Source organism: Cupressus sempervirens, chromosome 4 (assembly GCF_028749045.1).
Source record: "Cupressus sempervirens isolate cs-2001-9-10 chromosome 4, ASM2874904v1, whole genome shotgun sequence".
Taxonomy (NCBI): domain Eukaryota; kingdom Viridiplantae; phylum Streptophyta; class Pinopsida; order Cupressales; family Cupressaceae; genus Cupressus; species Cupressus sempervirens.
Window position 1 is genome coordinate 632504918 of NC_143121.1, and position 144179 is coordinate 632649096.

At 33.5% G+C, this 144179-nt stretch overlaps 1 pseudogene; it reads right to left on the reverse strand.

The window, feature by feature from the left end:
* Nucleotides 1-454: 454 nt before the first annotated feature.
* On the reverse strand, nucleotides 455-60654 carry LOC149562827 (pentatricopeptide repeat-containing protein At1g11290, chloroplastic-like; annotated as a pseudogene).
* Nucleotides 60655-144179: the final 83525 nt, after the last annotated feature.

Genomic DNA, 144179 nt, shown 5'->3' on the forward strand with positions numbered 1-144179 from the left:
AAATCTTGACAAGATATGTGGATTCAATCAATATAGAATGATTTGTGTAAGGCCATAAAATGAGGTGCATGAAAAACTTGTCAAAGTATGACAATTTTAATAATAGTTCTTGAAAAATCCATCTACCTCTTACCACAAACAATAATGGTGGCATCTTCTGTCATCACAAATCCCCATTATATACAACTTTTAATCTGTATTGCTGGATTGTTAAGGCTTTGATTGAGTTGTCTCTGCATCATATATTCTTATTCTTCTTCAACAATCTTGGCTTGAGATTTAGTGATCTGTGCAATGGATATAATCATAATTAAACCAATAATCCTTCTTTTTATGATGTTTTTGTCCTTTCAAACACCCATCTGCAATGGGAGCGAGTTAAGGTTTCAAAGATCTTTAGTTTTCCACTTTCAGCATGGTCTGGATAGACTTGGTAAGATCAATGAACCATTTTTTAATGTTTTTTAGCAGTACCCATTTCATAGAATTTTCCTAGAGATTGAATATATTTGATAAAATCTTCTGCCTCGGCAAGTTGCCCAACACCAACAAGAAGATCAACCATGCAAACGTAGTGCTCCATTGTAGGTACAATATGGTAGCATTGACTCATACCATTAAAATTATGCCAACCTTCATCTATTAAACCAGCATGGCGGCATGCAGACAAGACTCCAACTAATGTAATCTGATTTGGTTTCATGCTAGAAGATTGCATTTGTTTGAAAAGCTCAAGGGCCTCCCTTGCAGAGCCATGCATTGCATATGCTTCAATCATTGTGGTCCAAGGGACCACATCTTTTTTGTGCATTTTGTCAAACACATTGCGTGCATTTTTTATACTTCCACATTTCGCATACATGTGTACAATGGCACTTGCTACAAAAATATTAGACTGAAACCCGCTTTTGGTTATCTGTTCGTGTATTTCCTTACCGCGCTTCAGAGCTATCAAGCTGGCACAAGCTGGGAGAACATTGGAAAATGTCATTACATTTGGTTTCACATTCTTCAGTTGCATTTGTTCAAACAATTTCAGGGCATCTTCTCACAGCTCATTCTGTGCATACCCTGCAATCATAGTATTCCAAGTTGCAACAATTCGACCTGGAATTGCTCCAAACAACTTCATTGCCTCATCTAAAAATCCATTCTGTGCATACACAGTAATCATGGCATTCCACGAAACCAAACTTCTATCAGGCATCTAATTAAAAAACTCGAAAGCCCATTCAACATTTCCATTCTGCCCATATCCCGCAATCATCGTCATCCACGAAACATCATCGTCATCTTAGAGCTTTCTCAAAGTGTCCATTTTGCACATAACCTACAATCATGGCATTCCACGACACAACATTTCGATGAGACATTGTGTCAAATAGATATCATGCATTCTCTAAATTCCCACATTTTGCATACACCTCTACCAGGGCATTTCTAACAAACACGTTGGACTGAAACCCGTTGTTAACAATCTCTCAATGAACCTCCTTCAAAACATGATAATTTGTACATGCTCGAAGAATGCTAGAAAAGGTGAAGTGATCGAGTTGTATACATAAATAAACTATGCCACAAAATCCTCTTCCAGATCCAAATGATCTCAAAATCTCCAAATTAAAGTTTGCTCAATTGTGCGGCACAGCTAGACATGGGAAAGCAAAATCTTCATCTGAGATGCAACATAAATGCAGGAATCGGCTGGAATCCAGTTGTATCTCACTTGATGAGATTGGATAGATTGAATCCAGATTTTTTATGTGATTAAACCATTCTCTAGCGCCTGATGCTATTTACCGACAGTTTATTTTCTGGCGTGAGACAATATCCGATTGCAGGCAATCCCAATGGGAAAGCCTATCGGCTAATTATTAGTTTTTGTCAATGTTTATACTATTATTACTTTTTCCAAAAATGTGAAAACATTATCAAATGTTAAATGTCTCTTAATATTATTATTAAAATACATATTTTTCACACTTAAATGCTATTTTTTTTATTGATTATTACTATTTTTGCTAGTGGTTTAAACATTTTTAAAAATTCATTGAAATTCTTTTATTACTATGTGAAAGGAAAGTGGCTTAAATAAAGGACCGGCATTTAATTTGGTCTTAGTGGTTGCATTATATTCATTAAACTTCCACCATAATGCATTTTATTGAACAACCATGTATGCATTTTACTTATTGGATTAAAACTTATTATTTTTACTAGTTTCAATTTAGCATTTTCAAATTTAATTATAAAATGCATATAGTTAGATGCAAGTTTTTTAACTACATAATTTCTATTAAATATTTTTTGATGATTTGATTGGGTAAATCATTTTGAATCTTATATGAGGATTGAAGTTAAATATTATTATGTGTGAATAAGTTAGTTTAGATGTTTATACTTTTAATATTCTATTTTTAAGAATTAATTTTTTTATTCAACTAAAATATTTTTAAAAATATTTTCTACATTTATATTATATAATATTTTAAGAAACACTATTATATATTATTATTTAAATATTTTTATTTTATATTATAATTTATTTTAATAGTATATATGATATATATGAATAGAATTTAACTATATAAGATTTACGTTGATTAAAATATTTTATATACAATGATAAATTTATTATTTTAACATTAGATTTACACTACAAATTATTAGAACTAAGGCAAGTACTAAGCCATTATATTGCACTTGTTTTATATTTCATACTTGCTTTCTGGAATACTCACAAAGCTTTCATGTTTTTTTTGGGTTGGGTTGGAGATAAGTAAAATCAATGTAGTTGTCTTTCTCCATTTTCTCCATTATATTTTATGGCTCATTTTGTCTTATGGCTTTCTTGTCTTTTATATTATTTGGATTTTTTTTGTTCATATCACATCAATATTGGATGTGTGTTGTATTGCAACAGCCTTATATATTTTTATAAAGGGTTTGTATTTATTGCAGGGATTCCATTCTCAATAACACATCAAAATAGAGTTATACGAAGATTATATTCTTCAAGTAATGAAAACCCCAAGTTAGAGTGGTGTATTATGTACTTCTTGGATAAAAATGGTGTTCAACATTATACTTTAGGAAACTCTCATTATGAAATTAATAGTACATAGCTTTTGTCATTGTATGGAAGACTCCAAACATCTTCATTCTTCTTCTTTCTGTAATTTTCTATGTTCTGGGCATTTTTCATATTTGTAGTTACTAACTTTCAGTTTGTGCTACCATTCAATGTGAAGCTCCTCCTTGGTCACGTATCTATTCTCCTCCTTAGCCAAGTAGATATTCTTTGACATCTCTTTTTAAAGGAAATATTTTTAAAAGATAGGGCTTTGTTTTCATGGTGAATATTCTAGTGTTTGGCCCATCTTGTAGTAAATTTTATTATTTCTTTCTGCTATCCGATTAATCTTTTTCTTGCCTTCAAATTTTTAGACTAATTGTTACATGTGATATTTTGAGGGACAAATTGTTGTATTCAGATTTTTTTTCTCTAAAACATCAACTATGAATATATATTGAAATAAGTATATACAATTATTTTATTATTGTCTATCTTAAAATAAATTTATTTACAATAACTAATATTAATTTTGTTGCCATGAAATTGTTTGCAAGAAATGTATTGGATCTTATATATATATGATTAATACAAAATTTGACAAATCAATCACTAAAACAATCATCTATTTTTTCATCAAAAGGCAAGGACTCTAGCTCTTGCAGAGCCCTTGTTTTATTTAGTTTTGTTTCATTTTTACAATAATTTTTCTAATTTTATAATATTTAACAAATATTATTATTGTTACTTTATTTAGTTTTGTTTCATTTTTATAAAGAAGATCTTGATTTTATAATATTTTAATAAATAATAATTTTGTGTTAGATTGGCTCTGGTTAGTATTATGATTCTTAATTATCTTTATTTGAACTATGTTTGTCCTATATCTATGTAATTATCATCTATTTTATCTTTGTTTCAATCTAATGGTATCAATTATTATATTTTAATTCTTCGTTTATAAATCAAGTTGTTCTTCAATTTTTTTCTTGTATAAGGAATGTGTAATGCATACTCATTTGTAATAATTTCATCTATAGATTGATTCAATATGAAAAAAAATATTCATTTAATTTAATTATTTCTTAATAGACTAGGATTTAGGTAAGTTGATTTTGAGTAGTATAAGAATAACTCAAAAAATTCAAGGTCTTCAATTAAGATTTAAACTTCCCCCATTTCTATTAAGTTGTAGTAACTTATTTGTAATAATTTTATCTATGCATTGATTTAATGCAAAAGAAAAAATATATATTCTTTTAACTTTTTAATTGTTTAGTAAAGTACGATCGATCTAAGTGAGTCTTAAGTAGTACAAGAGTAATTTGAAAAATTCAAGGTCTTAAATTCAATTTTAAACTTTTTCGCCCATTTTTAGTGGGTTGTAATAAGTCGGCCTATTACACTTTTTGAAAGGAAGCAAAGGCATAAATTACACGTCTTACAATTATCTATGTGAAGAGATAACTAGGAGTGGAGATATGTGTAAAATTTAAATTGATCATACAATTACAAGGAAATTGATAGAAAAATAATATACCATGACATAGTGATTTGTGCAAGGAAAACTCTTTCGAAAGAAAAAAAATTGCACACCCAAAAGAAACTCAATATATTATTTAATATTTCATTGTTATAATATACTTGTAGAGTGTAAGCCTTTTATACAAGTATTGCCAATATGAGAACTTGACTGATTATAGCAACATAAGTATACCTATAAAACTTAGTATATCAACTTCTAATGCATGGGTGAATGTTAATAGGTACATTAGAAAGGTAGGTTTGCACTACAATGGGCACCAAATGTATGAGTCAATTTAAAACAAAAAAAACATTAGAATAACTCAAAAAAAGGGAGTGTCGGCTCCCCTAAACTCCATAGTGAGGGGAGTTGTAATGTCCCCATTGTTAGATTTTCTTGCTTTACATTTTACTCTTACCTTTTAGGTGTGTGTCATCCTTATCAGAATTGTTATTTCATGTTACCAATGAAATTATATGAACTAGAAAACTCAAAGGGTATTTTTTAGGTTATTTTTACTACAGTTAATTGATGACTCCTCGATGACCCTAAGAACCTTGCAAGACCAAAATAAATTTCACAAGAGAGAATAGAAAGAATAAATTTCTTCAACAATGTAAGATAGATTGATAGTTTAACATATACATGGGATGCCTTTCTTATAAAGACAAGGTGAGATGTAGAATTAGATAAGATTGTGATATGTATCATAATCATATCCAATGAGACTACTAAAGTATCAATCTAGATAACTAAAAGTAGCTACCAAGAGATAATATAAGATCATGTTATGACTAGTTTTTCTTCTAGGAAACCTACAACCTAAGTAAACTTAAGTCATGTGTATATGTTCCTTATTAAGAGCTAGAAAAAATACTAGGTACAAGACCTTTATTAGGTCCAAAACCTTATCCATACAAACACCCCCTAAGAGGGAGTAGATTAATATGCAAAGATATAAGACTATTGAGATGGATCCTAGCTACAAAACCATTTTAGGTACCCATGTACAATGAAAATGCAATCTTTCAAAAATGAAAAAGGAAAAAACCTAGTCAAACTAGATTTTTTCTAGAAGAGAGAAAAGAAACAAACAAGAATGGATGATGTACGAAGGACATAATCATAACCTTGAGGAAAAGTACATCCTTCATCAATGTCAAACTAATGATCTTCCAAAGAGGTAAAAAGAGTCACCATATCCTCTTTTAGTGAAGAATCTCTACTGTTAATGAAATATGCAAAAAAGTAAAAGATAATCCTATCTCTACAAGAAATGCATCTTCCCTCAAGGAGAAACAATTCCACTGAACGATGAAGAAGCCACTTTGTGTATAACTAAAAGGAGGAAGAAAGTCTCCAAATATGTGTCTAGGATCAAAATTAGCAAGAGTCTCCAAGCTTGAATAATCCATATCATGATCAAACTCAACCAAGAAACATTAAAAAACAAGTAAAGGAAAAAACTCGTGAATCTTGATTCTCCAAAGATAATATAAACGGTATACTAATGTTGTTGAAATTTTCATAAAAAAGAAGAGAAATCCCCTCGAGTGTGTCTCCTAAATTGGAAATATGAAATTCCAAAAATAGGTCTAAAATATATGTCAAACATTCATACCACATATGTGAAACATTGTGATCAACTTGCTAAAGAGAAACACTCAAAGTTGAAAAAGTGATTGTTAGAATCTGATAAGATTAATAACCCAGAAAACTAGTGCAAAGAGTAAATATCTAAACTATGAATGCAAATGATACAAAATCAAAATAACATCATAGATTTAGTCTCCAAGAGAGTAATGAAAATGCTAGAAGCAAAATAGCATTAAGAGGGTGCAAAAACAAGAGATACGAATACAAGCCAGGTAGCATGCTTATATAGGCTAGGAAGAGGGAGGAGGTGGCAACACCAACCAATGAGGAACAACCATCTATCGGACTAAAGATAGCAAAGTATCTTCCTAAGATAGCTAATGGATGCTCACATGTAGGAAGGTGACACCTCACAACCATTCACCTAATAAGACATGTTTGATTAACCTAAGCAAGATTATTAAAAATGTAGAAAAAACCTAGCAAAATAAGAAAAATAAAAAAGCTACACTAACACCCCCCCATAAGCGAAGCTTAGGTGGATGCTAACCTAGCAAAGCTATGAAAGCAAGAAAATGGGTCCCGACAACAAGGCCTGATCAGGTACCCAATACAAGAAAAAGAACTAGATGAAGGAAACTAAGCCTCCAATCTAGGAAATGTCCTAAAGAGAGGAACAAAAAAGAGCATGAAGCATCTCCGAAGCATGAAGCTGCAAACTCTGTCAAAATGCTGATCTGCAGAACCTCCATGGAAATAGAAGGCACAAACCATCAACCAAAGAAGCATAGAACAACAAGTGAACCCCCCCATAATGCTGAACAAGGAGAGGGGTGACAGGAACATTGAAATGCAATGCCAAAAACATCTGCAAGAAGAAGAATCAGGAACACCAATAGTGCAATAGAAGTACAAGCATAGGATAAAGGGCGGTGTCACTGACACACTGCATGGGCTAATGTCGTGGAAGAAAAATTCACTTGACAAAGGTGGATGAGCACAAAATGGCAAAACATCATGACCCCCCCATGGCACTTTATAACTGAGTGCGAATACAAACAAACACAAGGTGTACAAGATCCCAGATATGCAAAAGTAGGCACTTTATCTCAGTGTGTTTACAAAAAAAGGAATGCAACAGAATAGAAGCATACAATGCTCAAAATTCATAAAGAAGAGTGAGCCAAAAGAACAGAAGAAGAGATTGTAGGACCTGTAGAATCCAAGTAATCCGCTAGAGTGTGAAAGTGCAAAACTCGAAGGAGAAAGAACCTAGAGCAGAATCTGGATAAAAGACCTCTGCAACTAAATAACTCACAAAACCAGCTTTCCAACAATATCTGGCAAGCCCAGAAAAGAGTTCGAATGAGCGAGATATGGCTCCCGAAAGACAAAATAGAACATCTAGCTTTGACTGCCAAAATAGGCAACCAAACTGTAGCAAAAATAAAAAAAACTTGTACCATCATCTCCATCTCAGAACTGGCTTTCCAACACATTTTTTGAATCGAAAAAAATACGTCTGTATGCTCAAGTTACGAAAGAAAAATCGACAGGGCCTCCTCATGAAGAGCATATGCTAAAAGTGAAACTTGGGCACAATAATCAAGGAAAAAAATAGCACCACTGTGATCTACTCAAAAAATCATGCACTTTCAAAAAAAGAATCGCCTCGATACGAGGTCGTATGAGAAAGTTATGATCCTCCGAAGTTTCCAAAACGAGAACTATGCACAGTCACGACTGAGAATCTGCAATTTCTGAAGAATTCATGTATGAAAATCAAAAAACAACTCCACTAATGGATAGAACACAAAAAAATAGCCAAGTTCATAATAAGAATCCTCAAAATCAGAGTTCGTATGAGCAAGAATGAGACATTTGAAAACTGTGTTCAAATCTGCGACTGCCAACGGAGAAGGGTATGGTTGTAGCTTTGCATGCTCGATTCTACAAAATATACAGCTTACATGAAAAATCTAAAAGATACCTAGATGGTTTTTTGGGGTTGCGAATAAAACCCAAAAAGCGTTTTTCTTGTTGATGTACAAAAGATGTTGCTGTAGTGTAAATCAAATGCCTTTAATAGTAAAAAACGGCTCCACAAATTAAAAAATGACCCCAGCAACCAGAATATGACATGAAAATGTTGGATCAGCTTCCTAAGTCCATCAATGGCATGCTGGAACCTGCATTACTGATTGAAAACTCCAAATATGCAAGTTGGTTGTCAGATTTGAGATTGAAACCCCAGAGAAAAATCGTTTTTGTCAAAACTTTTCTGATTCTCAGGATCATCCAAAGATGCAAGAGAAGAGCATACTTCGTTTTTCAAAAAATTACAATAAAGTTTATTTGCCCCCCCACCCCGAATCTCTCAAATAAGGAAACTAAAATCTACTCTTGCACATAGAAAAGCTCTGATACCATGTTAGAATCTAATAAGATTAATAACCCAGAAAACTAGTGCAAAGAGTAAATATCTAAACTATGAATGCAAATGATACAAAATCAAAATAGCATCATAGAGTTAGTCTCCAAGAGAGTAATGCAAATGCTGGAAGCAAAATAGCATTAAGAGGGTGCAAAAACAAGAGATACAAATACAAGCCAGGTAGCATGCTTATATAGGCTAGGAAGAGGGAGGAGGTGGCAACACCAACCAATGAGGAGCAACCATCTATCGGACTAAAGATAGCAAAGTATCTTCCTAAGATAGCTAATGGATGCTCACATGTAGGAAGGTGACACCTCACAACCATTCACCTAATAAGACATGCTTTATTAACCTAAGTGAGATTATTAAAAGTTTAGGAAAAACCTAGCAAAATAAGAAAAATAAAAAAACTACACTAACAATGATGGGTGGAAGATAAGGAAGATCAACACTTGTTTTAGAATACCAAGATTTAAGTGACAAAACTTATCAAAAACATGACTCACCCTTGATTAAGGGGGGTGTAAATCAGTCAAAGGATCAACCATATTAATAGAAATTATTCCCCACATTTATAAGTCCCTTTTTACAAGTATAAGTTAGTATTCTCATTGTTGTCAACTTGTGTGATGAGCTCCAAAAGTATGTGTTTATATGAGTACATGTCATTTCTATAAGGCCATAAAAAAATGTATTAGAGAGTATAGATGAGGCAAATACAACATCAAAAACATATGCTAATATTATAACATATAGATAGATAGATAGATAGATAGATATTGATTAATAAAATTTTATTATATTTAAACTAATACTCAACTTTAGATATTATTTGTGTTAAAATAATAAAACTTTATTAATCAATATTTTTAGTATAAATAAAAATGTCTTAAAATTAAAAATAGACTACAGTTTATATCTATACATATTTACATGTATGCTTATATAAGTATATTTACATGTATATACTCACATGCATGCGTGTATATATATATAGAACTATGTGTGTGTGTGTATAATTGTGTGTGTGTGTGTGTGTGTGTACACACACACACACACACACACACACACACACACACACACACAATTTTATATATATATGGACACACACATACATTTTAAATACAACAATTTGCTAATATATTACCTCTTCCATTAGACTTTTCTTTATACATAGTTATTATATCTTACTTATAGTTATATTTTTTTTCTTTTTTATAGTTAACATTAGCAAATTGTTGTTGTTATTGTTGTTGTTGTTGTGTGTGTGTGGGCGCGCGTGTGCATGTGTGTCCTTTTATTTGTTTGCTTATTTAGTTATTTATTTATTTGTCTTTTTGATCTTTCTCTTTAGTTTTATTCATCCTTTCTCTTTCTTGTGTACATTTTTTAGTAGTTTTAGTTAGTAGATATATGTCTCTTTATATGTTTATATTTATATTTATATGTAGATATATGTCTTTTATATGTTTATATTTAGTTTTCTTCATATTTTTATCTGTATGTACATTTTTATATATACACATATACATTGTTTTTCCTTTTTTCTTATTTTTTGTATTTGCTTTTATATTTTTTTGTTATTTGTGTCTTATTGATAATATTTACAATTGTTTAATGGTCTAATCATTTAGTCATTTTTTTTTTTTTTTTTATCATTATTAACATCTCCTACTTTTTTTCTTATAATAATTTTTCCTTCTTCCTTAGATCTTGGGTTACCTACCAACCTCTTCCTCCTTTTTATAGCTAGTGTTGGGTCTGCAACTCTTATTTTTAATGATCTCCTTATGCTCTCTTTGTCATCCCGATGATGGATCATAGAGTGTGATCCAAAACGTTGATGAAAAAACTATTACACAATCTACCCAGAAAAGTGTCAAATATATGTTAACCTAGTCTAGTCATAAAATCAAAACCATTCGAAATGAGAGTTCAAAAACATATGCAAAACACCACAAAGTCCCCTTTAAATGTAGTTCCAATGCTCAACTTTCCTCTCCATTGAAGGTGATATGATGTTGCTCTAGATATTGATAAAATGCATTAAAATTGAAAGAAAATGACTATGATGAGAATACTAGAAGTGTGGTTTGTTTGATTGAGCAATTGGACTCACTTTATAGAGTTGAGAGCCAAAATGCAAAAATGACAATTAGGTGCACAAATGGAAAAATGTCATAACTGAGGAGAGAAGTTGGAAAACTTTCATATTATGACACATTATGACAATATGTAAGAAAGGATTTTGAAATGTACAAACTAAATACAATTTATCATAGAAAGATGGAGGAAAATTAATAGGAAATTTGTGAAGGGAAAGGTGTAAGAGGGTAAAAAAGGTGTAGGAGGGTGGAAGCATAATTAGGAGGAAAGTATAAGATTGAAATTTTTAATTTTTAATTAATTTATTCCCTCCAAATAGAAATTAGAAATTTAAGAATTATAAAATCCCTTAATTCATGAAATAGTGATAATTAATTAACACAAAATTACTTAATTGACAAAGTTACTAAAGGGTAAAATTAATATGATTAAAACTTAAAGATAGAGTGTGGGTTATCTACCTGCAGAAGATTAATTAATTTATGATTGACCAAAATGATAATTGTGATGTGAAGTCAACTTGAATTTGATGAAGGTTTGAATTAATTTTGATAATTTTGAAATACCATTGGTTTATTTTAACAACATATTAGGTTGATTATGAAAATGATTAATGATGACGATTGAAACATTGGCATTAAATTGAACTAGTTGATTAAAAATCAATGAAATTAAACAGTGCACTCAAATTGATTTGAAATTATTTGATAGCTTTGACTAAAATGATATTGATGAACTTTGGCAATGTCGTTAAATTGATTGAAACTAATGATTGACAAGGATTTATGAAGATCGATGAGGCATCAATGAAGTTGAATAATGTCTTAGATGGATTTTGACAAAGTTTTGATGGATTTAAAATGACTTGGACATGATTTTGAACTGATTAGGGTTTATTAGAATTGATTTTGAAAGGTTTGAGATCATTTTGAATCGATTTTGATGATATTAAACAATATTTAAAATATTTTGATAGGTTTTAATGATAATTTTGAAAATGAGTAATCCAGCCTCAATGATTAAGGATATGATTCAAAAGGAGAGAAATGTTAATAATCAATTAAATAATGTTCAATGTTCAATTGATGATGAATGCAATGTCCCTTCTTTTTGGATAGCCTATAATTGGGATAATTTATTTAACTCTTCAAAAGTATTCTTTTTAAGTCTTGCACTTAAACCAAGCAATGGAGGATATGCACAATATCACTTGCTACTTCAAACTCACTTGTAATGTTGATGAGGGGTGTTCCCATTAATACCATAAACACATAATAGAAATAGAGAAACAACAATGATCAGGAAGAATAGAAAATGAGCTTCTTATTATCCCCAAAAGTATAGACTTACAAATTTAAGAAATACAACATGCAAAGCCACATGGGCATTTTCCTTACAACATTTTGTAAGACAAAGCCACCAACAACCACCCATAACTACCCTAGACAACCCTAAAAACCTTCCTTATTTAGGCAATTTTTCATTGCCAAGAAAGATTCTAGAATGTGTCCCTAACCCTTGAAGCTGACCAACCTTGCAATTATTTTATTTTTCATATTTATTGCATTACAATCGGCTCAAAATAATTTCAAGTTATAATTTAAAGTGTCCCAACTTTCAGAGGCCATAACTTTTTAACCCTAGCTTTAATTAGCTCTTATAACCACTTTTTGGGAATGACAACTCCTGATCTACAACGTCTTGATTGTGTAAGTGTTGTTAGTCAGGGTTCAACTTTATTTTGGAGCCTCTAAGACCTTCAAATTTGAGCTTAAAGATTATGCACCAAAAATCTTTAATAACTTCACCAATACATATGGCATGCATATAAAACTCAACTAGCACACTGGTATATCTAAGATTAACCTCCACTTGTGAAATCAAAAAATTCTAATCTTGTAAAACCAGTTTACTAAAAATAGTAAGTTTCTAGAAATAGTAAGTATGCACTAAAACAACACTTAATTTAAAAGGCAAAAACAAAAATATTTTCAAGTGATGCAAGATTTCCCTTACACCCAGGATGCTTTTGCATCAAACACTTAGAGTAATTTGAGAAGCAATTTTATTATGTCTCAAGTGTTTAGAGGAAAATCAAGATGGTTAACCTCCTCCCTTGTAAGCCATGATGAATCTTCTATAGTTCATTATTTCCATTTGACCAAATATTCTTCATAGGTGTTATTTCTTATTCTTCTACCACTATGATTGTCTACTACATCTTCAATATCTTTTGTAGTTGAAGTAGTTGTTGGAATACTCCATTATGCTTATGTGGCCTCATCTTCAAAACCCCCTTCATGATACTTTGTTAGATCTATATTATTAAATACTAGTGAAATATTCGGTTCAGTAGGAAACTCTACTGCATAGACATTTCCTAAGTCATGATTCTTTAGTTTCTTACATGGTCCAAATTTATTCATTTTCAACTTATTATATGTTCCTACTAGAAATCATTAATTTCTCAAATGAACCATGACTTCATCTCCAACCTAAAATTCCCTATACCTTCTTTTATAACCTGCCTTAGCCTTGTACTATGTATTCATTTTGGTAATGTGCTTCCTCAGTTCCTCATGGATGTTCTTCAAGTGCTTTGCAAAATCCTTAGCTTTAGCACTACTTATCTCCCCTTTGTCCAATTTTGTCAGTTCAAAAGCATTTATGAGACTACTTCCATACACTATCTAGAATGGTAATTTATTAGTACTCCTATACATAGAATTATGATATGTAAATTATACCTATGGTAAAATCAAATCCCATCCCATTGGCTTATCTCCAACCAAACACCTTAGTAAGTTCCCCAAACTTCTATTCACTGCTTTTGTCTATCCATCAGTGTGTGAATGATGTGATGAGCTAAGCTTCAAATTTTGCTTTAACTTCTTCCACAATGTGCACCAAAAATACGCAACAATCTTGGTTTCTCAGTTTGAAACCATGCTCTTTGGTAGACCATGTAGTCTCACCACTTCCCCAAAAAACAATTTTGCCACATGAATAATTTCATTAGTCTTCTTGTAGGGAATGAAATGCATCATATTTGAAAACCTATCAACCACCACAAAAATTAAATCATGCCCTCACTAAGTCCTTGGTAAATGAAGAACAATGTCCATACTAATATCCTCCCACGAATTTTTTGGTACATGTAATGGTTGATATAACCCTATATTTTGTTTTGCTCCTCTTGTCATCTAACATACTCTACAACTTTGTACAAACTTTTTGTCTTCTTGTTGTAATTATTTCTAGTAATAATTCTCACTAAACAAAGCAATGGTTTTATCTCAACCAAAAGGTCCATCCAACCCTCCAATATACTTCTCCTTGATGATATTTTCCCTCATATAACTCCTTGGAATGTACAACTAACTTCCTTTGAGTAACATATATACCATCCTAGATGATAAAATACAACCACTTGGTTCTCTCTAAAGTAATAGGTTCTATATGATCTTTCCAAGATTCACCAAAATTAGGATCCTCTAGATACAACTCTTGAGTTCCTTGAAGCCAACTACCTTAATCTACATCTTTGTCAACAAAATTGACCTCCTACTAAAAGCGTATGCAACCCAATCAGACTTTTCACTCTTGTGTTTTTAATTAAATGTATAACTCTACCAAAACTCAGCCCATTTCAAAATCCTTTGATTCAATTTTTCTTGATTGTTCAAATATTACAAATCTTGATGATTAGTATACAAAAAAAAAATCCTTATGAACAAGATAATAGCTCCACTTCTTTAATGTTTGAACAATAACATAAAATTTATGATCATAAACATAATATTTTCTCTTAGCATTATTTAACTTCTCACTAAAGTAAGCAATAGGTCCACCTTCTTAGCTCAAAATAACTCCTATTGTAGTACTACTAGCATCATAGTCTACTTGAAATACCTTATTAAAATTTGGAAGTGCTAAAATAGGTTGTTTTTTAACTTTCTATTTTAAGAATCCAAACTGTGCATTTGATCCTATAATTCACTTAAAAATGTTTCATATCCGCTCTCATTATTTTAATCAAGGGTCCACAGACACTGCTAAAACTCCTAATAGACTTTCTATGAAAGATAGAAAAACCATGAAAATATCTTACCTCAGTAGCACTCCTTGGAGTAGGCCATTTTAGGATAGCCTTAACCTTTTTTGGGTCCACTTTTTGACCTTCTACTAAAACTACAGATCCTAGGTATACTAACTCCTTCACAAAGCTGAACTTCTTGAAATTAATCAAAATTTTATCTTCCCTTAACTTCTCAAACACCCTGTTAATATGCATTATATGCTCCTCCAATGTCTTATTGAAGATCAAAATATCATCTAGGTAAAAAATGACAAACTTACCCGAAAATTCTTTTAACACCTCATGTGCATGAGTTGCATGAAAGTTCTTGGTGCATTCATTAACCCAAAATGCATGACTAACCACTCATACAAACCTCCCTTTTTCTTGAAGATAGTCTTTCATTTGTCTCCTTCTTTAATACAAATTTGGTGACATCCACTCTTCATATCTATCTTTGTAAAATATACAACTTTTCTCAAAGAGCCCATAATATCATCTATCCTCGGCAAGGGAAATTTGTACTTCATTGTGATATTAAATTGATAACCCTATATTAAATACACATCCTCCATTACTTGTTCTTCATTGGTGCTAATACTATTAGTACATCACATGGACTTAGTCTTTGTTAAATTAATCCCTTTTGCAATAACTCTTGTACTTACCTATTTAACTCATAACTTTCTATTGGTGCCATTCTATGTCATTCCTTATTTGGAAAATTGGCTTCTAGGATCTAGTCCATCTAATGACTGATCTTCCTCACTGGTGGAAATCTATTAGGCACATTATCATATACAATATCCAAAAACTCAACCAAGAAATTTGTAACTTTTGCAAATGCACCTTCTACTTCTTCTTTACCCTCTTTTGGAATTATAGAAGAATACATATTCTCATGCCTCATACCATCTAGGAAATTCCTCCCATCAACAAAAAATATTATGACATTGCTTTATACCTTTTCTTCTATGTCTTTCAATCGCTTTAGCTTATGTCTCACTACATCCTTTGTCAAGAATCAGTATTCACACAACCATCATGTACAACACACTTGTCATACTACTACGACCTACCCACTAACATATGACATGCATCCATGGGTACAATATCACATAGTACCTTATCATGGTTATTCCCAACCTTGAAAATTTCTAGGCACTACTCATTGACCATGACCTTGTGGTCATCTTGCACATAGGCAATTCGATATGGATGTGGGTGTTTTTGCCTCTTGAGATTTAACTTTGTGACCATCTCCTTCAACACCAAATCATCAACGCTTCTAGTATTTATAATCACATCACAACACTTATCCTCACACTTGCACCTGGTGCAAAACAAGATTCTCCTTTTCTTAAATTCATTCTCACCACTCAACAAGACTCTTTTGTTAACTAGGAATTCTTCTCTTTTAACATCTTCAAAATGTGATGATTTGGCATTTTCATCCACATATGAAACTCTTGTTTGGAATCCAACTCCTCTATATGTCCTTCCTTGCTACTAAGGACATTCATAAGCCTTGTGACATTCTTCTTTTTAGTGAAAACATGTTCCATGAAAGTCTCCTCTTCCAGGTCCTTGTCCTCTTCCTCTCCCTCTTTGATCCCTATTATTCTTATCATGAAAAATATTGAAATTATTTCCCCTTTGATTATAATTTCTACTAGCTTCATCCTTATTTTTCTTATCTTCATTTTAGCCTCCATAAGATTGTCCATTGAATCTTCCACCACAACCTCTTCCACTTTGCCTATTCTGAAATTTCATGTTTAAATTTTCCTCTACTCTAAGGGAAAACTAGTATGTCTCTTCAATAATGACCATTTTAAGTAGACTCAATTTCTCCTAAGTACTTGGCCCTAACCCATTAAGATAATGGAAAACTTTCTCCTTGTCAGTTTCTACATGGCTTATTTTGATGAGGACTCGATAGAACTCTTCTGTATAATCCTAAACAATTTTTCCTACTTGCATCAACCCTTGTATTTTTTCAATAGATCAAGCTTGTAATAAATGTAAATGAATTTTCACTTCAATTTATCCATCATTTGTTAACATCTTGTGATTTTCTCCTTGGCTTTTCTATTTTTCTCCAATTGAATCTCATGCCACCAGATTTTCACACAACTCTTCAGTTTGGCCTTCACAAACTTAACACTATTAAGATCTTTGATGTCTTTATACTCAAAATAATTTTCTAATTCATTGATCTAATTGATTGGTTCTTTTAAGTTGAGATTTTTTGAGAATGTGGGGACGTCAATCTTGGGTCTTTCCCCAATCTTGGAACTAGCCTTGAAAAGTCTTTCTTTCCTAGCATTGACTTCTCCTTCTTATTCAACATTTCCTTCTTCCTCTAGTCCATCCTCACTTTCATCTCTTATTGCAATATTCATACCTCTGTGAATGTCTTTTTGTAATTCTTTCACTTATCTCTGGAGGGCTCTAAACCCCTTAGGTGTCACACCTTTAGCTTTTCCATCGTGTTTCCTTCATGGTCAAAATTTTGTATTTATCATCAAAACCCTAAACCATAGTCCTAGTTTAAATAACCTCATAGTTAGCGATCTATCTACACAATCAAGAGCTCTTTCTCTAATACCACTTGATGAAGGGTTATCCCCTTAATACCACAAACACATAAAAGAAATAGATAAACAATAGTGATTCACAGGAATACCAATTGGGTTTCTTATTATCTCCAAAAGTATGGAATTGCAAATTTTATAAATACAACTGAATAGTGTAAAAATAGATCTTTAATAATGCATAGGACATTCACCACTATTCATTTATTTGTTTTAGAGTTGATATGAAATAAGTAATAGAAATGCTTGAAATTTGACAGGATAAGGTACATACCTCAAAATGGAACCAATATGAAAATACTTTTTTTTTTATGTCTATGTATAATTTTCAAAAAATCTACCAGCTATTCTAGACTAGAAATGTCAAAATGGAAAAAACCCAGAAATATTGTCTTTTTGAAGGGAGGTCAACCTAGACCCTTTTGGTAGGGTACAATTGTGCCCTGAAAAGTTGAGCTTGACCTTTTCCGCTCTGATGAGATCTCAGAAGTTTTTCAATAAGGGTATCCAAATCTACACTTTGATCTTTGAGACAACACTTGCATATATTTGAAAATATGGTTTTGGAGTGGCTATATAGGGTTTTTCCTTAGTCAAACCCCCATTTTGGTGATTCCAGCCTCCACGAATAGTCAGATATAATAGAATGTATGTGTGTATTGAATGTGTAATGCCAAGATCTAATCTACTAGATTGAAACCCTTGCATGAATATATATGTATGAGAAAGGAACACATAGACTTGAATAAGATAAGAAATCATACCAAGCCCCCAAGGCTAAAGTACTCCTACCAAACTCATAATCTATAATTTCTACCCTATGATTGTATCTTTGAATGCTCAAATATCGATAATGGCGAATAAATGAAGATTGGATCTCTCTTGCTCCAAATAGATGTTCAAAATGGTATAAAAAGTCTTGATATCCATAATAGCTTGATCTTCTATATCCTTCTCTTGCAATCTTGCATCTTCATAGCATCATCTCTTGATTCTAGTTGTCCTTCTAGTTATTACATTTGTGTTCTAGTTGTAGAAAGATGCAAATGACGGTCTTTATATATTGGCTTCAAGGTGAGGCTCCTAGAGTAATGTGAGTACCCATAATTCAAATTTCACCTTAGATTATGGTCCAATAACAATAACTGATTAAGGAGGGAAAATAATTAAATGAATCTCAAATTAACCCCTTCCGTATTGGAATCTAAAAGCCCAACATTGATTTTGGAGCCCTCTGGGACCAAAAATGAAAAAGGGGATCAAACTACTAAAGAGGTCAAGGATGACCTTAACCTTGACCTATCTCAAGGTTGACCTCAACCTTACCCTAGGTCAAGGTCAGCCTGGTCGACCTTTCCCTAGGTCAAAGTTGACCTAGGAATCATCATCAGGTAGAGCAAAAAAAGGGGGGATTCTAAGGATTCCTAGAAACTTAGAAATGATGTCAGAACATGATTAAATGCCCAGAATAGACACCAAGTCATATAATGAATATGATAAAGGCTAGGAGGACCTATTCCTAAGTCCTGCCCAAAAAATAGAGCTATTGAGGAGGGAAATTGAGGATATTTGAGATCCTAACCCTAATTTCACCTAAGATGAAGGAATTGAATGTAGAATGCATCATAAATGCAAATCTATCATGATAAGGGTACTAAAAGAGGGTGCTAGACCTACCACAATGGAAGTGTTTCCATTTTAAGATGATACATTTATCCCCCACTTTAGCTCAAATATGACACTAGGTGAATATGCAAGCTAAAGTAAGAAAACATCATAGTAAATAAAAAGGATATAGCCAAGTCCTCGATGTAGAGATCCTACAAAAAACTATTAGAACTTGCAACACACGAGGTTAATGAAAATCCATAAACTACCTAAAGCTTACTAAATGATAGTTGAGAAGTGCATAAAGCCCCTTATGCCCCATGTTTTGGCTTTCTACTTTCGAAGGGTGAAACAGGGTGATAAGAATAACTCTAAGCACAAAATATGCAATTTGTTGAAAATTTCTTCCTTAAACTAATTAAAATAATTTAGAACCTTCCTAAATTGATTAAAGGAGTTAGGTATCTAAATCATAATTCCAATGCCATTGAAGACACTAAAAACGAAGTTACTGAGATCAAGTTATGATGAAAAGAGTGAATATCTATCTAAATGCATGAGACAAGAGGAATATGAGTTTACCATGAGTAAACAATAACAAAAACCCTAATGTTACCTATAAATAATGAAAATTAAATCATACTTATTCATTCTTACCTTTTATAGATTTGAAAAGAGGAAGAAAGATGTCGAGGAGAGAAGAACTTTGAACGACACGCATGGAGCTATTGAGACAGTGCCTAGCTACTGAACAACCACTTCCTAAGGTGAGTTTATTATTTTTTTGATTTTGTACCTTCCAAATATGTGATTTCTATAGGTAAGGTTGACCTTGACCCTCAAAGGTCGACCCTATCCCAAAAATGTCAACATAGACTGTTAGATTTCCTCTCATTCTGGGATGAGGTCGTCCTTGATCCAACAAGGTCGACCTTGACCTAGAAAGGTTGACCTTGACCTAGTCAAGTTTAATTGATATATTTGATGATACAAAAGACTGATATGTTGTTTATTTGTACTTACAAGATGTGATTTGCCTCTGAGAGCATCCCTTTGGAGAGTTGCTTGTTACCATCAGAGAGAGATTGTCCAAGCTGGATGAGGAGGATATACAACTGCTAAGAGATGTAGGGCTATATCAGATAGCATTCCTACCACATATCAAATTATATCGAGCCATGTTATTGGCTCTTATAGAGAGGTGGGATGAGGATACATGCTCCTTTCATCTTCCCTCAAGAGAGATCATAGTTACATTAGAGGATGTCTACAAGATCATGCAACTTCTAGTCCAAGGTGAGACCATCAAACCTAGAGCACATTGAGTCTATGAGGAGATCCTTGTAGACAAGGAGTATTTCTTAGGACACATTCCATAGATGCAGACCCGATCAGGTCATGTCCTTCTATCATCCATATTATCAGGCCCTACTCCTCTAGTATGGAGAGCGATGCTTGGTATAGTATCATTGGTTGTGTTACCCAACTCAAAGGGTACTATATTTTCAACACCACTTACTCACATTATATAGAGGATGGAGAGTGAGAGGACTATATTCTCATGGGATTATAGCATGCTAGCTCAACTGTACCATGATTCATGTCAGTTGGTGAGATATCAAAGAGAGGGAGTTTGTCTATATGCACTCTTCTACAAATTTGGTTGTTCAAGTACTTTACATGTACATGTCCACAAGGTATCCTAGTGATGGTAGATGCGATAATAGCTATATTTTTTTCTTATCCATTGAAGAATTCCTAGCAGTTTGGAGATATCTTATTTTGGAGAGTATCTCTAGATTGCATTCCTAGTGTAAATGTGATATGGAGACCCTATTGTCAAATGACAAAGTGGCCTGACACATGATTCTAGATGAGATACTCACAGTGGTGAAAGCTGCTAGAAAGTTATTTGAATCATATAGTGGTGCCTTACTACTATGATCGGGTGATGAGACAGTTTGGTCTAGTACAAGGAGTCCCTGGAGTAGTACCTCACTATGTACATTTGACAAGATATTATCAGAGATTCAACGCCATACACCAACCATCGGCAGTAGATATAGAGGATAGTCATGCCAATAATACATAGGATATAGAGGTACCATCAAATGTGAGCTATTTAGGCATAAGCTAAGATTACATCAGGTACTAAAGTATATAGGGGTCCCGTCCTATCTTTCTTGAGGATTATCCTACAGGTGATCCAAATGCTTCAGAGAGGACACACCAAGATGATGGTACAATAAAGGAGGATGAGGACATTAGAGATGAGGAGGATCACATATTTGAGGGAGATCCCATGGAGGAGAGAGAGGAGAGAGCAAAGGAGATGCCCCAGCTGGTGATATTGGTGCAAATGTACACATTTATCACATATCACCACTGAGATCCCGATGGCCACCATGTGCCCACATAGAGACACCACTGATGAGGCCTAGACACAGTGAGCATGGAGAGAGTAATCACTCCTTGCCCCCACCATCTAGAGCTTTCAATGACATCCAGGAGGGAGACCCAGGTATGAAATATGAAATATGATAAAATGTGTAATTTGATTCGATAAAGTATGAAATTGATAAATGTACTTTTAGCAAAGTGGAGGAGTTTTGTATTAGAGGTTTTGAAGGATACATGTATATCCTACCAACTACCAGTGAGTGAGTGAGAGTCCTCTCTTGGCCATAAAAATCCTGACAGACATGTCGATGTCTTTGTAGTTGTCCAACAAGAGTTAAGGATGTGTAGGGAAAGGGAGGAGAAACTAATAGCTAAGCTATATAGTGCTCGATATTGCTCACATGGTATGAGCATATCTAGGAGTCATACACAGACACATAGATCTACCACTTCCTATTATAGGCTAGAGAGATCTAGCAACCATTGATCATCAGAACATAGTGATAGGCAAAGTGATAGATAGGGCCATTGGCCATATATGTATCAGAACTTAAATCACTTTGTGATGAATGAAAAAATTTGTTTACTATTTAGTTCTATGTTTGATATAAAACTTAATAGAAAGAAAGAAGATGCATAAATATATTCAATATAGTAATTTTGCTAAAACTACATAACCTATAAAACAGTGTCTATAAGGAACATATAAATGCAAAAAGAAAAAGGGAGAATAAAATTAAGGATAATAGAATTTAAGATGCATAATATTAATATGTTCCTTGAAAGAAACACCATCCATATCAACAAGTTTTATCAAACCTGAACCAAAATATTCAATAACACCAAAAGGTCCAAGCCAACTAGGGCTAAACTTTCCTTTTTCACTAGGTAAAACATTCACATTTCATTGATTCTTATATAAAACTAAATCACCAATTGAAAATGTTTTTTCAATTTCCTTATCATTATATTGCTTATATAGCTTTTATATGTTATAATGCATGTATCTGTTGTTTATCCAACATTTGTAACTCTTGTAAACGTTGTCCTCAAAAAGTATCTTTGTCAATTATCCCATGAAATGAAACATGCAAAGAAGGTATTTCTAATTCCAAAGGCATAATAGCGTCAGTACCATAAACAAGATTGTAAGAAGAAGTGCCCATGGTAGTATGAACACTTGTCCTATAATCCCATAAAACATATGTCAATTGAGTATGCCAATCTTTTACATGCTTATTGACTGCTTTTTGTAAAATCTACTCAATGATTTTATTTGATGCTTAAGCTTGACCATTAGATTGAGGATAATAAGGAGTTGAAAATTTATGTTGAGTTTGATATTTCTCCAAGAATTCTATGACTTATTTGTTTTTGAAAGAAGTATCGTTATCCAAAACTATCACTGAAGGTATACCAAATCTTGTTATAATATTATTAAGGATGAAATCACAAATAACATCCATAGTTGTTGAATAAAGAGGAACAACTTCAACCCACTTTGTAAAATAATCTGTAGTAGTTAGAATGTAAGTATGTCCTTGAGAAGAAGGTGGTGAGATTTTTCCAATAAGATCAAAACCCCAAATACTAAAAGGCCATGGAGAAACTTGATTACGGATCTCATGAGTAGGATCATGAATCAAATTACTATGTTGTTGACATTGAGGACATTTCTTAACAAATATAAAATAATCTTGATCGATTGTTTACCAATAATATCCCATTCTAAGTAATTTATTAACCAAAGATTTTGCACCAAAATTCCCTCCACAAAAACTAGAATGAGCTTCTCCCAAAGCTACCAAAATTTTAGTTCTGTTTAGACATCTTAATAACAATCCTTTGTAAGAGTGTTTGTAAAGTGATCTCCTAAAATTATGTAATGCACTGCAAACTTCCTAATATGATTACATGTGTTTCTTATTGTTGATTCAGGAAAAGTACCATCTTTCAAAAAATGAAAAATGTGAGAATACCATTCATCCAAATGCAAGTTAAAACAATCATAGGTAATATTTTTAGAAATTGCAGGGTTCTTAAGAATTTGTATAGTAAATTGAAAGTTCTGCACATTATTTTCAAGATATGCCCAAGAAGTTGTGCTTGCCATGGTGTTTGCATGTTGATTATCTTTTCTATGTAAGATTTGAATTGTATAAGAAGAGAATTGTAAAAGCACATCAAGAGCCAAATCTATATATTGTCATTTTATCATTCTTAGTTTGACAACCTCCTTTAACTTGTTCAAAAATCAATTGAAAAAATCCATAAATTTTCAAATATTTGATGTTAAGGGATGAAGCTACTCGTAAACTAGATATAAGAGGTTCATACTCCACAATGTTATTAGTACAAGGAAAGGTTAATTTGTGTGATAAAGGTATTGGCTTTTTCGTAGGAGGAATTAAGATGATACCAACACTAGATCCTATCTTACACTTAGATCCATCAAAATACAATTCCCAAATATCATCTTATTGAATAGAGAGAATATTATCGTCGAGAAATTCCATTGAAGTAGAACATGTTTCTGAATGAGGACAAGGAGCTTCAGCTAAATAATCCATTAAAGCTTGTCCCTTAATAGATTTTTGAGATGAAATTAAGATCAAATACTGTAAGTAACATCACCCATTTTGCCAAACAACCAGAGAGATTAGTTTGTGAGAAAAGATGTTTCAAAGGATTGTACTTGATAATCACATTAACTTCAGCATTTATAAGATAATGCTTGAGATTTTGACATGCATAAACTACAGTGAAACATTGTCTTTCCAAATATGTATATCTTTTTTCATAATCAAGTAAAGTCTGACTAATGTAATACACAAGTCTTTCCTTACCATCATCACCATTTTGAGCTAACAAGGCACTGAAGGCCTTTGAAGTCGCTAAAGTATATAAGTGAAATGACTTATCAAATTTAGCTAGTTGCAAGATAGGAGGATTTGCAAGACACTCCTTAAATTTCTCAAAAGTTTGTTTACATCCATCATTCCAAGAGAAAGTGGTATCCTTTCTAAGCAAGGAAGTAAAAGGAATTGTTCAATCAGCTAACTTAGAAACAAAGCGATGAATAGCTTGTATCTTTCCTTGTAAATTGCATAGCTAAGAAATATTATTAGGAGGAGGCATATTAACAATAGCATCAATATTTTTAGTATCAACCTCTATGCCTCTCTTAGAGATTATAAATCATAATAATTTACCAAAGTCAACTCCAAAAACACATTTCTTAGGATTCAATCTCATGTTGTAACTTCTAATTTGTTCAAATATTTTTCATAAAATAGTAACATGATCTTCTCTTTGTATAGACTTTGCCAAAATATCATCCACAGTCTTCAAGAATCTTATGGATGTAATCATGAAAAATCAAAGTCAGCACGTTGATAAGTTGCACCTACATTGTTTAATCCAAAAGGCATCATGACCCAAAAAAATGTTCCCCAAGGTGTTATAAATGCAATTTTAAATTAATCTTCAGGAGGAATACAAATCTGTTATATCCAAAAAAATCATCCATAAAAGATAGCAAAGCATGACCCGCCATTGAATCAACAATCATATCAATATTGGGTAATGGGAAATCATTCTTTAAGGATGACAAGTTTAGATATCTAAAATCAGTACACATCCTTATCTTATTTTCTCCTTTTGAAGCAGGTACAATGTTTGCAATCTAATCAGAGTAATCAATAGAACAAATAAATCCAAAATACAATAACTTTTCAATTTCACTTTTGACTAATAAAGTAATCTATGGATTCATCTTTCAAATTTTATGCTTCACAGGCTTCATATTTGGTTTTAAAACAATATTGCGAGTAACAATCATAAAATCAATACCCAACATATCTAAATATGTCCAAGAAAAAATGTCCTTAAATTCCAGTAAAAGGGAACCTATTTGATCACGCTCATCCTAATTCAAACATTTCCCAATCTTTATTATCTCCTCAAGATTATTCTCATCCATTTGAATATCAATAGTCTCAGTTATTAACAAATCACTTCATATCATAGGATCCATCAGTAAAGGAAGAATATCCTAATTATCATGTTCTCCAAAATTAGCATCAGTACTTAAATAATAAGGCTTTCTTCATTTGTGATGGAACTTAGGTAAATCATCATAAATCCCAAAAAATTCCATTAAACTTTCATCTTCAAGAAAAATATCCAAAGTAGGTGCTTGATTTATGTCAATAAGTAGTGGGTTAACCAATATCAACTGACCAGCAAATATATGATTAACATTAAGAGGAAAAGCTGATGGTTGTATTCCAAACAAGAATCATACATATTAAAATAGGAAAAGCATGAAAATGTAATTCTTTTTTGGTATTTTTAAAGAAATTTTGCAATTTTTTTGTATCTTTGAAACATATATATAAAGGAAAACTAATTAACATGCAAGATCTAACACAAGATGCAAATCTAACACCAAAAAGAAAGAGTTGTCTATTGTGGGTTCACCAAAATGAATAGAAAGAAATGAATCTTTAACAATGTGTAGGACATTCACCACTATTCATTTATTTGTTTTAGAGTTGATATGAAATAAGTAATAGAAATGCTTGAAATTTGATAAGATAAGATACATACCTCGAAATGGAACCAATATGAAAATACCTATTTTCTGATGCTTGTGCACAATCTTTGGAAAATCTGCAATCCATTTTGGACTAGAAATGTCAAAATGGAAAAATCCCAAAAATATTTTGTATTTTTGAAGGGAGGTCGACCTTGACCCTGTTGGCGGGGTACAATTGTGCCATGAAAAGTCGACCTTGACCTTTTCTACTCTGATGAAAATTTTGTTCACGGATCTCAGAAGTTTGCCAAAAAGGGTATCCAAATCTACACTCCAATATTCAAAACAATGCCTACATATCTCTAAAAATAGGGTTTTGGGGTGGTTATATAGGGGTTTGCCTTAGTCAAACCCCTATTTTGGTGATTTCCACCTCCACAAATAGATGACTATAATAGAATGTGTGTTTGTATTGAATGTGTAATGCCAAGATCTAATCTATTAGATTGAAACCCTAGCATGAATATATATGTATGAGAAACCAACACATAGACTTGAATAAGATAAGAAAGAATACCAAGCCCCCATGGCTAAAGTACTCCTACCAAACCCATAATATGTAATTTCTACCCCATGATTGTATCTTTGAATGTTTGAATATCGATAATGACAAAACAAGGAAGATTGGATCTTTCTTGCTCCAAATAGATGTTCAAAATAGTATAAAAATGCTTGATATCCATAATATCTTGATCTTCTATATCATTCTCTTGTAATCTTGCATCTTCATAGCATTGTCTCTTGATTCTAGTTGTCCTTCTAGTTATTGTATTTGTGTTCTAGTTGTAGAAAGATGCAAATAAGAGTCTTTATATAGACCCTACAGTAATGTAAGGACCCATTATTCAAATTTTACCTTTAATTATGGTACAATCATAATAACCAAGGAGGGAAAATAATTAAATGAATATCGAATTAACCCCTTCAGTATTTGTATCTGAAAGCCTGACATTGATTTTGAAGCCCTTTGGGACCAAAAATGAAAAAGGGAATCAAAATTCTAAAGAGATCAAGGAAGACCTTAACCCTAACCTAGGTCAAGGTTGACCTCAACCTTGCCTTAGGTCAGGGTCAACCTGGTCGACCTTTCCCTGGGTCAAGGTCAACCTAGGAATCATCATTAGGCAGAGCAGAAAAGGGGGGATTTCGAGGATAACTAGAAACCTAGAAATGATGTTGGAATAGGATTAAATGCTCATAATAGACACCAAGTCCTATAAAAAATATAATAAATTATAGGAGGACCTATTCCTAAGTCCTACCTAGAAAAATAGAACTATTAAGGAGGGAAATTAAGGAGAATCTTTGAGACCCTAACCCTAATTTCACCTAGAATGAAGGAATCAAATGTAGAATGCATCCTAAATGCAAATATATCATGATAAATTTAATAAAAGAGGGTGCTAAACCTACCACAATAGAAGTGCTTCCATTTTAAGATGATACAACAACATGTGAAGCCACATGGGTATTGGTGCAAGAGCACCTAGTCAAAGCCTCTCATTCTCAGTTTGATTTCTAGTTGGATTTTTGGATTGTACTGACTCTATCCAATTCAAGAGTGTGAGTTAGTTTGGAAATTTTCAAGGTCATCTCTTTGTTTGAGTTGTCCCTAGGTGAGGTTTCCCTCTTAGGTGGTTTTGGTGTGTTTGCGAGTGTAGCTTGTGTTAGGGCCCATGGGTCTAGGACCATGAAAGCACGAGGAAGGTATGGTTTGTAAACTATCTTATCCTCTATGATGTTTTTATATCCTATTTCATGGATTGGAGCTCCTAACATGTTATTTGGAGCAAGAAATAGAGAAAATGTCAAAAAGATGTCAATTGTGCTACGATTATGCAAAAGTTGTCAATAAGGAAAAAAATGGCAAAAATCATGCAAATTGATGTCCCGAAGGATAAATCATGCCTATAAATCATTAATGGATCAAAGTAGATAGGTTTGGAAGTTCCCACGAAAAGGAAAGCAAAATTGCTCAAAGATGCAAAAATTTATCAAAGTTGTGCAATTTTTGGAAAAGTTGCTCGACAACTTTTTGACAAAAAGTTGTAAAATGCAAGAAAGAGGTTGGTGGTTAATCCAACTACCTATAACCTCTTTGGGAGCTTATAAAACCATAAAATAAACACATCTGAAGGGTTGGAAGTTGTAATCATAATTTTTTTGAGATTGGTTCCATGATTTCCAGTTCAATATTTAGAGTTTTTGATTGCCTATATGGAATAATGGATTGAAGAATTCATCCTAATGTTGGATCTTTGTTGTCCATATTATTATATTACTTTCTCATTTAGGTTGCAAGTTTGTAGGTGTACATTTAAGTAGGTTGTGAAATTCATTTGTAAACTCCTTGTGTGTTGGTCTAATTTTGACTCTTTGTGCAATAATGTCTCCCCCATGAGTTCCTACCATGAGTTCTTCATGGATTTACGACTAAATGGGATTGGATCCCATGTACATATTTTTTGGGGCCTTGGAAATTTTGTTGAGCAATTTAAATGTGATGTCCTATGCAAGTCTTTGATACTTGGTTAGGTGATCACAACAAATAAAGGAAGGATTTGAGGTTTGAATGTGAGGAATACTTCAAACCATTTTTCAAAAGGAGGATGGGTGATTCATGTCACTATATGCCAAAGGAGAAGGCTTCATGACAAGATTTTTTGAGGGAATGATCAGACCCTAGTCAGCCTTGGCATACATGTTAGGAAACCCTTAAATATAGGCATAAAAGTTACTTTTAGGTGTATAGATAGCTTGGAAACCTGAGACCCACAAAATCCTTTAGGTTTTCCAAAAGGGTACTCAAAACCATAGTTTTTTTTCCAGATTATTTGGATAGAATTAGGACTGAAGTCCAAAAACTCAAGTTGGAGGGCTAATTCTAGTAGCCTTGTTTTTGGCAGTTTTGGAGTAGGAGTAAGGAACTTGAAGGAAACTTGTGAAATTTGTGTTTAGAAGGCTAGGAGAATCTTGACATCACTTGTAAGAGACCCTCACTCTACAAGGTTGAGAAAAATGATCGAGAAAGACTAAGGAAGAAAGTTAACAAGTTAGCTTGAAGAGGCATTTGGATAAGGAAGGAACTAAAGCCATTGTTGTAACTAGCTAGTGAGTAGTTAGAGGATATGGTAGAGATCCTCAATAGATTAGGGAATAAAAGGAACCCTAATAGGCTAAGAGAAAGATTAAGAAAGTCCTTGAGAAAGTAAGGACTAAAGGAGAAAACTACCTTAACATTACATCAGAGTGGTATCAGAGAAAGAAGATTGGGGTTTGTGGGTAAATGTTTCAGCCTACAGAGTCAGCTGGAGAATTAAATATGGTGGCCAATGTAGAATTGGACAAAGAGATGCATGAGCAGAAGGAGAGGAACAAAGTTCTAGAAGAAGCTCTAGAGGCAATGAAGACCAAATTAGAAGAAGTTGTTGAGGCAGCCAAGAAGAAAGACCAAGAAGGTGAAAGTAACAATAAGGGTAAAGAAAAGATGGATGAGGAAGATCTTATTTGTGAACCATAACCTCCCATAAATGAAGCACCATTCCTAAAATACATTAAAGAATTAGGTGGAAAGGCCCTAGAAGGAGTCCCTTTTTAAAGTGGGAAGATGGACCCTGAATTGGTAATGGAGTGGATTGAAGGGGTGCAAAACCACTTTGAGTGTGAAGGTGTGAGTGAAGCACATAGAGTCAAGGTAACCAAATCTAGGCTATGGGGATTAGCCCTAACATGGTGGAAGTACCTCCAAGAAGAGAGGGAAAAAGTGGGAAAGAATCCCATTGCAAATTGGAAAGCCATGGTAAGAAAGGTGAAGGAACAATACTTACCATAAGACTATGAGGTTCAATTACACAAGAAGAGGCAAAGTTTGAAGCAAAAGGACACCGATGTGGCAATGTACACTGAAGAGTTTCAAAAGCTATGTTTAAGATCAAGAGTACAAGAAGATGAGCCTAGAAAAGTGGTTAGATATCTAGGGGGATTGAAATAGAGCATACAAGAAGAGATCAATTTATGGACTCCTACATCAGTCCATAAATGCTTCCCACTTTCTTTGGAGGTGGAAGAGAAGAATTAAAAGAAGGAAAACTCAAAATTCAAAGGTAGAGGTAAGGGTAGATATGGAAGAGGCCAAAGCTATGGTGGAAGAGGATCATATTATAGGTCACAAGGAGACAATAAGGTTACTGAACAACAAGAAGGAAGTTTAGGAAAAGGAGGTTTTAGTAGGGGTAGAGGCTTTAACACTAGTTGGAGAGGGAGTAGTAGCAACCAAGGAAGATGATCCTACTTTTCCACCATGAAGTTTTATTATTGGAATAAGCAAGAACTCCCTATATATAGGTGCCCTAAAAAAGGCTCAACTTCCAAAGCAAGAACAAAAAGGGTCAACTATGTGCAAGAAGAAACTAGTAGTAGCAACAAACACTCTAAGGTACCCCTAGAATCAGAGGAAGGGGAGAACCTGATGATAAGGAGAACCTTGATCAAGGAGCCAATCAAGAAGAACTAAATTAGAGAAGAGCACTCTTTAGGATCATATGCAAGATCATGGGAAAGGTGTTTAGAGTCATCATTGACTTAGGCTCAACTAACAACATAATCAATGAAGAGGAAGTCAAAAAGCTAAAGTTAAAAAGAATCCCTCATGCCAATCCATACATGGTCACATGGCTCAATAAAGGAAAACATATTCTTGTTGGAGAACAAGAATGGGAAAAGTTCACCATAGGAATATACAAGGACAAAGTATTATGTGATATTCTTCCCATGGATGAGAAATGTCACCTTCCAGTTGGGAGGCCATGACAATTTGATAATCAAGCCATGCATGATGGAACTAAAAATTCCCACTCATTCAAGAAGGATGGGGTGAGTTTCAAGATCCAATCCTTTTTAGAAGAAGGAGAGTTGAAGACCTCAAGTCCAAGTGTGCTCATGGTTAGTGAGAAGGAAGTCTTGAAGACCCTAGAGGAAGGAGATAGAGGTGGGATTGCATTGGTTTTAAAACCTACGGAGGAAGTTACTACAAAAAAAATAGAGATACCAAGGGAAGTGCAAGAATTACTTGAGTATAAAACTATTGTTAGTGATGGGCAACCTGCCACCTTACATCCTAAGAGACTTATTAGCCACCAAATAGACTTGATCCCAGGAGCTACCTTACCTAACAAAGCTTCCTATAAGATCACTCCTCAAGAAAATGAGGAAATTTCCAAACAAATCCAAGAGCTCTTAAACCAAGGCCTAATTAGGAAAAGTATTAGCCCATGTGTAGTCCCTACTATTTAAGCACCCAAGAAAGGAGGAACTTGGAGAATTCGCATGGATTCTAGAGCCATAAATAGGATCACCATTAGGTATAGGTTGCCAATACCAAGAATTGAAGACCTAATGGACTGGTTAGGGGAGGAAAAGTATTTCACCAAGATAGACCTGAAAAGTGGCTACCACCAAATCAAGATAAATGAAGGGGATGAATGGAAAATAACCTTCAAAACTACTTAAGGTTTGTATGAATGGCTTGTGATTCCATTTGGTTTATCTAATGCTCCATCTAATTTTTAAGGCTAATTAACGAGGTAGTGGAAGATTACATTGGTAAGTTTGTTGTTGTCTATTTGGATGACATCTTAATTTTTAGCAAAACTATAGAGGAACTTATCAAGCATTTACAATTTTTTTAAAGAAGTTGCATGAAGAAAAGCTAATGATCAATTTGGAGAAGTGTGACTTCATGAAGCAAGAACTAGTTTATCTTGGCTTTGTTTTGTCTCAAGGTAATCTCAAAGTGGATCAAGACAAGGTGTATGCCATTCTAGGTTGGCCTACTCATAAGATTGCATAAGATGTGAGAAGCTTCCATGGTTTGACATAATAATATAAGAATTTTATCAGACATTTTAATGAAAAATGTGCTCCTATGTTGGATACAATCAAGGGAGGCATGAAGGCAAAGTTTCATTGGACCCCACAAGCTGATCATGGGGTTGAGACACTCAAAAAGAAGATAGCATAACTACCTACACTAGTACTTCCTAGCTTTGACAAAAAAATTCAAGTGGGATGTGATGTGATGCTAGTAATTTAGCTATTGGGGTTGTTCTAAGCCAAGAAGGAAGAACAATGAATTTTCATAGTGAGAAGCTCAATGATGCCAAAAGGAAGTACTCTTCCTATGACCTAGAGGTGTATGCTCTAGTCCAAGCTCTAAAAGAATGGAGGCACTATTCGCTTCCAAAGGAATTTTTTGTGTATTTAGACAACCAAGATATCAATTTCCTTAAGTCTCAAGACAAAGTCAACAACAAGCATATGAAGTGGGTGGAGTACCTACAAGCCTACATATTTACCATCAAACATAAGAAGGGAGTGTAGATAAGATAGTTGATGCATTAAGTAGGAGACTCCTCATAGTCCAAGAAATCCAACTACAAAGCATAGGCATTGAAATCTTCAAAGACCTATATGTTGATGATGAAGATTTTGCTCAAATCTACAAGGTATGCAAGGGCTTCAAAAATAACTTTCATGGTGAGTTTTCTGATTATACATTGCAAAATGATCTATTGTTTAAGGGAAGTCAAATTTGTGCCCCTAGAGGGTTAATGAGGGAAAATTTGATCCAAGAGAAGCATAATGGGGCACTTAATGGTCATTTTAGAGTTAGTAAGACTCAAGAGTTAGTCACTAGGTTCTATTCTTGGCCTAGGTTGACTAGAGATATTAGATAGTATGTTGAGGGTTGCATAGTGAGTCAAAAAGCCAAGGGAACATCCTCAAATGTTGGTCTTTACCAACTACTTCCAATCCCTAGTAGACCATGGGAGTGTATATGTGTGGATTTTGTAGTTGGTCTACCAAGGACAAGATAGGGATATGATAGCATTTATGTGATTGTTGATAGGTTTAGTAAGATGGCACATTTTGTACCTTGAAAGACCATACATGATGCTTCTTCGATTGCTCATTTGTTTTTCAAAGAGGTGGTTAGGATCCATGGTCTACCTATGAGGATTATTTTAGAAAGGGACACCAAATCCATGAGTCATTTTTGGAAAATACTATGGAGAAGGATTGGGACTAACTTATCCTTTGGATTTGACTACCACCCATAGACTGATGGTCAAAAAAAGGTGAGTAATAGGAGTCTTAGCAACCTAGTGAGGTTTCTTACAAAGGAGTATATGCTTACAATGATACAGTAAATAGATCCATAGGTAAGAGTCCATTTGAAATAGTTTATGGTTTGCATCCTTGAGGGGCTCTTGAGTTGAGACAATTGAAGGATGGAGTCACAAGTAGTGGCTATGCTAAGGACTTTTCCTAATCCATGAGGGAAGTCCATGAAAGTTTTAGGAAGACACTAACTAAAAATGATGATAAATTGAAGTAAAAGGTGGATGCCTCAAATAAGGAGTTATATTTTTAGATAGGGGATCTTGTGATGGTGTACTTGAACAAACATAGATTTTCCAAAGGTATACCACTCAAGCTCTAGATGAAGGTTGGGTCCTTGCAAAATACTTTCTAAGTATGACCACAATGCTTACAAGGTGGCACTTCTTGAAGATATTGCACTGTCCCCCATTTCCAATATTGTAGATTTGGTTTCCTCAAAAGAACTAGTCCAAGATACTAATAAAAGTCTTCAAAAGGTCACATAAGATGTAGAAAACCTCCACATGAGCCATCCTCCACCTCAGTAAGTATCTAGGATACTGGATTCAAGGGTCTACAAAAAGACTAGGAAGAAGGACTACTTAGAACATCTTGTCAAATGGCTTGGCAAGGATGATGCTGATGCTACTTGAATTAGAGAGACACATTTCAAAAGTTTTTGAATTGAATTCAACTTGCTCAATCCAAGGATGGATTAGCTTCTTTTTGTTTAGGAGAGTATTGTGCAGGAGCACCTAGTCAAAGCCTCTCATTCTCAGTTTGATTGCTAGTTGGAATTTTGGCTTGTAATGACTCTAGTCAATTTAGGAGTGTGAGTGAGTTTAGAACTTTTCAAGGTCATCTCTTTGTCTAAGTTGTTCCTAGGTGAAGTTTTCCTCCTAGGTGGTTTTGGTGTGTTTGTGAGTGTAGCTTATGTTAGGGGTCATGGGTCTAGGACCATGAAAGCATGAGGAAGGTATGTTTTGTAAATCATCTTATCCTCCATGATGTTTTTATATCCTATTGCATGGATTGGAGCTCCTAATATGTCATATGGAGCAAGAAAGGAAGAAGATGTCAAAAAGATGGCAATTGTGCAAAAGTTGTCAATAAGGCAAAAAATGACAAAAGTCATGCAAATTGATGTCCTGGAGGCTAAATCATGCCTAAAAATCATTAATGGATCAAAGTAGATAGGTTTGGAAGTTCCCAAGAAAAGGAAAGCAAAATTGATCAAAGATGCAAGTAGTTGTCAAAGTTGTGCAATTTTTGGAAAAGTTGCTTGACAACTTTTTGAAAAATAGTTGCAAAATGAAAGAAAGAGGTGGGTGGTTAATCCAACTACCTAAAAACTCTTTGGGAGCTTATAAAACCATGAAATAAACACATCCCAAGGGTTGGGAGTTGTAATCAAAATTTTTGTGAGATTGAATCCACGATTTCTATTTCTATTTTAACAATTTTTAGAGTTTTTGATTGCCTGTATAGAATAATGGATTGAAGCATTCATCCTAGTGTTGGATCTTTGTTGTTCATATTATTACAATACTTTTTCATTCAGGTTGTAAGTTTGTAGGTGTTCATTTAAGTAGGTTGTGAAATTCATTTGTAAACTCCCTATGTGCTAGTCTAGTTTTAACTCTCCGTGCAATAATGCCCCCCCCCCCCCCCCCCATGAGTTCTTCATGGATTTAGGGGAAATGGGAGTGGATCCCATGCACATAGTTTTTGGGGCCCTAGAAAGTGTGTTAAGGAATTTAAATTTGATGCCCTAGGAAAGTCTTTGATACTTGGTTAGGTGACCACAACAAAGAAAGGAAGGACTTGAGGTTTGAATGTGAGGACTACTTCAAAGCAAGTGTTGTAGAAGGAAGAGGGGTGAGTCATGTCACTATATTCCAAAGGAGAAGGCTTCATGACAAGTTTTGTTGAGGGAATGACCAGACCCTAGTCAACCCTACCATACATGTTATGAAACCCTTAAATGTAGGCATACAAGTTTCTTTTAAGTGTATGCATAGCTTGGAAACCTGAGACACACAAGATCCTTTAAGTTTTTGAAAAGGGTACTCAAAACCATAGTTTGTTTTCCACATTATTCAAATAAAATTAGGATTGATGTCCAAAAACTCAAGTTGGAGGGCTAATTCTAGTTGCCCTATTTTTGGCAGTTTTGGATTAGGAGTAAGTAACTTGAAGGAAACTTGTGAAATTTGTGTTTAGAAGGCTAAGAGAATCCTAAAATCACTTGCAAAAGCACCTCATTCTACAAGGTTGAGAAAAATGATTGAGAAAGATTAAGGAAGGAAGTCAACAAGTTAGCTTGAAGAGGCATTTGGAGAAGGAAGGAACTAAAGCCATTGGTGTAACTAGGTAGTGAGTAGTTAGAGGATAGGGTAGAGATCCTCTAGAGATCAGGGCTTCAAAGGAACCCTAATAGGCTAAGATAAAGCCTAAGAAATTCCTTGAGAAAGTAATGACTAAAGGAGAAAAATACCCTAGCATTACATCAAGTATTTTCCTTACAATATTTTGTAAGTTATAGCCACTAATAACCACTCAGAACTACCCTAGAAAAACCTAAAAGCCTTCCTTATATATCCAATTTTCCATTGTCAAGGAAGGTTCTAGAATTTATCCCTAACCCTTGAGACCAATCAACCCTAAATTAATTTTAATTTTCATATTTGTTACATTAGAGTTGGCTCAAAATAATTTCAAATTATAATTTCAAGTAGCCCAACTTCTAGAGGCCATAAATTTTTAACTATAGCTCCGATTGGATATTATAATCACTTTTTAAAAATGATAGCCTAATCAACAACACTCTGACCATTTAAATTTCTTTGGTGAGGGTTTGGCCTCATTTTGGAGTCTCTAAAGCCTTCAAATTTGAGCTCAAAGTTTTTTTGCCAAAAAAATTCAATAACTTCTCAAAGATAGATGTCATGGCAATGAAACTCAACTAGTAGGATGATATATCTAAGATGAACCTCCACCTGTCAAATTAGGACATTTTGAGCTCATATGACCAACTTACTAAAAATAGTAAGGTTCCACAAATAGTAATTCTACACTAAAACAAGCCTTATTAAAAAATACAAAAACATAAACTTTTTTTTGGGTGATGCAGGATTGTCCTTACACCTAGGATGCTCCTACATCAAATGTTTCCTAGTGGAACCATTCTTTATTTTTCTTCTACTTCCTAACTTGGGGTTTGGATCATGCTTGTAAAATAATAACTTATATATTTCTCTTAATAATCCTCAAATATAATTATTCAATGACTACTTGATAACCCTATATATGATTCACCTTTATTTTTTACTCTCCCCATAAGAGTGTCAAAATTATACATACTATACATATGGATACATGTGTGTGTGTAATTACTCATTTTTAGTCTAGCAAACTATAAGCCCAGTTTCTAAAAAAATAAAATAAAAATACTAGACCTCATTATGCATTGAATCAAAATTTCATGATTGATTAATCATAAATCCTTCATCGAATCATCACACACTTATTTATTAGATTATATTATACAATTTGACCACTTTATCCTAAGTTTTATTTAATTAAGAGAACATGTCCCTTATAAAACCCCTTTGTCCTAAGTGCACATAAAAATAATTTTCTAAATTCAAATAAATAAATAAATTCAATATAAAGTGCACTCAGTTTTAGAAATTTCCTAAAACATGAGCACATAGATCAACAACAAAATAATTCCCACTATCACTCATCTTTTAGTCACGACCATCCGCTCATTTCTAGTTTCTATAAAATTAGTCTCTCTCCTCATTTCAATGGATGTTCATTTTGCACTATCTTTATGTTTTTATTTTTTTGTTTGAGCTCTTTTAATTCTTAGTGTTTTCTTGTTTAACATTATACTTTTCTAATTTTGCATGTTTTTTTAGATAATCTATTGTAAATAAGAGGATTTGCAATCTTTCATTTATACTAGTTTAGACTTGCTTGTTGCTTAGTTTTACTTATTTCCTCATCATGCATGCATTAATGGAGATCTTTAGATGCTCACAAACTCATTACATGTTACCAATTGAATCTTTCATATCAAAGTGCACCTTGCAAAGGTCACACTTTCTCTATCTGAGAGCCCATTTACTTATCTAATTTGATTTATGCATGTTATGGTTAGGAAATTGTAGGCCAACATTTGGGAATTTTTTATCAATAAATCTCTCAGATATAATGGTTCATACAAGTACCAAATTTTTATGATACTTTTTTGGCACCCACCATGGAAATGAAATTTCTTTTTAGCTCCACTTTTTGAACTTTTAATTTGTATTTCAATGTATAGGTATATATTATTATGCAATCAATCTCTACTTTGTGTGGGATAGAATTGTTTTCCATAATCTATCATAAGTACCTTTATGTGTCTATGTCTTGTTTATTAGGTTTTATCATATGCATTTCAGTCTTTTGTCACCTCTGTGTGTTTTATCATACAACTTATAGAAGTCTATCATACGACTTCCTGATGATTTTTGTTATGTCATTTTCATAACAAAGACCAATTTTTAGCATTTTAGTGATCACTTAGTGTACTTTTCTTGTTATTTTATGGTGCTTGATATTTCACAATAGATTTTTATCATGCTAACAAGTTTTTTTGTAGGGTTATGTGCTTTTCCTTTCGAGATTTTATTGTCTACCTTGAATATTTTGCCAATCAAAGAGAATTCTAAAAATGCTAACTATAGGTGCCTTGTCAAAGACAAAGAAAAAAAATACTACTGATGTTTAAGCTTGCATGCTTCCTTATTGATTTAACCAAATATTATGTTTGTATTAGTTTCTTTTATTTAGGAACATAGCTAAATAGGCTTTGTTAAAATCCTTTAAGTATCTTGATAGTGAGATAGGGGAGTATGCTCTTTGTTACATGGAGATCGTGACCATGGAGAAATAAAAAACCTAGATCTTGCTATGAGATAGACCCTTTTGAGAGTAAGGAAAGATAATTTGTGTTACAACTTGTTTATTTGTGAATAGAGTATGCCCTTCTCTCTTTGAGAGAATTATAAACCTAGAAGCTTGTGGATTTGTTGACATAACATTTATCTTGGTGATGAACATGTCTAATGTGTCTTTTTGAAATGAAGAGGTAGAGGAGCATATTAATATCCTTTTAGGAGAATAAAAAACTTTGTCCCTTAGATTTGATCCATAGTCAGTTGAATCACCTTTAGTTGGTTCTGTTGTTTTGAGGGATCAACCTTTGAGAATGACCCATATGGAAACATTCTTTATGTCGGTGATCCCACCCCACATTAAGAAATATGCTTTATAGATTCCAAAGACTCCAAAGACACATCTAATTCATCTTCTAGATTCAAGATTTATCTTATATCTTGAGGTTGCTCTATCTATTGTACTGAGTGGCCCTACTCCCAACCTTTCTTACCAAGGGTGTAAACTTTCAAGTGTTAGTTAGGTTGAGAGATCTCAATCTCATTTACAAGATTACTAGGGGTTGGTTTGAATGAAAAACATTACTAAAATCTTTAACTAGTGACCACCTAATTGACCTCTAAAATGGGGCATAATCTTTGTATGAGGGGGAATAATCTCTCCTCAAGAACTCACCATAGGTATACACCTAGGCATTTAAAGGTAGACATGAAATAGGCCTCTATTGCAAGGTAACCTTTGAACATGTTTCTATTGAGCCCTTGAAAACAATAAAAATATAGGCTCCCTCTAGGGGGTAATACGAATATGTGAGCTGCAGGTATATACATAAGTTGCAGGAAAAGATTGTGTCTTCTAAGCCATTTTCTATTATAGGGCTAGGCATGTTTTTTATTTTCCTTTTTTCAAGTCCCTCATTGACCATCATCCTTCCATCTTCCTTTGTCCCTAGTTGGACTGTTTGCATTTACCATTTGCTTTGTGTTGTCAAACCTTAGTAAGAGAGTCCAAACTAAAATAAGGGTAAACAAACATATCCAACCAAGGATATATCACATCCCTTCTTATAGATACTTAGCATTGGTAGATTTGGTTGTCTAAGCCTTCGGTTCAAAAAATTACAAACCAAAACTAGCTTTAGGAGTGAGAAAACAATCTCTCATCTTGTGTGAGTGTTTCTAAAAAATTACATGGCCAACAAAAATTTGTATGAATATATCAACTTGTCAATCAAAAAATTGTCAAAATATGTCCAACATAGTCAATCTTTCAAAACACCAAGTTAAATGGTCCTTTTTTGGTTCAAATTTTCCAAAATTTAACACTTTTAGATTTTTGTATCGCTTATTATACACAATTTTATTGTATGATTATTGGAAATTACAATTGGAACATTTTTTATATTGTCATTGATGTCAAACCTCTTGGTAAAACAAAGTTTCAAACCTATTGCAAATATATTTACTAACAATATAGAGTGCCATACCATTTGATTAATTAAGAGGATTTGATAAGAAGAGATCATGAGATGACCTCATGAAAGATTGAGTTGATATTTGTTAAGTATCTAGGAAATACAATGGGCACTTGATAAGTTAGTCCTTAAAAAGATAATGTGTTGTTCAATCAATACATGAAGTAAAGAAGATAGTTGGATGAAGCTCAAAGTTGAAACAAGTCATAAGCATAAGATTGACCAAGTATCAGTGTTGCACAGTCAATGAAGGAGCTAAAGCATAAGATTAAGGAACTTATGTAGAAGTTGAGAAAAATAGTTCAAGTCAAGTGTTAGTTATTATCGAGCAAATCTATGTAGAAGTGTAAGAAGTGACCGAGCATACTAATGGCCAAGAGAGGTCATTGATGGAAAGTGAGAAAGTATAGTGTGTGTCAAGCTACATAGTAATGACTAAGCAAAAGAACATAGTGATTGTTGAGTGATAGAAAAAGTTATAGTTTGAGAAAGATTTGAATGTGAGGCTCACATAGTTGAAATTTTGAATTTGTCAAAGCAAGTGGAAGATAAGGATTGATGATCTGACATATTTAATGCACAAGAAGAGTTTTCTATGGGATCAAAGACAATGATTTGATTAGAAGTTTTTAGAAGAAGAAGGAGAACAAAAAGATGGAAGGATTCGATGAATTTGACCTAACCCTAAGATCAATGGTGATGTTTAAGTAGGAAAAGATCAAAATTTCCTATTCAAGGAGGCATAAGAGATGTTTTCTAAGGTTGGATCATTGTTGATTGGTGATCTTAAGGAAAAGTTATGAAGATAGAAAACAATAGATGTGAAGTGTGAAGAGTTTGTGAAGAGTGATTGCTTGAGAAGATACCAAGTAGATTAGTGATAGAAATGTCAATGGAGGTCAGTCAATGAACTAGTAGTTGAGTGAGTGGAGATCTAAATTTGCAAAGTGAGTTGTACTTTACAAAACAAACCCACTGTTACATTCTTACCATTATATAAGTCAAAATCCTTTAATTAAGGTTGACCTAAAAGTCATTTTGTAAATCCTTTAATCAAGGTGATATTCTAATGGAAAGTTCTAAAGTCCTCTAACAAGGCCACTCCTAACAGATTGATTAAATCCTTTAACAAGGTCACATTTAATAGTGTGTTGTATAACCTTTAACATGGTTGGCTCTTAATTGAGCTCACTTCAAAAGAGTTAAAAATTGGTAGCATGTTATTTGGTGGTTTTTCATAAATTGGGCTTCCACATTAAATCCTAGTATCAAAGTGTTATTTTCATGTGTGGATGTTATTGTTATGCATGCTATATGTTATAGTAGTTTATTTATTGGAAGTTGACACATATAAAGATAGAGAGTTAGGTAATTTCTCAAAATGTTAAATTGTTGATGATATGCTATAGAGACCGAGTGGGTATTTGAGATTGATTAATTTATTTGAAGTGACTAAAAGTTGAATTGGTACATCTAGAGCTAAGGATAATGGATTCAACCCCCCACATATTATTTATTCTAAATCATTAGGATAATTGGTATTAGAGCTTTGGTTCTTGTCACGAGAGTTTGAAGGTACTCGAGCCAAAGATCAAGATGTACAAGAGAGAGATACCTAAGCTAAACAAGGAGAAATTCCCATCATGGAAATGACTAATGATATTACACTTATCTGGTATTGGAGATTCCACATCTTACTACTTGGACAGTGAATACATTGAGGTGTCTAGACCTATGATAGTTGAACAAATGAAAGATAAGAAAGAGCACAACAAATTGATGATTGAACTTGCAACAACCCTAAGTTATGCATGATTTGATGATGTAAAGGAATGCACCACTACTAAGAAAATATGGTACAAGTTGGCAAAAGTCCATGGAGGAGACAAGAATATATTGAGAGCTAAGGCATAAAGATTGAGAGGAAAATTTGATGTCATGAGAATGCAAGAAGGTGACAATTTATGACTGAATCAAAGAAGTGGTGAATGATATCAGAGGAGTTGGAGGACATATAATTGAGGAGACTGTGATAAGTAAGGTATTGTGGAATTGACTCCCTATCTATGCAACTAGAGTATTTACAAGAACTGGGATGTTCAATTGGTAATGATATGACCTTGGATAGTCTGATTGGTAGACTTACTGCATTTGAATTATCAAATTTTGATAATTACTTCCCAAAAAATGTTGAATCTTCATTCAGAGCACAACTAACCCTTGATGGATCTAAGAAAAAAAAGAAAAGAAAGTATGTAGAAAGTGATAGTGGATCTGATGATGAACTTGGTGAACTTGAAGCATTATTGGCTAGAAGACTTCTTATAGGAAAAGGAAAATAGTAAGGTAACTTCTTATTATATGTTTTACATCTAACAAATTTGGTCATATTGTTGCTAGATGTCCAAATATCTAGATGATAAATTTGAAAGGAAAGACTTCAAATACAAAGGAAGGAGAGATGATAAAGACTATAAAGAGAACATAGATAGAAGAGACCACAAGGAAACATGTAAGAAATATTTCTATAGTGTTGAAGATGATGGTTCTGATAGTAATTCAAATGATCATGATGAATAAGTCATTTATGTTGAGATGAAAGATGATTTTGATGAAGATGAGAAAACTGCACTGATCTCACATGTGTCAAAAAATGAAGCACTTCCATTTAGGAATGGTTTAGCCCTCTGAGAAGGTGGTCTGGGGTCATGTAAAGCACCTTGAATGGGTATTTGACTAGATTTATCTTTTCCCACCTATTCTACTTCTCTCTCCTTGTTTCTAGCCCTTTTGTAGCAGTCTTTTATGAAGATCTAAGATCTTTGACCTTCTAGGTCAAGGATGACCTTCTAGCTCAAGGTCAACCTCAACTTTTACCTAGGTCAAGGATGACCTTGACCTTGACCTAGGTTAGAGTCAACCTTGACCTTGACCCTAGGTCCAAATTTTAGGTTTTAGAGGTTTCAGGATATCGGGCTTTGGAAAGTTTTATTTCCTGCTTTCGGGTTGGCTATTTCAAATTCCATAATGGTAAAATATTAAATTGTATTTAATTTAGGTCCATTTATAGGGGTTAAGGATTAATTGGAATTTAATGCTCCTATGTTGACCTCTCTTTAAGTTTGTGCCCTAGACTACTATAAAAGGAAGCCTTTCTCTCTCATTTTCACATCCATTTTCCATGATTAAGCATCCACCTTCCATTGAATTCAAGAAAAAGTGCAATCAAGTGATCAAGAAAACAAGGAGAAGGAAAGAATTCAAGCTTTCATTCCTCTTCAAGCATTCAAGTGTCCAAGTATTCAAGCATTCAATTCATCAAGGAGATCCATTAATAGCTATTGAAGGATTCAATCTCTTTGGAGCCCTCTTGTTGAAGATTCTAACATCCGCATTCATTCAAGCTTCTTTCTATTCCAAGAACCATTCAATATTGGTGTTAAAGATCTAGTGAAATTTATTTGAGACATCCTACATTCAATTCTACATTTATTTAGAGCATCCATACTTGTGGATTCCAGGATTTGAATCCTCCACAAGGATTTCAACATAAGCAAGGCGAATAGTTCCTTTTACTTTGTTTATATTCTTTGCAATTTCAATTCCATTTTTAAAGGTTAATTCCAAACCAAATTTTGACCAAGGAAAACCCCTTATCCAACAAACAAAACCCCTTTTTCTTGCAGGAGCAGGTGCAGGATAACAAATATTAGTGTAGATCTGAGTACCCTTTTCAGTGAACTTTCGAAATATGTGAACAAGATTTCCATTGGATTACTACAAGTCAAGGTAAAATTTTTGTGGTAAGATTGTACCCTGAGGCAAGATCTTACCTTGAATTTGGGTCAAGGTTGGCCTTCCTTAAAAAGGCAAAATGTTTCTGGGTTTTCTCTGTTTCTAAATTTCTAGTCTAGATCTATTTGCAAAATTTCTTGAAACTGTACACAGACATCAGAAAACAAAATTTTCCATATTTACTCTACTTTAAGGTTGGTATTTATTTTCAATTCAATCAAGATTTCAATAAATAATTTCTATAACAAAATATAAATTCTTCTTCTTTATTCATATTCTCCATAGATTGATTCTTTTGTGCATTAACCTTTTTGGTTGATCAATTTGGATCTCTCCTTTGGTAATTTAGATTTAGAGGTAGATCTTATATCCCTTTCATCCCTTTCTACTTAAGATGAACACTCATTGTTTATATACACTGAGTAAGAATGATAGATGGATAATTGATAGTGGTTGCTCACATCATATGACTGGTGATACAAGTAAGTTTGATAAGATAGAACATTATAATGGAAAACTGTTAAGTTTGGTAATGATGCACCTTGTTATGTGAAAGGTAAAAGATCAATTAAATTAAATGAAAAGATCAAGTATGAAAATGCATATTTGGTTGATGTTTTGAAATATAACTTATTGAGTGTTCCAAGCAATTGATAAGTTCAGGCCATAGAGTTGATTTCCAAAAAAAGAAGGTAAAAATCTATGATGCTACTAGTGAACTAGTTGGAAGTGGAGAAAAAGAAAGAGGCAACTTGTTCTATGTAGACCTATCTGAAGATACTTGTCTATTTGCACAATGTGAATATGTTTGGTTATGGTATAAGAGGCTATGTGATGTGAACTTTGATAACTTGGTAAGAATTAGTAAAATGAAAAGAGTTAGAGGGGTACCATGACTAAGTAAACCTAATAAAGTGATGTGTAAACAATGTTCAATGAGTAATGGCAAAGTCTAGTTTCAAGAGAAAGACCTATTCTTATGATGATATTTTGGAGTTGGTTCATATTGACTTGTGTGGTCCTATTGAAATACAAATATATTCTAGTGATAAATACTTCATTTTCTTTGTTTATGACTTTTCTAGAATGATGACTGTAATATTTCTTTAGGAAAAATCTAATGCATTTCAAATGTTTAAGTGGTATCTTTCTAGAGTTGAAAAAGAAATAAGAAAAAATCTAAAATTTTTGAGATTAGACATAGGTGGTAAATTCATCCCAAACTAGTTCAACATATTTTACAATGACAAAGGAATCAAGAGGAAAATGAGTGCACCAAGGACACTACCATAGAATTTTATATATGAGAGAAGGAATAGATCAATTATGGATAACCGAGTTCAAGTGAAGAAGAGGACAGACAAAACAACTTTTGAAATTTGGTATGGATATGCACCGAATGTGAATTAGTTTAAAGTTTTTGGAAGAAAATTTTACATATTGAAAGATTTAAGAAAATGTAAACTCGTTGCAAAAAGTGATGATGTCATATTTCTAAGTTATTCGACAAAGAGTAAAGCTTTTTTGTGTTTGAATTCTAACACTATCAAAATTGTGGGAAGTGCAAATGTTGGTGTTGATGAGTTTGTAGAGAAATATAGAGAAGATGCAACGAAGAACTTGGAGATTATAGAAAGTTTTTTTACATCTATGAAGGCGAACCTAACACCTTACCAAAAAAAGAAAAGGTGGTTGTCAAGCATCAATAGCTAGACACTACTGAGGTTTTGCAAAAGAGTTCTATCAAGCATTAATAGGTTGCTAAGTATCAGTCAATAGAAGTCAAGTCATAGACTGTGACTACTAATCAACAAATAGAGGAAGCCAAGTTACGACCAAAGGCAATAGGAGAAGTTGACCATCCTGAATCTAGTGAATACCAATAAGAAGAACCCATACTTGAACCTATATTGGCCAAGTATGTGAGAAGACATCATGCACTAGATCAAATAATTAGAGATAAAGATTCAAGATTCATGAAAAGAAGAAGATTGAAGAATGACACATGCTTATTGTGTGAGTTTGAGCCTAAATATATCAAAGATGCCTTGGAGAATGAAGATTGGATCAAGGTAATGAATGAAGAAATTGAGAAAATTGAGAAGAACAAATCCTGGATATTGCTACCTAGAAGAAAAGATACAAATGTGATTGGAAGTAAGTGGGTTTTTAGAAACAAGTTGAATGAGAATGGTGAAGTCACAAGGAAAAAGGCAAGACTAGTTTGTAAGGGACACACACAAGAGGAAGGGGTTGACTATGGTGAAATGTTTGCTAGAGTTGCAAGGTTAGAAGGAGTGAGAACCTTGCTTACATATGTTGCTTACAGATGATTTAAAGTGTACCAAATGGATGAAAAATTTGCATTTTTGAATGGAATTCTAAAGTAGGATGTCTACATTGAATAACATAAAGGATTTTTTGATCTAAACAAAAGGAATATGGTATGTAAGCTAGAAAAAGCTTTATATGGTTTGGAGCAAGCCCATAGAGCATGATATGAAAGGTCACACAATTTCTAGGTGAAAATTGGTTTTGCAAGAACTAATGACAATAGAAATCTATATCTAAAAAGTGAAGCTGAAAATAATATATTGCTAGCTAAATTTTTTGTTGATGAGATCATATTGGAGGAAAATATTCATTGAGCAAGTCACTTGGTGATCAAATGAAGATGAAGTTTGAAATGTCAATGTTTGGAGAGATTAAGTTCTTTGTTGATTTGCAAGTATATCACATGAAAAAAGGTATTTTCATCACTCAATCAAAGTATTTCAAATAATTTTTTAAGAAATTTGGTATGGAAGAGTCAAGACCAATTGGAACACCTATGGTGACTAGATACAAATTAGCAAAGAATGAGAATTCTATTGAGGTGAATCGAACATTATATAGGTCAATGATTGGGAAACTATAATATGTTGTACATAGAAGACCTGGCATTGTGTTAAGTTGGAATTGTTGTTATATTCTCTACCAATCCCAAAGAAAATCATATGATGGTAGTGAAGAGGTTACTAAGATACCCAAAAGGAAGAGAAGACTATGGTTTATGGTACAAGATAAGTGATAAATTTGACCTGAAAGTATATATAGATGTTGATTGAGTATGAAATATTGATGACATAAAGAGTGCTAGTGGAGGAACTTTGTTCTTGTGAATATTTTTTTCTTGTACAAGCATGAAACATAACTATATTTCACAATCTATAACAGAAGTTGAATATGTAGTTGCTGTAGTAAACTGTTCAAACATTGTATGGATCAAGCAATTGTTGAAAGACATGAAGGAAGAGATCATTGGACCTATTGTGATATATTGTGATAATATAAGCATATCAAAGAATCATGTGATGCATACAAAGACTAAGTATATTGAGATCAAGTATCATTTCTTGAGAGAGTTGGTACAAGCCAAAGAAGTGAAATTGTTATATGTGAATATAAAGGAAAAACTTGCTGACATATGGACGAAGGCACTACCTAAGGATTCTTATGAGTATCTAAGAGGTAAGTTAGGGGTCATTCAACTACCTAAAAAAAACTATGCAAAGATGTTACATTGCATCAAATGTTGTAAATGGAAATATCATAAACATTGAGGTAGAAGGTTACACTTTAGGATCTTCCTAAAGGTGTGAAAGCAAGACACTGAACTATGAGTAGATGAAGCTACAAGGAGTTGATGTTGAGACACAATTTCTACATTAGTCAAAATAGTGACATCAATATGCATGTATAGTTGATGTCTTTGGCATTGTGCCAAAGAGGGAGAGATTAGTATAATTGAGTTACCATACAAGTTATCAAATAGAGAGGGAGAATATGTATGAGAAGTACACATAAAGTGGGAGAGATTAGTATGATACAAAGAGGTAGAGTAAGATCAGGGAGAATTTATGCAGAGAGAATAATTATTGTCAAGAGCAGACATATGTTAGTATATGTTGTGATGTTGCTAGTAAGAAAGAGTAAATATTGAAATGATAGAGGGAGAATCCTAAGACTACCTAGTTGAGAATCATAATGAAACTAAGAAAGAGAGACATTAAAAATAGAGGATGCTTCCAATACAAGTATTAAAGCTTTGTTGATTGCAAGGTAACTAGTGAAGTATGAGTATTGTTGCCATCAATGCCAAAGAGGGAAATTGTTGGAAACTACAATTAGAGCAATTATTATATTTTCATTGATGCCAAACCTATTGGTAAGGCAGAATATCAAACCTACTAGAGAGACATTTACTAATAGTTTAGATTTCCATATCATTTCATTGATAAAGAGGATTTGAAAAGAAGAGATCATGAGATGACCTAGTGAAAGGTTTAGCTGAGATGTGTTAAGTGTCATGGAGATACAATAGGCACTTGATAAGTTAGTCCTTGACAATATGTGTTTTTCAATCAATACATAAAGTAAAGAAGACAATTGGATGAAGTTGAGAGTGTGAACAAGTCATAAGGATAAGCTTGACTAAGTATCAGTGTTGCACGGTCAATGGAGTTGAAGTAGAATATTAAGGAGCTTATGTAGAAGCCAAGTGAAATAATTCAAACTGAGTGTTAGTTATTACTGAGAAAATGTATGAAGAAGTGTCAAAAGTGATTGGGCATAATAATGGTCAAGTGAGCTTGTTGATGTGGAGTGAGAAAGTATAGTGTATTCTGAGATTTATAGTAATGATCGAGAAAACAAACACAATGATTGTCGAGTGACAATAAAAGTTATAGTTTGAGGAAGATTTGAATGTGAGGTTGACAATATTGAAATTTTGAATTAGTCAAAGTGTGTGGAAGATAAGGATTGATAAGCTAGCATATTTAATGCATGAGGAGAGTTTTCTATGAATTTAAAGGAAAGGATTTGATCTTAAGTTTCTAGAAGAAGGATAACAAAAATATGGAGGGATTCAATGAATCTGAGCTAACCTTGAGATCAATGGTAACATTTAAGTGGAAAAAGATAAAAATTACCTATTTAAGGAGGCATAAGAGAAGTTTTCTAAGTTTGGTTCATTGTTGATTGGTGATCTTAAGGAGAAGTTCTGAAGAGAAGAACAATAGAGGTGAAGTGAGTTTGTGAAGAGTGATTGCTTTAGGAGATGCCAACCAGATCAATGATGGAAAAATCAATGGAGGCTAGTCAATGAAATAAGAAATGAGAAAATGGAGATTTGAATTTCAAAATGAGTGAATGGAGATCTAACACAAGACTTATACCATCTTGCATGGGTTTATCATTATGTTCCTATAGTTTTATCGTATTATTTCAGATTGTCACGTCCTTTAGAAAGTTCTACTTTATGATTTTACTCTCTGTCAAAATACACTTTTAGGTCCAAAAGTTCTATCAAACCAACTTTTTTATTGTGATTTCTTAGCTACTTTTCTATCCTCTAGTATGTCACAACAAGTTGGGACTACTTTTTGCTAAAAATTAAGCTCAAGCCTATTGACTACAAGTCTCAATTAGTAGACTATATCACTTGTCTATTCTTTTTATTGTCTATTTTAATCTCATCTTTTCTTATTCATGAGTGTTACATAATAGGAATTCAAGCCTTGACTTAGACATCTTGTAGCAAGTTATTTATTTTTACATCATCACTTGGACAAGTTTAACTTTTCTTATGAAATTAGGAAATCAATAAAACTTTAGTGGTATAATCAATTTGTTACAATCTATTTCATGTATGTACAAACTAGGAGTCAAATAAGCCAAGTAAGGAAATCCAAAGCTACATATAGTTCATTCATTATCATTCCTAACTCTTGGTTGATCAATCCATTGGCTACATCATCTCTTGAATCTCACAATCATCCTCTTCATCTAGATCTAAGGTGTCTATTTATCCAACATCACATATGGAGAAACATAACAACATAATAGAAAAACTCTTGCACCAAATGGAAAAACAATAAAGGCTTCATAGAGAGAATGAAAAAAAATACTTCCATGAAGATAGAGACCAATGATTAAACCAAAACATTGTTTATAACATGTCTCTTAGCATGCTTCTCAACACACTACTCACCATGTGTCACAACATAGCTTACAACGTGTATCTCAAACTACTAACTCATTCTCTAGTGATGAATATATTAGTAAATAAAACATATTATGGTTTTAGTAGGATAAGACTTTGTAAAAAATAATGAACACAACCCTAAATTAGGACAGGGATAAGTTTTTCATGCACTTATAGTCATGAGGAGCCAAACTCCAACCTTATTTCAACATATAGGGATTGATTCAAAAACAAGAATCATCACCATACTTAATCCTAAATAGACAGGTTGAGGAGATGAGAAAAAAATTGATCCAACTTAGGAAGGAAAAGGAACAACCCAAAATGAAATTTTTACTCAAGGTAATTTGTCCATTCCCTTCTGATAGGGATATTTACATGCCTCCCTTTCCTTTGAAAGTTGAGATTCCTAAATATGATAAATATGATAGAAATATTGATCTCTAAGACCATGTGAGAGAGTTTTATGATCTTGGCATAGAATTTCTACATGAACAAAAATCCCTCACTAGGATTTTTTGTCTAAGTCTTAGTGGAAAAGCTATGGAGTGGTTTAAAAAACTATGTCCTCATATCCAATCTTTCGATCAGCTGGTATAATGGTTTGTTCAACAATACTCATACAACATACAACATACAACATGTTGTGTCTATGTTGGATCTTTACAACACTAAAAAATACATAGGGGAATCATTTTTTACCTTTCTTTAGAGATTGAGGAAGATCTATTTATGACCCCCAAAAAATATTAGAATCCTAAGGGATTGAAATTTCTATCAACAATCTTGTTCCAGAGTTGCATTTTGAACTTAGAAAACAACCCTTCTCCAATTTAGATCTAATGGTAGAAAGTGCACTGCATATTGAGGATGCCATAGTAAAAAAGAGAGAACTTACCCTGAGCAAGGACATATCAAATAATAACAAAAAAAAAACCATAACAACAACAAGGATAAGGTAAAATCCTAGAATAAGAACAAAAACATAGTTTATGATGGTGTAGTGGACACATCCATGCTAAAAATAAAAGAACCAACCTTTAACTTGTCTAGAAACATCTAGGATACAAAGAAATAGGAAGCTCCAAGTAAGAAATGTAGTCCAACAAGGGGAAATGGTGGAATGATGACCACTAGTGCACCTACATAGAAAAATAGTCACATAACTAATGACTATTTGAAGCTCAAAAATGTCATTTAGGACCTAATCGATAATGACAAAGTTGAAGTAGATGGCCATAAAAGTAATTCTTATCACAAAGTCTAGAAGGAACCTCTTCCCAAGTATGAATAAGGTGAGGGATCTAAAATGAATAGAAGGGACACCAAAGTAAACTACACATACAATAGTAGTGATAATTTCATCAATATGTTGGAACTCATCTATGATTCCATAAATATGATCAAAATTAAAAGGTAAGAAAGAAACATCTACCTTAGGTTATTCTATACATTTGTGGTCTCTTAAATCCAAAAATGAGAACTTAAAAATATCAACCCAACCTAAGGTCATACTCAAGGGAGTTGGTCCCTCTATACAAATGACATATGATCACTTAAATGTTGTGACCCACAACCATGCTAAGGTCACACTTAAGGGAGTTGGCCCTTCCAAATAGTCAATGACTAAACATATGGTAGCCCCATCTTCCAACAACATATTCACTACTATTATGGCTGGCTATAATCTTATGGACCAACTACAAAGCACTATATCTCTAATTTCTATTTTTTAATTGCTCGAACAATCTCCTGTTCATCGGGAGATCCTAGAGAAGACCCTAATAAAAAAAAAATCCCTAAGGGCATTGATGCCAGTAGGTTCCAAAACATGGCAAGTCATCCCACTTCACCTCGCTAGCTATCCTTCTCTAAGGAGGATGAAAAACTAATTAATCATCTACACAATTCTCTCCATCACATAGAATTCAAATTTATAATTTTTTTGTAAAGCACATACTAATAGATAGAGGTATAGGTTTAAATATCTATACATATGACCTACTCAAGCAATTGGGATTTTTTGAATACACTATTGATCCAAGGAGAAAAATAACTATCAAAGCATATGTTGAAGAAGAGAGATCTTCCAAATGTCTCTTAGTACTTCCAATTAGAGTGGAACCTATTGAAAAGAACATGGTTTTCCAAGTACTTGATCTTTCCTTTTTATACAAAATATTGCTGGGTAGATCATGGATATATGACATGCAAGAAGTTTCCTCTACATACCATAAATGCATAAAATTCCCATACAATAGGACTGAGGTCATAGTGCTAGGTGACAATACTATACCCTAAAATTCTCTTTGATAGAAACAAACACTTTTGTTTTACACAAAAAAGCATCCAATGAATCTAGAGCTACAACAGCAGAGTGTGAAAGAAGGATAAAACTACTAAGAATTGACATGAGAGAATACAATCTGGAATCAATCATGTCACTCCCCATCTCTCCTTGGTATTATGGAAAGCCTTATGAGGCCATGAGATCCTTTTCATCTATTATGTCATTAAACACAAGCCATTTATCCAATCCTCTATTTCTATGAAAGAGGAGAATGAAGAAACAGTTGCACGTGAGTGGATTTACTAAGGAGAGAACATTGAGAAATCCACCACTTCTACTAAGATCACCACTCAAAAAAATGAGTAATGACTATTAATTATTGCAATATATGGGTTACCCTAGACAAGGACCCATAGGTGATCATAAGGATGCTCTTATTGACCTATTAAGTGTCACTGAAGGACATCGACCAATGGATAAAACTAGTGTGGGGTTCTTCACTACTACAAACACTAGTCCATTTTTTATGAAGATCCCAATGAACTAGAATAAGAATCAAGAGAGGAAATAAAATAAGATATGATTACTCATGAGAAATGGCTCCAAATGTAGACAACCAATCCTAACTACCAAGGGGAACACTATGACCCCTTCTCAAATACTGGCTCTTTGGAGCATGTTGACTTCATTCCTTTTCCATCCCTTCTCCGGGGAAAGAATAAAGAACACACTAACAATAGAATAGAGAAATATTTGTCTTAACTAACCTCTCACTCTCAAAGTGATGGCCCAAGGGTAGAATATATCAATAGAGTCATCTCCAAACTCCTAGAAAGAGGTGAAAGAAAAAATTCTTAAAAATGGGAGTAAAAGTATACTTCTATTATATTTATAGAGTTGGACATTAATGTGGTACAAAAATATGCTTACCAACTTGAGGTAGTTGATGAGTCTCAGACTAGGCCAAATGAGTCAGGCTTGCACATTGTTTTTTTGAACCAAGCTGACTATGATAGGGTTCCTATCAGGATTAGTACCTCTGAAGAGGACCTGTAGACCTTGAATTAGCAATTGTCAAATTTGATGAACACATCATTGACTCTTGAAACCTTCTACTTATCACTCATGCATCCCAAACTCATAGACTGGACATGACAATATCAACCAGTCAAGCTCCTTTCCTTCAAGAGTGACTATGAAATAACTTTCTATCTAAATGCTCTTGAACCCATAGTCTCTTCCATCACTGAACCAAATATGAACATGATTGAAGCAGATACCTAGTATCTTAGTAAAAATAAAAAAGTAAAGATAGGAACAAATAAGAAAAAGCACCCTGATGACAAAAATCAAATTGTAGTGGTATCATAAATGAAAAAAAAAGTAAAAAGAAAAGACATATGTAGAGGTGAAAACCTCCCTAAGGTGCCTATGGATGAGATACTTGGTAGTTTTACCAGTCACTTATAGGATAGGTCATCAATGTTGATAGAACCAACATAAGTGTTTTGGTCTCACAACACATGCCCTATTTTGAGTCACAAAATGGGGACCCCATAATTTAAAAGTCCTCTTAGAGCACCCAATCAGGTGCCTCAGTCATTAGGACCCTCCTCTAGATCTAGGTCAGTCCCCATTGCCTACTCAGGAAACCATGAGTAGTATTGAGGGGTTAGATATTCATTTTTGGCCTCAAAGTATAAAAGTGCGCACTTGTGCACATGAAAATGTGCACTAAGAATGCATAGTGCACACTCACCTCCTTATGAGGATGCACACATGCACATGTACACACCCTTAAAGGTGCACACTATCACACCTAGGCCTATAAATAAACCCTACCCACTTTTATTTGTCACTTATCTTCTTCTATCCCTCTGATTAGCCCACCTACACACCATCTTCAGCTCCACTCCTTTGCATCCTTCATCTACCTTAACTAAGGTATAAAAATAAACTATTGTTGATGTGCACATGCACACCCTCAAGAGGTGATCATGTGCAACAAAATTGACCATGTGCCCCCCTAAAGCACTTGCCCAAGCATAAGATCAAGTGTGCAGTTGAACACATGCACACGTTGCACACATGCACAAAGTGCACAACAGTGAACTTTTATATATGTTTTAATGCTAAAGATAAAATCAAATTTGTGTAGGTGTACTAGGTGTGCAAGGTGTGCACATGCACATTCTAGGCTCATGAGAGGGGATTTTGGTCAATTTTGCCTTTTTTTGATGAGTTTTTGTCCATCGTCTGTTAGTCTGAGTCATGTCCAAAGGTCATCATAGGTCTCTAACATTAATGGTACTGACATTTCTCTCTTTTGTGTAGATATAATGACATCATCCGCATCCTTAATAAAAGAAAAGTTAGCACCAAAGCTAGTCTTTTTTAATTATCAAGGAGCACCAAAAAGGTCTCGATTCCAAGACAAACATTTAGAGATTCGAGACACAAAATTAGGGCACATTGGCTGGAACATCTTTTTGACCATGTGTAAAAAACCTAAAGATAGGTCAGCCATGGTGTCAGCTATAATCCAAAGTGGTTTGGTGAAAATTTCTTCTCACCCAACATCAATTCAATCATATGAACTTATCATGACCTTAGCTAATCACTATATACTAGAGGAGAAGGTGGTCAAAAGTGTGACCAGAGAGATAGTTTTGGATCTCAAACCTCAAAAAATTGAAGAGGTCTTTCATCTTCCATGGGAATATAAGTACCTTTGGATCACTTATGAGGACACAAATTGATGGTACAGAGAGAACAAAACTGAGGCCAAAGAGTTGGTACAAGAAAAGTACCTAATTGACATGACACCCTTGGGAAGAAGAGCTGGAAACGTTGACATGACACATGTATACATTATAGATGATGTTGGCTACTTGATTTTTCTCATGAGTAGAGCCATGGGTCTTCCAGCAGCAAGTCATCTAGAGACATGGATGGTACATTTTATAAAAACCATCAGTATAGGCAAGATGCCTATTAATTGGGCCATAATTCTCAGTGATAATCTAGATGAGCAATTGATTTTAGTGAAGAATGATCCCCTCTTTTACATGACATCCTATATAGCATATCTTTTGGCAACAAGAACCATAGATTATCTTGAATTATATTGAAAAGGGAGCATGCAAGATGCAAATGCTTGACCTTATGTCATGTACTCACAACTAGTGAAGAAGAAGAAGCTCCCACTGTAAAGTGTTGATATAGGGTGGTCAATGATGGTTTTATATTTTCCATCATCAAGTTCATTAAGGGAGATTATGTGAAGAGAATATTAGTGGAAGTTGTTGCATAGATAACACAAGTTGGTGTTTACTACATCTAGTTCAAGACATTTACCTATCTTTAGGTAGTGGGTACCCTCTTGTGACCAAAGAAGTGCCTGTGATATCCATCAGATAAGATAATATTATTGGAGATAGCAAGGCAACTATCTTTTGCATATGACAGAGTTAGAAAACAACATAAGAAAATTTGGGTGTGGTCCATTAGAATTGGAGCCTTTGAGGTAAAGTAAAAGTAGGATATTTCTACATTTGATTCAAACTGGGATCAATATCCTCTAGAAGATTACTAGGAACCTTGCTCTCATTTTGACAAAACCAAGATTGTACAACATCTAGTAGGGAGGAAGTTTGTTCTAGAAGAGGCATTAGAGGATTACTAGATGAGTGTAATAAGAAGACTACAATGTCCACATTAGGGACTATTGTAGAATGAACCTACAATTGGCTAAAAAGGTGTTGAACATGGAGATACCCCTCAAAGAATGGGACAAGGATATCCCTGAGATATTAGATCCTTTGTACAAAAGGGACAAGATTTATGAAAGGCCCATTATGAATGCAAAAATTGGGTGTGAGGAGAATGATGATATCAATCATAAAGCTAGACATGTGGTTGAATTAACAAGAGAATGGATCAAGAAGCCTTTCCAAATGGATTTAGTTCCTCAAGCCCTACCTCTTCAAGCAACAACTTGACCTAATAGAGGTAAAGGAAGAAAAGTCACCATACCAACCTACCCCACCAAATCACCAGTGAGATAAAAAATAGTGCACCAACATGAGCAAGAGGTCGAGTACTTTGAGACACAAAAGGGTAAGGGAAAGAAGAGAAATGGAGCCCCTCAGGTAAGAGAGAAATATATAGAGGCTCAAGAAGAACCATATACTTAAGGAGAAGAAGCCCAACCTAAGCCAAAATAAGCTCAAATTGAGCAAGAATAGGTTCAGTCAACATAGGAAGGAGTTCCACCACGTCAAGCCTTGAGAGGAGAAGCCTCCTTGTCAATACCCAAAAGATCCAGAATAGAGATGATGGTGGTAGGTGTAAAGAGGAGGAGACTAAATAAAAATAGCACTCCATCACCTCAAGTTCTATAAACCATCCTTGAGGTCAAAGATGAGGAGGAATGGGAGCAAATTTAATTTGTCCCTTTGAATAAGAGGACTCGCTTGACGACAATTGTAGAGGAGGAGAGGAGAAGGAGTTTGACTCAAACATTGCCTTCTATCCCTTGAGAATCGATCCATGTTGAAACCTTGGATAAAGAATAAAAAAAGTGGATTTGCATAAATGGAAGGTGGGAGAAGACATTTTTGATCTCTCAATTATTGACTTCATGCCTGTAGGTATCGAAATGATAGGAGAGAGAATAAGGGACACTCCTAGGAATGAGCCATTGGGGGAAGATTGGAATCGACTACCTCCCTTACCAAAAGGAACTCTTGGAATTTCTCCTCCACTAGAACAAGATACATCATCAATAATGGATCAAGGATCATTGGCCCTACCTCCTTCGATGGTTGAACTTGAGAGTCAAAATTTAAAAGAAGGAGAATATATGTAATTACATGCCAATGAAGTATCTAAGGAAGGAAAAATAGTAGAAGAAAGGAAACAAGCTCCTCCTAATATAGAGGCTAGGTCCCTAGCCCAACATGACACAAAAGGTCACTCTGAAGTTCTTCCTCAACACAAGATGACTTTGGAGAGGAGCGATAAGGGAAAGGAACTTGCATCTGAACCTACCTCTTCAACATAGTACATGTCACCAATGGGGACAATGGAATCATGACTAAAATAGGAAGTCTTCTTAAGGTAGATGGAATTGATAGAAGAGGAAGGCATGAAAAAATTAATAAAAGCAATTAAGAAGCATGAGCCACCCAAGGGTGATGCGAAAACATTAGCCTTCATAATGAAGAATCAAGATCAGGATCTTTTGGCACATATTTTCATTTTGATCCCTCATATAGACACAAAAGAGTTGACTCCTAAAGATTATTAGATGAAGGAGGTCATACTAGGAAAGCCCATAGTGGATACTACAAAAGTCTTGATTACCACGAGCCTCAAGCAAGTGTTTTCAAACCTTGACAAGGACGAGTTAGAGCTTTTAATTCCATGGAAACAAAATGAACTATTAAGAGGATATCTTAATGAAGTGGTAGGTCCTATAGACATGACTAAACTAGATATTACTTTAGGAGCCACATTAGAAAGAAAGGAGACATGGAAACCTATGGATTCATTTTTGGACGCTTGCCAAAAATGGTGTCACAGTTATGAGGAAAGAAGATCACAAATAATACAAGGTAATTTGAACCTTCTACACAACATCCAAGCCAATGCTAACAAATTGGTTACCATTATAAATCAAGATTTTGGGCTGATGGATGAAGTGCATACCTAGGCCATTGATTTACAAGCACTAAAATCCATAAAAGGGCAAAGGTACCAGATGCTAATGAAGATTTATTCAGCATAGGAGTTAGATAAGTTAGATGATTGGATAGAGAAGATATCTTCAAGAAATAAATGCATGCAAGGACTATATAAAGATATTCAAAAAATAAAGAATAAGGCTCAAGAGCAATTTTTGGAAGTGGATAAATACTACAACATTTCTAGCCTTGAGATTTAAGATGAGTTTGTTGGAGTTTTATAACTACTAAGAAACAAAATGCTCAATACCAAAATGATATCACTCACACAATCTAAGGATTAGCCAATTCTGATTAACAATTATGTGTGCAAACCATTTGGACCCAACTTCAACAAAACCAAAGGTGGTTTTCTACTCTTTAGGCTCTGCAAAACTAGGGATGATTCAATACTAGGAAACACTATACGAGAATTATTTTAGTTTCATTCTGATTCTCATCTCAAATCCTCAAATACATGCATAATTCTTGACAATTTGATAAACACATCCCATATAACAGATTTGGCCAAAATTCTTCTATAGATTTGCACGTGTTCTCAGCAATAGTGGCTAACTAAAGCTAAAACATTCCATGCAAACAAGTATTGGCCAACTTTGAAGATCTACAAGAAATAAAAGTAAAATTGATTATAATTCTACATTTGAAAACCATTTATGACATATTTCTCTTCCAGCTGAATCAATTTGACCAGTGCCTAATCCATTAGGGCTCAGAGTCTACTACAAATCCTTAGATCTAATTTGTTTCCTTACAACAAATATTATCATCAATTCTTATCAGAATTCATCATTCAAAAATCCTTCTTACTACTGTAGCAACCTTATCAAATTCATCAAAGCTTTTACTTAATCCATTGAACTAATAGCAGTGATGAACAAATATACAACCTAACTAGATTACATTCAATTGCACAAGCCTTTACTCATACAACATCAAGATAACCAAGTAATCAAAAGGAGACAAAATTCAGAAAGAATTGATATGGGGACAACTCATAATTTGTATTCATTTTCTTTGAAAATTGTATACATTTACACTAAACTTAGAATGACCTTAGGAAGAAACACAAAGATCATTCTATATTCATGTAATCTCAGGAACTAATAGAGAAAATACATCATAAACTTGCTCCAAACATTGGACCGAAAATAGACTAAGTATCTCACCTAGAAATAATAGAAATTATACCCTTCTCTAGCCCTAGAATCTCACTTATATAGTTTGAGATGCAACAAGGTTTAGGCTAAGATAAATTGGCAGGTGTCCTTTACAAGAAATATTTACATACACCTATCACAAAATGGCAAAATGTGAATAACATAAAGACTGGTACACTCAAAATCCTTTTGTGGGTCCATTTCTGTTATTCCCTTTGGGGAGACAAAAACACTATGATCGAATTCCTTTAGTGTTTTGGTTCCTCGGGATAGGTGGCCATCAAATGTGATAGTGATGAACCGCCTCCTGCCACTTGACGATCCTCTTTGTCTTTATCATCAGTGGCAGAGGTGGCTTCTACTTTTGTACCCTCTTCTTCATCATCATTCTCCACCTCATCATCTCCTTCTATCCATTCTGTAGACATAAACTCTTCCTTCCACTTATTATAGGTAGTGTCCTCTGACCAGTCAAAATTTAGAACTTCTCTTTGTATAGTTACTAAAGAATTTGCATTTTCCTCTATATCAACAAAATCTTTTCTGATGGAGTTATAGAATATCCGTACTTTTACCAACTCCTCATTTTTCATTGCCCCTAACAAATGGCCTATTTCATTTATAACCTTATTCATTCTTTCACAAAAGACTTCATCTAGCTCCCTCTTCCATTCTTCCTTTTCCTTTATTTTATCAATTGTTTTTAGAGCACAAGGGAATAAATCAAATTTTTCTGCAAACTAGTTGGAAAAATAAATAGTTAATCTTCTGTAGAAAGAATCTTGCTTATCATCAAAACCCTGCAACTTATTTGGTAAATCAAAAATTCCTTCTATCTAATGATATGTTAGCTAAATAATAGATATACACATAGTAGTGATATCTAAATTTCTCTCTATCCACTTCTATACAATGGGTCTGAATATAGCTTCATTTTGCTTCAATTCATCCCCAATAGCTAAAATCCTCACTAATTGATCAAGAAATGTAGGCCATTCTATCTTGTCTATTAAATACATGATACCTTGCCCCAATTTTTCTTCATATTTATTATTATTTTATACATGCATTGCATATAACTTATTTTTCTCCTCTTCAAAATCCTCTGCAGTATAGAACTAAGGCCTTTCTAGAGTATTAGGTATCTCAATAATTGGTGTTGATTTAAAAGGCCCAACAGGTGGCTATGGGGGGTATGCAATCCTAGGTTTACTCGTCTCTCCTATTTTTATTTTCCCAAGAATCTTCTCCATCTGGGTTACTTTATTTTCTAATGATTGTATTTGCATACCCCTCTCCTCATATGCTTTCAAAACTTCTTCAAACCTAGCATTGAGTTGGGAAAATTTATCTTCCTCTTGGCTAGACACCATGCTACCAAATTTTAGCATCTCTGATGCCATCCCAATTATTTTTTTACCACCTATCTCACGAGCCCTGAACACTGTCAATACACTAGTATGCTCTGCAATGGGAATCTCATGCATTCTAGTATTGTCCATTTTTCCATAGACCATATAACAAGGGCTTGGTGGTCATCACCAAATTTGACTCCTTTATGAGCCTGTAGTATTTCTTCAGCAGTCCTTAGTTGAACATCCCTCTATTTCCTTACTGAATAAAAAATAATGGCATTTTCTATAGCCCACTCCGGTAGAAGGAGGACTCCTGACTGTTTAACTATTTTCCTCCCAACTTCAAGAGTAAATTGAGCAAAATCATTCAAAAATTTAGATTTCACCTCTTCCTTAATATCTAAATCAAGTTTGTCTAGCTGTTCTACTTTTATCTTCTCACAGATTTTCTCAAAATTTCCCACATTTAATCTCCATAAAAATTGAGCAAAAGCCCTAGACTTTACAAAATTCTCATCATTAATAAACCTTTCAGAAGCTTGGGCAAGTATTAGATCAATTTCCTTACCTTGGTAATCAGTAATGGTTAAGTCCAAGGAAGGTGTAGGAGGTTCTTGTGGTTCTCCAATCTCCAAGTCTTTAGAAGCAACAATTACATCCCCTTCTCCAGCCATTTTTCTAAGCTGCTCCATTAAGATGCTTCATCATCGATTCGGATTGGGGATTGGCTTGGGGAGTATTGTTCTACCTGAGAAGAAGAAGATCCCTGTTCTAATTTCTACCTTTTTGGAGAGCTGGCTACAAATGGACTTCCTGGTCTTGGCCTCTGATGAAGGGGTACCTATTGCACACTTTGAACCATTACATAACCTACCCTTCTCTGCAAAGTATACTGACTAGGAGATACCACATTTCTACTGCTCCTTCTTTGTTCCTCTGCAACCTTGTCTAGATATGTCTCAACATATATGGCTTTCTTCTCATTCACGGTTTGGATTATTATAGCAAAATTATTCATTAATGCTTTCATTTTAGCTCCCCAGTATTTCTTATCTTTCAATGGGTCATACTAGGGGTCAAAAGCATTAATGAATTCTAATGTCTTACTAAATACTATCTATTTTTCTTTCCTCAATTCCTATTCTTGCAAAGTGAAAACATTTTTTATTATATCCTCTAGATAATAAACTTGTTGTACCATGTGAGAAGCTTTCACCCTCTCTCTTAAGAGGTCATAGAATCCTTCAAGATCAATAAATTTGGCATGAGATTCTGCCATGTTATATCTATCTAAAAAAAAATTAAGGTGCTTTCACCCTTTCTTGACAAAAACAAAATAATGCACTATAGTAACAATTGGAAAGAAGATACCCTTCTTAGACAATTCCCTCTCATCTATAGTGCCTATCTACCATAGGAGCTCAACTATCCCTATCTTCAAGGGCACATGGAAAGGTAGAACATGAGGCTTTCCCAATAAGCCATATAATCTTATTACTATTGAGACATTATAAGGGATTGTATCCCCCCAGTTATGACTAACCAATAGTCCTTGTGCATGGTCCTTGGGTCTGACCAATTCTAACAATGGTTGTGGAATTGTGGGGTTGTCCCCTTTCAAAAGCAGCCTAAGCTTTGGTGCAAAGTATCTATCAAATCTCACATAACTGGCATTTTTAGCTTTTGTAGTCATAGCTACACTCCACAACTGCACTGGATTCCTCTCTCCATCCCTGGTCATTTCTAGCTCCATACCCTTGGAGAAGAAGGTAAATCCCTTGTACAAGCATACATGCACGAGCAATGAATACCAATAGAATGGTTTGTCCACTTTTCCCTGTGCTATCCCTACCAAGCCATTGTGAATTTCTTTCGCAAAAAAAGTAGAAAAATCTAGGATAGTGCTCATCCCAAATTGAAGAGTTTGAGCCATGATAAGGACAATAGAGCCTAGGATTTGATCAACTTCATCCATCCCAAAAATCTTTCAAAGAGAAAAATATAATGCTTGAGCTCTAAGGTTGAAATGCTTTCTTAGCAATGGCTCTGGGGTACTGGCTGTAATCACAGGCAAGGTGCCAATTTTAACAACATGCTCCTGCAATGGCCCTATTCTTAGGTAAATCCTTGGTGTATCATACCTTGCTTGAAGGTCATCCATATCAATATTTTCATGCACAACATGGTTAAGATTGAGGTTGAAAACCTCACTAATTAATTTCGAGTAAACCCTAAAGAGATTCACTCCAACATGATTCTTTACCCACCTTGTAATTGGATCATATTTCTTTGCCAAATCCATCAATAAATCACTATCAAAGAAAACTGTGGGAACTATTAATTTACCAATGTTAAACTCCCATACATTGCTCATAGGAGTGTCCAGTTTTTGCTCAGAAAACCATTTCTTAAACAACTCTAGACCCCCCATGGAAACCTAGGCATCTCTTACCCAATTTTCTCTATCATAAAAACCTTCTGCTACAACTACTCTTAGGTGTTTTGGAATGAGTTCCCTCCCCTTAGTTATTTCATGTACTGATAAGGGGAATTGTTCAAGAAAATCATCATGCATAGAATGTTTCAAATAATCCGTTTGTCCAGTGAATTCTTTTCAGGGAGGCATTTTGAATAAAACCCTAGAAATTTTATAATAGCAGATACTTGAATTTCTTAAAGAGTCACATAGTACTTACCCACTAGAATTCACATTTCTACACTGTGTGATTTCTTTTGCAATTTTACTGGATCGCTGACCAAAATTTCTGTGCCCTGGCTTTGAGAATTTTGTATGCTCTGATGTTCTTTCTATGCTTTGGTGATTCATTAATGGTGAGATCGTGAGTTATTTTCATACATTGAAATCACATGAATGAAATCTAAATCATATTTACTCTCAGTAACCATTACCTCCAAATTGCAACCAAATTTTAATCCTATCCGTAGATTTTCACCAGATCGAATGACTTTGATTTAAAAGGCAACAAGCTTCATGTTTTAAAAACAAGGCTACGTGTCGCAATACTGCTTGCCCACATTTCTTAAATTTCTTGCACCTTAGAATTGCAGGGAAGTGCCACTCGTTGATCAAGACAAGATCAACGATAAGATCAATTCACATTTGAACAAAATCCAGTCAGCTATTCTGACCAATAGGAAACCTTTATATGGGTTAGTGCCTTCTAAAAAATTCCACTCCAGCGGGTCCCATATCTTCTTCTGAGCGAGCAGCTGCTTGACATCACTCTTTCCATGTGTCAAGCTGGTGCATTCCTACTTTTCTTATCTAACCAGCATCTTCAAATTGTGGGCTTGCACCAGTCATCGATCTTTGAAAGATCAATGGTGGTAATATTGGAAATCTTTAAACCTTACAGGATGAGAAAAGTGACGTTACCATGGACACGTGTCTGCATGGTGCATTCCCACTTTGTTTAAACTTCCCTCAAGTTCTTTATGCGGGAAAGCATCCTTTGTTGATCAAGACAGGATCAACGGTGTGAAAAATTTCTACACTTTATGGTCAATCATCCACTTGGACCAATGAAATGACCCTGCTCAACCCCTATGCTCTAACCCACCTGACTATTGCATTGATTTCTGAGATTTTCATGCCCATAGCATAAGTACTTCCAACTAAGCACAAGTGGCAAATCACATGGTGTAACTCAGTGTTCTTTCATAATTTGGCCCCACTATGCCACACATCACAAAGGCGCATACTCGCATTCCTTATTTGACTAATAGCTTCATAATGCAAGATTGCACTAACCCTCGATCTTTGAAAGATCTACAGCAGATGAGGCTTCACTTCCATTTGGTAGAAAAACTTCTTCAGTGGCACATCTGGTAGTACATGTTAGTGATCACTCTACAGTGTGTCACACCGCAACATACAGTTAAAATTTCTTGACCCTACCTTGCCACATGTCCAAGAACCACTTGCCCACATTATTTATCTTTCTTGCAACTTCAAAATGCGGGCATGCGCTGGCCTTTGATCTTTGAAAAATCAACGGTTATAGAATCAGGCATTTTAAATACCACATTTGCTACAGTGAAAAATAAAATATCTCCATCCATTCTGACTCATTTGACATTTTCCACGAAAGACATCTCATCATTATCTTTGAGAACGGCAGGCCCATCTTGTCAGACTGTGCCACTTGTCCCATTTTCGCTTCCTCGCATTGTTTAAGTCACGAGCATCTCCTTCTTGCAGGAAAGTGCTAGCCCTTGATTCAAAATGAAATCAATGGTTGATGCTTCTTGGTGATAAAGGCATATCTTTGTTAGTAATTCAACCAATGATATCGCAGGAAATCTAGAATGTGCACGAAAAGTACTGACAAACCTACAAAAGTTCTGACTAGCTTTGACAACCACGAACCTTTTTGGGTGCACTGAGGCTGAAATGTTAGCAAGGGCTACCTATCGAAAAGGTGCTTGCCCACAATATTTAAAGACCTCGCAGCTCCATATTGCGGGCAAGCTTCAACCCTCAATTTTAAAAGGATCTATGATGCTTGAAAGATATCGCAACTTGGACCTTTTTTCAAATAAAATAATGCAATTTAGGCAAACTTTATAAAGTTTATCAAAAGATTAATAAAGGCATCTTTGCGCAGATAAATCTTTAGGATAAAAATGTCCCACCAAAATTTATTTGAAACAATACTTTCTAAAGTTCTCAAAGGCTAGGGCCAAACAAGGCAAGGCACAAGGTTATTTGGTGAATTTTTTGCCTAGGGTTGTTTGACCAAATCTCAAATTACTTGGAGTGCACATTTAGGGTTTTTCACTGCTGAATAAAACAAAACAAGGGTGGTGAAAAACCATGCCAAAAAAGTCAAAAACTAAACTTTCCTCAGTGCAAACAATAGTTCAACAATTCAAGAATTCATTCAAAATGGCTTCATTAGAAGATGACATTAGACATGCGTTCAAAACAAAAGAAGCATTGTTGGAACTCGATTCTGAGTTGGAGGATTTTGTTGATATGAGGATAGAAGTAAGTAACTATTGCAAAGTAGTTCAAAATAAGTATGATTCATTAGATTTACTGGAGGCTAAGGAAGTATTAGAGATAATAGAGAAATTCGAAATCAAGCATCCAAACATCATTTTTGTATAAAGGGGAATAAAACCCATATGCTGGAAACCAAGTTTTGACACTTAGAAGAATTTTTGGATTTTTGGGTCCTATCACCAAGGTGCACTTTTTGAAGGTGTGCTTTTCCAAGGTGCACTTATTGCAAGGTGTGCCAATTTTTTTGAAGAAGAAGTAGTGCACTGACAGTTAACTACCAGTTGCTATTTTAGAGCATTCTATGAATCAGAAATGCGTTTTGGTGATAGTTCAACTCCCAAAGACACTTGGAGAAGGTCGTGCTTCAATTTTTTGAGATTTCAATGACTCCCAGATCATCTAATGGCTTCTATCTTCTTATCGTCTTCTTATTTTATTGTTTTAAGTCATGTAAAGGCTCATACACCCATTAATTGATATAAATAAGGGTCAAGACCTACTTAGCACCATTTAAAGGGTCAGTTTGTATTTAAATAGCTTTATCTTATTAGGTTTTAAGCATAAGTTTTATTAGAAGAGCTCTCACTCCTAACACAAAGGGAGGAGAAGATTTCTTCAAAAAAAAAGGATGTAATATGTATCAAAGGCTGATATGTTTATGTAATAATATATGCTATTGGTGCTCTCATTTTGAGTGTAGTAAATCTTGTCAGAGTGTGTTATTTTTTGTGAATGCATGTTCATGAATAATAATGGACCTAAGGGTTTTATTGTATTGTTATAATTGTGTAATCTTTTAATTTTGGTGTTTTCCTTATTTAAATGAATTTAACTATTGTGAAAAATTGGAGAAAGGATCATTGTTGTTCTTACATGGTGTTTTGTCTCATGTGAGCTCACTTTCCATGGCCTTGCAATTTGATGAAGCATGAAACATCTTTTAGTTTATTGAAGTTCCCATCGACGATTGCATCAATGGAGTTGAGGAAGCTTTGCTCCTAATTTTATTGGTTTCCTACAAGATCCTTTTGATAATTTAATTCATAGAGGTCTTGTTACTTTGGCTTATGTTTGTTAGGAATTTCCCTTTCAGTAATTTACTTCAAATATCTTGTTAATATATCTTTGTTATGTTCTTTTTAAAAACTTGGTTAAAAGAAGAATTCATATAGTTACATCAATTAGAAATTTAATTCATCATAAAATAAAAAATATAAAAATATATCTTTCTTTGTGTTTACATTTCAGCAAAGTTGTGCAAATTGGTGGGTACCAACAAAGGCCTCCTTGTGAACATTCACATTTATCTTCAATTGAGTTACCCAACAGGTTGAAAAATAGTCATCCAAAACCTTGGAGTTGCTCATTGATCATCTTTTCAAGAGAGAGATTCAAAAGGATTTCTGGCATTAAGCATCATGCAAAATGTTCGCTTAACAATAAGCAGTCAACATTAGAGCAATAGAGGTCCCTCATATCATATACTTAGTTGAATCTCTATCAAAGGAGGAAAAGATAATTTATTGAGTTATTTTTCAAATAGAAAATATATTTCTCCCAAACTTATTCTAATATGTCAAGTTATACACTAATCCAATAATGCATCACTTATCTAGAGCACTAGGTGTCAAACATGTAAAACAAAAACTCAGAAAGATGCATTCATACATGGCCCTACTTGTTAAAGAGGGACTAGGAAAAGTCCTACAATTGGGATTCATTAGAGATGTAGACTATGGTGAATGTATATTAAATATCATTCTTGTATCTAAGCATGACAAGTCTATCTAAGTCCACATGGATTTGAGAGACTTGAATAAAACATGCCCAAAGGATATTTTTCCACTTCCCAACATTGATATGATAGTGGAAATGAATGGGTTATGAGATGTATTACCTCATGGATGAATTCTTGAAGAATAATTAGATCAAAATTGTCCTTAAAGACCAGGAAAAGAATAACTTCACTTGTGCCCAGGGATCATTTTTTTGGAATCTCATGCTATTTGGCCTAACGAATGTGGGTGCTACAAATGACTTAGCAATGACCACTATAATTCATGACATGATGCACAAATATATGGAAGACTATGTGGATGATATCTTAGTAAAGTCTAAAAAGAGAGAAACACACCTTATAGACCTAGGATTTATGGATCACATGGATTAGTTTAAGCTAAGACTATATCCTAATAAGTACACATTTAAGGTTAATTCTAGATATTTTCTTGGATATATCATATTGGCAAGATGAATTAAGGTGGATCCTAAGAAATTCTAGGCAATAATAGAAACTCCACCTCCAAAGAACAATAGTCAAATGAGGATCATGTAAGGGAATCTTCAATCCATTTGGAGATTCATCTCCCAACTCAATAACAGAGAATAACCCTTCACCAAGATTCTTCACAAGGGAGCTAAGTTTATTTTGAATGAAGATTGCAAGAAGAGCTTGAATCAAATCAAGGAATATATGGCTAATCCTCCATTCTTGATTCCACCTATTCCTAGAAAACCATTGATTCTCTATATACTACTACTTCCCTAGGGGCACTTCTAGATTAGTAGGATAGAGAGAAAAAGGAATGAGCTACTGAATACATAAGAAAAATATTAGTTTCCTATAAGATCCATTACAATAACATTGAAAAGGCATGCCTAGTAGTAGTATTTTCTTCTCAAAAGCTCTAACATTATATATTGACACATACAACTAGCTCATATCTAAGGTTGAGCTATTAAAGTATGTAAGAAATGAATAATGTTGAGCAAGGAATGAGAAACAATCCAAGTAAGTTAAGTGTGAAACAATGTTACCATAAGATAAGCAACTCCAAGAGCATACACCAAGATGGTTCAACAATGGAGACAAGGATTTATAAGGGGAAAGCAAAGAAAACCGCTTGTGAGTTATTATGAATGAAGGCAAATGCCTAAAGAAGAGAGAGAGAGAGTGTTGGAGCAAAGGTAGCTCAATACAATAACATCAAGTGCTTAGAGTGGTGTGTAGTTGTGAAGAAAGAAGGAGGAGCATCTCTTATATAGAGATGAGAGAGGAGTTGCATTTGTAACTCCCATTTCTATGAATGCCACATTCATAATAGGTGTGTGCAAAGTGTCACAATCCTCTTAAGGAGGATAAACTAAATAAAGAAATAAACAAGAGTTGTCCTTACATGTGGAATAAAGGACAAATAATGACATGTCCTCCACATGTGTACAAGTGGACAAATTACATGTAGGGACCCTTGGAATATCCCAATTAAAATATATCCAAGGAAAGATTAACCTTTCTAACACCCCCCCTTAAGCTTTACTTGGGGAGTGTACTTCAACGGGTTGCAAACCCAAATTTTTACAATGGAACTGAAATCTCTCTTTAGAAAGTGGTTTGGTTAAGATATCAGCCACTTGATCTTCTCCTTTACAATAAAGAAGAATAATTTGATTGTCTTCAACTTGTTCTCGAATGAAGTGATGTTGAAGTGAAATATGTTTGGTGTGGGCATGATACACTGGATTCTTTGCCAAGGCAATAGCACTTTGATTGTCACAATGTATAGGTGTAGGTGATTGTTGAGGTAGACCAAAATCATCAAGAAGTCTTCGAATCCACAAAGCTTCCTTAGCTACATTGGTACAACCTTTGTATTCAGCTTCCGTTGAGCATAGGGAAATAGAGTGTTCCTTTTTTCTTTTCCAAGAAATTGGACCTGAACCAACAAAGAAAAAATAATGACAAGTGGATTTCCCATCATTGGGATCTCCACCTAGATCGGAATCAGTATAGCCATGTAAAATGAATTCAGAGTTTGGATCATAAAATAAGCCTATATTAATAGTTCCTTTAATATACCTTAAGATGCATTTAGCAACTTTAAAATGAGTTTGTTGAGGTTTAGACATAAAACGAGACACTAAACCAACACTATAAGCAATATCAGGTCTAGTAAGAGTTAAATAATTTAAACTTCCTACTAACTGTCTATACAAAGTTTCATCAACAAAAGGAGTATTCATATCATTCATTAATTTAGTTCCTAATTCACATGGAATTGAAACATGGTTAGAGTCATTCATCTTAAATTTTTCTAAAAGATCATAAGCATACTTGCTTTGAGAAACAAAGATACCATTAGGAGTTTGAAAAATTTGCATACCTAAGAAGTAATGTAAGATACCTAAGTCGGTCATTTGAAATTTTTGTTTAAGTTGGAATTTAATATCAGAAATCAAAATGTCTAAACTAGAAGTGAGAATTAAATCATCTACATAAACAATAACAATGATAATATCATCGGTAGTATGTTTAATAAACAAATTAGGATCATTTTTGCTTCTAGTAAAACCTTGAGAAATGAAGAAAGAATTAATTTGAGAATACCATTCTCTAGGTGATTGTTTAAGACCATAAATAGATTTGTTCAATTTGCAAACTAGATTTTCACTACCTTTCTTAACAAATCCAGGAGGTTGAGCCATATAGATTTCTTCATGTAACTCACCATTTAAAAAGGCACTTTTAACATCCATTTGATGAATGGGCCAATTCAGTTTAGAGGCTAAAGCAAGAACTAATTTGATAGTAGGCATTTTAGCAACAGGTGCAAAGGTTTCATTATAGTCTAAGCCTTCAATTTGGGAAAAGCCTCTAGCAACTAGTCTAGCTTTAAATTTACTAATTTCATTATTGGTATTCAATTTTGTTTTATATAACCATTTACATGAAACTAGGTTTTTGCCAGGAGGTAATGTGACTAAGTCCCAAGTGTGATTAGCAAGTAACAAATCATATTCCTCTTGCATGGCTTTCTGCCAATGAGGTTGAGAGTTAGCTTGATCAAAAGTCTTTGGATCGTTAGAATTCATAATAGTAGTCATCAAAGCATAATTACAATAATTAATCCTTCTATGTTTAATTCCACCAGATTTAGAAATATAATCATCAGCTTCATTGATGAGATTTTGAGCCCATTTAGGTTTACGTTTAGTTGTAATGGAATTATCACTAGAGGAAGAATCATGAGTAAGAAAAGTATCATTAGTATCTATTTGAGTATCATGAGATGTAGGAGTAGAAATAACCGGTGGTACTGGATTAAGAGAAAGAGTAGGATTAAGAGAAGGAGGTTGGTCCTCCACTAGCACAATTTTAGTGCCACTGAATTCTTCATCCGTTGTAGTAGAGCAATCATGAACTCCAGTTTCTGCAATACAAACATCTCTAGCAACTTGAACTTTGTTAGTAGTGGAATCATAAACACGATAACCCTTAGTGTGTTCATCATAGCCAACAAACATATAAGGAGATGACTTAGCATCTAATTTATGCCTTTTCTGTTTAGGCGTATGGACATAAGCAGTAGAACCAAATATCCGTAAATGATGTAAATTTGGTTTCCTACCAGACCAAGCCTCTTCTGGAGTGATAGCTTTGAGAGCTTTGGTAGGAGTCCGATTAAGAATATAAGTTGCACAAAACATGGCTTCAGCCCAAAATTTATAATGCAAATTCTTAGCATGCAACATGCTTCGAGCCATTTCAACAATGGTCCGATGCTTTCTTTCCGCTACACCATTTTGTTGTGGTGTATAAGGAATAGTAAGCTCGTGCTTAATTCCACATGATTTCAAATAAGAATGAAAAGCATTATTCACATATTCCTTCCCATTATCAGTTCTAAGAATTTTAAGTTTATACCCAGATTGCCTTTCAACATATAACTGAAATTCAATAAATATATCAAGAACTTGATCCTTGCTATGCAAAAAATAGATCCAAGTTCGTCTAGAAAAATCATCAACAAAGGTAAGTGCATACCGAGAACCTTGGATGGAGGTATTCTCCATGGGACCCAAAAGATCACTATGGACAAGATGCAACTTATGAGTTGCTCGCCATGATTTTCCACTTGGAAAGGGCTCCCTATGCATCTTACCACTCAGACAACCTGTACAGGTAATCTTGGAAGGAATAATGTTAGGCAAGCCATCAACCATATTATGCTTTTGCATGAAAGTAATATAATCAGAATTTAAATGACCAAGTCTTTCATGCCATATATTGAAATCAATAGAAGTATGTAAAGAATATCGTGAACTAACAAATTCATGGAATTTAAACAAATTGTCGTTATCCATTTTAGCATAAGCAATTACTTTAAGAGTTGGAGGATCTATAATATAACATGTATCTTTGTAGAATTCAACTTTATAGTTCTGACATAGCTGTGAAACAGAAATTAGATTAGTTTTCAAGTCAGGGACATATAAAACATTATGCAATTTACCATTAGGAATAGTAACATCACCTAGTCCTTCAACTTTACAAGTTTGATTATTAGCTAACTGAATAGGAATGTTAGCAATATCAGGTTGTAAGGAATCAAAAATTTCTTTATGAGAGGTGACATGTTGGGATGCACCACTATCAACAATCCACTCTAAAGGTTTACAAAGATTAAAGCTACAAGTAAAAGCTTGACGAGAATTAGAAATAGTTGAATTACCTTGTCTATGGTTTGAGGTTTGATGATTGGTACTATGATTCATAGGTTTTCTATCATTTTGTTTTTTAAAACAGTTATTGACAAGGTGACCATCTTTGCCACAATAAGAAAAATGAGGTTTGGAATTGGAATGGTTCCTTTGATTATTAGTATTACGAGTATTATTAGGGTGATGGGTATTATTATATTTGGGATGAAATTTATTGTTAGTGTTATTTGAATTAGATTGCTTGTAATTATGATTATTGGAACGAAAATTATTAGTTGAATTTCTAGAGACAAATGCATGTTCAGTTGATTTGAGAGTACCAAACTGAATTAGCTTAGCTTCTTCCTGTCTCAATAAAGTTTGAAAAATAACATAAGTTAACTGAGAAGATAAAGTAGGAATAGCAAGCTGTGCATGAATATTGGTTATAAACTGTTGAAACTGTCTTCGAAGACATTTTTTAAGAATAAGATGGATTAAACGAATGTCCTCTAATTGAACACCTAAAGCCATAATTTGACTTTTAAGAGAATCAAATTTTAAGAGGAATTCATCCATACCTTTAAAATCTGCATACCTGAGATCTTCGAGTTGATCTTGCAATTGTATTTTGCGATATTCATCGCCACTGTCATACTTGGTTTTCAAGATGGACCATGCATCATGAGCTTTAGAACGGTGAGCAATTAAGACATATAAATCTGGAATAATAGAAATACCAATTCACCCTAAAGCTTCTTCGTTTTTAGCTTTCCAAGTATCTTTCTCATCTTGAGTAGCCGCTGAACCGGGCTCAAGAGAAGGGTCAGTGGCTATTTCAAAGAGATGTTTAAAACGAAAAATAAATGAGATATGAGTTTTCCAAGAATGATAATTTGAATAATTAAGTTTGATTTCTGGAATTAATGTTGACATGATTGGGAAAAAAAAATTCTTCGCTTCTCTTTTTTTTGAAAAAAAATAAAAAAATGCCCTTAATTTTAGAATCAAATGATTTGGAGAAAAAAAAATTAAAATTTTTATGAATTGAACAAAATTTTTTTTTTTTTGTTTATTTTATATTTTATTATTTTTTTGTAAGAATATTTGATTTTTTTTAATTTTAACTAATAGTGATAGAGAAAATTAAAAAATAATTTAAACAATTAAAGTTGGATTAAAATTGGAAAAGAAAGAGGGGGAAACGGTTTGTTTTTAAATTGGAAAATGGAGGGGAGCGGGCGGTGGCTGCTGCGTGGTGAAAGAAGAGTCGCGGTCGAAGGTCGCCGCGTGGTGGAAGCGGCGATCCGCGGGCGGTGGTTGCCGCGTGGCGGGAGCGGCCAAAGTTGGTGGTCGCCGCGTGGTGGGAGCGAAGGAAGCGGTTGTGGGGGGTTTTTAAAACCACAGAGTGGCGGTTGCGCGCGGCAAGGGTTGCAGAGGTGCCGAGCTGCACCGGTGGCGGCGGAAGTTTTAACCGACGACTGTTTGCGCGGCGGCGAGAATGTTTGTGCGGCGGCGCGAATGTTTGCGCGGTGGCGCGAATGTGCAACGGTGGTGCAAAGATGGTGGCCGAAATGCTTCGGCGGATTAAGCTGCCAAGGAATGTCCTGGGCCAAAGTGCCTTCGGCGGTGGTTGATTTGCTGAGGCACGGGGTGGCGCGGCCGCCCTATAAAAAATAAAAGAATTTTTTTATTTGATTTTATATATATAAAGACTTTGCACTATGTTTTTGTTTTTATTTTTTTTTAAAAAACACAAAGTAGTAAAATATATTATTTTTTCCTAAAGAAATTTTTTTTTTTTTGATAAATAAAGTAAGAGAAAAAAAAAAAAAGAGATAGAAAGCTTCACTATTGTAATATGTTTTGTTTTGGTGGCATGCCGTCCAAAACAAACCAAAAAAAATTTACTAAGAAAACCCTTTGGCGGCAAGCCGTCCAAAGAGGGTTAGTAAAAAAAATGAAGCTTTGCAAGAAAACCCTTTGGCGGCAAGCCTTCCAAAGAGGGTTAGTAAAAAAAACTTGCATGCACAAGATTAGTTAAAACGAGCTAAGATCACAATACAATCTTCTTCTCTCAATAACGTCTCCAAATAAGGTGTGCTCCAATGAATGGCAACCTTCACCACAAAACTTAAAACAAGGATTAGATAACCAAGCTCTGATACCATGTAAGAAATGAATAATGTTGAGCAAGGAACGAGAAACAATCCAAGTAAGTTAAGTGTGAAACAATGTTACCATAAGATAAGCAACTCCAAGAGCATACACCAAGATGGTTCAACAATGGAGACAAGGATTTATAAGGGGAAAGCAAAGAAAACCCCTTGTGAGTTATTATGAATGAAGGCAAATGCATAAAGAAGAGAGAGAGAGAGTGTTGGAGCAAAGGTAGCTCAATACAATAACATCAAGTGCTTAGAGTGGTGTGTAGTTGTGAAGAAAGAAGGAGGAGCATCTCTTATATAGAGATGAGAGAGGAGTTGCATTTGTAACTCCCATTTCTATGAATGCCACATTCATAATAGGTGTGTGCAAAGTGTCACAATCCTCTTAAGGAGGATAAACTAAATAAAGAAATAAACAAGAGTTGTCCTTACATGTGGAATAAAGGACAAATAATGACATGTCCTCCACATGTGTACAAGTGGACAAATTACATGTAGGGACCCTTGGAATATCCCAATTAAAATATATCCAAGGAAAGATTAACCTTTCTAACAAAGTATTTTCTAAACAAAGCTACCCTAACTAGTCAAATCACTAAATGGATGAGGATCCTCTCAAAATATTATAAAAGGCCAAGCAATTGTCAATTAGCTGGCTAATTTTCCTTTACATGATGGGTTTATTATATAGACATAGTTAATAGATTCATCTATTATGTATGTCACAAAGCATACTTGGAAAATCTCTTTTGATGGATCCTACACATAACATGCTTTAGGTGCATGTGATCTCTTTATGACACCCTAGGGATACACTATCTCGAAGTCATACAAGATGGTTTTCCCTTGCAAAAAAAATATTTTTGAGTATGAGGCACTGACTAATGGGAGCAAGATGGTTGTTGAATGGAGGATATTAGAGCTACACAGTTTCACAAACTCACAACTAATCATCATCTAGACAAATAATTATTATCAAACTAAGGATTCAAAATTGATGCCCTATAAAAGGATAGTTGATGACCTAAAGAAATACTTTGTCTTCATTACTTTCCAATAGATACCAAGAGATGAAAATAAGGTAGCTAATGCAATGGCTACCCTTTCTTCTATGCTACAACTACAAGAGCATGAATCATGTTATGAGTTCCTAGTGGAATAATTATGCTACCTAACCTATGGTTCAATATACTCCTATATCATTTGCATTATTATTGGCCATGACTCATCCCACTATGGTGAAATCTATTCTTTTATTTGTGACTAAGTAATTCCTAATAATATAACCAAGAAAAAAATGCCAACTCATTTATAATGCCTCCTACTACACTATCATTTTTGACAACCTATTTAGGGGAGGTCTAGATTATACTCTACTTAGGTGTATCAAACAAGAAGAGTTTGAACATAATTAGTGGAAGTTCATGAGGGCATGTGTGGGTCCTATTTGAATGGTCTAGAACACACTTGAAAGCTACTTAGAGATGGCTATGATTGGCCCACTATGAAAATATATGTAGTTATATATGCTAAAACTTTCAAGAAATTTGATATGCATGACAATCTAATACACATCCAACCAGGGAGCTATTTCCCTTTATTATTTCACTAACCCTTCTAGTAGTGGGAATTTTACCTTGGGCAAATTTATCCAAGCTCCTTTGATAGACACAAGTTCAATATTACAACTATTTTATGCTTCACTAAGTGGGTTGAAGATTTCCCACTCTCTATTACTACAAGAAAATAGGTGTCCATGTTTATCCTAAACTATGTCATTTGTTGCTAGAATGTGCCATCCTCCATAGTTATCAATAATGGAGGTTAGTTTAAAAAAAAGAATCTCAAGACACAGTGGAATTTTTTAAAGATCAAATAACACCATTTATTCATATACTACCCTCAATATAATGGACAAGTTGAAGCATAAAAAAAGACTATTATGAAGATCTTGCACAAAATTGTTAGTAAGTCTAGAAGAGACTATTATTTCCATCTTAACCCTTTCTCTATGGGCTGCTAAAACAAGTATTAAAACACCAACAAGAGCTACTCCTTTCACCCTCATCTATGGGCCAAGGCAGTCCTACCACTCAAGGTAGAAATACCTTCATTAAGCATCTCCCACAAAGGGCTTGTAATATACGAGGACTACAAAATATGACACATCCAAGAGCTCAATCTATTAGATGAATGTAGACAAGCCACATTTAATCACCTTAGAGTGTACCAAAAAGAAATGCCCAATCACAATAACAAGAAGGTACATCATTAACTCTTCAAAGTTGGTGATCTAGTCAAAGAATCAATAGATTCATGTATAGAAGGGGAAATTTGAACCTAATCAATTGGGCCCCTACATCATCATGGCTTCTTTCAACTCGGGTTCTTTTCAATTTTTGACACTAGAGAGAGAATAGCTCCTAGATTCTATCAATACTATACATCTGAAGACATTCTATGCCTGACAATCTTCAAATCTAGGGTTCTTATACATATCTATTCTAAAAAAATCCCCAAAAAAGAAAAAAAGTCATTGAAAATGATTTTTTTATCATCGAAAACTTGGTAAATAGGCACTTTGATGCATCCAAAAAATAAGAAAAGATTAAAAAATACAAAAAATAAAATATCAAAAAATATTTAAAAAAGTGAAAAAATAAGAAAAGTGTCTTGGCAAAAACCTGGCAAATAAGCATTATGGTAACAAAAATAATAGTTTCACCAAGTGGTGAAAACTTAGCAAATAGGTGTTACTTGTATAAATATTCACTCCATATATTAACTCGTAACTTCAACTATGACCTAATTGACTTTGCAACATATCTCCATGTTTTGGAATCAGTTTATGTCTAAGTCCAACTAGGGGGAAATTTTGTACCATGTCTATCTATAGGAATAACATGTGTTTTTCAACACCATCCAAACAATGCTTCTTAATGCTCGCATTTGGACATAAGTGTTTCTAAATACTTATTTAAAAAAAAAACTATCTCGAACAACTATGTTGATACCAGTCAAAATATGTTCCTTAACACTATCTATCTATCGTACTACAAGCACAAGTTTCTAAAATAGTTATGAAGACAACTAAATAAATGGTTAAACTGAAACTATTGATATATGATTGATCATACCTCTTTCACAAGAGGGAAGAGGGAAAATTATGAATTTTCTCTCTGTGCGTGTGTGTGTTTTCTATAATTGTTGATTCACACTTGTGTTCTATCCTTGGTTTCTCTAGGATATTATTCGACTAGAGGACTGGGGGTATGGGGCATATATTTCTTTGACTTCTTCTTGTGGGTGTGGTTTTGATGATCCTACATGTTTGATGTATCATGTGTCTATGGTAAGAGCTTGCATCATGATTAGAATTTTGCATGTACCTCAACTTGGTTCATTTTAATACTTAGGTGAATTAAACTATATCTTAGACTATTATCAAAGTGTTTCTTTATGCAAGAACACACTCATGGTTAGCTTGATGTTGATGCCTCGATGTTGGTGTAATCTTGCACTATCAATTGGAAACTTAACCAAGGTCATCTTGGTGCCTATGACTTGATACATATGTTAGTTTTCCACATTTTATCTGATAAAGGTCATAGTCATACCCTTATGGCTGTACTCACATCAGTGATAGTTGTATGATCTTATGATGTCTCTCAAATAAAGCTCAATGATGATAAAGTAAAGGTGCAATGTGACCTCTACAATCTACACTTATACTTTCATCCAAGGATTTCATTCTAGTCTTTGTATTCTATATGAAATTAGGAAGTGTCTCCAACTCATTAAAATTACAAATTTGATTATTATTATCTTTTGGTAGTCAATTTTCATCACCTCATCATTGATCTATCTTTATCTCCTAATCATCTCTCATCATTAAGTCTTCTTTCTTCAATCTCATTCATCTTGTAATTTAGGGGTTAATCATGATATCCAATCCATCCAAAAGTTAATTTTGAAAATCATTTGATTTATATCAAGTAGATTTCATGCAATATATCAAGTATAAGAATGAGAGAGAATATACATTGCATGCTATTGGAAGAAAGAACAACCATCTAAACATCACATGTGCATGCAAAAGGAAAGTACAAGAAAAGATAAAACTACACAAGCAGATAATGCTAATCATGAATCTAGTATCTCATATATAAATATCATCAAGTACATGGTACAATGAGATCCAAAATCTATATATATCAAAAGTACAATAATGGGAAAAATATAGATATCAAGATCTAGTCCTCAGATACAGCCTACATGAAACATCATGTTTAGCTCCCTCCAACTTGACTACATGGAGGAAGAGCTTGTCCTCTATTTTGCATCTATACCATGCCTATTAACTATCCTAAACCCTCAAAGTACCCAAGTACTCTTTAATTTTGGGGCACTTTTACCATATATGTACCATAATAATATCTAACTCTAGCACCATTTTGCTCAACAACTTGTCAGACAACGTCCCTCTCTTGAGCAATCCTATCTTGCTCTCTAATTAGATTATCTATATGTTGATTGCAAACCGCTATAATGATGAAATACTACTACAAATTTTCCTATAAAGATATAATCTCTACCTATATCTAGGAAGCCATACCATCATCAACTGGTTGATTTGGGCCTATGCTCCTAAACCCTCTACTCAGGCTACCCTCTATGTTGTTGCAGTGCCTATTGTGTTGCTTGTTGCACTTTGTCAACTTTATATTTGACTAGCCTCTCTCTCTTGAGATGACCCTCCTCTATGGTAGCATTCTTTCCCATTGATCCTAGTGTCCCCATCTCACCTTGATGTCTAGTTTGTGGTGGTTCCCTACTGCTACTAGGAGTATTGGATTACCCTCTCTATGTGCCATTTAAAAATCCACTGTCCCTACCTCTTCCACCTCTACAATTTCTGCTCCACCACCTATGTTATCACCATAATCCCCTCCACCATCTCCTCCACCACCATCCTCATCCATGTCCTAAATCTATGATACCTACTTAGTGGATCAATAAATTTGGGGAAGGGATGCTCTTTTGTCTCCCTCTTGTACTCTAGAGTGATACACACATCTATAATAGTTGGGATAAGATCACACTCCATGTCATTAGATCCTATATCTTATGTAGGCACACATAATTTGAGAGAATTAGGCCCCAACCTAAGTCCTCCTATGTAGAGTATCTGGCATAATCCATGAACTCTATGCTCACCCCTGCTACCACTCAAATTGCTACCATACTCAACTAATATAAAAATGCTCCACTAGCCCAAAATATCTCTTCAATAGTTTCCTATTATAGAAAATATAAGAGTTTTCATGGTGAGCTTCTCCCCACCTCTCACATTTTATGTACGACTACCACACTATAGAGGCGAGGTCATCAAAACTCCATTATTATTAGAAAGTCTTCTTCAAATGGGGCTGGTGAATGTATCTAGTATATCTATACATATAAGGCTTTCCTCCTAGCCTTAGACTAATTATTGATCGAGTCACAAGGATGTGCTCCCATACTTAGATCTATACTACCAATACCCCTATTGACATTCTCTTACCTTATCGGTAAGCCACATAATGCAACTCTCAATAAAGGTCACACAAAAATCTAGGTCCCCATGCAAAATATTGAGGATGAAACAAAATGTTTGTAATGAGGTGATCTCATCCACACAAGAAGCCCTATTCACTTTGATCAGCCCTAAGTACATATCTAATCAAGGAACATATAATGCACAATATTGGATACTCATCCCCATATGTATTCATCATGTACTCCCATGTGATATGGTGGTCTAGATTTGTATCATCACGTAAAACCCACCTCATGGTTGCAATACTCTCTTTAGGTGATTGATCAAAATATACCTACATATATAAAAGATAGGAATCAACACAATACATTTCATCAAACAAAGGGTAGTATGTACACAACATCAGAGATATACTTACTAGATCTCTTGCATATGACACATGTAAGATGTGGTAAATATCCTCTAAGGTTATGGTCACCTCCCTTTGTTAGAATATTTAGAATACCTGGGAGGGGGCGGGCGGGGGGGAGGGTTGTGAATCAATTATCCTTAGGTCCAAATATACCATTTCAACTTTTACTAACTTCAAACAACTTATTCAAACTCATAAAACCACTCGGTCCTTATATAAACTCATCAACAACTTAACATATTCATTCATTACTTATCTCTCTATTCAATATATGCTAACTAACAATAAATAACATGCATCACACATATAAAATTCACATGTATGTGACACCAAGATTCAATGTGGAAACCCAATTTGGGAAAAACCACCAAGTAACATGCTACCACTTTTCACTCTTCTAAAGTGAGCTTGGTTAAGAGACAACCCTGTTAAATGTTATAAAACACACTATTAGGTGCGACCCTATTAAAGGATTTCATCACCTTGTTAGGAGTGACCTAGTTAGAGGACTTTGGATCATTCCATTAGAATGTCGCCTTTATTAAAGAATTTACAAAATGACTATTAGGTCAACCTTGATTAAAGGATTTTGACTACCACAATGGTTAGATAGTAATAAATAAGTTTGATCTGTTGAGATACAACTCACTTTGCAAATTCAGATCTCCATTCAGCTCATTTTTTGGTCCATCGAATTGACTTCATTATCATATACTTCTCTAATCATCTTGGAAACCCTTTAAGAAATCACACTTCACTAATCTTCTCACTTTTCCTGTACTACTTTGTTCTTCACAGGTTCTCCACAAAATCACCAATCAACAATGAACCAACCTTAGAAAACATCTCTTATGCCTCCTTAAATAGGTAGCTATGATATTTTTCCACTTAAAAATCACCATAGATCTTAGGGTTTGATTAGATTCAATGAATCTATCCATCATTTTGTCCTTATACTCTTTTCTTGATACTTTTACAAAATTCTCCTTCAATCCTTGCCTTTGATTGCATAACAAACTCAGTTTGTACATTTAATATGCCAACTCATCATTTCTTAACATCTACACATTTTGACTAATCCAAAAATTCAACCATGTCCACCTCAAACTCGATCCTTTCACAAACTAATTTTGTTGACACTCAGTCATCATTGCGATCTTCTACTTGGTCAATACTATGTAGCTCGGTCTCCATTGTTATTTCTTACTCAACTTTCATTGGCTTGCCCAGTCTTCACTATATTTTCCTTCTTTATCTTGATTAGCCATAACTAACACTAAACTAATACTTCTTTCTCGACTATCTCTTAAGTTCCTTAATCTTCTACTTCATTAGCCTTCATTGACCTAGTGAAACTATCACTCGGTCAAGCTTAGTATTTTACTCAGCTTCTTGTTTTCTCTTCTACACATCAACTCAATTGTCCTCTTCACTTCTTATAATGATTAAACACCACATTATCTTGTCAAAGACTAATTGATCAAGTGCCCATTGTAGTTCCAACATACTCACTCCTTTTTACTCAACAACTTCACTAGTTCATTTAGTTATCTCTCTTTTCAAATCCTCTTCATCAATCAACTGATATGGAACTCTACACTATTAGTAAATGTGTCTCCAATAGGTTTGACATCAATGCCAATATAACTATTGTTCTAATTATAGTTTCTAACACCCTATTTGAATGAATGGAGGCGATCTTCCAACAATGTGATAAAATAATGGTTTTCTTGGATATGGGGCATCTGCAAAAATACTTTCAACTCCATGCAATCAAATGTCATGCTCCTAATAATCTAAAAAACTCACCATGTGCAACACTACATAATAGAGGCAAAAAATATGCAAGTTTTAAAATCACTTATGCATCACACAAAATGAAAAATATGTCAGAATCCATCAATGAGATTAAATTAGAGCTCATCAATCAAGATATCATTGCATTAAAATAATGAGTACATCTGATAGACTACAATTATGCAAAAGTGGCTCAAAATATCACATGATACTTATGGTTTATAGAAATTAATTGTATGATAAATCATTTTAAGGCATACGATAATGTTCATGCAATATACCACATAATATGAAATAGCATGAGGGTGTCCTCCATATGATACTCTAGAAAAGGACCATGTAGTAAACAAAGTCATGCAATTTTTTATTATAATGAACTACTAGACTATGTGCGATTAAACTTATTGTCGTATGACAAAATGCAAAAAAAAGCCTAAAAATTGAAAAATCTAACAAAATTGATTAAATCAAACACTATTTCTAATTACTTACTAATGTTCTATAGTTCTGAGGCTAATTATGCCTACTAGACTTCTGAAAATGATGATCTCACAATGAAACCAACATTATTCTCTTTGGAGTGATCTGAGCTCGTCAAAGTCAACAAGAATAAATGATTTGAAAATGACCCTTTTGATCCCTTTATATATATTTTGACCTAATTTTCAACTATCTCTAAATTGCACCAAATTTGCACCCTTATCTAGTTTGAACATTCTCATACCATTTTCAAGATCAAAATTAAAATATGGAATCTATTGGAATTCTTTAGAATAACTAGGGGGGGGGGGGGTGTGAATCAATTATCCAAGGTCTAGATGTACAAATAAAAAATTTCATAGCTTAGTAAACCCATATCCATAAAACATATTCATCATGCATGCATCCATTAGATCATGCAATCACTTAAACTTGTAGGTTACTATCAAATCAACTTTTGTAGAAATGTAAACATGAAACATAACATATTCAATAACACATTTAACACAATGATTTTACGTGGAAACCCAATTTGGGAAAAACCACCAGTAACATGCTAGCCATTCTCACTCTTTTGAAGTGATGTCCTATGAAATGCCAACCTTGTTAAAGGTTACAATACACACTGTCACACTGTTAAATGTGACCTAGTTAGAGGATTTCAATCACCTTGTTAGGAGTGAGCCTTGTTAGAGGACTTTATATCATTGACTTGGAATGTCATCCAGCTAAAGGATTTACAAATGACTATTAGGTCAACCTTAATCCAAAGGATTTACTCTAGACTAGTACAATGATTAGAAAGTAATAGTAAGGCTTGATTTGATAACAAATTACAACTCACTTGTAGATTGTAGATCTTTGTTTTAGTTCTCCATTCTGCTTGGCTTTCATACACTTTAGCTCTGATAGCTTTTCCACCCTTCAAGCATCCATACTCTTAAGTCTTCTTGCTTTTCTTTCCAATAATAGTCTCTTCTATTCGGTATCTGAATGAAGAAATACCTTATACCTCTTGTAATACATAGGTTCTCCAACATTAATCAACCTTGCTTCTAACCAACCATTTCTATAAATAGAAAATTAAGATTTTTTTCCATTCATCCTCTATAGTACATTTTAGGGTTAGGTAAGATTAGTTAGGATTCAATGAATCTACCCATCTTTTCATTTTAGTCCCTTCTAGAAAATTCTCCTTCAATCCTCTTTGAATTCACCTCAAAATGGTTTACCATGAATTTTGTGCCACCAACTCATCATAGTTATTTTTCATTCACTTCATAAAATTCAAGAAAAAAAATAATCAACTCAAATTTGTCAAATCAATGATTTACTATGAATACTGGCACTTGGCATCAATATGCTATCACTCAAATTCCATACTGTTCTTCCACTCATCATCAACTAGATCACTCAGTAAACACTAAAGTTTATTGGTGCTCAACATCGACTAAACTTTACTCAGCTTACACTGTATCACTTGACATACACTAAATTTTGACTTTGCTTGGCTCCAACTGATTTTCTACTCACCTTGGACTAACTTTGCTCAACACCTACTATCCACTTAGTCAAGCTTGGCAAAACTCAATTCTTCTTACTTGTTCTTCTAGACTTTGTTAGTGTATCTAACCTTTGCAACCTTAAGTAGATAATCAATGCACTATATCATCACAGTCTTAACTGATCTTTGTGCTCCCTTTTACATACCATAACTTAGCCTTTTCTCTAGGTTCTTTTGTTATCTCATTTGATCAAATCCTCCTCATCAATCAAATCAATGATAGTACTAAAATCATCTAAGCAATTGTCTTACTAGAAAGTAGCAGATTTGACATCAGTAACAAAACAATGATTGAAACACTTGTTAGGATTAAGATCACACAGAAATAATAGTTACTTGTTATGTATTTTCTTAGTGTGTAATGAAAAAATTAGTTCTTGCAGTAGTATTGAGCTATAAGGGGTTATAGATTGTAATTAGGTTATAATCACTAGATAATAATAATATTAGACTTGTTGTTGGTGGACTTAGCCTTGGGATTGGATGAACCATGTTAAATTTTGGTGCCTTGTATTCTCTTATGTGCAATCTATTATTTTTTGATATTGGTTATATTTGCATGTAACTGTTATTTCTGTCTGAGGTTAATCCTAACAACACATTATCATAGTTGTATCAATCTATTTTCAAAAATCTCCCACTTTGGCATTGATAGAAAACTAGTACAACCAACAATATTACCAAAAAGAAAATATTTGCTTGTATTGAAATATCTCCCTCTATCAACATCTTTCATCTTCTATATTAGTTACAAAATTATGTTATGGTCAATAGACAATCAACTCATCATTATGACTCCCTCTTGATCACTTCCTCTCTTTAAGGTATCTATCTCTATCCTTATATCTCCTTCAACACTGTCTCCCTCTTACTAGGTAGATGTTTGTCTTTTAACCATCAGGTACACTATCTCCCTCTGAGTAGATATTCCATGTTTCTTCTTTTCTATATTTCTCCCTTTCTATATAATATCTCCCTCTTTGACAAAAATGCCAAAGACTTGTCATCTTAATATGCAGATATGAACATTTTCTATTTCTCCCTCTATCCCCTAGTAGCTTGTGAATAATCTGTAGCTCTAGCTTTTTGATTACTTTAGGAAGCTCTTAAAGTAATATCCATTGCATCAATGTGTAATATATGTCAATCATTTTAGTTGATGCAGTGCACTTCTCATGCTTCTTAAATAGCCTTGGATAGGGGTATCACCCCTAGTTCACCTCTTAGGTACTCATGAGCATCCTTAGGTAATGCTTTTGTGAAGATATAAGCTATTTGGTCTTTTGTATTCACATATTCCATCTTCACCTCTTTATCTTGAACTAACTCTCTCAAGTAATGATATTTTATTGCAATGTGCATTTTTCTTTATATGCATCACATGGTTCTTTGATATATTTATAGTACTTGTATTATCACAATAAAGTATCATAGGTTCTGTGATTTCCTTCATATCTTTGAGTAGCTTTTTGATCCATACAATGTTTGTACAATTTACTACAACAAAAACATATTCAACTTCAATAGCAGATTGATATATGCAGTTTTTTTTCTTGCTAGTCCATATAACCAGCCTTTTGCCTAAGAAAAATGCTCCTCCACTAGTGCTCTTTTTGTCTTCAATATTTCCAGCCCAATCAACATCAGTGTAGGCACTCAGCTCAAATTTTTTATTTTTCTTGTAGTATAGACCACAATCTTTTGTTCTTTTTAGATATCTCATTATTCTCTTAACAATCATCAAATGATTCTCCCTAGGATTAGTAGAGAATCTTGCAACTATCCCAACAAATAATGCAATATCAGGTCTACTATGTACTACATATTGCAATTTTCCAATCATAGACCTATACAATGTTTGTTTCACCTTAGTTGAATCATCATTCTTTGATAATTTATGTCTTATCACCATAGGTGTGCATACTGGCTTGGAATCTTCCAATCTAAAACTTTTTCAGTATCTCCTTTACATATTTTGACTGAGTGATGTAATACCATATTTCATCTAATGTACTTGCAAACCCACAAAGAACTTGATCTCTCCAAACATAGACATCTTAAATTATTTCTTCATTTCATTTCCAAAAGCTTTACATAAAGTATCTTGACCTCGAAATATGATATTATCAACAAAAAAATTAGATAGTAAAATACATTTGCCTTTGTCTGCCTTCAAGTACAGATTGTTGCTATCATCAGTCCTCTCAAATCCAATCTTCATAAGATAATTGTGAAGCCTTTCATGCCATGCTCTTGGTGCTTGCTTCAAACCATATAAAGCTTTGTGTAGTCTACATGCCATGTTTTTATTATTAGCATCAACAAATCCTTCTAGCTATTCTATATAAACCTCTTCTTCTAATATGCCATTCATAAATGAAAATTTAACATCTATTTGATAAAATTTGAAACCTTTGTATGCAGAGTAAGCAAGCATAATTCTTAATTCTTCCAATCTTGCAACAGAAGTGAAGTTTCTCCATAGTATATCCATTCTTCTTGTGATTGGTCTTGCATCTTTATCTCCGAAAATTTGTGCACTAGGGTGATGTCTCTTGACATACTTTGACAATCTTGGTTTTGCTCTATTTTCCTCATTTGGTCTCTCAAATTATGAATCACTATGTACTCCTCTACCAGGTAATTCAACATCTCTTTCATGTACACTAATCTCAAAATCATAATGCATCTCACCTTCATTCTATAACTCGACACCTAATTGTAGCTCTATTCCTGAATGCAACTTGACATTCATTGTATGAGACTTGAGAGTCACTGAAACTTTCTATTGATATGTAACTTGATTTACAACATCTTCATTAGTAGGCATACCTTCATAAATGTATGCAAATAATTTTTATTCCTCTAGTTCTTTCATAGGTTTAGCCTCATGTACTTCTATATATTCATCAAATTTCACATTTGCACTTTCCACAACTTTGTTAGTGTTAGTATTTAAAAACTTATAAGCTTTACTTCTTATGGAACAGCCAAGGAATATACCTTCTTCACATTTTGCATCTAATTTACCATTCTTGAAATCTTTGAGAATATAACACTTTCTTCCAAATACCTTAAAATATTTTACATTGGTGAGTATCCATACCATAGTTCAAAACGTGTTGAATGAGTACCTTTCTTGATTTGCACAGCCTCTCTCTATGATTTCAAAGCAACATTTTTCTCCATCATGAGTGTCCTAGTATAGTCTATTATAGATTTTTTCCTCCTTTCAGCAATTCAATTTTGTGGAGGGGTTCTAGGAGTAGATGTCTGTCTTTTGATTCCTCTGTCATTAAAAAACATCTCAATCTCATTTGATGTAAATTTTCCTCCTCTTTTAGATCTCAAACATTTTAGACATTTACCTATTTCCTTTTTAACTCTTGCTAAGTACCACTTAAACATTTGGAAAGCATCAAATTTTTGTTTTAGAAACATAACTATCATCATCCCAGAATAGTCATCAACAAATAGCATAATATACTTTTCACCTTTGTAGCTTTGCACATCAATTGGTCCACACAAGTTAGTATGAACAATATCCAAATTTTCTCTAGAGGTGTGAGTCTTACTCTTAAAACTAGACTTTTCCATTTTGCCTAATTGGTATTGTTTACAAATTATATTGTCAAGTTTCTTCAACTTAGGAAAACCTCTGACTCTTCTCATGTTACTAATACAAACCAAATTATCAAAATTAACATGACATAGCCTCTTGTACCATAGCCACACGTCAATAAATTCTACAACTAGATAAGTAGCATCATCCATATCAAGATAGAATAGATTACCTCTAGTTTGATCATATTTTCACATTAGTTTTCCATCAGTATCATATATCTTAGAAAACTTGTTCTTAAACTCATCCGTACAACCTAAACTATTCAGTTATAATACACTCAACAAATTATAGTTAAGTCCTTCAACATAATAAGCAATGTCACATAAAATCTTTTCTATGAGTTTGATAGAACCTTTTCCTTTTATCAGACATGGTGCATAATTAACAAACCTTACACTATTTCCATCATAATAATTCAAGGTAATGAACTTACTTTTATCTCCAGTCATGCGATGTGAACACCCACTATCAATAATCCATCTGTCATTCTTGTTCACATAAGACACTAGTGCAGTTGCCTCATCCTCATCAGAATCATCCTTCATTGCAACATAAACCTCTTCACCATCATGATCATTAGATCCATCTCTGGTTTCCTCTTCTACAATGTAACTAGACTTCTTGCCTTTGTCTTTGTAATCTTTTCTATCCTCATCTCTTCTACTTTTTTACTTGTCTCCACCTCTATAGTTATTCCTCTCTGGACATCTAGTAGCAATATGACCAACCTCATTGCAATTTAAACATATGATAGGTATCATACCTTTGAATTTTCCTTTACCTTTATGGAATCTCCTTGGTAGTAGTGCTTCAAGTTTTTTTACATCCTCCTCATCTTTATCATTGTTATTGGAAACATATTTTACCTTTTTCTTCTTCTTCTCATTAGGTTCCTTCAATGTTTTCTTAGCTTTGAAGATAGATTCAACATGGTCAGATTTGAAGTTATCAAAATTAGATAGCTCAAAGGTAGCGGGCCCACCTACCAAACCTTCAAAAGTTATATTAGAACCTAATAAACATCTTAGCTCTTGTATTGTAGAAACTCTAATAGCATAGATGGGTGGAAGTGTTCTCAAGACTTTCCTTAGTGTAGTCTCATCATCTATCTTACCAGTAGATCCTTTTATAGCATTAACAACATCTTTTATTCTAGAGAAATATTGAGCAATAGTCTCACCTTCTTGCATTCTCATATCATTGAACTTACCTCTAAGACTTTTAAATTTGGCTCTTAATACATTTGCATCACCTCCATAGATGGTGTGAAGAATATCCCACATCTTCTTTGCACTATCAAAACCCTTTATGTCATCAAACTCAACATAGCTTAGGGGAGAGGTGATCTCCAACATTGCCTAGTTGTCTTCTTTCTTCTTTTTCAGGTCTTCAGTAGTTAGGGCTCCAATAGGATCAACATGCTCAATAGCGATGGTAGATTGTGCATGGTCTCCAAGACCTCCCAGGTGTAGTTTCATTAGACTTTTCCATGTAGGAAAGTTATCTCCATTAAGCTTGGGTACCTCTCTTTTTGACATCTTGATCTTTTGCTTCTAGTACCTTCAAACTAGTCCTCTTAAGTAGATGGCTCTGATACCAATTGTTGGAATTATTTAGAATAACAATTGGGGGTTGGGGGGGGGGGGTGCGTTGAATTAGTTATCCAAGGTCCAAATGTACAAATAAAACTTTTCACAGCTTAGTGAACCCATATCCATAAAACATATTCATCATGCATGCATCCATTAGATCATACAATCACTTAAACTTGTAGGTTACTGTCCAATCAATTTTTGCAGAAATCTAAACATGAAACATAAAATATTCAATAACACATTTGACACAATGATTTTATGTGGAAACCCAATTTGGGAAAAACCACTAGTAACATGCTACTAATTCTCACTCTTTTGAAGTGATACCCTGTGAAAGGCCAACCCTATTAAAGGTTACAATAAATACTGTTAAATGTGACCTAGTTAGAGGATTTCAATCACCCTACTAGGAGTGAGCCTTGTTAGAGGAATTTAGATCATTCACTTGGAATGTCACCCGATTAAATAATTTACAAATGACTGTTAGGTCAACCTTAATCCAAAGGATTTACCCTAGATTGGTAGAATGATTAGAAATTAACTGTAAGGCTTGATCTAATAATAACTCACAACTGACTTGGAATTACAAATCTCTATTTTAGTTCTCCATTATGCTTGGATTTTACACACTTCAACTCTAATAGCTTGTTTACCCTTCAAGCATCCATACTCTTAAGCCTTATTGCTTTGCTTGCCAATAACAATCTCTTCTGTTTGGTCTCTAAATGAAGCAATACCTTAAACCTCTTGTCTAACTTAGGTTCTCCAACATTGATTAATCTTTCTTCTAACCAACCATTTCTATATATAGAAAAATAAGATCTTTTGTCATTCATCCTCTATCGTCCATTTTAGGGTTAGGTAAGATTCAATGAATCTACCCATATTTTCATTTTAATGCCTTTCTAGAAACTTCTCCTTCAATTCTCTTTGAATTCACCTCAAAATGGTTTACAATGAATTCTATACCACCAACACATCATAGTTATCTTCCATAGGCTTCACAAAATTCAAGAAAGAAAAATAGCTGGCTTAGATTCGTTAAATCCATGAGTTACCATGAATATTGGCACTCCACATCAATATGTTGTCATTTGGCTTCCATACTGTTCTTCCACTCATCATCAACTAGATCACTTGGAAAACACTAAAGTTCATTGGTGCTTGGCATTAACTAAACTTTACTCAGCTTACACTGTATCACTTGACACACTGAATTTTGACTTTTCTCGGCTCCACCTAATTTTTTTCTCAACTTGCACTAACTTTGCTCGATACCTACTATCCACTCGATCAAGCTTGGTAGGCTCAATTGTTCTTACTTGTTCTTCTAGACTTTGTGAATGTATCCAACCTTTGTGACCTTAAGTGGGTAATCAATGCACTATATCATCACCGTCTTAACTGATCTTTGTACTCCCTTTTACATACCATAATTCAACCTTTTCTCTAGGTACATTTGTTATCTCATTTGATCAAATCCTCTTCATCAATCAAATAAATGATAGTACTAAAAAAATCTAAGCAGTTGTCTTACAAGCAAGTAGCAGGTTTGACATTAGTGACAAAATAATGATTGAAACACATTCTCATACTTGTATTAATCTATTCTCGACAAAATCATCCCACTAGTCAAAATATAAATTTAAATTCTCTAGTGAAATACAATTGATTGTCCCTCTTAATCTCACCTATTAATGAAAAATTAGTCAAATTTCTTCAAAGTATTCTAATTTGATAAAAAATCATTTCTAAATATTTATGGTCAACCTTGGTCAATTTGGGATGAATTCTCATCACCAGGTAATCAAAGTTGGTCCAAATTCTCTTCAAATATCTTTGCATTGATTATCAATAATCTTGGACCCTACTTAATCTGAATTTGATCAAATCTTTCTAGTTTCTATATCTCCTAAACATCATTTCAATTTTGATTATGGGGGGGGGGAGGGGGGAGTAGGAATATTCTATCATCAACATTCAAAACTGCAAATCAATCAAGGTATCATCATTAGGAGCATCTCAACTTCATTGGTTTACATCAAGTTGGGATTCTTTAATATTTTTCATAAGTGGTTTCATTTCTTCACATTTGTACTATTTTACATTGGAAGCACTTCAATTTATGTCTGTTTATCATCTATTTTAATGTACTTTTGCATTTAAGATGCATTTGCACCTTTCTCCTATCCTTTTCTTAATGCAATCTAGGTAGGACCTAATAAGTCATCCTTGGCATTCCTATCCTATAACACAAAAATTGAGGTAGGATATATTTACTTATCCCCCTTTCTCCTTATTTCATTAAATTTAACTCTTTTTTTGCATCAAAATGGGATTTCCTCATAATCCGCACTTGATTTATGAGTCTTGAGACCTATTTTGGGACCCTGGGGCTACCTCAAGGATAACCACACCTAGTTGACATGGATGCAATGTGTTCCTATCTAATCAATAATTTAGTGCATCCTTATTGGACCAATAAAGGATGTAGTGTGCCCCTATATGAGTCCCATTTTGGGTCTCGGTCATTGGCCCCTCCTTGAGATTTGGTCTGAAACTTGGTTTTTAATCCTGGCTGGCTTGTGATAAAACATTAATCGTGAATCCTTTATAAGAACCCTCAATTTCTTAATTTGGAAATAGATGCATGGATAATAAGCCTATGTGAGAATGTATAGGCAACTAAGCAATCAAACACAAGCATACTTCATGTAGATAAGCCATTGTGGACATCCTAATTTGTGTACATTTGCAAGGTGAAAGTAAGGAGTCTTGGAAACATTCTTTGAAGCAAGAGAGTTCTCCATACTTCTCTTTCCATTCTATAATTCAAGCATTCAAGATTTAATCATGGTGTAGAAAACATAGATCATGAGTATGGCTTAGAGTACTTTAGCCTTGGGGGCTTAGTATGCTTTCTAGGTTATCTTGAGATCTATGTATTTTTGCTTCACCTTCATTCAACCACAAAACTTCATGCTAGGGTTTGGAATTAAGATCTTAGCACTACAAGTTCAAAGCTCATGCACGAGAATCAAACACATTATAATTGACATAACGACTATAGTGGAGGTGAAAACTACCAAAATGGAGGGTTGACTAAGTTAAAACCTCACATAGCCACCCAAAACACTAAAATTTAGATATCAACAAATCTTGAAAGGTAAAACTGATTGCAGATCTGAGTACCATTTTCATTATTTATTAGAACTTTGAAATCAAAATCAACATCACACATAGTTTTATAGGGCCAAAGTAGTTTCCCTTGAATTCAAGGCTTACAAAGGTCACCGCTATTGATGGAAGTCACCCTTGTTAGATCATTGACCCATTTTTGGGTTTTGTAGATTTGGTGGTTTACAACCCAGATTTGGTTCTATTCATCCTTGGGAGCAGTACAATAATTAAAAAATTGGATCCCAACATTTGAGATAAGTCATGTACCCATATTTTTCAATTCAAAATTTAATATCTTGGCTTTGCATTATAAATTTTACATAGATCTAAAGTAATTGATTTGGATATCAAGAGTTTAGTGTATTATTTTACCTATCTTCATAATCATTAGATCTTGGTTTGAGTTTATGCTCTACTATCCTTTGGATTGCATTAACCTACTAAGGTATAACACCTATGAGGAGTAGTTTGAAATAATTCCTTTCCTTTAACTCCTCCTCTTTAGGTGTGTGGTGATGTGATGAACTTAGGGCTTTATCTCCTTGATTCACATTCCTCCCTACACATTTTTGGTGAACCCTCTCACAAAAACTCTTTCTTTTATGGTATTAGATTTAATATTTTATTTCATATTAAATTCCATATTACATGCATATTAGATTTCATCTCCCATATGTTTTTGCATCTTTCTTATTTAAAAAAGACAAAATAAGCATATAATAAAAAAATAAAACATCATTGCATTGCATTTAGTTTTCATTCAACATGTTTGATTCTTTTATGAATCCTTTGATGATAGATTTATTAAGGAAAATACTCTAGATAGGGACCCTTATTGTTATGAGGATGTGTTGGATGTGGTATCTCATGATTCACTTCCACACTCTTCTATGTCTTTTTCAATCAATCTTTATGATAAGTTGTGTATATGGTTTCCTCTTTCTCAACTATTTTTTCTATATATGTACCTCCTATATGATATGAAAAACCTTTGATGACTTTTAGGATATGTTCTAAGCTTACTATTAAGGGTAAGCCTACAAAATCTTTGAACTATTTTGTTGATCCAAATTGCATGACTCATGCTTATTGCACTTAGAATAACCCTCAATATAATATCATCATCTCTTTACCACCTTCTCAATATGTGCTTTCTCGAGCATCTTGATTTCCAACTACTTATTTCAAGGTGTATGAGTTGTTGGAGTAGTTTCAAGCTACTCCTACTAAGATTTCTCTTTGGGAATTGCTCCAAACTTCACCTACTTACCATGAAGCTTTACAAAAGGATTTATCTACTCTTCCAATTCCTCAGCCTAATACATATACTATTAATTCATTTTTGGATTGTATGTATACTATGTCATCCGTTCCTCTTATTATCTTTACTAAAGATGATCTTCCTCCTCTAGAAGATCAGAAGAGGTGTGATTCTCTTATGGTAGTTGGGTCTATTAATAGGAACACCATATGGCATACTTTAATTAATAATGGTTTATGATGTAATGTTTGTAGCATGGATATGTTAGAATCTATACAAGCTAATATTTCAACTATTCAACCTGATTCTATTCCTATTCGTAGATTTGATAACATTGCTAAACATAATTTGGGAATCATCACATTACCTATTAAAGTTGGTCATGTCATCTTAGAGGCTTCTACACATGTTATGCCTAGATTGCTAAATTACAACCTTCTTTTAGGAAGACCTTGGTTGTATTCTATATATGGTGTTCCTTCTACACTTCATAGGAAGGTGCCTTTCGTTCACAACAATTACATGTATATGCTTCATGTGGAGGATGCACCTAACCTTTGCTTAAATGTGAAATATGCTTAAAATTATTCTACACAACACTCTATGAAAATTGGAACTAAAGAAGATCCTATAAAGAATGAAAATCCTTCTTCTTCTCTTTTCAAGGATGACTAGGGTATTATGGATTTTAGTCCTACATAAATTGGAGAATACGAGGTGTTGGATTTAAATTTTGTGAAAAAAATGATGAATATGAAAAGAACGTATCCACTTCACTTTTAGGTTAGTTGAAAAACATATTTGTGTCTGCTTTTTTTGAAGAAAATATGGAAACTATTAAGCCTGATTATTATGACATAAAGACTTGAGCCACCTTTAAATCCTAAGAATATGGCTGATTTTTATGGTCCTAGATACACTTTTCTAAAGAAATATGGATTAATGGAAAAGGTTGTGGAAATTTCGAGCAAGGTATGCAAGTTCTTTTGGATAGTGGATTTCTTAAACATACATATGGGTTATAATTTAACCATTATAATCAAACTTCATTATTCCCTTTGAATCTTAATCACATTTTTACTAGTCCTTTGAAATTGATTAACTTGGATCTTGTGTATTTTGATACAAAAACTAAAATGGATATCTTTATGGATGATGATTCCTTAATGGATTTTAATAGGAGTCTATGATAATCTTCCTTCTTTTCTTCACAAGAAGTTGCAACCATATTGCTTAAATGATGATGGTTACTTTGGAGAAGACACACCTTATGATAACACATATGATGAATACTTACCACTTGAAGATTCTACAAAGAGCAACTTTCTTATAATAGAAATTGTTGATGTTCAAATGGATTTGTTGATTCTAAAAAAGTGATAAAAATTGGAACATGCTTGACTCAAGAAGAACATGAACAATTCAATAATCTCTTGATTTAATTCAAACATATTTTTGCATGGTCATATTTAAATATGCGCGGCATCAATCCTAAGATTGTGACACATAATATTTTTCTTGCATCAAACACTAAACTTGTTAAACAAAAAATTTGTAAGATAAACCCAAACATTTCTCTTCTTTCCAAAGAAGAGATTGAAAATTTATTGGATGTCGGTTTCATTCATTCTATCGATTATTCTCCTTGGATTTCAAATATTTTATTTGTTTCTAAGAGAGAAAATAAGATTTAGATGTGCACTGACTTTTGGGATTTAAATAAAACTTCCATGAAGAATGAATTCACTTAACCTAATATTGATATGATAGTAGAATCTATAACTGGACATGCTTTATTATCTTTCATGGATGGACTTTATGTCTATAATTAGATATTTATTCCTCTTGAAAATCAATCTAAGACCACATTTGTAATGCCTTGGGGAACCTTTTGTTGGGTCATGATTCCTTTCAAACTAAATAACATGGGTGCAACATATCAATGTGTTATGACTCATAAATTTCATGATTATATTCATAAGATTTAGAGGATTATGTTGATGACATTCTTGCTAAATTAGTTAAATGTGAAGAACATATTGACATTTTGAGAAAAATCTTTGAACATATACAAAGTTATAATATGTGTTTGAATCCTCTCAAATGTGTCTTTGGGGTAGACACTAGGAAATTGCTTGGATTTATTATTTCTCATTGTGGTATTGAAGTAGACACTGAGAAGATATAGTCTATTGTCAATGTCTCTGCTTGAATATATCACAACTTCAGAGTTACAAGGGAAAATTCAAGCTATTTGATGATTTGTTTCAAATTTAGCAAATAATATTATTCTATTCACTTCCTTACTTATAAAGGATTCTACTTTCTCTTGGAATAATGAATGTAAGCAATCATTTCAATAATTTATGGATTATTTTGCTAATCCTCTTGTGTTGAAGCCTATGCAACTTGATAAGCCCTTTTATCTTTATACATCAATGTCTATGAGTGTGTTAAGTGTTGTTCTTATTCAACATGATAATAATGGTAAACACAATCTTGTATATTAAATCAATTGTACTTTGATTGACTATGAAACAAATATACACATATAGAAAAGAAATGTCTTACATTAGGTTTTGCATGCCAAAAACTTCAATATTATCTTAATGTAGAAGTCAATGTGACAGTGAAATTTGACCCTATAAAGAATCTCTTTTCTAAAATAGATTTATTTGGATGTCTTGCAAATGGGTGATGCTTTTAATAGAACTTGACTTGAAATTTATATTTTAAATATTTGTTAAAGGGTAGGCCTTAGCTGATCACTTCATTGAGGCTCCTTCCTCACATACAGTTATCACTCCTATTGATTTTTTTGATTTAAAATATTATCTACGGATAAGGATGATATTTGGGAAATAATTTTTGATGGATCTAGGTGTAAAACTAGTGTGGGTGAGAGTGTGATTCTTGTTTCCCCTTCTAAGAAACCAATCGCTCTTTCATATAAATTCACTTTCCAATGCATAAATAATATTGTAGAATATGAGTCTCTTATTGTTGGATTACAAGAACCCTATCTCTTCAAATCAAGTAACTGAGTATTTTTGGTCACTCACAATTGATTAAACAACAAATAAAAGGTTTCTATCAAGCTAAGAATGATAACATGACAAGGTATTGGGAGTTGGCTCTTAATTTACTAGCTAAATTTACATCTTATTATATTCAATTGGTTCCTAGAAATGATGCAGTATAGGGTAGGAGAATCTTGAAAGGAGATGTCCTAGCCCCCAATAAATAACCACACAATAAAAATACAACACAAGATATAAGGATCTGATAACAATTCACAACACTTTATTCATAAAATAACTGATTACATGAAATGTGTCAAGCTGTAAGGTCTTTCTGGTTATGGCCAAATATAATAGCAATTACAAAAATAGTTATGCAAGATCCTCCAAGATCCAAGCCAAACACTATCGAGTCCAAATCCACACTCTGGTAGAAACCTCCAAGGAAGATCTAAACTTGTGTTCACAAGCCCACCAAGAAATCTCCTTGTTTCCCAAGCCTCAACTACCAGTTCCTCTCAAAGTTTGTTCCTCTACCTCATCCCCTTGTCCAAGTTGGACAATCAAGACTCCATCTCCCATGAATTGACTTAAGACTCTACAAGACCCCCTACTTATACGCAACTAAGCCATAGGTTAGCCCAGTATGTACAAATTAAATAAAACCTTACATTAAATGCACATTTAAGCCATAAGTCAGCTTACAATATAAATTAAATACAACCAAATAAAATGCCAAGGTTGGCTTACACTAGAAACTAAACACAAACAACTTAGGAAAAATAGAAACCAAGACATGACTGAGCATCAAAAAATCACTACTTAGTACCACAAAATCCACCAAACCTAACCAAGCTCCTTCATTGACTGAGCACCAGTATGTGCTCAGTCCTTCATAAGAAACTGAGTCCCTTCATTGATTGAGCCACCTAATCAATACCACAACTGAACTATGTAGTATAAGTTGAGCTCCCTATGTACGTTGAGTACCTTCACCAATCGAGTACCACCAAGAAATGACTAAGTAATGCTACTCCAATTGAACACCTCAATTAACACTACAAATAGAAACTTCTCAGTAATGACCAAGCCACACATCTTTCTTTGACCAAGTTCCCTACCCCTAAGGTCAAAACACTCCAACATGTAGGATTTCTAACTACCCTAGGATGCTCCTAAATTAGACACCCCATGTTCTCAGTACTTGGAAAAACATCTTTTGGAATTCAACACATAAACCTTAAACTGCTTCTTCACATACATATTCTCCAAGTCCCCAACTTGTACAATCTTTCCCTTGTTCCACTTATGTTTCTTCACATCCATCCTTGGTGTGCTATAGGTCCTCTTTCTACACTGAACTCTAACCCTTTCTGAATCCTTTAGCTAAATTCAACTGCCAACACTCAGGTTCCTCCCATTGAGTTCTTCATTCTGCAAAGGAATCAAGGAATGCTTCCTACCACCTTCCTCAATCATAATCATATTCTTGACATAATCATGCATATCCTTGCAATCATATTGCCAAGGTCTACCAAGCAATATGTGACAACTACTCATGTTGATCCTTATATTGCCCAATCTAAAAATTGACAAGACATTGCTCCCTCACCTCTAAATCATGTTCATCTTGCAACCAACCAATCCTATAAGGACAAGGATTTATCACTTTTCTCAAACCAAGTTATGAAACATCTCCTTATCAACAAGGTTGTCAGTACTACAACTATCCACAATCACATTGCAAAATTTACCACCAAACTTACAATGAATCCTCAAAAAATTACTCCTTTGACAAGATTCCAATGTCCTCTGACCAAGAAGTACTTGTCAAGCCAATAATTTCTCTCCTTGCTCAAGTTCACTGATATGGTTTTTAGCCTCATTTAGGGACCCATCAAACACACTTGATCTCATTCTAAGAAGAATGAGGATGTGAGTAAAAAGGATGAGGTGAAGGCCATTGCTGAAAACATGCATATTCTGGTGGATTAGGCTGTTGACCTAATAAAGACTTCTTAGCTGGTTGGTTGCTATTCTTTTACTGTTCTTTTGTTATCTTTTCCAGCTTTGTATTGGATGACCTCATGGATGTTCTTTTTGGAGGTCTGCCTCATGTTGTACTATGCTGCTTTTCTCTGATTTTTACTTCTCTTGTTTACGTCTAGATTTTTGTTATTTTGTAAAGGTTTCGGGTCCTTTAAAACCTATTTTTACTTAATCAAAACAAAAAATCTTCTATCACCAACCTTAGGAAATTCATATCCTCTATGTCTTTCTTCATGACATCTAAAACAAATACCCTTAAACTAACCTCTACCTATCTTTCTCTTTTGATCAATAGGTTTTGGTTCATCTTCTGCACTCAGTTTATCCTTTTTTGAGTAGTCCTTCTTCTCCTTCCCTTGGGAACTACCTTGATTCTACCTCTTCAACTTGTCTTCTACCTTCAAGGAATATTGATAAGCACCCTCAACTGAATCAATATTTAGCATAACAACCTCATCCTAAATATTGAATCTCAAACCATTAGTATATCTAGCCACCTTCTCCTTAGACAGTTCTCTATGTCCAAACCAAATAGTCAACTTGTAGAAATCCTCTATATAATATTTTGCAACCATATCTTATGCTTTAGATTTTGAAACTTCTTAAACATCTCAAGTTCATAATCAACAAGAATGAACTTGGCCTTCAATTTAGTCACCATCAATATCCATCTAGTGATGTTCATTTCACCTTCCTCTTCTCTATCTCTTTGTAATTCCTTCCATCAAAGAGCAACATGCCCCTTAAAATTAGTCTTTTCTAATCTCACTCTAAGTGGATCTCCAATATCCTCTAACTCAAAGTAGTTTTCCAATTCACCAATCCAATCAATCAAGTCTTCAAGATTCAAAGTACTCGAGAAATGAGAAACCTCCATCTTATGGTTTACCTTTAACTAAGATCTAGGTCTATTAAACTGAAACAATCCTATTTTCCATAGGTCTCTCAACATGATTAGTTATGTCCTCACCCCTTGATCTAGCAACCTCAAAGTCTTCAAAAAATTCCTCATAACTATCTTTAGTACCTGCATGCTGAGGTACACCACCTATAGCACTTATGATCTCTATGATCATATCACTCTTCATCAGTGCCATCTTAGATCTAAATTTTGCTTTAATCTTCTCTAAGATCCTTTCTTCCACAAAATTATAGAGATATTTAATCGCTCTAGGGTCTAATTTTCTTAGAGGCATCTTCCAAGATTTTTCATAAACATTTGGCAAAAAATCAACTAGATCCAAACTTCGATTAGATAATCTTCACCCCATGTCCTAGTACAAACTGCCTCAACTTTGGAGATTTGTCTACACACTCAAGAAAACCTTTGCTCGAGTTGGTAAACAAATTTTTTCTTTCTAATTTTAACTCTTCAATGCCCTAATTTGTGAGCAACATCTAATTACAATAGTTGGAAAGTTGCTTCTAAAAAGACTTACTTTCCTTTGAATTATTAGGTATAGCTCCCTATTGCAAAATTTGCAATGAATTTTGTTTACTCCTAAATCTAAATAGGGTATGTTCTTAACAAGAGAATAGGAGAGGTAAACCAAGTCAAACCTATACAGGGTTTAACTCAGGAAAGAAATGATATTTTGAGGGTTGATTAAGTCTATGAACTCACACATCTTTTGAACTCATAGTTAATATGTACTAAGGCTAACTGATCTATCTAGAAATTAAATTGTAGAGAGAGAGAGAGAGAGAGAGAGAGAGAGAGAGAGAGAGAGAGAGAGAGAGAGATTAAATTGAATGAAAACATATAAAGGATCTCTTTTAAGCCTATAATGACAACACTTATCATATTCAGCTTGTTGCTTCAAAATAGGGGAATGAAGCTTTGTTCATTCCTCATTTTGACCTAGAATAAAGAGAAAACAAGAAATTAAAAATTAACAAAATGGAATAGAATATAATTGATAGAAAATACCATTCAATTAACTCTACAACATCAAGTACTTCACACCAAAAATTACCCAACCTTTTATTAATCTTTCATTACCATACATATAGGATTCTAAAATGATTGTTACAATGGAAATTCAATTGGTTCATCTCCTCAAAAATGAAAAATGGCAAGGAGCCAGTTTGTCTATTACAATGATTACATAAAAAAAATGAAAAGGCAAAATATGAATCACTTCACCTTCTTTCTTTTTTCTGCCTTTGCCCTATAGCCTTTGGCAGCAACAATGATTGGAATTAGCTCTTTGTGTTTATGGATGTGTACATTAGTGTATCTCAAGAGCCATTTAGAATGCTCTTGAGACAGATCTTTAACAACACCCAACTGGTCTTATAATTCTTCCATGGCCATGTGCATGCCTCCACTAAGCCTCTGAAGCTTGAAGATTTTGTTCTAGTGACTAGAAGTCATTCCTGTCAAATTATATATGAAATTGAAGAAATTTGTCTACATGACAGCTACTCCAATGATCACCTTCCCTTGCTCACTAGAATATGAGTCTATATGAAAACCTCTTAGTAGTTCATAATCTCTATCTTGCTCCTTCTTTACTTTGACTTTAGTTTCTTTAAGTCCCTCCTCTACCACCATGATCATTTTGGACTTGAATTGCATGCTCTAAAACCACTCAACTAGGGGCTCATCTCCTTTAGGTAAAATATTTGCTATAATAGCCTCCTTTACCTTCATGTGGATGATCATATTCAACAAGGAAACACAATCATTGATCTTGGTTTTCTTTGCAGCTAAGGTGGCTCTATTTGATGATATGTTATCTTTCTCTGTTTCCAATCTTAATATAGCATTACCAATCTACTCTATAATGGAGAGTCCTTCTAGCTTGATCTTCTCTCTCCACTCTCTACTAATTTGCCCAAAATGCTTATCTTCCTAGAGCTGGGAGATAAGTGCCTAAATGTATGTAGTGGTGGGATCTCTAGTAATGGGCATCCTGGAGATGCTTTCCAAAGGGGTGACTAATTGCCTTATGAAACCATTCAATTCTTATATTTCCACTTTCATCCGGACCTTTGAAAACTTAAGGCTTTCCAGCTATCCTTTGATCACCTCCTTTGTGGACTTCCACAAGTCAACTTTGGTATCATGTCTAGCCTCTCCAAGATCCATCGAATGCATGGTGAAATCATCTATAGTGTTGTCCTCAATCCTTCCTTCTTTAGTAGGTTTTTCTATTTCCATTGTCAAATGCCAGGGTCTTGTCCAAGGATAGACAAGGTATTTTGTTTCTTAACCTTAGTCAATGTAGATCCAGAGTGGACAATAAGGGATAAGGTATCCTTGTTGGGAGCACCTTCATCCTTCCTCTTTCTCTTCCTATCTAGAGTATCTTCCAACCATGAATTTATGTCTATTACCTTTGAAGCCATCGCAAGAGAATCTATGCTAAACATTTTCCTTTTGACCAAAGTGATTTCTTTTGCGGTTGAAGAGAAGAGATTCTTTTGGGCTTGTGAAATGAGCTTTGAGGACTCTTGGCCTTTCTCTATCTCTGTAGCCTTCTTAGTTGCCTCATCTGATTTAGTGGACTCACTATCACTACTTGCTCCATCTCCTAAGTCCACTACCTGCACATGAGGGCTGCTTGGTAGGAGAAGTGCAATGCTTATAGATGGAACTAGACTAATATGAGGTGAGGGAATTGGAGTAACAACACTATCTTTTGATTCATCCACCTTCTTCTCAGCTTCTGGCTGGGCACCAATTACTAGGAGGGAGCCGTCTTGACAAGTCTTAGCCATAGGGATATTTTTGTCTGGGGTTGATCACCTCCACCTAATGGTCGAGCTGGTCCTTGTGTTATGGCCAAGGTTACACCTAATGTGCCACCTTGAGAGGAGGAAGTAGTGGTAGCTACTAGAGACGCTTGAGTGGGTGTGCTTTTACTTCGACTCCTTGCTGTAGTCCACTTGACCCACTTCCTAGTCCTTTTAATAATTCAGGCCATCATGACATCTATCTCTTCTCTAGTATCCTCATAAGGCTCTAAGATGATAGGAGTATTTCTTAGCTTTGTTAAATAGGTATTACTATACATATTTTGCCCATCACCTTCCACTTTCTCCACATTGATATCAACTTTATATGTTTTCACTTGATCTACTATGAGTCTAGAAAAAGTACAATTATAGCTCTCAAATTCATCCTTGCAATCAACCCAGTAGTCTTCAATGGTGGTGATGTGTTTGATAACACTTCCAATCTGCAACAGCTCCCTTGCATATCCATTTGGATTAAATATAGGCCTCAAAACCTCATACATCTCCAATTTATATTTCATCTTGAACACCTTTAACATGTTCTTTGCATCAAAACAAGACTCACAACTAAAAGCTCCCACCATCATAGGAAACTTGTAACCTTTCTTCTTTAGACTCCCACTCAGCATGTTCACTTGAATCACTTGCCTCATGATATTGATCAACATGATCTTATCACTTGGATACCTCGGCAGCTTCAAGGGGAATCCATCAAAAGCTACAAGATGTAAATATGAAAATGATGAGAACTGGATAAAATAACTCCTAAATTGACTAATAGCTACCATATCTTTAGGATTGAATCTCCTCTCTGGGCATCCTTGGAGCTCCCTACAAATTCTCATGGTAAATGTATCATTGACTCTTATATACTCTGCGCAACTATTTTCCACTTGTAAACATGGGTAGAACTCATAAGACTTCACGTCATTAGGGAAATTTTCCACTCTTGGGAAACTTGGCCATAATTGTAGAGAAGCTAACATGTAAATCAGAAAGGAGGACATATAGAAGGTGTTGTAGAATTTCACAGCATGGAGAGCATTGGACATGATCTTGCTTACCTTGTGAGCCCAATCAATATATTGGGTGTTAGAGTAGATAAATTGCACCAAAAAGATATATTGCTCAACAAAGTTTAAAGCTTCTACCTCACCTTTCAATTTGTGCAAGAGAACTAGGATATCAAAAATCTTAGGCTTGAGGTTACTACCAAAAAGAGTCTTAGGAACCTTACTCTTGGCACTTCGTGGTTTTTGAAACCATGATTGCATGATTTCCTTTCTCCAAATCATTTTCTTTGTAGAAAACTCAAAGATGGCTCTGCCAATTGTCAAATCTAAAAATTCCTCACGCTCTAGAACTCTAAGGCAATTTACCATAGTTTGTCTGTTAATGGAGATCAATACTATGTCATCTAGCAATACAATCTTTCTAGTGTCCAAGTTATAATGATTTATACATTCATATATCAACTCCAGAGCTTGGACTGCAACTAGAAAATTCGCTGCTTTGACTAGCCCACATCCTTAGAGCTTCATAGTAATGGGATGAATAGGCTCTAATCTCACTCTTTTTTGAAAATCTTGCATGTTATAGAAACAAAAAGAAGCATTCGTGAAATTCTGCAGTGAAGACTTGATTCCATTCAATCCGTCAAAACTCACAAATCTAGTTGCCATTCTGTTTGAAACTGAATTTTGAATCCAGAAAATGAAAGGAATAGCAAATGGGTGGTTACTAGCTTTTTGAAAAAGTAATGCAATTTTAATAGAATAACAGTTCAAGAAAGAGAGGTAGTTTTGCAATTGTTCACATTTCCACCTATATAGGGGCTTCAATTCATCCATTGATCTTCAAAATTCGTGCCATAGGAATGAATTGAAGGAGAGATCCATTGGAATAGTAAATGCATGGTTTAAATGGGAATCTAGGTGTCTTTTCAGTATTCTGTTGGCCCTACGGAAACTTTCTGTCTCCAATACTTACTTTCCTATTTTCCATCAAGTTTTGAGAAGTTATCGATAGAGTACTCCGTAAGAAAATATCTGCTGAATCAAATTCTACTTAATAGATCTTTCCTGCAATGGTTAGATTATTTACATTATCATCTTGAGATGTTTTTCACACAAAATATGGGTTCAATCTTCTTACAAACCTAATTTTCTTTAAAATCTAGAAAATTGGCTTCACGAGTTGAAAACCTGCCAAGGAGAAGACAATTTCCATTTCTCCACCCAAGCTTCGCTTTTAACTTTACCTTTTGATTATGTTTTTCCTTGAATTTGGAAATGTAGAAAAGGAGTTCACAAAATCATTAGGGGCCCACCTTTTTTTATTTTCCCTCAAAATTACCTTTTGCAGGAAACAAACTTCATGGGTTAAAAATCCGCTGAGGAGAAGTCAGTATCTAGTTTTTTGCCTAGAATGATTATAAGAGCTAAAAATAATCCTAAATACTTACTAAGATAGATAATTATAAGAGGAAAATTAATTTGTCATAGGGCACCTTATTATCATCTTATTTTGACTCGTATGCATCATTTGGTGCTCTTTGCAGGAAATCACCTTCATGGGTTGAAAACCTGCTGAGGAGAAGACAAAGTCCAAATTTTTGCAAGCTTTCATTCTCATGGAGAAAATGATGGGCTGCAAGAAAATATAACTCTAGCAAATGATCTTTGCATGTTTTGTGAATCTCCATCGGATTAGGGACTAAGATACCCACAACATCCCTCAACACAAAGGAAAAACCATCTGGATATGAAATGTGGAGAAGGGGCAAATGAAAAATCCGATTAAGATTCCTTCCACCTAAGGAGACTTAGACTTGAATACACCTAGGGCCTTACTAAAGCACAAATTTCCACTTTACAAATTGGTTAGAGGGTGAAAAGTGGGGCAACAACTCTGATACCATCTAATGCAGTGCAGGGTATGATAATCCCCAAAGGAGATTTTTTAAACCCCTAGAAAATAACCACACAATAGAAAGACAACACAAGATACAAGATCTAATACCAATTCACAACACTCTATTCATAAAATAAATGATTATATGTGATTTGCCAGGCTATAATGCCTTCCCAGTTATGGCCAAATACAATGTAAATTACAATATATATTCGACAAGATTCCTCAAGATCCAACCCAAACATTAGCTAGTCTAGATCCACACTTTGGTAGAAACCTCCAAGGAAGATCTAAACTTGTTCTTGCAAGCCCACCAAGAAATCCCCTTGTTTCTTGAGATTTAGCTACTAGTTCTTCTCAAAGTTTTCTCCTCTACTTCATCCCCTTCTCCAAGCTAGATGATCAAGACTCCATCTCCCATGAATTGACTTAAGACTGTACAAGACCCCCTACTTATACCTGACTAAGCAACAAGTTGGCCTAGTACGTAGAAATTAAATAAAGCCTTGTATTAAATGTACATTTATGCCAAGGTCGGCTCCCACTAGAAATTGAACGCAAACAACTCAAGAAAAACATAAGCCAAGACATGATCGAGCACTAGAAAATCACTACCAAGTACTAGAAAATCCACCAAATCATATCAAGATCTTTCATTGACCAAGCACTAGTATGTGCTGAGTCCTCCATAAGTAAGTGAGTCCCTTCATCAACTAAGCTACTTGATCAATATTGCAACTGAACCATGAAGTATAAGTTGAGATCCCTATGTGCATTCAGTGTCTTCACCAAATGAGTACCACCAAGAAATAATTGAGTAATGCTACTCCAAGAAAGAACCTCTGTTAACATTGCAATCTGTAACTATTCAATAATGACCAAGCCACACATCTTTCTTTGACTGAGTTCCCTAACTCCAAGGTCAAAACACTCCAACATGTAGGATTGCTAACTACCCTAGGATGCTCCTGCATCAAGAAAAGACATTAGACATGCTAATACTATGGCTACTACAACATATCTCTCATGTCTTGATGATATTAAGGACTTTCAATTTACTATTCATACTCTCATGGAACCTGCTATTTCAGATAGTGGACCCCTGGTATTTCAATTTTGTAGTTTACATTCACATGAGTGATTTTCTAATATCTTATAGTACTTGAAAGATCAATTTTTTTTAGAATCTGTTCTCATAATTGTTGTAATTGTATTAAAAAGTGATCCCTTTGATATATCATTTGGGCTGACACTCTATATAAAAGATCTTACAATGGTCATTTACTAAGATTTATGAGAAATAATGAAATTTTGGTTGCTTTACAAGAAGCTGACACTCAATCTTGTGCTAGACATTTTGGTGGAAATTCATTGGTAAACAAATTATTATGAGTGGGATATTATTGTCACATAATGGAACAAGATTCTTTTGCTTTTGTCAAGAAATGTCTGCAATGTCAACAACATGGCAATCTTATTCATGCTCCTTCTACAATGCGTTTCACTCAAGCGACCTCTTGGCCTTTCAACGGTTGGGGTTTATATTGTATTAGAATTATTTCTCCTCCTTCGTCACTAGGACATATGTATATCTTGATGGCTAGTGATTATTTCACAAAATGGGTTGAATTTGTCCCTCTTCAATCTACTACAATAGAAAGTATTTGTGCTTTTATCCTTTAGAATATAATTTCTTGATTTATTATTCCTTCTACTAATATATCTAATAATGGTACCTCTTTCAAAAATAAATAACTTAATAAATTCATGGAGAAATATTAGATTCATCAACGTTTCTCTATGCCTTATTATCCTCAATCTAATTATCAAGATGAAGCATCTAATAAAGCCATTGAATGAATCTTATGTAAAATAGTAAATAAGCATAGAAAATATTGGCATACACAATTAACATATGCTTTATGGGCTTATAGGACTAGAATTCATACTAAAACAAGTACTTCCCCTTATAACCTTGCCTATGGAGTTGATGCTATTATGCCGTTAGAAATCCCTTCTTTACAATTATATTTTCATGAGATTATTGATAAGGATACTTTTAGAGATGAAAATTTGCAAGAATTGGAAATATTGGATGAGAAATGAATTAATTTATTGGAACATATAAGAGCCTTTCATAAATCTCTTCAAAATCCCTATAATAACATATCACTCATGTGATATTTTTCTGTGGGTGATCTTGTTCTTTATGAAAATCTAATGAATGTTAATGCTTTACCTGATAAAAAAAGGAAAGTTTAGTCCTAATTGGTTAGGTCCTTTTGTGGTTACTAAAGTCTATGGTTCTAGTGCTTATAAAATTGCTAATAAGAAAGGTTTTTCCCTCAAGGAACCTATTAATATTATGCATTTTCCTCGTTATTATGTTTAATTTATTTCTTCTCTTATACTTATGTTTCTCCTAATATAACATTTCACTATATTTTATTCACATATTTTACTTGAATGATAGTTTAAAAATATTAATGTTTTCTCTTCTCTATTATTTTTATTGTTATTGTTAGCCCCAACTGATAATGTTGTTATTATATGTAAAATAGTCATATTAATTATTATGTTGTCATTAATGTCAAGCCTTCATTGGTTAGACATTATGCTAATTTAGTAGAGTGATATATATCATTTGATTGATGAAGATGATCTAAAGAAATTATGATGATAAGTGTATGGTATTCAATGGGCACTTGAATGAGTTTTACTGTGAGAGTATAATGTTGAATTGACTTTTTTACAATCATGCAATGTTGTGAGTAAGTGATGAAGATCATATATATGAAAGACAAGTTTCACAACCAAATGCAAGGTAAATGAAGGAATATAGTATTAACCGAGCTACTACAATTGTCATTTAGAACATGACAAAGAAGAGTTAAGTCTAGTGTTAACTAAGTAATTTTAGTGTTAACCGAGTGATGTATTGCTGGAGTAAAGTTGTAATTTTTATCGAGCATGAACAAAAAGAGAAAGTTAAGAAAAGATTTAATTTGAGGATGACATTTGATGAAAACTAAGAATGTTTGAGAAGATCAAAGGATAAAGTCAAAGTTAGTTATGATATCTACAACTTGAAAAATTTAATGAAGATCTGATGAAGGAGATTTAACAGAGTGAAGATGAGCACAATGTTCAAGGTGGAACTATTTATCAAGTGTCTAGATTTAATGAATATGTAACAATCTTAGATCTACGATCATCATTAAGCAAAAAAATATGGAAGATTCTAGAAGGTAGAAGTTAGCTATTTAAGGAGAGGAACAAGATTTTGTTTGGTTGCTAATTGTTGCTAATATTAGTGTTATTGATTGAGCTATTTAAATTAAAGGAAGACATAAGTGGAACTAAGTACAACAAAAAAGGAAAGATCAAGCAACATAAGTGCTAAGTTAAAGTGTGAGTGTGTACATCATCCAATAAGAGATTAGAAGGAAGAGACAACACAAAGAAGAGATATGAACAAGAAAGGTAGTGCTTAACCTAATAGATCACTTGACTATTACTTTCTTACAATTATAGTAGATAAAATATATTAACCTAGTAGACCTAACAAGTCTTTGAAATCCTATATGGTAGCATCCATTAGTGATGTTTATAAGTCCTTTAGAGCATGCCACTCTTTAGAAATATCAAGGATTGATAAGGTCTAGGTGATCTTTGGCTAAAAGCCTCTAACCAGGTCACACTAAAAATGTGCATATAACCTTTAACAAGGTTGGATCCTAACAAAGCTCACTTTAGAAGAGTGAAATATTTGGGTTGCAAGTCCTTGGGTGATTTTTCCCTTCATAGGGATTCCATGTTAAATATATGTACCAAATGTGTGAATGCTTATGTGTTGCAAAGTTTATTTTCATGTTATTTGTTTAATTATGCAACTCAGTATGAGCTAAGTGAACTCTCTGATACTCAATATAAGAAAGAAGCAGTGAGATAATAGTTTTATGTAAAGTTGTTGTAAGTCTGATTTGAAATGTTGAATGTAGTTACCAATTTATTGATATGAAAGTTTATGAAATTTGAATTGGTACTAAAGTGTTTGAAAGGCCTATAGAATAACTAGATATAACTTATTCACTCCCCCCTCTCAATTATTTAATAGTTATGCAATAAATCAACCATTAATAATATAAATAATAATTTCTCTCTTATATATCATTAAAAAGTGGTGCACATGAAGGCATCATATACAATATTCCTTTAGATATCATCTATCTTTCTATCTCTATTGAAGTGCTCCATCAGGTGATGATTCCCCAATCACTCTCATTCTAGTGCCTGCCCCTAGTTTGCATTTTGTTATTATTGCCAAACTCTTTTATGCTAATTTTATGCTTGATGATTAGTAGCATTATTTTTGAGATTATCATATATTGTTTCATATTCAATTGATATGTGATGAGATTACTTGGTACTCTATACTCTATACTTCATGTATGCATGATGATTATTACAATGTTTTCAGTTATTGATGATGATTAGTTAGATGGATTATCATGTGTTTTCTTATGGATACTTACCCCATACTACATGTGTATGGTGCACGTGTATGTTTTGTTTATGTATGACATTTCTGATGTGGTTAAGGAAGGGAGTCGTAGTCACTTACTAGTCAGGATCTACATGATGCACCACTTCCTGCCATTGCCTATTTAGCTTAGAATATGGTGTTTGTATATGCGTGAATTTTATGTAGGTTGCAGGTACCAGGTATTGAATTCCCTAAATTGCTAGGATGAGCATACCCTATCGTGTTATCTCAATGGTAAGAGAGGGGAGATAATTTCTTAAGTCCAAATCCTAAACCTTTAAGCCATTTTTCCTAGATTAGGACAAGTATCTGAGTTGACTACCTTTCGAATGTGTTGAATGACATTAATTCATGATTATAAGCTTTTACTTTGATCTTGTATGTGTTTTTTTGTGATGGGTTTTCGTATTTTATTTTATGAGTCTTTGGTGAATTTTCTATTAATTAAGTCTAATTAAAAGATTAAATTTAATGAAAAATTATTATGATATTTTAATATTTAATTATATTTAATTAATTAGGAAATTAATTAAATAAAAATAATTAAATTGGAAGATAAAAGTTATAAGAATAAATTTAGAATGTGATACTATTTATTTAATTTAATAATAATATATTTAGAGTTCATTTTTAAATAATGCTAAATAGTATTATTGTTTAAGTTAATAAATATTTTATCAATTAAACGTTCAAAAATAATTTAAAAGTGGAAAAATATATTAATTTATTAAAAGCTTTAAGATTGCATAAAGTGTGCATGAGATTAAAATTTAATAAATTAATTAAAAAGAGAAGTCAAGTGAAATTAAATAAAGTTATTTTATAGTTCAATAAACATGCATGAAAAAGATAAAGTTATAGTTCTAATTTTGGTGTTTTATATTTATTTAATTTAATAATAATTTATTTAGGAGTTTTATTTTAATTAATAAAATCTAAATAATATTGTTAGTTGAATTAATAGATATATTATTAAAGTGTCTCATGATTTAAAACGAGAGAGTAAGCAATTATTTAATAAAGTTTATTTTAATTAAATTGCATAAAGTGTATGCATGAAATTAAAATATAATAAATTAAATAAAGTGGGAAAGCTAATTAATTTAATAAAGATATTTTAATATCTAAAAGTTTGTGCATGGAGAGGTAAAAGATAATAAGTAATAAACAATAATTGATCAGCGAGTTCCCTCGCATGATTGCACAATCAAAGCCCCAAATTTAAGGGAGAACTCTTTATTAGAGATTACATGATTGCACAATCAGAGCCCCAAATTAAGGGAGAACTCTTTATCAGAGATCTAGAGCTCATTTTGCAATTACACAAGTTTTGGGGAGGAATTTCAAAGAAGGAAGTTTTCAAAGAAAGGGGATTGTTTGCATGCTTCATGTGATTGTTGTTTTAGCATCAGATCCAAGTAGGATCTCATGGTTTATTTGTATAGTGGTTTTCCATCCTTCGAATTCATGTCTTCTTTCTGTCTATTGTGTTTCTATTTTTAGAATTCTTATGGGTTGAGACCCTTGTTTTGTATATTTATTGTTCTTCATTTTTGGGAACTTCTGTAAGAAATTTAATGATTGAAAACCTTATGTGTGGATTTGGTTGTTCATTGTTCTCAGGAAACATCTATATACAAATTGCAAACTAGAAAACCCTTATGTTAAGTTTTATTGATCTCTATTCTTGAATACATTTGTGAAAGAGTTAAATTGAAACCCTTATTGTTAAATTGAGGTTTTGTATATGGAATTTTTAAATTAGGTTTTGGGTTCTAAAAGAAAACAAATTTTGTTTTATAGAATTTGACTAGTTGGTTCAGATTTCTATATTAGAGCTATTTTAGAAAGTTTATATTTTTAGTAGGTTTCTATTTTTAGAAAGTCTATATTTTAGCAAGTTTCTATTTTTAGTAAGTCTCTATTTTTAGCAAGTTTTCATTTTTAGAAAGTCTCTATCTTTAGCAAGTTTCTATTTTTAGAAAGTGTCTATTTTTAGCAAATTTTTATTTTTAGTAGATTTCTATTTTTAGAAAGTCTCTATTTTTAGCAAGTTTCTATTTTGGAAAAGTTTCTATTTTTAGCAAGTTTCCTTTTTGGGAAAGTTTTTCCTAAGTTTAATTAAATTAAAATTATTACGGTAATAATTAATAATTTTAATAGTATTGTTAAAATTTGAAATTTAATTATTTGAAAATTTGATTTATTACTTTATTATTTAAATATAATTCTAAATTGAATTAAAAAATCAAAGAAATTAATTGGGAGAATTAATATTTTCTTTTATAAACTTGGATGTGTTTATATAGTTCAGATATATGAAAATGGTTTGTAATACTAGGGAAATTTTATTATTTGAAAACCTTAGTAATTATAATACTTTGAGAAAATGAAAACTAAAACCTTACTATTAACTCAACAATGTGCTTTCAAATCAAACCAAACTATGAAACCTGCACTTTGTTATTTGTATGTTGTCTATATTTTTGGGTTTGGGTTGACTAGAGTGTTGACCAGTCCTAGGATGTTACCAGAGGATTGGGAGCTATGTGATTGTGATGCTATGCTGATTTAATCTCAATCTTCTTAACCCAACCATGACAATGTGTCTGGTATGCTCTATGGTGTGTGTTGATCTATTGATTATTATTTCCTTCTAGTGTTCTCTTGTGAAACTAAGGTGAAAGGTGTGACCTATCTGATATAACCATTTCAAGTCTTCAATTAGTTGTATTTGGATTGCTTTCTAGTCCCTTTTATAGGACTGAGGTGTTTGGTATGATTTGTTCTTGGTGAATGCTATGACATAATTTACTTAACCATTTTGAATCTTTGATTAGTATTTTTGGGATGCTTTCCAGTTGCTCATAGAAAACTGATGTATTATTGTGAATTATCTTTTGATGCTTTCTAGTCACTTGTATAGGATTGAGGTGATTTTATATGATTATTGACTTGTGCTTTTATGAGCCTAGGGTAGGTCATCTATATGTAATGTCGAGAAGTGGCTTGCAATGGAGGCCAGGGCCCTAAGTGGTTCCTAGGGTAACCCATTGTAAGTTGTTTAATAAGTGAAAACACTACACTAAATGAGAGTAAAATGAACCTAATAAGAGTCTTTGTATGTTCTCACCCATGCCTCAAGTGCTAGTACAAACTAAGATGGGAGTAGAGAGAACGCTTGGTTGTGACTTTGCATTCATAGTATGTCTTATCAGTACGAGAGGATACTAGTGGCCACATAGGGATCATTAGGGGGCTGGGGTCCTGAGAGATTGCCAGGGTAACTCTAGCATAATTTGTGCGATGACACTTGGCCACTTACATAGTAGGTTTCCTACATGTCTTCTGTGCCTCTGGGTCTAGATGTTGATTTATCTTAGAACCTTTGAGTTAGAATACTTTTAGAATTTCCTAGACTTAGAGAGTACTTTTGATATTTGGTTTGATATCCTGTTTGGGACTTGAGACTATCTCCTCGGCATGGTGGGAGTGGGCCATTTAGGTTCCATGCAGTTAGGTGGTAGTTCTTTTTACTCTTACCATTGAGATCTATCCGCAGTCACCGTGGCTGGAGCATTCCTTGTTTGCATTTTCTTTCATTCTATCTATGTATCATTATGATGAATGTTTATATCTTTTATGATGGATGGATATATCATGTATGGTGGATAGTTTAATTTATTGTATTGTACTTGTCTCATGGATGCAAGAAGGATGATGCAATTCTAATTTCATATATGTATATTCTTTTAGCCTTTCATACCTTGTGACACGTACAGTGGATTATTGAGCATTTCAAATTTCATTTGCCAAGAGGCATTCAGAACAAGTGTATATTAATTAAATGGACATTGGAATTTTTAATAATTCTTTCATATGGATGTGGTATTTGATGGACTTAGTATTAATTAAATTTAAATGTGACTTAATGTCTTGGGATCCTTAAAGAATGTGACCTATTATGTATGCTTGTAGTTGATTGGATGCTATTGCTTCCACTAATCTATGATTGATGTGAAATGTTGGCAAACTTAGTAAAAATTTAGGTTAATTCTTTTGGATCCCTTGGTGGGGTGTTACACTCATCTATGATAAGATGAGGATAACTCATGAGATGTAGTGCCATGAGTATAGCTCCTGGATGAGCTATGCTTAAACAAATGCTCTTGCATCACTTGTAGCTAGATCTCTAACTTTTCTATACAACACTCAAGTTTCTCCTTATTCTCTTTTCTCAATCTCAACTCTAGGGAAAAAAATATGAATATATGTGAGTGCCTGCCTAGATCTCTCTTCCCTTTGCTCTTGTGTCGATGGCTTGATGGTATCCTTAAAGATATAGTCAAGTCCTTCAATACTTCACTCAAAAATATCCTCCACTCTCTCTCTATCACTATAATCAAATAATATTTTATCATCAATATATTCTTCTTTTTCACAACTTGTAATCTACATATATCATTTAATTTTCACTCTACTCGGCTCTCCCTTAGGGTTCTTTGTATCTCTCTTTGATGTAAAAAATGGGGGCATGCATTGACTATGCTTACCATGTACCCACTTCCTTGTTGTAGGAATGGTGTATCACTCTAGGAGCATAATTTTCATGATTGTAATGGTACAACATGAATAGTAAACTATAGCTACTCATCCATTGCATGATCTAGTGGAGAAATCTCCTTTGCTATCTTCTCTACAACTACATCCTCTGTTGAGGGCTACTATCTCTCATCTCCTTTCTCCTCTAGTTTGGGGATATCTTCATCTTCTATATCATATATTGGACAATTCTCACTCTTCATTCCCTCATCCTATCCTATTGCCTTATCCTCCTCTTTGCTAGCTCCTGTCTAAGCTCTATAGAATGGACTTGGATTTCTTGTAGGGTAGTCTGGTAGAAATATGGGTCTAACTCCCTTTCTACTCTAGCAGAGGATGTACTCCTTTAAATAACCAACATATATGTCTATTGTTACTGGAACATCCTCTCCCTCATTTGTATCACTAGAGATGATATCGACTACTATAGGCCAATGTATGGCTCCAGGTCTCTAATTATATCTCATGGGATGAAATTAAATATCATGGAACTACATTTGGTACATTCGACTATAAGCCAAACTACCTTAGTACTCAATCATAGTAGTATGACACTATGAATATCTCATCTAGTATGTAGTCTCAAGCCACTCCTCTATCTAGAGTCATGGTCTCCATACTATCTCATCACCTTTCACTTGATCAAATTTGACTCTCCAAAATAATATGTCTTTGAATTGCCACATCTCAATAAGAGGATATGCATACACTCTTAGAAGGCTCTTCTCTAATGCCACTAGACCTCCTACTGGCCTAGTGCATGTAAAATGCTTGGATAGCCATACCTGTAAGAGTGTACATACTATTAAGATATCTCTTTGATATCTAGTAAATATTCTCAACTTTGAATATAAAGGTGCTAGCATACTCCTAACTTATGAAAAACCTAATCTTTTTCTCTCTCTCTTTACTACTCGTACCAAAAGTGTAAAAGGTGATAGAAATATTGTCTCATTACCCATTTTGGGTCACAATAAAGGTCAATGTACAAAAAATCCATCATATCACCAAAGGAGTATCTCCTTCTATGATGTCATGTAGATTGATGTGATCTTCTCTAGATCTCATGCATGGTCTACATCCCAAGAAATACTTGTCATCTACAAAAATATTCTTTGCATCTCTACCAATATGTGGTCTCATTAGGAACCCTCTGATTGGGATTTAGAGTATTTGATATACATTCTCTAAGGTCATAGTTATCTATCTTGTAGGAAAATGGAATGTGCATGTGTTCTCATTCCACTGCTCTATTAGAGCTAGTATCATACCCTAGTGGAATCTCAAGTATGGAAGCTGGCCTACCTAATATAGGCCCACATATTTGAGAAGCTAAATGACCTCTCTGCTCCTATCCTCTCTATTCATTTCCTTCATACTACCTTGGATGAAGTGCATCACGTTTGACATATGATGCTCCTATAGAGACACTAGTACTTGCAAATAACATCAAATCAACAATTAGCATCAAAAACTACAAACTATGGGACATCTTTATTAGTCTAGATAAGGTCAACTTTTAGCTAATTAGGGTCGACTTCCTCCTAATTAGGATTGACCCCCTTTAGTAGGGTTGACTTTCCTGATTGGTGTAAAAAATTTCCCATCCTAAAAGAATCCTCTCTAGTACATATGAAATTTACATCATAAAAATAAAATATATAAAGTAGAAAGGTAAAAAACATGTATATTGAGGCAAAAATCACTCTACACTTACCTCAAGAAGTGAGACACAAGCTACCACTCCTGTTCTCAACACCTCCATTCACATTGGCTCTAGATGCTTCTTCATTCTCAACACTCCTCTTCATCTTCTTCAAACTAAAAAGGTAACAAAAAAAAGGTAAGCCTCTCTATTTATAAGGATTTGAGAGTAAATTAGGGTTTTCCTTTTTATGCATATAGAATAGGCATTCACTTTTTTCATCATAACTTAAGCTAGATAACTCTACTTTTCTCGCTGCTAGAAGCATTGGAATTTTAATTCAAATTTCTCCCTTTAAAGCTAGTTTAGATAAGTTTTGACACTTTTCTTACTAGTTTTGAAGGTCTTTTTCATCAATTTGCATTTTTTATTCAAAGGGTTAGCTATATCACCCTGTTTCATGTTGTCTAAAAAGAGAAAACCAAAATAGGGGAACATATGAGCACCTATGAACCTCGTAGATTCATTATTATTAAGCTCTAAGTGATTTTCTATATATACTAATGTGTTTTTTCTAGGATGTGGTTACTAACACTTTCTTGCAGGATCATGACTTTTTGGACTTTTCTACATCCCTTTCTCTAAGTAAAAGTTTTATTTACTTTAGCTTGCATATTCATGTAGTATCATATCTAGGTAAAGTGGGTGATAAATGCACCATCTTAAATTGTAATCACTTTAATTTATGATATTTTAGCAATTATTTAATGTAATTTAATGGTAAATTTAATTATTTAATGTAATTTGATGGTAAATTTACATTTAAGATGCACTTGCACCTTTCTCCTATCATTTTATTAATGAAATCTAGGTAGGACCTAATAAGTCCTCCTTGGTATTCCTATCCTATAATGAAAAAATTGAGGTAGGGTATATTTGTGTAGGTCCTCCCCTTCTTCTTTCAATCACTAACTCTTTTTTTGCACTAAACTAGGATTTCCTCTAAATGTGTACTTGATTTATGAGTCTCGAGAGTTGTTCTAGAACCTCGAGGCTACCCTGGGGATTTCCACACCTAGTTGTTAGGAATGTAGTGCATCCTTGTCCAATTATAGATGTATTTGCCCCTATTAGACTAGTTAGGGACACAATTCACCCCTATATGGGTCCTACTCATTCGTCCCTCCTTGAGATTTGGTTTGGAACTTAGTTTTTGAGCCCGACTAGCCTGCAAGAAAAAATTAATCCAAAATCCTTTATAATAACCCTCAATTGCTTGATTTGGAAACATATGCATGGATAATAATCCTATTTGATAATGTGCAAGCAATCAAGAAAGATCAAGTAAGAAAACACACACATACTTCATGTGGATAAACCATTGTGGACATCCCAATTTTTCTTAGTACATTTTTGAAGTGAAAGAAAGGAGTCTTGGAAACACATCCTTTGAAGCAAGAGAGTTAATCATACTTCTCCTTCTATTTTATCATTCAAGAATTCAAGATTTAGTCATGGAGTAGAAATAAGGATTATACGTATCTATTAGATTACTTTAGCCTTGGGGGCTTAGTATTATTTCTAGGTTATCCTTGGAGCTATGCATTGTTGCTTTTTCTTCATTTAAGCACAACAATTCATGCTAGGATTTGGAATTTAGATCTTGAAATTGTACATTCAAAGTTTATACATGATCATCTCACACATTACAATTGACATAATGACAAAAGAAAACCACCAAAATGAGAGGTTGACTAAGGGAAACCCTTACATAGACACCCAAAACACCAAAATTTAGATATCACTAGATCATGAAAGGTGGAACTAGTTGCCGATCTTAGCACCCTTTTCATTGTTTATCATAACTCTAAAATAAGAATCAACATTACACATAGTTTTATAGGCCTGAAGTAGGTTGCCCATGAATTCAGGGTCCATAAAGGTCACCCCTGTCAACAAAAGTTGCCCTTGTTAGATTGTTGAACAATTTATGGGTTTCATAGATTTGGTCGTTTACAACCCAAATTTGCCTCTATTCACCCTTGGGAGTAGCTCAATAAGAAGATAATCAAATCCAAATATTTGAGATAAGTCTTTTAACCATATTTATCAATTCAACATTCGATATCTTGGCTTTACATTACATATTTTACATAGATCTAAAGCAATTGATTTTGATATCATGGGTTTGGTGTATTATTTTATGTATCTTCATAATCGTTAGATCTTGGTTTGAGTTGATGTTCCACTATCCTTTGGATTGCATTAAACTACTAAGGTCTAACACCTTTAGGGAGCACTTTGAAAGAATATCTTTCCTTTAACTCATCCTCTTAAGGTTTGTGGTGATGTGATGAACTTAGGGTTTTATCTCCTTGATTCACATCCCCCCTACACACCATCAAATTACTCAGGGTAGGAATTTAAATTTGATCAAGGGCATATGAATTCTCATCATACCACATCAATTTGATATTGTTCAATCAATCAAAACCTGTCCTAATGTTGAGTTTCATCATTTTACATCAAACTATGCATCCGACTCTGCTCACTAGTTCTAGTTTAGCCAAGATCAAATTTGGTGTAACTGTTATTTTGTTCGATCAAGTTTGGGACTAGATCTATCAAGTTCATTACTCTTCATTTGATGAAGTTTGGAGTCAATTCATTCAAGAATAGTTCATCCCTTCAAAATAGTTTTTCGACATCAACACATTCTTTGACTCAATGTTCTCCTCGCACAATGACTCAAGGAGGGGAAAACATAATAACCCATATTTGGTCTAGCAAACCATAAGCCCCATTTCAAAAATAAAAATAAAAAAATACTAGACCTCATTATGCATTAAATATTTTTTTCATAATTAATTAATCATTGATCCTTAACCGAATAAGCAAATTATCATTTAATTTATTATATTATAAAGTTTGACCACTTTATTCTATGTTTTATTTAATTAAGAGAACACACCCGTTTTAATTAAATAATAAAAGCCTTTTTTCATAAGTGCACATAAAAATAATTTTCTAAAATAAATTAAATAAGTAAAATCAATATAAAGTGCACACTCACTTTTGGAAATTTGCTAAAACAAGAGGACACATATTAATGATGAAATAATCCCCACCACCATTCATCTTTTAATCATGACTATCTACTCAGTTCTAGTTTCAATAAAAGGAGGTTTTCTCGTCATTCAAAAGGATATTGATTTTGCACTATCATAATACTATCATTTTGTTGTTTGAGCTCTTAGTATTCTTAATGTTTTCCCATCTAGCATTTAGTATTCTACTTTTCTAACTTTGCATGTTAGTTTAGATAATCTAGTCTAAATAAGATAATTTTTAATTTTTGATTTATGCTAGTCTAGACTTGCTTCTTGCTTAGTTTTACGTATTTTCTTATCATGCATGCATTAATGGAGGTTTGTAGACGCTTACAAACTTATTGTGTGCTATCTATTTGAATTGTCCATATCATAGTGCACCTTGCAGAGGTGACACTTTATCTATCTAAAAGCCCATTTACTTATTTGATTTGATTTCCACACAATATGGTTAGGAAGTTGTAGGTCTATATTCAAGGGTTTCTACCAATAAATCTCTTGGATATAGTTCTTAACTCCTATTATTTATAATCTATATTGATGTCATTAATATCTTAGTTATTTTTAATAGTCTTCAAATATATTTATTATTTTCTAATCCTTTAAATTAACACTCCATATCTAAATTCCTTGTGTGGTTGTTGACTCCTTTCTTACATATCATTGTTTTCTATTTGTTATTATTAGTTTCAATTGTGTGTTTCAGTCTCTTTCCAATTCTATCCACCTGGAAGTCCATTTGATTACCAAGAATCATTGTCTTCTTATTATTTGCCCTTCTTGATGAGAATTCATCTTGATATATGATTCATGGGATCAAGAGTATAATATTCTTTGATCAAATGGATATGTCCTTTGAATGAGTTGCATTGGAAGAGAAATGCCTTGTGCCCTTAGTTGTTTGCTACATTTGCTAATCCCTTCTAATTGTTAAAGTTCTTAATTTTTTTTTCATGAGCCACAATTAGTGGATAAAATATAAACATATTATTAAATATTTACACTCAATTTAAGTATTTCTCTAGTAGTAAATACATATTTCCTTATGATTGTAACCATTAGACCAATTTAATCGTTAACATTAATTTAATATTAATACATAATTTTAATGAACACAATATTAATAGTATTATTGAATATATTAATAATAATAATATTCATATAATAGTATCCTTAAATAAATAAGTAAATATCAAAAGAACATAATAAAAAAACTTATAAATTAAATAGTATCAATCACTATTCAAAACTAATTAAAAATTACTAAACAATATTAAAATCTATTGTGAATGGATGCAACTATCCTCATGACAAATCGTCCATCCCCACTCTTAAACTAGTATTATGCATGCATACCATCCATCTTTGGCATAACAAATAGAGTAAATGGAGAATACTTTGTTAGTGAAAGAAGACCTAACTTCATCTTGTATGATTTGATTGATGGAAAGTTCATGACACGGAATGTAGTGCCTGCCCTAGTTTGCATTTTGCTATTGTTGCCAAACTCTTTCTCGATGAATTTTCTATTAATTAAGCCTAATTAAAAGATTTAATTAATGGTTTGATTTAATGGAAAATTAATATGATATTTTAATATTTATTTTATTTAATTAATTGGGAAATTAATTAAATAAAAGAATTAAATTTGGAGATGAAAGCTATAAATTTAAATTTGGAGCGTGATAATATTTATTTAATTTAATAATAATATATTTAGAGTTCATTTTTAAATAAATACTAAATAATATTATTTAAGCTAATAAGTATTTTATCAATAAAGTTTCAAAAAATAAATTTAAAAGTGGAAAAGAAATTAATTTATTAAAATTTCATGACCACATGATGAGTGCATGAGATTTAAAATTAATAAATTAATGTAAAAAAGAGTCAAGTGAATATTAAATAAATTAATGTGTATTATTTTAATATTTATTCATATAGGAGTATGCGAGCTCTTGGGAGTTTTCATGTTGACAACACATGAGTTTGCACTCTAATTATGCACATGTTGTCTTCACTTAGGAGTTAGCACATTATTTGAGCACATGGTGTCTACAACATTCTAAACACCTCATCATCTTTATCTTCTTATCGTCGAAGTTATGTGCTTAGTTGTCATGCTTATCTCCTAGTTCTTTCTAGACACATTCTAGATGCATCTTAGAGGCCTTTATATACAGGCTCTCCTAGTGTGTATGGACATCGTCATATGCTTCTACAAGCACTCCTAGTGGCTAGGAGTTCATTCTTTGAGAACGACTGTGAAGGTTGAAGAGGAAGGAGATTTTGAGTTTGTGAAAAAAGAGTGGAAATTCAAAAGGTCTGTAGAATAAATACCAGTTACCATAGTTGATTCTGAAGAGAATCTAGATAACTGTTGGAGTTGAGGAAAGCCAACTCCGAAGACACCCAAGATCACCTGCATGCGAGAACCTGTCAAAGAGAAGCCAAGGAGAGGAAGAGCATGGAGCAAGGGAAAAGCCTAAATGGACATGAGAGATAATATGTGATAATGTCCGTTTAGGATTTTTCCCTTGCTCCATGCTCTTCCTCTCCTTGGCTTCTCTTTGACAGGTTCTCGCATGCAGGTGATCTTGGGCATCTTCGGAGTTGGCTTTCCTCAACTCCAACATGGTATCAAAGCCTTCCTACTGCAGCTTCGTTGAAGAAATTTTGAAGCTGTAATTTGAAGTCACAAACCCTAGTTTGTTTGTGCATTTTTTCTTCAAATCAGGGGATCAAAATTTTTTTGGAGCACTTTGGGCCCAAACAGACATCACCATTGGATCCGAAAGGCCGTTTGCAGTTAGGATTCATATAAAACTTTTCAATTTTGGATACAGGGCAATTTTGGAGAATTTTTGAAGCCTATAAGGCACTGTCATACAGATCGTACGGACGCAGGGTCGAATTTTTTTATAAAAAAATATATAAACGGGCCGCTGCCAACATATCGCCGGGTGGCCACCTGCGGACTTCTTGCCAACCACCGCAGTCGGCTGAGCCGCCGCTGGGCAGCCCCAGCCTAGACGCTGCCGGCTGGCCACCCCCGCTCCACCCACTGCAGCGGCGCCGCTTCATTTTGCTGCCCCTATGGCCACTGCGCTCGGTTTTGCCTCAAGCTTCATCGCTCCACCCAAAACCTCCACTGGTGTTCTCACTTGCTCTATCAATGACACTTCACAGTTTTTTGCACAGTCACAGCGTCTTCGCGCCTGACACATGGCATGGGCGTTGCGTTGCACATTGCCACGTGGCCCCTGCCACGTCAACCACTCACCACGTGGCACTACCATGTGGCAGCCACATGGTATCTTTTTTTGTGGAGACAACCTAGAAATTATCAATTTTAAGCTCGCAAATAGATGACATCAGCATGACATCATCCTTGCATCATCCATCCTTGCATGCACCTCTCCTAATTTTGTTTTGGACCTACTTGTGGTTTTTTGGCCATAACATTTGCATACAGAGGTATTTTTCCGATCCGAAAGAAGCGCCAAAAAGTTGGTTCCAAGATGGAGACTTTGGTGTAGGTATTTTTAGGTTTTGATGCTTTTTTGTTGCCTATTTTTTTAGTTAAAGTCTGAAGTTCTTTTTTTAATTCCAACAATAACAAGGTGGGAAAAAAGGAAGGAGAGGAGGTAGGAGGAGGAGGAGAGATTGTGAAAGAAGTAGTGCAGGGACATTAGTTGAGGTAGAGTAAAAGGCTTACCAAGTTTGATTCAATTTTTGAAAAGATTCACACCCTTGAGTCTGTGATCTTAACAAAAATGAATTATCAGTGGAATCTATTAATCAACACCTCAGCAGTGAGGGTTTTGATGATGTGGAAGCTAAGAAGAGCTTGAATGGTGCAAACAAGGGCAATGAGAATATAGATGAGGAAGTTGAGATAGCAGAAGGAGAGTTCTTGCACATGCTAGAAGAAGAAGATCTCTTCCATAACACTCCTCCCAAGCCTCATAGTCCTGCTGCTCTAACCTCTGGTTAATCTAAACTACCTGATGTGCGAGAAGGGCTGGGCTAAGTAGTGCATACGAGACATGGGGAAATGCTTGCATCGATGGACCCAGGGCACTTTAAGACTGGGCAGCGATTGGTGAGGCATGAGTCAAAGTCTTTTGTAGTCCCTACCGAATGGGTGATAATTCTATTGAAATTCTCCAGAGAATGGTAGGCATGGGAACTGGTAGCATGGTTGCACAAGCCATGGTGTGCATGCCTCTTGATGACATTACTGGCAATTGTGGGTCAAATTGCATTTGGAGGAATGGCTAGCATTATAACCAAGCATGGGTATGCTTTTCTTCACCTCCATCTTATGATATTTTGCAATATCCGATGTGTTATGATAATTGTAATGTGTGTTCTAATTCAATGCTCATTATTTTATACATAGTATCGCTTCCACCGTAAGTTTTCAATACCGGTTGGCAATTTTTCTACAGGTTATAATGCCTGAGAAAGCATCCATTACATACCTTAAGTTTCCATCAAAAATTGGTGGAGGCTCTGATTTGGAGTCAAAAATAATCTGTTCGATTTCTATGCTAAGGTCAAACAAAAAAATGAGTGTGAGAAAGTAATTTATGTAATAATCATATCATTGTAATCAATGAAATTTGAAATAGAAGAAACAAAACATATCACAAGACCCTTCTAACCATAGTAACAAGTAGATGACACATAGACAGATAGGGGAACATATTCTAAAAGAAAGTGATCTCTAATCAAGCATGTGTGAGTGAAAGTTTGTCTCAGAATTAACTAGTCCTAGTGCGGGGGTTGTATCTTCCAACTCCATTGTTGGATCATATTAAGATTTCGGTATGTTTGAGAGAAGCTAATTACACTCATACTCATTGGAGCGATCGAGAAGTTTGTATCTTATTCAAAAGTTACACTTATTTTGGTACGGGTCTATTCAGAGACAACAAGGAGGCATATCTTTGGTGATTGGGTTAGTGAGCACTTAGTAGAAGAAGGCTATATTTCATTATAATATGGTCATGACATGTGGCTAGAGGGAATATTCCATTAAAATATGGTCACTAGTAGATGTGTGTGTGGTATTTGGGAATGGTTTTTGTGATGACAAATCAAGATGCAACAATCACCTCAGACATGAATTTACTCGTAGACTATCGTTTTCCTATCCATCACCACAAATAAGAAATGAGTATATAGATATATAGACTATAATTGATCTCAAGAGTTTAGAGCAGTATGATGGAAGCTAAAATTGATTGTTGGGCATTATATGTCTACGAACACTATTCTTCAAACTTACTTCCGCATTCCTTCCTGCAGAACACCTACAACCACACTAATTAGCTTTAGTTAGTCCTAATCAAGAACGATTATTCACAGCGGCTACAAAATAACAATACAAGTTAATTATCCTAATGTCTATCTTATTCAAACTTATTATTTGAAAGCATGTTCTATTGATATACGAGAATAATCGATGGAGAGCAGCACAATTTATGTGTCAAATCATAATACTTATAATTAACCTTATGAATCTATTTTAACCAGAAGTGGCTACATTTTCCCATTGCATATGTTCTAGATAATATTGTTAAACTCACCTTCCTGGCATGACTATTGTGTGGATGTAACTGCCATGTATAGATTTTCCTCCATTCTTGATTCTTTTGATAGCTCACCCTACTGATATGAAGGTAGATGAAGGATGTAAAGATTGTTTAGATTTATGGTCAAACAAGATAATGAGAGCCTTATATTCTTTTTAATACTTGTATTCAAATAGTAGACTACTATAAACATTATAGTTTGTTTGGTGGAATATACTTGATAAGGGTAATGCTCGTCTTTATATAATATCTTTTAGGTTGGTTAAAATTGGGACATATGCTTTTCAATCATCGATTCTTAGTCAAAGATTTGTACTCCTATATCCAATAGAAATACTGATGTTCAAAGTGATAGATTATTCAAGTTTTAAGTTTACTTAAAGTTTATATATAGAATTTAAATTTCTAAATGTTGGTTGTAATCAAAGGGTTACATTTTAATTAGGCAAAGAAGATATTTTCACAGATTAAATTGTTGGCAATTGTCAGAATAGATTTTAGAATTAGTTTACCTATTATTGTAAATGAAATTTTGAATTCGTAATTATTTAATAAGTTGCCTTAATAAGACTTCTATACTTCTTTATTATTATTTCAATAATAATTGTTAATGAAGTTTTACTATTGGTGTAGGTAGTAATACATCTAATATAGTCAATTTTTTTATTTGATAAAATTAAAAGGTAATTTTATTAATTATTTGTGACTAATAATTGTTGAGGTAGTAAGATAAGTATTTGGATTTTGATAAACATTAATTAATTTAATTAAAATCAGTTTAATTTTAAATGAAAATTGTAGAATTGTTCTAATATTGTTTGGGATTGGAATTATCTAATAAGTTGAATAGTAGTGATGCTTGTTATTTGAATATCCAGATGGGTTTAATTATTGGAGTGGACGAGGAATACTTTTACCTATAATATACTTTGAAATGAAAATTGAAACCTTTTACTTGGCATAACCATGTATTTGCATCTTGATTATCTTTGGAAATTGAATGGGGTAATTTTGTATTCTATTTGAGGAATCAAATGAGTTAAACCATATTGAGTAAGATGTACCTCTTTAAATTTGAAAGCTCACACTGAAGTGAAAATTGGAACTTTACTATAAATTGACATTGTGTGTTTAGAGCTAAACCCAAACATGAAACTTACATTGTGGTATATATATTGTTTGTGTTTTGGGATTTTGGGGTTGAATAGATTGTTGACCAGTCTTAGGTTGTTACCAGAGGCTCGAGGGTTAGGTGTTTGTGATGTTGATCTTGATCTTTTAAAAACCCAACCATGGTAATGTGATGGTATGCTCTATGAGATCTTTGTATTTACTGATTGTTATTGCTTTCCAATCTTCTTGTGTGAAGCTGAGGTGTATGTATTTGAGATACTTTACTTAACCATTTTTGAGTCATCGATCAATCATACTTGGATTACTTTCCAATTGCCTTGATGGGACTGAAGTGTTGATTTATTCTTGATGTTGTCATGTTGTGACATGTTTTGACTTGACCATTTTGGAGTCTTTGATTAGTATGATTTATTTTGAGATTCCTTACGGTTGCTTGTTGAGAACTGATGGATGTTGTAATTTATCATTGATATGGATATTGGGATTTATTTTGGAATACTATACAGTTGCTCGATGAGGACCGATGGATATTGTGATTATCATTGATACCTTCAGTTGCCAATAGAGAACTGCTGTGGTCATAATTATCAATGGATGCTTTTTAGTTGCTCATGGAGATTTGATGTTCTTATGCTGGATTATCTATTGGTATTTTTCCAGTCACTTGTATAGGACTAAGGTGATTTTGTGATTTGTGATTTCTTGAGCCTAGGGTAGGTTATCTACTTGTAGTGTTACGAAGTGGCTTGCAATGGGGGTTGGGGCCCTAAGTGGCTGCCAGGGTAACTCATTGTAAGCTATTTAATAAGTGAAAATATTTACACTAAATGGGGATTAAAATGAACCTAATAAGATAATTGTATGTTCTCGCCCATGCCTCGAGTGCTAGTACATACTAGGATGGGAGTAGAGAGAAAGCTTGGTTGTGACTTTGCATTCCGTAGTATGCCTCATCAGTAAGGGTACTAGTGGCCACATAGAGATCACTAAAGGGTCAGGGTCTATTGAGAGACTACTAGGGTAACTCTAGCGTGATCCGTGTGATGACACTTTTCTGCTTACATAGTAGGTTTCCTACATGTCTTTGTGTGCCTCTAGGAATTAGATGTCGTTCTGCATTAGAACCTTGAGTTAGTATACTTTTAGGATTCCTAGACTTAGAGAGTACTTATGTTATGTGATTTGTTATCTTGTGATATGTGATTTGATATCCTATTTGGGACTTGAGATTATCTCCTCAACACGGTGGGAGTGGGCCATTTAGGTTCCATGCGGTGGGGTGGTAGTGCTTTTTCACTCTTACCATTTGAGATCCGTCTGAGACACCGTGGCCAGAGCATTCTTTGTTGGCATTTATCTTCATTCTATTCTTGGATCATTATGATGGATGCATTTACTGATGTGTTTCTTTATATTGATGATTAGTATGTGATAGATGATGTTATCTACTTTGTAGGATCATCTTATGCTTTATTCTTGCATGTTAGATTTCTTTATGCATATGTGGTAGCATGTTAGATTCCTTTCTGCATATGATGTAGTATGTTCTAGGAGTGACATCCCTATTTACTATAATACCGATGGTCTCTTCGGTGGCTTGGGATGTTACGCACGGGGGATGGCTAGGGCCCACGATGGTCTAATGATGTTATTGATGGATGGGAGGAACCACACACTTAGTTAGTTGTGTTTTATGATGAATGTATATCTTTTACAATGGTTTTTATATCTTTATTGATGGATGATGATGTATCTTTATTCTTACATATGTTAATCTTTTAAGCTTTTCATACCTTGTGACATGTACAATGGATGATTGAGTCTATCGAATTTAATTGCTAAGAGGCATTAAAAAAAAAAGTATATTATGGACATTGGACTTTTTAAATTATTCTTTCATACGGATGTGGTAGTTGTTAGACTTAGTTGTTATTAGATTAAATGTGACTCAACGTCTTGGGATCCTTAAGGAATGTAACCTATTATGTATGCTTATGCATGAATCTATGTTATTGCTTCTGCTACTATGTGTTTGATGTGGATGGTTTATCTTTCATGTTTAAAAAAAAAAAAAAAAAATTGTTTGGAAAACTTAGTAAAAATTTAGGTTAATTCTTTTGGATCCCTTGGTAGGGCATTACACGAAATGCATAATTTAGTTTTAAAAGACAAACTTTCATTTCATTTTAAAAATAATCTTTAATATTGTTAAATATTATTTTAAAATAAAGAATATTTAATTATATATTTAAATTATAAAATAATTATTTTATAATTATATTAATAAATTTGGGTAAAAGCATAGATTTGTGTCACCATTTATGATACCAAAACTTGTTTTGGTCAAATCTCATTTCTCTATCAAAACTCAATTTTTTTCAAAAAACTAAAAATATCCTTTTATAGATCTCAGATTCAATATCATCATTATATAAGTTTTTGAGTGTTTTGATTGGTTATAATATGTTATAATCTCAAAATATTAAAGCTGATATTTCAACATTTCAGAAGATGCTCCATCAAAAAAGGAAAAATAACAATAAATCATATCAAAAAAATTAAAAAAATCATATTTATCTCTAGAGGAGAGAATCCTCTTCACAAATATGTAATTTTTTCTCAAGAAGGTATAGATTTGATAGGGACATTTTGATGGGAGGAAAAAATTGTTGGATTATGATAAGGTCAAACTTGAGTACTTATAACAAAGAAAATATAGATAAAAAATAATTATTTCTTTTTTTGTTCCCTAGCTATACATGTCGTCTATAAGATATTTTCAAATTAGAACAACAATAAATGATTTGCATATACTTGTTTGATGGGAACTATGCCCTATATTTTTTACAGTTAAAAGAGGGACTTCAAAATAAAATAAAATGAATTAATTCTTACCCAAAAATATTCTAAAAATTATAGGCATAAAATTCATCAAATTCTACACATTTTATCAGTTTACATCATTTTCATATTCTAAACACAAATACCATTTTTTTTTATCATTAATGTTGAACTGTCGCATTTTGATATCACGTTTCTTTATAAAAGATGATACATGTTTGTGCTTTTACTTTATTAATTTTTTCAATTATTATTATTTTATAATTATATTATTATTAATTTTTTCAATTACTATTATTTTGTATTATCCAAGTTTGATTAAGATACAAAGAGTTTTTTATTTGAATATAGCAATCTTAAAAGTATTTTGTGAATTATTATTATTTTAAATATTAGCTTAAATTGTATGTTTCAACATTGAAGGAGCTTGGCTTATTGTAGGAAGATTTTATTTCTCATTCAACATGATTGTAGGTTGAAATTGTTCTCAGGTTCTCAAAAACATTATGTGTTTTTGACATTGAAAGAGTTTGTCTTATTGTAGGAAGATTTTATTGCTCATTTGACATGATTGCATGATGAAATTATTCTATGCTTCAACTTTTCATGTGATCAAAAATTAATCTGAAGAGATAACAACCTTGGTGCAATCTTGCGAAAGCCAAAACTATTGTATATTGTTTACTTTTCATATGATTTCAAGTGTGTCTAAAGAGAGAAAAATCTCGGTGTGATCTTGCAAAATCCCTTCCTGTAGAAATGACTTGTAATGTCACACAAGTAAAAAAATATGCTACAATTTCAACCTATGTAACATCTCAACATGAATTCCCTTCCTGCACAAATACTTATGATGTCACACAAGCATGAGAATATACTATAGTTTTAGCCTATGTAACATCACAACATGAAGTCCCTTCCTGCGCAAATGACCTGTGATATTGTGCAAGCACAAAAAAGACATTGCAATATTGGCTTTCATAACATCGCAACATGAAATCCCTTTGCGTACAAATGACCTATGATGTTTTGAACGAATGAAAAAATACTAAAATTTTGGCCTATGTAACATCACAATATGAAATCCCTTCATGCACAAATGACTTACGTTGTCACCCAAGCACAAAAATATAATGCAGTTTCAACTTGTGTAACATTGCAACATCAAATGAGAGAAAAGGCTTCCTATGATAAGCCAAACTCATACAACACCAAGCTCTTAGGATGCCCAAAAAATGCAAAACATTTTTGAATGAGAAAAGAAGGCTTCATATGATAAGCTAAACTCATTCAACACCAAGATTTTCTATCTCTACAATTTGACTTGCATGTTATGAAAAGGTAAAAATAAACATTGTGTGTTTTTGGTATTGAAGGAGTATTTTATTGCTCATTTGATGACATGATCATAGGCCAAAATTGTTCTCAAGCGCTTGATTTATTGTGTGTGTTTTTAACATCAAAAGAGTTTGGCTTATTGTAGGAAGATTTTATTAATCCTTTGAAATGATAATAGGTGAAAATTATTCTCAGGCACTCGAAGACATTGTGTTTTTTCATAATTGAAGGAGTTTGGCTTATCGTAGGAAGATTTTGTGGCTCCTTCGACATGATCACATACTAAAATTGTTCTATGATTTTGACTTTTTGTATGATCACAAGTTAATATGAAGAGATAAAAACCTTGGTGTGATCTTACGAAAGGTGAAATTATTGTGTATTTTTGACTTTTTGAATGATCACATGTGGGTCTAAAGAGATAAAAATCTGGGTGCGATCTTGTGAAAGCTGAAAGTGTTCTGCATTTTTGACTTTCCATATGATCGTAAGTTAATCTGAAGAGATAAATACCTTGGTACAATCATGCAAAAGAAAAAAAATATTGTGTATTTTTGACTTTTCAAATGATTGCAAGTGGGTCCAAAGAGATAAAAATCTTGGTGCGATCTTGCATAAGCTGAGATTGTTGTGCATTTTTGACTTTTCATATGATTGTAGGTCAATGTGAAGGAAATGAATTTTTGGTGCAATAGTGCAAAGGTCAAAACTATTGTGTGTTTCTATGGTTAAATTTTTTTTTTTTTCTAGTGTTGTGTATTTTTACCCATCTCTTCAATTTTAAATGTCTTAATAGGACAAAATTTTAGAGGGTTTCTTTATTGAAAAGTTGTTTTTTCTTTTTCAAGTAGTAGAATTGTAAAGTAATTTTTTTCAAATGTGGTTATAAAGAGTTCAAAAGATAAGATGTTATCAAAAAAATTATCCATTTTACTACTAATTATAAATGGTAGAGTTGAATAAATTGAATATAAAGTTTAGAGTCATTTAGATTTTGGAAATCTAGTAATTTAAATATGGTACTTGTTTTGCTCCAATACTTAGATTTGTCAAAAAATATATCAATCAAATTCATTTTATATTGATCCAAATTATGAAATAAATGTAATTTTTACTCTCTAATAAGTACACAAAAATTATAAACTCAAATTAAAAAATAGATACTATATATGGATTTGTAATATAATGTGAATAAACATATATTGTTTAAAAATTAAAAGAAGCAACTAACTAAAAATTTATACTTATGAACATAGGATCTTTTATGACAAAGTTCATGTTAAAAAAGAAAATTGAATAAAAATAAAATATAAAGAATATGAAATCAATAATAGCTTTTCTACATGATTTTAAACCTTTTTAATAAATAACTTTTTTTAAAAATCATGAAGGACTTAACAATTATATTAAAAAATATAAAGATGATTTAAAAAAATATAGATTACATAGAAAATCCACTCCAACTTAACACTGAAGCAAAAAAATATAAACTGCAATACTATTATAATTAAGATCATATTTTAATATTATAGACTTACATCTTAAAATATTATCAAGCCACTTGGTGGACAATGTGATCTATCCATTCTCCATAGAAATTAAGAAGCTGTCTTGCAATGCCTAGAGTGATTCCAAATAAGGTGTTCCAATTCAAAAGCTTCCCTTCTCCTTCAAAGTTTTGGGTAAAGAAAAAGCTGAGAGACTCATTTTACATATACTCCATCAACATAACTGCTCAACCACCATTGTGGTGAATACTACTCCTAATCATATGCAAGGTGAGAACTTCACATGGAACTCCATGTTCAAATGTCCCTTGGGTTGAAGCAAAATCCATAATCTTGGTAGGCCCTGTACATGTAGCTTTCACACACACACACACACACACACACACACACACACAATCATAATTGTTGCTATGTTACTACAATCAACCTTCCTATCCTTTAACCATTTATATGTATACATAGACACACACATACATATATACATACATATGTATATATACATATATATATACACACACATATGTATATGTATATATACATATGTATATGTATATATACATTGTTGATCCTATGGCAAGACATATTGTCAATTAGTGACAAAACACTTAAGTAATCCAAGAAGGTTGGTTAATACTACAATTGAGATTTCCTCTAGTCAACATGTTTTAGTGTAGCCTAAGCATATCCTATGTTAACCAAGTTCTACCATATGAAACAAGTTTGCAATATAAATTGAGTTCTTAGTGTGCTAGCAGTGTGAACCGAGTTCATAGTATTTGTTGAGTTCATAGTATTCACCGAGTTCTTAGTATAAACTGAGCATCTAGTTGAAGTTAGATATGCTTTAGTTTTACCCAAATGTTAGAGTGTTACCCAAGCATCCATTGTTACTTGAGAATCCAGTGTTACTCAAGTGCCTGAGTATCAACTGAGCTCACTATATTGCCTGACCATCAACATAAAAGCCAAGTGCACAATGTGGCCCAAGTATCAACATGTGGCTAACTTTAAGGTACAATTTGACTATTGTAAATAAATCTCTTCTTTGAGATGAATTTGAATGGATCTATTATTTGATGGATATATAAGGAAGGAAAATTACTTTGTTTAAGGTGTGTAGGAAGTGAAATGAATTATGAAAAGGATATAAGTATGTGAAAATGGAGCATATTGAGTAAGCAAGCTACCAAGTAGTATAAAGGGTAGAGCAGAGACTCATCTATCATAGTCAAGTGATTACAATCTTCAAAGGATCTATATCATCAATTCATTTGCAAATAAGGATCATCCTACTGATTGCATCTTAATAGTTGCATTAGGTAAATCCTCTAACAGGGTGGGCCTAATGGTCCTTTGTAAAACTCTTAACAAAGTACATACTTTATTGTATTATAAAATTATTTCACAAGGTGAACTTAACAATCCTTCATGCTCCTAATAGAGTAGATCACCAAAAGTGATCAATTGTAAAACCTAATAGGCCAACTTTATTACTACAGTAGTGAAGCATTGTAGGTGTCATCCCCACCCCAGGTTTACCTTCTCCTTGGAGGGTTTTTGGGTTACCAAATATTGTGTCAAAGTTTTATAGTGTTGATTTCTTTATTGCTTTATGTTCATACATGATAGTAGATTAGATAATCTAATGAAGAAAAGAAAAAGTATTCTAAGTGAAGAATTTGAAGTGGTTCTTGATTCACCCCCCTCTTAGTCACCTACTTGTTATTACATTTCCAATAATTGGTACCAGAGCAAGGTTCTCCTATCAGAGGCTTACCAACTTGAGAGTAAAGATATGAGGAAATGGAAGTGTATAAGTTAGAGAAAGCTATTAAGAATGACAAAGTTGATCTACATATGGCTATGGAACAAGTCAAGAAATTCAAGGAGCAACTCACTCACTCTCTGAAGAGAAGAAAATAATTGGCTATATAGATGAATGATAATTTGTACATAGAATAAAGAATAGAAGAAAACAACAGAGAAATAAGTTCAGAAGAAGAAGATGCAACCATAAGAGATCTACTGGTAAGGAATGCTACTCTATAAGAAGAAGTAAGAAAATTGAAAAGAGAATAATAAAGTCACCCAGTGAGGATATGTGAAGTCATGGAACAAAAGAAAAAATAAGTAAATGACAAAGAAATGGAAGATGAAGAATAAATATTACTTAAAACAAGATTAGAAGAAAAGACCAATGAAGTCCAACAACTATCACAACACTAGGAAGATATAGCAATTTAGCTAGATGATGTAAATCATGAAATCAACAATCTAAGACCAAAAAATGATAGACTTCAAAATGAACTAAGAGTTGAAAAGGAACTCAATGGAATAATAGTGAGGTCACAATAAAGTGTGAATCAATTGTATGAACAAACTTTGAATAGACCTAAAGGCACTACTGGCTTAGGGTATACTACTCAAGGAGAATCATCACATCAAGGAGTGAAAAAGAAAAGACCTACATGTAACATTTGTGGAAAAGTAGGTCATACATCAAATATTTACTAGAATAAAACTATGCACCCCAAGTTCAAAGGTCATTGCTATAATTATAACAAATATAGATACAAGGCAAATGAATACAAACCCAGATCAAAATTTGAAAGGAATTATTTCACATGCCACAAGCATGGTCACAAATCTCTAGAGTATAGATCAAATCAATGGAATCCAAATTATTAGCATAATGGAACTTGACAAAGAACATTTATTGGTTGGGACTACAACACATGGGGAAGATATCATCTATGTGGAGAATATGGTCACATTGGAGTAAATTGAGTAAGAACTCACTTTAGAAAAGACATTAATGTGAGATGTTATGTATGCAAAAGATAGGTCATTTGGCAAGAAACTGTATGAATTGAGATATGGAAAATTATGGTGAAAAAAGAAAAGGAAAAACAAAGGTTGATCAAATAAAAAATCAGATGAATCAGAAATGGGTAAGGAAACCAGAGGAAAACACAAGGCAAGACAATGAAGCTATCATCATCCAAACCAATGAGTTAAGTGAAGCATGTAGTGCCCACCTATAGTTTTCTTTTCCATATATTTACCAAACTCTTTTTATGCCTATTTCATGCATGTGTTAGTTTCAAGGGTATTGGATTTATAATTATAAAATAATTTTATGAATTGGATTACATGTATATCAATAAATAATTACTTAGTTAACTATATTTCATGTGTTGTTTAATGATTATGGTTACTGGTGCATTAATGATGCTTTAATGATTCATAGTTAATAAATGTAATTTCTTTCATAGCAATGTTAGATGATGCTTTAATGATGATTACTTCATATTTCTAATGATGCATTATTTTATCTGAGCATTTGATGTTTAACTTATAATTATTATGGTACTTACCCCATACTTGCATGTGTATGGTGTGTATGTCTGTTTTATTTTTCTATTTGTCATGTTTGATGTGGTTCAAGGAGGAGTCGTAGTCACCTTCTAGTTGGGATCTACACGATATATCACTCCTTGCCATTGCTTATTTAATTTAGATATATTTATATACATGTACATGCTCATTGTTTATGCAGAATGTAGGTACCAGACATCAACTTCCCTGAATTGCCAGGATGAACGTGCCCTATCACAATAACTCAATGCTAAAAATGAGGAGATAATGTTCACGTCCAATCCTAGCCATAGCCTAAAAACTTGTCTTGCAAGGAGGACTCATAACTGAGTTTCCACCCTTTTTAAACCCATGAGTTTATCTTTGTCTGTGTTGTTTGATTTTGAGTTTTGGTCTATTTTGGTAATGTTGCTTTTATGTGAATTTCGCTATGTGATTTATTTGGTACATGATTTAATTATAATATTTTGGTTAATCATATAATATTAAGAATTATTAAATATTAAAGTATGAGAATATTTAATTAATTAAAATAATAATTAAATATGTGCTTTAATTTAAAGGAATAAGTCTAAATTTAGAAAATTGGTTAAAGAGAAATTAGAATATGATGATATTTAATTAATTGTAAGTTAATTAAATATGTACTTTAGTTTAAAAGATTTAATTTAAAAGTCTAATTTGAGAAGTTGGACAAAAAGAGAATTAAACTATTAAAATATTAAATATTAAATATTGCTTTATTATAATTATTTATTTAATAATAATTAAATTAGAGTTGCATTTAAACAATGAACTTTGATTATTATTATTAATTTAAATAATAAACTATGCTTTAATTAGTACTTGCACTAATTAATAAACTGGAGGAAAATAAAATATAAAAGAATAAAAGAAAAAAAAGAAAAGAAAAAGAAAATATAAAAGAATAAAATTTAAAGATAAAGTTATAGTTCTAATTGTGGCGTAGTTATATTTATTTAATTTAGTGATAATTATTTAGGAGTTTTATTTTAATAATAAACTCTAAATATTGTTATTAATTAAATTAATAAATATATTATTAAAAACACTTCAAAAATTAATTAAAGAGAGAAAGCTAATTATTTAAATTAAGATATTTTGTAATTAAATATCTAAAAGAGTTGTGCATGAAAAGGTAAAAGGTAATAAAGTAATAAACTGTAATTGATCAGTGAGTTCCCTCTTGTGATTGCATAATTAGAGCCCAAATTTAGGGGATAACTCTTTATTAGAGATATAGAGCTCATTTTGCAATTACACAAATTTTGGGGAGTAAAATTCAGAATTGAATCAAAAAAATTGTTGAAAATTTTAGAGGGTTTGGATTTGTATGCATTCACAGACTGTCTTAGATTTTAGCTGTGGTTTTGAGGTAGGGTTTGAAAACCCATTGTAGAATTTTATTGAAAGATTTGTCTACTTCGTGTCTTCCTAAGTGTTTTCATATTGCTTATTAACTTATTGTATTGATTTTTGAATACAAAATTATGTTGTAGATTTTGAAAAAAAAAAACTTATTAATAAAGAAAAGTTGACTAAGGAAAATTATAGAAAAACTATAGAAAATTATTGTGAATGTTTTCTTATAAACCCCTTTCTAATGTAATGAAAATTTTGATTATTGGAAATTGGAAGAAAACAATAAATTGAATAGTTAGGGTTTCAATATTAAATTTGTCATTAGAACTATGTGATTATTATTAATTTTTTAAATATAGATGAATATTATTCTTACATCTAAAATAATTTAATTGTAATATTTGTTTGGAAAACAAAAGATTAATTGAGAGGAAAGCATGGTGTAACTAAACATATATATGCATGTGAAAACAAATATGCTAAAAATAGAAAACTAAGTATAGTATGGCTACATGCATGTGAAAACAAATATGCTTAAAATAGAAAGCTAAATATAGTATGGTTACATGCATATGAAAACAAATATGCTAAAAATAGAAAGCTAAGTATAGTAAGGTTACATGCATGTGGAAATAAATATGCTAAAAATAGAAAACTAAGTATAGTATGGTTACATGCATGTGAAAACAAATATTCTAAAAATAAAAAACTAAGTATAGTATGCTTGCATGATTTTGAGATCAAAGACATGCAAAAATACTAATTGCATGTTTATTTTAATTTTATAAAAATATAATATAATTTTTAGATTTATTTATTTAAAAATAAAAATAAAAATAATTTCTAAGTTTCTAAATTAAATAAATATTATCCATTTAATTAAAGTGAATTTGAGTATTAGTGATTATTTAAGTCTTTTTAAACTTTTAGTTGCATATAAATGAATTTTATATTTATTAATGCAAGAGGAAGGTTAATAAATAAATATTTATAATTTTATTATATTTTAAGAGAAGTTGTGGTAGAGTTCACTTTGTAATCACTTAATAACTATTTGACTTTATGAGAGAAATTATAAATAATTAAATTAAATTTATAATTTTATCTCTAGTTGCATTATGAATTAAAGGAAAAGTAAATATTAATATTGGACTTAAATAAAAGTCAAATTAGTATTTTGGAAATGAAATTAATATTAATATTTTATCTAATAATATACATTTATGTTATTAATTAAATCATTTATGATTTAAGATTATTTAAATTAATAACATGATAATATTGCATGATATTTTATATGCACAATAAGTTTGGATACTTAAATGCTTATTGTTTTTAAATAAGTATATCAACATAATAATTTATATTATCATGTATATTCTTACCTTATTTCTAAACACATCCTTATGACCTAAACTAAACAAGAGAAATTGGTGAAATTAAATCACGTGGCTGAAAATTATGTGTTTTTTAATATTCCATTTATAGTCTTGTGATGTTTATTTTCATGATAATTTTTCTTTGTGGATTATTTAGTTGGCCAAGTTAGGATGTGCATTAGAGGCATTTTTGAGATTTCTTTTATGATTATTTGACTAGATGTCATGATGAACTCTATGATTTGAATTGAGATTTATGTTCTATGAGCTTTATGCTATTGAGCATTTATGAGAACTTGGGTTTTGAGAATCAATGTTTATTTTGGGTTACTTGTTAAGGAACTGAATTTGATCAATAAATTACTCTTGGCGTATGGGACACTATTGTAGTTTGTGATTTTTGGGAAGGTAGTCTAGGTGTATGTCTATAGGAGTGGCTTGCAATAGGGGTTTTCTGGCCCAAAGTGGCTGCCAGGGTAACTCATTGTAAGTTGTGTAACAAGTGATAACATAGTAATTAAAATATCTTGCCTAGCCCTTTTCTTTGAGATATATTAAAAAGATAAGTTGGAGATTTTTCCTTGTCCATGCCTTGAGTGCTTGGATAGACAAAGGATGAGATGGAGATGATACCTTGAGAGGTATGACTAGTTTCCTCATCATTATGAGAGGGTATTCTGGTTCTGCATAGAGTCACTAGGGGGCCAAGTCCTGAGAGACTACCAGGGTAACCTTAGAGTTGGCTCATGTGATGATACTCCATAGTATGTAGCCTAAGTTTCCTTCATGGTTTTTTTAATATTTGCCTCTAGTGGTGTACTTGTTGGCTATTACTTTTGATGGTGCATTTATTGTGAGTTGTTACTTATTGATTAGATGTCATTTATTGTTGACAGTTGAATTTTATTAATCAATGAACAGTTATTCATTAGTGGTATTTTTATTGTTGGAGTTAGTGATTGGTAGTTTACTTTTATTGATGATAGTTTTTATCTATTGGTCATTGTGCTTGTGACACTTGACATTGATTTTGAGGTATTTGTATATTTTTGGTCTTGGTATTTGTATGTTGACTTGGTATGTGGTGTTTGTATTGGAATGAGTGTCTTTTCAATTTTGATTATCTCTTCTTCTTGAATAGTTTGTGTTACCTTTGAGGTAGTTTTGGCTATCAAGATTTCTTGCCTAGGATTATTTTATGATTTGATTATCTATGTGTGGATCATACATTATCTCTCCTGCATGGTGGGAGTGGGAGCCTGATTAGGTAACCACATAGTTAGGAGGTAGTGTATTCTTACCATTTGGGCCCCCCTCAAATTGATAGGTGTTGGATGCTCCTTGATACAGTAGTACCATTATCATTCTTCCTCTTATCTTGAAGACTTCTATTCATTTGATGTATCTATGTATCATGTGTTTTGATATCCTATGAAATATTACTTATATCTATTTTCACATACCATGTGACATGCGCAATAGATGTTATTCATTAGACATGCTTTCATATTATTAGTTGTACTTATGTATATGCTTATATGACTATGTATGTGTTTATTCATTTTATGATAATGGACATTGTAATTGAGACTTAAACTTATAAATAAAACTTTATTAAATGTGATTCAACATGAAGGAACCCTTAAGGAATTGAAACTATCTTTGTAATTGATTACATGTTCTTGATGTGTGTTAGTGCTCAAAATTGGATTCCTGTTTTGAGTGTACATTCCAAATTTTGAGCCCCTATGAATGCTTTTTGTGCATATGTAGCCGGTTGCCTATTTGAGGCCTAGATGGTGTTTGAGTGGCTTGACACCTTTTATTTGAAATATACATGTGATTTAAAATGTTATTTTTCCATCCCAAATCATTTGGTGAAGTCCCATTTTGAGCAAATGTCCAATTCTGCAACTTTGCCTAAGTGTCAAATAGCGATAGGAGGCCTTGTTTGCATCTGAATATCTTGAACCTAGTAATTTTTTATGAATCACCACTTTGGGTATGTTTAGTATGCATATCAAAGAACATGTATTTTTATTTTCAGCCCATTTTGAATTCGTTTGACTAGGTTTTGAATCCCTCAAAGTTGGTCATTTAATGTTATCATGCTGATGCAATTGTTCAAAATTTTGGGAAGCCCTGTTTGACTTGACATAACTTTGATTCAGTTGACCAAAATGAGAAAATTCCTTTTGTGTTGCATTTTAGAGGTCAAAGAAATGTTATATTTCAATTTTTAAATCATGACGAATCCATTTGATTAGTTTTTGAACATGATTCCAAATGCAACTTGTAACTTTTTATTGGTGTCAAGAAACGCAGATTGGTTAGTACCCCTATTTGTGATGTCATAACTCTGAATTTGTGATAGGTGAGATTTAATGGATTGTACCACTATGTTGTACTCTAAAAATACTTTAAGTATGTGAATTTTCAAGTCTTGATGAGTTTGTTTGCACACTTTCCCAGGTCAATTCCATTTGCAAAAATTACCTTTTTGCCATTGTTTTAGTCTGCAAATTTGAGTAGCCCACTCTAACCATTTTCCAAATGCGTCCTTTTATTTGTCATGAGTGAAAATAATAGATTTATACTCTCCTTGTGACAGTGAACCAACATCCTAGTTTTCATTCTCCCAAGTGTCCATTTGCCTAGTTTTCAAAGCTAATTCTGAACACGTTTTGTTGTTTTCTAACATGTTTACGTGTAGGTGATTTTAAGTGGGCAACTGTGGAGGTCGATATATTTTGAAATTGATGTCGTCATGAGATAAGATTTGATGGGGTGAAAGTGTGCGGGACAAAGAATTAGTGTGTCGACTTTCAGAGCCTGATCAGGTGTTTTGGTCAGTTTTTAAGACCAGTCAAAGGACCTTTTGGCACACATTTGACAGTTTGTAGATTAATGATGAAATGAGTTTTTAATGGAAAAGCATTGATCAAATTTGAATCTAGTCAATGTTGGATGTTCAGTAGGTTAGTTTTGCAGTTCAGTTGTTTGGAAACAATTTTTTTTTAGCCAAACCCATTTTGGGGCCCAACTGATGTTATCAGATTGATAAGACATTGTGAGATTTGCAAGATAACATAAAAGGGGATGAAAATATCATAGTAAAATGATGATGTGAATAGTGTTAAATTGATTGGGACATCATGATAAGCTTTTCTTGACCCAACAAATGATGATGAGAGTTTGAGCATTAAGAGAGCAAAGTAGAGTCGTATAGATGAAATTCTTTTTGCTTCTATTCGACGAGATGGTTTATGTCATGGCTTAAATGATATGAACTCTGGAAAGAATGTAACATGTTATAAGACACACAAAGAGTCTTGGGATGAAGTAGCAAAGACACTATGAGAGAAGATGGGAAAGTCTCTATCACCACTTGGGGTTTTACGAAAGTTTAGAAACTTAAGGGCAAAGTTAATGACCAAAAAAGAAAAATAAAACATTGAGTGAGCATGATGAGAAAGTCTTGGGTATACTTGAGCAAGTGTACAACCAAAAAGAGGTTTCGAGCAACAGCCGAAGCTATGTTACCCAACTTTTAAAGGGGGTTACTTGAGTTTAAAAACATTGACTACTTCTTTGAAACATAAGAGCATACCAGGTTCTAAAGGAACAGAAAACCTTGAAGGAACTTTTGGGAAACTTGAGACACTATGTTACCTATCCTTAAAAGACTGTTCAAATCTTGATTCATTACCAGAAGAGTTTGCCAGGCTGTTTGATTTGGAGGAGCTTGATTTAACTGGCTGCAATAGACTTAAAAGGGTCCCTGAATTCTTTGGCCATTTCAAATGCTTGTGTGTTGTAAAGTTAAGCTACTCAAAGCTTATAGCTTTATCCAATTACATAGGCTTCATGATTTCACATGAGAAAATGACTTTAACAGACTGTCAGAAATCGACTAGACTCTAGTTTGGTATCTGTGAACTTAATTCGTTATCCTACCTTCTAATGTCAGGCTGTTTTAGGGTCACCGAGTTGCCCTTTGGTTTTTCCAACTATCTTGTTTGCAAGAGCTTCAAATAATAGATTGTGGGAAATTGGACTCACTCTCAGACCAGCCTTCATCCCTATGTGTTCTTAGACTACGGGGTTGCTCACAACTAAATAATTTACCAGAAAGTATTGGCAAGCTATCTAAGTTGGAAGAGCTAGTTCTAACTAGTTGTGCAAGTTTGACAAGCCTTCCACCGAGCTTTAGTGAAATTAAGTCTCTCCACCATTTGAGATTAAGAGGAGCTTCAAATATCAAAAGCTCACCAAAGAACTTTTCCTCTTCTATAGAGACACTAGATTTAGGTGACTGCTCAATGTTACAGATGCCTCTCCAGAGAAGAGGGCATTACAACTCTCTCAAGTTCTTGTTTCTAGATGGGTGTTCAACTTTTTCTAGCCTATCTAAAGATTTTGAACAACTCAAATCATTGAGCTATCTAAGTATAGTAGGGTTTGAAAAGCTTGAGGCACTTCCTAGTCAACTTGAAAATATTGTCAATTTGGTAGCAATCGACACATCTGGGTGTCCTCTGTTGAGAGGAGAGACAATGGATCGACTGGAAAAGCTGCATTTCTTGTATTTTATAGATGTGAGGGGAAGCAAATTGTTAATAGAGTGGTGGCTAGAAAGAAGAGAACTGCACCATAAGCTTATTGTAGCACTGAAGAGTAGTGAAGAAGCAGTGTACATAGACACAATCATTTCTTGTTTGTCTCGGCAAGCAAGACAAGTACACTACGGTTTGCAAAAAGATGAAGAAGTTCATGGCTTGGATGAGCCATGAAGACACTAGCAAATGCCATAGAAGAAAGACTAGAGCAGGAGCAAAAGATAATTTGAGGGATTTATCCCACATTCACTGTGGCTGGGTAGATTTTAATGAATAAATAATAAATCACTCTATAGGCTTTTTGTCTTTAAGATGACACCTTTTGAAAGACAAAGGCATGTGATGGAACCCACGGGTGGATGACAGCTAGTAGGGAAATTAGATAAGTTTTGATCGACGTGGCAAATGAGAAAGTCTTCAAAAAAGTTAGAAAATCTTGCAAGGCGCCATGTTGCTAGCAAAAAATAGCGAGGTTTTCTAGTAGCAACATAACGACCTACCGAAAAACCTTGAAATCTGGCAAAGAAGGTCGTGGGTCCCATCTGGGTGATGTTGTAGTCTGATAATGAATCATAGAAGGAAAAGCGGCACCGTGGCAAGTAGATATCCCCAATGCACCAGATTGAGACACGTGGTAGATCTGATGGTGGTCGCCATGTCGTCAAGACAAAGTTGCATGCCGATTAACATAGCGACATGGTGACCCAATAGAAAGTTGACACATGGCACTGACATGGTGGTGTGGTGGATGAGTATGATGGTGACATGTGGTGGAGGCTCCATATGTGGCACACTTCTTGAGGTGCTAAGGTGGTAGTAGGTGACATGTGTCACTCTATTACTATGTCACTGATGACATGGCATAATGTTGACTGGGATAGCGACATAGCGACCATGATGTGGCATGGTGACATGGCTTAGTGATGTGGTGAAATAGAAGGACAATTGAGATGATGCCACATGGCACCTAGGTGGAGGGTTTCTAATGACTGAGCATGAAAGGAGCCAATTAGGACTCGACACATGTCACTAGGGTTGGTCAACGGGTTTGACTTGGATTGAAAATGAGAGAAATTTTAAAAAAGCATAAATTTTAATATTTTGTTATTGTCTTCCCTAAATCATGTACAGGGTTAGATTTTTAAATAAAGTCTAAATTTTTAATATAGTTCAAATTATAGAAAAGGGTTAAATTTTTGCAAAGAGCTATGAAAGTCATGAATAGGAGCTTGAACTTCAAAGGGGCATAATTGGGGTATTTTTTGCCTAAAATAGGCACTCCAATATACCGTAAAAATTAGGAAGAGATGAGCTATCCATTTTTGAGGTCTATTTTTGCATAGGTGCTCACCAGTTAGAGTTATAAGTGAATTTGTTATTTCCAGGGCATTCTCAACAGAATAGGTAGATTTCACCATTGAGCATCAAAATTGGTTAGAGGGAAAATGTAAAGGCTTGTTGAAGTCTAAATGTGGAGAAAATCAACTTTAAACAATTTTCTTGCATTCTAGAGGCTATTTAACTGATTTTCACTTTTGCCTTGAGTTCATTTTGGCATCAAAATTAGTTATGATTTTCAATCAAATATCTCAAATATTTCTTGCTTTTGGAGGCAAAAATAATTAAAGATTTGATATGCAGTCATAGAGAGAGATTAGAGAGATTCTTTTCACTGCTAGGAGATGGAATTTCAAGTGGACACATGTTGTCTTCACAATAGATCTAGAAATTCACTTCCTCCTATATCATTCTCTTTCTTTCTCATGGTAGAGGTTCCAGTTTTGAAAGAAAAAAGGACTCACTAATGTGATACCATAGGGGTTCCAATCTTGAGTTTTCTCAGATCTGTGAGATCAATGGTTCCAATTTTTGATATGTTTTCTTGACTATGACACCAATTTCTTTTAGCATAATTCTCTTGTATAAACAGTAGTAATGAAGAGAACATAGATGGTTCAGATCTTTTAGGTGTTTTTATGTTTTAATTTCAGGCATATGAATGTATTATTTCAAGGAAATCAATACAAAGAACATCAAGTGTTGAGTTTCATGATCTTAAATCTTGTCTCCTTTCTCAGTGAGCTATAATGTTTTATGATCTTGGAACAAAAAGCCTAGGTCATAGTTACAATCCCTTAAGGTTGTATGTTGTTTCATTGTTGCTTATAATTCAAGGAGTTATGTAAATGCTTTAGGGAAATAAATAGGGTTACAAGTTTATTAAGGAGGATATCAGGTAAGAATGAGATTTAGATTGAAC